Raw genomic sequence first — 144,179 nt, 5'->3', positions numbered from 1 at the left:
AATACGCAGTCTTATACTGTGGAGAACAGAGATCACAGTGTCAGGAAACTCGATTGTCACTTGTTATAATGCACTAGCCTCAAAAATTAATATAACACAACCTTTACAAAGACAAAGCATCCAGCATGTGAAACCTTTGGACTGTTTTAGGAGAATTATACAACTAACGGATAATAATTTCAAGTCAGCAACTCTTTTTTCTGATCTGCTTCGAGGCGCAGCCAAAATTAATATATAATTCTTAGTAGAAATCTATGCTGAAATGATTGCTTGAAACTCTAGACAGCCCTTCTTTCCAGGCCTTATTGAGCTTAATAAGATGCAACAGGTGATACAGTAACTCTACTTGTTCTTTTCCCCTTGAGGTAAACATGTGCCATAAAGAGACTCAGAAGCTCTTGCATGCATTTTTCCATGCATATTAAAAAGGTTTTAGTGTATACATATAGGTTAAAAATAATAACAGTAATTTACTTCCATTTACCCCAGCTGCCTTCCATCTACTTCATGTTAAACCATAATTGTCTCTATGATCTCTGTTTAGGGTAACCTTGACTCACCATACCTATAGCATTAAAATAACAAATAGATTGGGGTAAGTTATAATACAACTATTCTAAAGACTAGCAAGTGGTTAACATGTCTAAAGAGCAGCAGGATATTGAATTTTACATTATTTATTACATAGAGAAGCTAAAAGTGCAAGTCAAGGTAACCTGATACCCAGTAATAACAGACACTGTGATTTTACAGACCTTAGAAATGTGGGGAAAAAAACCAATTACTGAAATGAATAAACATATCAATCCTTGCTCATGCTTTTGTCAGTTTTAAACAATCTGAATAGGAGTGGAGTACTCATGTGATCACACTTAACACCACCTTGAAGTACTTCAGCTTCACAGATGTTTCTGCCCGGAAGACTTCCAAAATAACAAAACGTAGTGCATAGATATTTGAGTAAATCAGATTGCTGTGCTGATCTATAAACTCACTGGAGTCTACAGGTCTTTGTAACAAATTATGCTAGAACTTATTTCAAAAAGTTATAGCAGATGAAGCTATAGAGCTTAAGTTAGGAAAGCAAATGCAACCTACAACTGACTCCTATTAGGGCAGATATGATACTCTAGTAATACATTGGCTTCTACAGTTTCTAACTTCATATCAATTTAGGAAAAATAAATATTTCATGTTGTTTGATGATTGCAAAGGTGATAAAGAATTGTATACCTTGTGACAATCTGTATATTCTATCTGAACATATTTTTATGCTGCAATGCCTACAAAAATAAGCTCTAAGGTGTTGAAAGTTGATTGTTCTATAGAACAAGATGCTATGATTATTCAGATATAAGAATCAAATTTTCATGTAGCTTTTGAACACTCCATCATCACAGCTGCATTTCATTATTTGTGAGGACTATGCAAAGAAGGAGTTTCATATTCAAAGAAACAATTCATATTGTTTCTTTACAAAGCTCTGTATGGTGTAATGAAGAAAATCTATATTCTTTTTTAAACTGCCAACCAGGGAGAAGATGTTTTATGCCTCTAAAGAGTATAATGTAATTATTAGAAATCTAATTACAGTCTGTCTGCACTACTATAACATTTGGTATGCTGTATACTTCAAGCCTAGTATGATTTTGAATATATTGATTTCATTTTTTAGTCTCAGCTTTAAAGGAAAACTTTGCTGCTGAACGTACTAGGCATTGAAATGTGTTTGTGTACATGTCGAAAAAAGAAAAAACATTGTCCCTTCATTTGCCAGCATAGTTGCAGTACCTTCCCAAAATATCTGTACCTTATCTCTGATACCAATGTAAATGCATGATATTGGTGACAGAGAACAACTACCATCTATGCACATTCTTGGTATTGAAGGTATCAGAGATGCTGCTGCAAGCTTCTGGAAGTTTATCCTCATGCTCTTCAGAGAAAAGGTAGTATGTAGACCCTCAGCTGGTATGGATTGTCAAATGTATTTAAGTGAATGACATTACAGTCATTCTCACCAGCCTTTACTCCTGTTCCTCTAGAACCATTATCACTAGCTTTTTGTTTAGTAAATTATGATTGCTCTTTAAAATTTAAGTATGTTCAATGAAGTATTGTTATTAGAAAACCAAATTTATTATACCTGCAACTCTCAAATATAGTCTCTAAATCACAAAGCACAGAGCAAAACTAGCATAAAAAATAAATGGCACATAATCTTTCCAGAATACAGTTCCTTTGTGTTCATTTGCAGCATATAGATTATCTGGAGTTATTTGTTCTTAGCTCTTCTAGAGTATTGTTATTAGATGGAACTAGGAAATTTTAAAGTATTTGTACATTTACTTTAAAATCCAAGAGCTTGAGCAGCCGTGAATCACAGTTCTCCAAACTATAGCCAGCTATGGGCTAATCATTTATATGTTAACCTCAGCTGGACTTGCTATACTGACAGATATGTGGAAATAAATGATTTACAAGGTAAAGAAAGTTTAATCCATTAGAAGACAAAGAAAGAATAAGTCAAGCACACTACACTGTGGGCTAAAACATAAAAGGCTCATTCCCACTAGCTTTTACTGCCTTTGTCTGGATTGAACCTTTCTGACTACCAGCTGTCCACCCACACAGATCATGCAGACTTGTGTCAACCCGAATCTTATTGCAAGTTTAGAGAGAAAATGGTATGTCTTATGCTGGCTTCTGCATAGGGGCAAATTTCACACAGAATGTAAATCAGATTTTTTTTTATGACTCACCAGTTTGTTTCAAGCTATTACCTAATAATTTCTACAGCTGTCAGAAAGATTATGGAGCAAACAGATTTTACTGGGGGGATAACCTAAATGATTTTTTGAGGCCCCTTCCAATCCGATTTTTCTAAACTTCCACAATCTTGAAAAGATACTAAAATTTTCATACTGTAGCTGGAATCTGAATCAGAGTATTGCTTCACTACTCTGAATTGCAAAGTGAAGTCGGAATGCCAGAGCATCAAAGCTGACCATTAAACTCCATGACATACAGCAGAGGAAATGTTCCATCCAACTCCCCTGAGTCCAAGCTGGAATTCTTGAAAATCCTGGCAGTTTCCTTTTCAGACAACAAGCCTGTTAATATTAGGAAACCACAAAAGCCTGAAGAACCACAATGCAATGTGATTTGTAGTATATTTCGCACACTGCATGGTGAGTAAAGAAAACAGGACATAATAAAAAGGATGTTCTAGTATGTAAGTCTTGGGACACAGATGGAAGAGAGATGAACTGAATTCTCAGCTTGGAGTCCTGGAATAACCTTGTGCAAATCATTCAAGTTAGGTCTAAAATATTAATTTTAGCACTTTAGAGTGATTTTGTGCTTCTGTGTCAATATGCTTTCCAGCTCCATGTCAAGGCAAGGTTCATACCACCCATTTATGTCTTGACTTTTCATGGAACCACAGCCACTGGAAGTATCACTGCTCATTCATTCAGAACAACACTGTCCAGAGACACTCAAATTCCAAACCCAAAGGCCGAGCAGCCATCTTAAACTGAAAAAATTCAAATTAGTCCTATTGTCATGCTATACCAGTACAACTGTACCATTTCTAGTACCGGATTTCATACCTGAATATTTCTGCCTATTTCCATGAAAAGAATTTAGTAGTGCTATCTGGAGATCTCAGGACTGTTCTTCATTCTGTAATGTAAACATATGCTGCATAGTCTAGTTCTCCATCAAAAGTGGCAAAAATGCAACCAGGATAAACATTCACTAATAATATTGCAATACTTGGATGCTAACTTATTTTGAGTGAAGCTAGATATACTAGAATGAGAAAACTGGGATAGAGTCATTCAAAAAATGCACTGTTGTTTTGAATGTGACATGGTAGCCCTACTGACATGTTGCTACAAAACAAAACTAGAACCCCCCTAACCACAGAGACTCCTTAGTACTAGACATGGAAGAGAGACATGAGAGATGAGTATTCTACAAAAGCACTAAGAACAGAAATCTAAGAGCAAAAGAGAGAAAATGCTAATGAAAAAAGGCAGTAGGACTTCAAATAATCCATATGCCTCTGGGATGTAATAGCCATCTCTGTTTTCCTAAACTTCATAATGCCATGATGGCAAGCTTCATAATTTATTAAGCATTTCTCTACTACATGTAATTTCTGTAGTTCCCCTTCTACTTGCTATATTTCACAGTAGTCCACATTTCCTTGAGAGTGTTAAAATACTCAGGTGACAGTAAAGAAAAACATCTTTTTGTTTCTAGATTTCTTCAACCCCTTTATGGATCACAGAGAAATTAAAGAAAATAAGACTACCACGCAAATGTATAACGTATTCTTTTTGGAACATCTTGTCCTAGTAAATGCTAGTGACATGAAGCCTATTTCTGATCATCTGTAAGTCTTCTAATTCTTTGTTCATAAGGAGTTCACCTGTCACATCTGCCTTTCTTAGGTATGTTCAAGTTACATGACTACTAGTGCAATGTTTTGAAAGCATATAAAGGGGTTCTCCTGAATGCAGTCAACCTCCACAATTCATAATGCTATTCAACTGCTCTGACTTGGAAAAATGGAATCTATAAAGGCAGTAAATAGTATAGCATTCAGATGCCTCTAGCTTTTATTCTTCTAATGCTCTGAGTACCATTAATCATCTCACATCAAAATAGGCTATGTATGTGTACCATTTTATGCAAGTATTTATACATCAATGAAAGATAAAAATCTGATAAATGTTCAGTTTTCAGGTCTTCTGCATCACAGCTGGCCTCTAAAATTACACAAGGATGAAAATGCACTTTTACTTCCCTAAGTCAGACTCTTTTCATATTGTAGATCTATTATACCTCACCATGCACAGACTTAGCGTATGTAAAACATGCAGGTATATTTGTACCACTGTACTGACCAGCTTTCAGCCCACAGTCTCTACAAGCATGGAAATTATTAACGAAATAGTTTCCCTAGAAAACAAACAGGAAAGATATACCAAGAGAACTCAAGTGATACTTACAGTCTGTAGGCCTAACATTTTCCTTAAGATAATACAGAGCTGAGAAATTCTTTCCCAGGTAAAGTGAGCCCTAATCTGATGGAAGAAGCTAAATGGGAGCTTCAGAATATTTACTTCTCAGTATTACTTCCAATTACAATTCCCATAAAAAAGGTAAGAATGTTTTTTCAGGATCCTTTTCTTTTTTTGGTACTTGTTATTTAAATGTTGACAGAGTAAGTGCCACAATAAGTTTCTAACAAACAGAGATTCAAACAAAACTGTCATTTGCAGCAGTTCCAGCGCTGATCTACACTTCGGTTTGTGAGCAACTCTTGCACTAGTTTGACTGCAGTTCCTTATGAAACACCTTCTGAATGAGAAATCTTTGTCCATGTTGTATGACTATTACTACAATAACTTAAGAAGAAATAACTGAGACTTTCAAGATGGATAATATTTCATACACTCCTCACTATTTAGCCTTGAAGATACAGTCTCTGAGACTGGCATGCAAAACACAATAAAACATTTACTCTTACAAAAATCGAGAGTAAAATTTTTTATGCTGCTTATTTTTGGGTGCCCAATTTTTATAAAATTAGTGGGTGTTATGTTTTAATCTCTAAAGCAGCTCAAAAATCTTAGCCTGGAAATAAAAAATAATAAAGGAAAACAGTAATACAAGTTTTTTGGGGGGTTAGGGTTTGTAAAATACAGCCAGATTTAAATTCTTCATAAGCTATCCTGGAGAAGGCAGACACAGTTTAACCACGGAATAAGAAAAAGATAACACTTTATTTTTAGAATGTGAGATCAAGTCTGCAGCTCTATTCTTGCCTATGTTTTTGGCTTCTTTTATTCCTCTCCAACTTCTTACTGTCTTCTTATTAAGAATTATTAATTCTTTAATCTTCTGATTTCTAAGCTCCATATTAATAACAAGTGTTCAGGTATTTCTAGAATTTTCAAAGTTTTTTATCATAGCCGTACTCTCTCCCAGTAGGGTTTAAGTCTAGAGTTCAAGATATTAGCATCTATTTCTAAAATGTCTCCTCATCACGTATATGTATGCTCCCTTCAAGTAACCCATTTCAATCATTTTAAAAAACACCTACTGAATGAGAATTCTACAATATAAATTCTTGCAATCTATCAGCAGTGTATGGTGCATAATTCTCCATTACTCTGAAGACCAACAAAACAACTGGGAAAAGTTTTGCAAAAGAATACAAAAGGACAAAAAATGGTGTAAGGTACAATCTATTCTATTCCAAAGAATGTTCCTTTGAAAAGTCTTCTCTTATTTAATCTTAGTACCAGGTAGGATATACAAAAGCATTATTCCTCTCTATGAATTATGACCCCTCCAGCATCACATATCCTTTTACATCTACAGTGTTAAGAAACAGGGGACTTTTTTCTCTGTATTTTCTCTGCATTATATTCCAAAGGAGTCATTACAACAAGGGGAATTAGCTGTTTTCCTAACTTTCTTTCTCTGTTGTTCATTTTAAAAGTTCTGGGCCATGTTGCCTCCCTCCTCTTTTCACCTCTCTACAATCTATGCGCTATTTTAGCCTTCCCAGGCAGCAGACTTCTTAGGTGCTCAACCTATTCAGATTCTGGGCATTTGCTTACTGTTATGCATCTTCCTTGAATGCATGTTCTTTGAGAGCAAACAGCAGGGACCTAGGGCAGGGGAGCATGCTTATGGTTTACTGACAGACCATCATAAAGAGTAAGGCAAGGCATGGAACAGAAGGATAATCTCTCCTGAGACCTAAAAGCATGTAAGAGACAGAAGTGCTGGTCTTAATGCAGGGGGGGAGGTTTTCCTGGTGGGGAATTGGTTCCTTTCCATCTTTCACAGCCTAAACAGCTCCCCCCTTTCCTTCGTAACCCTTATCAAATTTTTGTCTCTCAAGCTGTGGCAGTTGCTCTCACAGTGCTAATCAAGGTTCCCTCCCCTACCCTGTCTTCCAGGAGCTCCCTGCCAAGCAGCAATCAAACTAATCTCTTTAACCCCTCTTTCCTCCTGTCATTGTCTTGCCAAACACGAAGCAAAGCTCCTCTTAATCTCCCCCACCCCCGACCTTTTCCTGAGCTGCCTTGGATTTCTCAGCAGCAGCTTTCTCTCAAACCACTCTAGTTAAAATCTGTGTGAACGACAGCTCCCTTGAGGAGAAAGGTAATTGCCTGACGGCAAAAAAGGTAGCAGAGGTAGCAGTCAAAAATACCAGCCAATATGCAAAGGCCAAAAAGATCATAGAGGGCATAAATATTTAGAATAACTGTGCTTTCCCAAACATGGATGAAAAGTCAGCGGGAGGTAAACTGATGAAATGGGAGAGACACTGACATTTAAGCACATTCATTCTTGTCTTACTCTGCTCCAAGAGGTATAGCATGTCCATGTAACTCCTCACAGATCAGGCAGCATGCAACTTCCTGGACATGAGTGGCATCCTAAGGGCTCCAACCCCTTTCAGAGGGCTGTATATAATGCCACCATAAAACCAGTCCTTACTTTCCCAGTAGATTCTTCATGCAGGGTCTAAGATCTTGCAGCAAGATGACCAAACGCACATTCTACCTCAATTGCATATGTAGAAAGGGCACAGAGAAATCACACACAGGCACTGTCATTATCAGAAAATAGTCTTATGACTGACCAATGGAAGGGGTATGCTGGCCCTCATACAAAGCAGTCAAACATCTAAAAATTGCAAGCAACCTGTGTGCTTCTTAGAAAAAGGGTTCCTGTGTTTCCTTTGAGTCCATTGGAGTTATAGAAAAAACAGGTATCGTGAGCCCACCTGGTGAAGTCTGACAAGACGTTCATAACACCACTTTGGTTGTCCACCAAAGCTGCATGACAACGAAGTGGTAGCCACAGGGCCATGTCCTGGATGAGGAATGTGGATAATATCAGTGCTCTCCTCCTCAAAATCCATGAAGCTGCAGAGAGCAAAGGCACCCCACAACACTATTCAAAGGAAAAAGATGTGAAGGATCTCAGAGACTTGGTCATCACTTTGCCCATAGTGGACTTCCCATCCCACTGACTAGGCTCTTCAGTGTGATAGCCACTCTCTTGGGCACAGAATCATGGAAAAGTCTCAGATGGGAGGGTCATCTGGAGATCATCTGGTCAAACTTTCCGTTGAAAGTGAGGCTTTATATAAGGTTATCTAGGGTCCTGTGAAGCTGAGTCTTTAACATTTCCTTTGAGAGACAGTTCACCACTTCTCTGTGCAACTTATTCCAATGTCTAGTTGTTCTCATGGTGAAGAATTTTTTCCAGACAGAATTCCCCCTGAATCAACTTGTGCCCATGGCCTGTTACCACCTTGTGAAGGGAGCGGCTCCATCTTTTCTACAAACCTACCTTCCGGTATTACAAGACTGTCATTAGATCCTCCCTGAGCTTTCTCTTCTGTAGGCTGAACAAACACAATTCCTTCAACCTGTCATCATATATCAAGTTCTCTAGTCCCCTAATCACTTTGGTAGTCCTGCTGGATCCTCACCAGTTTTTCAATATCTCTCTTCAGGTGGAAGAACAAGAATTGGACACAGTATACCAGGTGTGGCCCAAGAAGTGCTTGAGTAGAATGGAATAATCATACCCCTTGATATGCTGACTATACTCTTGCTGATGCAGCCCAGGCTATGACTGTGTACTCCTGAGGCTTTATGTGAAGGCAAGGCACAAAATCGTGGCATGGGACCTAGGCAATGCTGGTCATCCCAAACATCATCAAAAATCATGTAGTTCTGCCACAGAACTTCTCTGGGCCCAGACCATCTGGCTCACCACAGACAAGACAGCTGCAGCAGGAAGGACTCCCAAACAGGCAACCTGACTCTGTTTTTCCTCAGTAAAAGGAAGATCGTGCACATTCATTCAAGGTGTCCTCCCAGCATAGTTACACAATCTTAGGATCTAAAGATCCTAAGCCTAATTTTTGCATCCTGACTAAAATAATAGGAAGGAAAGCATTTGTCAAGTTGTAAACCATCCCATGGGTAAACACAGGCCAGCAACATAACTTCTTATAATATTCATTCTTTTTTAGGTTACTTTAAAAGAATATCAGTTTGACAGTTAAAATTACATATGTTTGGATATATAAAATTGCTAGAAAATGTACCTTGACATTCCCAGTCTCGCTTATTCTTTATTTGGTTTATGGAACACATTTTTCTTTTTGGTCTCCATGGCAATTCAGGTTGTTTTTAATTACAAGTTTGTTAACTTTTTTCCAGCCTAAAGTACATAATAAAAAAGGAAATCAACTTTGAAAATAGAAAATGCTTTTGCTGAGAAGATTAAACAAATCACTTCTTATTTACAAAAAATAAAGTTCTCTCTGTCCCTGTTCATAGTTGCTTTGGTTCTACTAATAAATCAGTCTATGTGAATTTTAAGTTTCAGTTTTGTAACCAAACAACAAAGAAAAAAAAGATTAAATCAACAAATCTCTCTACTGTACTATACTGAAAAACTTATCTGGGGTTGAATAAAACATATCCAAAATGTCAAAAGGAGAAGTTTTCATCCTTTAAGAACTACTTCGTTTTGAATCATTTGTAACAAAAAGCAATAAAGCAAGGGTAACTTCTCAAATTACACAGAGATCCCCTTTTCAATAAGAAGGGAGTAGGCCACAATGTCACATTTCCAGGTATTAGCGTTACCACAGTAGCGCTAACTCACTGTATTTCATACTCTGTGATTAGACAGTGATGTTACACAAAATGGAAAAGCAGTAGCAGTGAAAGTAGGGGAGATTTAGACCAGAATTCAGTATAGCTTGATAGTTAGAATATTAAATCAGGAGGCAAGCACAACCTGGAATTTCAAGTAATCTCTTAGACAATTAGATTTATAGAAACCTGTTATCATCCTAGTAACATGGAGAAGAGAAATTACTTCACACAGCCTGTTAAAAGTATGCCCAATTCTGTCCTTGGAATATGTAATCCTTTCAATTTCAGTACGTCCTGCAGCAGATGGAAGGTCTCCTGATGAGCTTTTTCCTTCCTCTGCGTAGGAGTCCCTCAAATCAAAACAGAGTTGCTTCTTTCCTGTCACTCATTGTTCCATTCCTGCAGGGTTAGGAGATTATTTTGCCTACCAGGGCATCTCTTTAATTAAATATATCCTTTCAGGAGCTAGCTTTACAGCATCTTCACAAGGGCTAGACAGGGTGGGGTTTGATCAGATATGGCTGACTTTTAAGAAGCATTTCCCCTTCAGAACAGCATTACAGAATGCAAAAGGAATGTACTTTTAAGCAATTGCAGTATGTGTGTGATTATTAAAACCCTAGGAACTTGGGAAAGTGGCAGACAGTTTTATTTTGCTGACATATAAAAAAATTTACTGCAAGCCATTAAGTTTGAGAGGAGGAACCCACGGCTTGCACTTGAAGATTTAGATTTAAATAAACATAAAATCTGGAACTTTAATCCTGTTAAAAAGAGTATAGATAACTGAAATTTGTTTTTAAGTATTTGTTTAATCCTTACCCTTAATATTTCTGCCTAAACTTGCATTCCATACTTCCCAAACTAATTTTTTTCTTATAAATGATAAACATATTTCCTTTTAAATTATTTAACATTAAATGGAAAGTAGATACTATTGGTTCACTGGTTTAATTTTTTCCAAATTTAAGTGACTGGTTTAAAAAAACCATCCGTCTCGGCTGCAGGAACTGGTCAAACAGGACTTCAGTATCTACTGCAAGATAATAATTTTTTAATGACCGCCCTAGAGCCTCTTTGAATAGTTGGTCAAATTCACAGTACCAACATGTTCCTATATTTAAAAGTTTCTTTTTGTTGGAATTTAATGCAGAATCATACATCACGCATAAACCACCTCAGAAGACTTCTGACTTTCAAAGAAGACTTCTGACTTTCAAAGAAACCTGCTTTTGAATTTTGAGCTTTTAAATAAATCCCAAATCAAAGCAAAAGTCAGACAACTTTGGTTGTAGTTGCAAATACTTTGCAAAACTGCATTATCTAATTAGGGAATTTACTGAAAAAGAGATTTTATGCCTTAATATCTATCTGTGCAATAAATAGTACATCCCATTTTATCTCATGTACAGATTTACCTCTGTAACGTTGTATTTTAACCTAAATGCAGCTTGAAAGTGTCAAAGCTTTACTGAACAACCTAATTGTGTACCTTTAATAGACTATGCTAGCTTTATAACTATATGCCCTCAGAATAAGAACTGCCTCGACACAAAAACATTTTCCTCCTTTATTGAAAATGCCTATCTGCCATGTAACGAATCTGTGCAGGACTTAACGCCTAAATCACAGGCATTGGTATTTGGCACAGATCTCATTATTCATCATGAGAATGGCAGTCATATGTCTGCCAGCCACATGAAAAAAAGCAAGATGCTGTTATAGAAACGCCAGATATTATCAAGTAAAAATGTGGGGAAAAAAAGTGAAAAATATTCCGATTCCATTAACTGCTAGGAATCATCTTCAGTGCCTCAAAAAAAAAAAGAGAGGCAGCAGACAAATTACTGGCAAAGAAGCAAGAAGCAGATGCTTGCCATTTAGGCCAAAGATAATTCTTCATTCATTGGCTTTCACAAGCAGTATAAATCTATAAAGCTAAATAATGCTACAGAGTTCAGTATGAATGACATTTAAAATTGGCTGTGGTGAGTTAAATATATAATCTTGGTATCCTTGGTGACAGCTTTGCATATCTAGCTTTGATTTTAAAATACAAGTGTGCCTCAGAAAGGAGGTAGGGGAGTACTACATGGGATTATTGGTACCACAAAAAAATTATTTTGATGACCAACACAAATACACAGAAAAAAGTATGGCCATAGAGCAAGCAGAGAGCAGTACTTCAGCAAGACTGTAACCTTTTCTATCTGCAGTCCCTTTACATACAGGTTCAGGTATTTTCTTTGAACCAGCTGTGAGCCAGTTGTCAGTGTACTGCTGTCTCTGCCCTCAATCATTTTGTAAGAGGTCAAAATATTTCCCTTTCTTTCAGAAGAGTGCAAAGAAAAGGCCTCTATACTTGTCTGGGTCTCAGTAGTAAATCATACACTTGCTGTCAGCCGTTTGTACTGTCTTGGTGGAAATGAAACTAAAATGGCAACATTCTCACAGAAACAGCATTCGGATACATGGCTAAGGAGCAATATAAGATGAGACCAATGAAGAGCCCCATTCTGAACCAGTCAGCCAGCAGGACCAAATTCTTGGAAGTATAAAACATGGTGTGTACCCAGAAGCTGCCAAGGGCATTTGAAGACTCAAGCACTTCAAAGAGCGGCATTCAACAGCTTGCAGAACTGCATTCCAACTGCACTAGTCCTTTTAGAATCCTCAGTAACGTTGGACCCAGAAAATCCCCTTCTTGTCATTCTAACTTACATTGCAAATTGCATTTTCCTGAACAACAGTTCCAGAATATGGAGGATTAATGGTACCATTTTAAATCTCTAATTTAGGGGAAAAAAACCCAAAACTCTTCAGGAAACAGAATCCAAATGCAAGCATTATGAGCAGTTACAATAATTCTGCTACATGTTATTGTGCATTTGGTACAAATATCATAAGGTTGCTTAATAAATTGCAGGCCAAAACCACTACAAAGATTTCCAGTATTAACATTAGACCCAATCTCTTAACTTGAAAATGTAACAGATTTTTTTAAACACTCCAGATGCGTATATGTCTGCCGGGAAGAAAAGAGGGGCAAACAGAATCAATGCCCTTTTTTTGATCCTGAAAAAATCACAATAAAATTGAACATTAAGAAAACAGTGCATGTTTCTAGATTATTTCAAAATGTAATTAATCAAGCTTGAATCTCATGGGGATATATTTTCAAACTCCTTTGAAAAAAATCAGCCAAAGGCTTTAACAGATACTGTTAAAAAAACCCAACTGCTAATGAAAACAACATTTTTGTTCTGCTCATAAAGCCTACTAATCTCATAAATTAGAATAGAGAAATAAATTATTCCTTATGTAGTGGTTTAGAGACACTACAGTCGCTATTTACTGCAAACTTTACATGATAAATATTATTTTAAATTTAACATAAATTGTTATTAGTTTCCTGGAAGTGCAAAGTTTATAATTTCTACCTAGTTTAAGAGAAGATACTAAGGAGGCAGGAGAGAAAATAGGTACAATATTAAATTCATTAACTGTTACAGACATACATTCATTTACAGTATTACAGAGATGCATTTTTATGGCCTACATTAGAGAATTAACGGGACGCTCTAGGGTACTTTTTGATATTAATATGTGCACTTTACATTGGTAGGGAAAATTAAAATACATTAGCCAGCACATTTATAAAATTATTACTCATAACTGACAAAATTATTTATAGACGTGGTTCATTAATCAAATTACTTGAAATACTAGCAGCTATACTGTCAAGAAGGAAAGCAAACCACCAGAAGTAAGCCTTACGAGTGTAGCTCACATTGAGCCTGAAATTCATCAAACTCACATTCTACTGAATCACAAGTACATGTTTCAAAGGCAAGATGATCTCAATTGGTGCTGATAACTACAACATTAGAAACACAAGATGCACAGTTTCTGCACTTTTGTAAGGCAAAGTAATTTATCTCCAGAAACCAGCATCTTCTCAGACCATTCACTGGTTCTCACCGCATCCAACTGGAGTTAGAAGCACAGTGTGAGTACTCAGGAGTGTTTATGCTCCAAGGGGCTCTCAGAGTCCCACATAAGGCATGAACAATCTCCTGAAGACTCTGGACGGTCTTCAAGGTTGACCTAAAGTACAGCCCTGAGCCAGTAATAGCAAACATGGAGAACAGCTGTGAAGTAACACAAGCAATAAACGATCACATGTTCTTGTCTAGCAGAGACGAGCAATCACATGCAGTGTCACCAGTGTCCGAGCAGTCAGGATCAAAGCTGGAATCGATAAATATTAACAAATTTAAAGAGAGTGCAGAGAGACATCTACCAGTAATAGACACTGCATTGCTGCCTATTTTTATAAATATATTTTCTATAAATATTTTTCTAACATTACAAAATTTGCTTTGCAATTTTCCCTCATGCTGAATAAATGGCATTCTTTCATCCCAATGTCCCTCAGTTAATCAGATATGGGAGTGGTGAAGTCATGTCTGGAATAATGCTCATTCTGGAGTTTTCTAATCCTGCATGCACATTCTGAAAACCTTGTATAAATTGTTAGAATCAAGGAATTACTAGGGGAAAAAAACATACAATCTAATGATTTGAATGCTACTGCAATCCTAGACCAATTAGGAATTCTTTATTTGGGAAAAGTTAGACTTGTAGCTTATTTTCCCCACATAGAATTTATACGCCTTACAGAGATATAATCATACAGGTAGAGTAATGCTGATAATTTTTTCCAGGAAAACGAGCCCTTGTAGAGGAATATCAACCCTGTTGCTCCAGAAACTAAATATTATTAATTCTAATTTTTTTCTTTCTTCTTCTTTTAAAGTTTTTCATGCTTTCAGAAATTAAGAACTGACTATATATTATTGGGAGACTCAAAGACATTTCTTAGATTACTTTTTGTTGAACTCTCTGGATTCTTGATAGCAGTTGCTAGGATTTCAGATGGTTTTGATTAAAGAACAGTTACTATGAATCATGCAACCAGCTATGGGTCATCATTCTCATGGCAGGTCCCTCACAATCAGAGATTACAAGTGCTATAGGGGGAGCAGTGAGCCAGTCTAGTGTGTGTACAGATAACTTGTACAAGCCCATATAAAATAAGTATATAAGACTATAATAAGCACCTTTTACCTCAAAATTCGTAATGCAACTCAACACAAGCTAGTCTGCTGACACTAATGCATCCTCTACCTTATAGACTTTACTCATTCAAAGCATGCTGCTTCTATCAAAGAGGCTTTGATAAAGTTGTATTCAATAATTTTGAATTACCAGACAAGAGAAAGCACTTATTACTTTCAAAGAGAAAGTGTTTCAGACAGTGCTAGTTTTTCTGAAAAATCTTGTATTAATCACCCAGCTATCTTTGATATTTCGACTGCTTCCACTTTCTGAGGGTCAGTGGGAGAAAAACATTTCTAGAAAGAACACAAGACTAGCAAGTGTGGTAGCAACATCTCTTTTCTGCCAGAACAGATGTGCTGAGGGACACAAGCAGTAGGGATACTACATTTTCTTGTATCCGTGAGGATAACATAGCTCCACATTAATTCTGTGTGAGATCTAAAGGCCATTATTATACTACAGTCCTAATTTATTAAAATATAATATTTACCCCATAAAGAAATCTGATATCCTGTGCTCACCTTGTAGAGTTCAGCTAGCTTTGGAGAAAATTGATACATACCAGTGGAAAAAAATTCCATCAGACAAATAAATTAATTATTTGAACCAGTGTCTGGCTGATTCTGAGGCAGCTCCTAAGCTGTTGTACTAGTTTCTGAGCAAGAATAGTAAGTGGATATTTGCAGTCTATTTTTTTTTCTTATTATGAGATATTGATGTATTCTTATGACATTTTCATTACAATTCAAATGAGATACTATGAAGAAAAAGCTTAATGAAAAGATCTCGTTAGAACTTAATCTCTTGCAGTTGTGTCTAAAGGTTCATTTAAAAAAAGATACATGTGTAGAATTAATGAGAAAATGTCAGTCTGGAGGTTACTTCATGTTTGTATGCTTACAATCAATAGCCTGTTCTTAAGATAGCTTTAAAAGAATAAACAGTCAATGTTTACATGAATCTCTTAAAAATGATAATGCAGTAATTTGATGTGAAAGACACCCACAACAGTGTGATCCAATTGGCTTCCACCCAGATCTCTTGACTTTTCTCCAGAGTAAATAAGGAACAGCTGTTTGAGCAACAGAAGCCTTTCCTACAGTCAAAAGCCTCCTCTTGTGTCTGCTGTAGCACAACACAAACAGTTGCTGTCAGCTGTAGGTGAAGGGGAAGATGACAGTTGCTGAAAGAGGCAGGTGCTGGTGTGGGAGTGTGATATCAACTCCTGCTCTAGAGAAACATGCTGAGGGAAGGAAAATGCGGCCCAGAGAGAGAGGAGCAACATCTAGATGTGGCTTTCACTGTGTGTAAGATTCTACCACCTTAATCTAAATGCTTACTCAGTTTGGTCATGTGAATTTTTAGGCTAAAAAGAACTTTTAAAGCATGTCTCAGAGTTATCACTTGCATGGATGTATTTCACATTTCAGTTTTGTGACTTTTATTGTGCCAGTCATCATCAGTCTTTGTGTAGATAAATATATGATTCTAGTAAGAGGACAAAAAACCTATCAAAGTTATTCTGTAGTACTGTTTATTCTGTACTTCCAGGAGAGGGACTAAACTGAATCTAATAATAATTTATTCCTAAGGTGCTCAATTATTGTATAAATTTACTGAAACTTTACAGCATGTTTTCTAGGAAAATTGTTATGATCTTTGCTTAAGTTTGCATTGTAGCCAAAACAGAGGCCTTTGACACCTATAAATTGTAATTGTACTAATCAGGATATAATTAATATTAGCTTGCCTTGGACTCAAATATTGGTATACTAAAATATTGTCACTAACAACGGTATCTAAGTATTTTTTTAATACTGTGATGGCATAACCAGGCACAAAGTACCAGCATTTTATGTCAGCAACGTCACCACCGAAGGAGCAAAGACAGACAGACAGGTATAGTTACATGTAGGAGACATTCGAGTAACAAAAGGTGTCAGACAAGATTTGCACAAGGGACTGCAAATAGGCAGAATGACATCCCAAGTACACAAAAAGGATGACCAGCAAAGCCAAAAAACAAGATAAGCAGTATCAAGGACTCCTCCCTCCCCCCTCCCCTTTTGGGAGGAGGAAGGCAATAGCGTAAAACCATCAAGCATAATCAAGAAAAATCAGAAAAGAAATAAGACTACTTTGATTCCAGCTTCGCTGACAAAGAGATCTCAAGAGTGATCATCTTGACCTCTGAGAATAAGAACCACCAGGGATTTAGCCAACACTCGTAACCATATGGCATCAGCTCTGTAGTATTGTATGCTCGCAGGTATTAAAGGCTAACAGTTTTCTATACCTATGATGACTATGACTATTAATGTTTAAAAATTAATTGTTATCATGAAGTGTGTTTTTAATGAATGAATTTAGTAAAGTTAGGTTTTAAAGTTTAAAACTGGCCTGATTTGTCAATCTTCTGAACACTTATATTGCAGTAATCTAATTCCCTGTTTTTAATTTATTTATTTATATATATATACACACAGAAACATATATGCATATGCACACATACACACACACATATATTCAGCTGCAACAGCATTATAATAGAGACTCATTTGGTGAGATTGTAGAATACATTGGTTAGTCTTCAGTAAATCACTTAAGTGTACATCAAGTTGTAAATAACTTGCTAGTTCCACTAAATGCAACAGAATGATTTATTTTTTTACAGTTGCATTAGATTGTTTTGCTTATTGTGGTGAGATTTGATATCAGATCTTACCTTTTACAGAGTTTTAAATGTTTTGAATAATTGTAAAAAAAAAAAAAAAAATGTCTCTGGGACAACATAATCATATCAATGAAATAGCAAAGTTCTGTCAGTGACCCTCCTCCCCATCGGTAGAAGTAAATTAAATCTACATAAACAAAGTGGCTGTGGGACCTATTAATTTTATTATTCTGGATTATCTTATGCTACCATGATATATGATATTATACTTTAAGGACTCTGAAGATTTGTATCTGTAGAAACTTTGTTCAAAACACCAAGATAAGAATTAAGGAACCTGACCCCAAAATTAATACAAAAGCTGTATATTTGCCTTCTGCCCAGTCCCTCAAGAATACTTTCCCAGCTTAGGTTATCACTCATGACAATCTTTTAGGAACAATCTTTGTCTTGTCATAAGCAGGGCCAGCGTCATGAACTGATCTGAAGACAAACTAGGACATAAACAGGCAAGAGCAAAAATTATGCTAGCAACAGAGACATCCACCAGGCACTATTCACTCTGTGTAGGTCATAGTGAAAAAGCCATGCACACAGTGATCCTCTTTAGAATTGGAAAGCAGAGCAAGGAGAGGGGAGACTAGAGAAGAATGCATGCATCTCCCTTTTCGGCTGTCAGCACTATGTTCTCTAGGCAAGGCTGGGTGTAGGCACTCTGTGTTAAGAAGTTAGGGGACAGGGGCAGCAGAGGCAGGCACAACCGGAGTCCTCAACTGTGGCCCAAATTATTTCTCAGTCTACAGTAGTCAGGGAAAAAAAATCAAAATGACAATGGTGTAATTTTGGAAGAAAGCTGAGCGGGTACTTCTGTTCTAAGAATTTAGGGTAGAGGAAATTAAAGATGTTATTCCAATTTCTATTTCTAGCTTCTTTGCTTTTTTTGGAAGCTCTCCCAGGACATTTCGGGATGGTCTCTTTACACTTCCTCAATTGGTCTATGTGGACTTCTAAAATCCAAAGTATAAATGAAGACATGGGTACTTCATGTTCACATCTAACACTTCACACCATTATAAAAGGAAAATTTGATGTGCTTATATTAGTCAGAATCACATAATATACAGAGGCAGGAATAGCAATTCGGGTAGGCTGAAAAACAATTTATTCTCCCTAGAAAGTAAATAAACTAAAACACTGAACACTTTTCGTTACCTTTTCACATCATTAGCCAGAGGTCTGACTTCAAGATTTGAAGGTTATGCAGCAAACCCTATAAAAACTCCACTAATTCCTCCATATTAACCCCATGCTGTATTAATGTAGAGAAAATTAAACTGATAAATCACAGGAAGTGATATTGCTTATTTATGATGGGTCATGAGAAACTGTTTAACTGATTGGATTTAAAAAGAAGTATGTGTTTCTTTGAAATGCTAAAACCCAACAATCTTTCGTTTTCTACTTGGCAAAGTGGGATGAAAAGCACTCTAGAGCTCGTGAGCAAGTTTCTTTACATGTACTCCTAGAGCATCTTTTTCATCTGTCATCCTGGTCCTTCCATTCATTCCTCATCTATCCATATCCATCTGTTGTCTCTTCTCTTACATGTACATTACAAGCTTTCTAAGGCAGGGCGCCAGTTGTTTTTGTTCTGTATGCTTCCTGGTGTGACACAATGGATGCAAAACCCAAGAACAGCATTCCTAAACATGACAATAAATACCATGAAATACCATTACCAGTCATCAGTTAAACTGTGCCTTATTGATGAATACACTATATTGATTTAGCTTATTATAATGAATGAGAGACCACAGTCAAACTGAAGACTACAACCCATCCTCAGTGTAGTGCTTTGGGCTTTGATTTAAAACCTTGGTTGGGTTGCAGTGTTTTAATGAACCAGAACAAGAAGATATAGATTCTAGCAGCTTTGCTCTTACTGAAAATCCATTTATAGACTGAAAAGCCATACTGTATTCAATCTGACTCCTTGTCAAAAAAAGCATCTCTTTCATCCTTAGCCAGCATTACAGACTAGCATCAAGTATTTTGGAGGAACAGGCAGAAAGAAGAAAGTCTTTAGAGCCAGCCTAGTCTTTTCAATGTGTATTTGGATAATACCTAACACAATGAGACCCCCAGCCTGCAAGTAAAGTGTCTATGCTCTATCATAAGAGGAATGAGACATTTATTCTTCAAATAGCTGGGGATAATCTTTCTGTTCCCTAAAGGAGGAGGAGGGCTTGAAAGGAAGTCACTCAGGCTGTAAACAAGCGTTTATCATATTCCACTTCCTTCTGAATTGCATAATGACTTTTCTTTTTCTGGCTACCTGATTTATTGTGCCATACAAAGCCCAGCTGCTAACTTCAAATGAATCTCAGAAGCATTAAGGCTCCTCTCCCAAGTTTTATCTCCATTCTCACTGTTGCCCACGGTTTCCATATGGCAAATGTTTGAAGAAAGCAAATTGGTCTACAGATCAAATAAAGATAATCACAGCACTCAAGTCTCCATTTGGAAGAAAGATATTTGCTTCCCACATTTTGAGGGTGTGCCCTTGCAGTGAAACAGGAACAAACCACAGAAACAGCACCTCTAATCCCTTTCTCACTCAAATTCTATGGTAGGAAGGAAGATACAGCTTATGCCAGTGTATCTAACATCTGAACTTTAAACTCACACTGACGTTAAGGCAGCTCGAGCCTGATCATCTGTATTTTTGTCAGATAATAAGAACAGATGGTGATATTTGATACAAAATAATCAGCTAACTTAGCAAAGAGTTGGGTATACATTTTCATAACAAGCAATCTGATGAGGCTGATAAATAAAGCTTCCCATGGGAACAGAATACTGGTAGTAACACCTTTGTAATAGAAAAATATAACCAGTCCCCAAAAAAGAGCAAGTAAAGGTACACTCAATTACAGAAACCATGGTGTTTACATCCCATATGCTATTGGAATTGTACTTGCAAAAAGGTGACTTTCCCACAACTGATATATGAGAATGGACAAAATGCTCTTGAATGTCCTATTCTTTATCAAATGAATCTTTTCACAGTAATACAGGTATTATCAAAGTTAACAATTAGAAGTAAATCCAGTCAGGAAATTTTTACAAAGTGTTTTTCTTTAGAAAATATTAATTTGCATTAATAATTAATTTGTATGACCTATGAATACTAAAGTTCTGGCAGAAAAGGCTTGACTGATATCTTCCCTGCCCCCGCCCCACCAAAATCTTCCTGAAATGTCCAGTCCTATGACATTTTTCACCAAAAAAATGAACACATTTTGTATTTAATTTTAGGTGCCAGAAAGATAATAATAAAAAAAGCTTTGGGGTAATAATAGTAAGCTTTTTCTTTTTTTCCATTTTAAAACTAAAATATTTTGCAAAATTTTTTTCCCCATGATCTTATTTTTACTTCGAAATAAAATTGTATCATAGCCATTATAATGGCATCTTAGCTGTGCTGGAAGTGAGGGAAAGAAGTTAACGTAACAGAACAAGATAAATAAAACTTACTTTGTTATGTCTCATGTCTTGTGCATGAGAAAATACCCATTACTTACAATGAGTCAACCATGAGTTCAGCTATAAACCAACTTAGTTGTGCACATCTCAGAAAAACAAAATTTTCTCTGCACAGGCTTTAAATGGGCTTTTTCAAATGCACAGTATAGGATTTTTTTTTTCCAGTTTTAATTTTCAATTAAATAATTTGCTGTGAAACTTATGACTTCAAATAACCATCAGCAGTGGTTAATTTTTCTAACACTGGCTTTCTTGCAAATATCTCCTGTTAGAAGGGGATATCTTACAACCAAATGGCTTTAAAAAAAACATTTCAGCACACAGCAAAATAATATTTTAATACTTGAGGAGAGTTTCAAACCGGTAGTCCCTCAGCTCAGACCAGTCTCTCAGAAATTTAGAATACCGTGTTCTGAATCCAACTTATTCAACTATATACAAACTATTTATTAATATAAGGAATTTGAAGACTTCTGCATTCATTGACATGCCGAACCATGCTTTATTGAATGCTATCATTTGAGAAACCTGTATACTACACCAGATTTGGTTAATCACACAACATTTTCATCAAGCAAATCACCTCCATGAGTACCTCTGTCTACAGGTACTCATCATAAACTGGCAAAATTGAATCATGCCTGCCCTAAGCAAGGACAGGCAGGGTCTTTAAATCTTTATGACTATCTTTTTAAGATATTTTGGAACTAAACATTTCCTTAAGCTGAGAGAATATCCTCAGAACAAGAGCAGAAGGGAGGAAATATTGAACATGAAAAATTATTAGCTAGGCAAAGTTATCAAAGGTAAATTATAAAGGTCTTACAGAGACAAGATTAATGGAAATACTAGAAAGCTACTGGAGAAGTAATTGTGCATGTTTTAGTTGCAAGGAGTACTAAGTTAAGGGATATTATATAGAGAGCAAGTCACGGTTGGGAAAAACAAGCTAGACTGAAAAAGATGTCATGGAAAATCAATTTATGTCCTATCCTGAGTAATACTCCAGTGCATTGATGAAGCTGAAGGATGGTTCTGAAATACATAAGCTTAAGTGGCTAGGAGCAAAAAGAGCCCTAAAGACAAATATAGCCTCCCTTGGACCTTCCAAGGGAAAGGAAATCTGTCTTGAAAAGGAAAGAAAAGCTTTTGCTTTCTAATTTCTTCAAGTGAAAAACATAAGTGTATTCAGAAAGTGTGTTTGCAAGTATAAAATGCCTCCTAAAGACTATGACTAAAAATTATATTAGTCTGGCAAAGGGAGTGTTAAAGTTCTGGTGCAAATCTGACCAGCTATTACTTGATGCTATGACAGGCTTGCTGATTCTACCTCGTACAAAGGCACTCTAAAAAGCAGGATGGAAGATTAGGTCTAAACACTTAAAAGAAAGAGATCCTGATCTGAATAAGAAAAGCTCCTGAGAATCCACAACAAATATCCACTGAGTGACTCCCAGCTAATTTCCAACATACATTCTAAATAAATCACCAAACAATTGAGCTGTTTCAGTTAATAAACTGAGATAAAATGCTTCAATTACTGTGATGGCTAAAATGTAGGGAGCGTTACTTATTTAACACTGTGATGTTCTTCAAAAACAACAAAAAACCTCAGACCTGTTGAGATTGCAATGTATCCACTTATTCCTCAAATTTTTAAAATAAGGACCCTATTTTCATTGCATACCTTTCATCTGTGCAGAATACTTGTGTCATTCACATTATATTCCAAAACAGTTTCATTTGTTCTAACCACAGGATAATTAAAATGATGGAATAACATGGCTTTGGTGTCAATGCAGAATTGTAGGATTTTGTTATTCCAGAGCTAAACACTCCATTGTACTACTACCAAATCTGTATGGTTCCCTGCTCAGACTGTAATGCACACAAGTTTCACCTACCGAGATCAATGGGATTCCATGATGCAAGAGAAACTGCCTGTATGCAGACCACTGATAGGCAACATCAAAAAAAAAAAAAAAAAAAAAGAACACACCCAACCCAGATACATAATAGGAAGAACAGTTGATGGGTCCATCTGGTCTTGTATCAGGCTCGACTGTCTAGAATAAATGGGACAAGGCATATCATAGAATAACAGCATCAAGCATAAAATCATAAATTCTTTCAGGTTGGAAGGGACTTTAGAAGGTCATCTAGACAAACATCCTGCTCAAAGTGGGGTCAGAGAAATAATTATACTTGTGAAAAATACATTTGTCTCAAAAGATATACAAATATAAGTTTCCCTGTTAACTCTCATCCTCTAAAGTTCTTTAAAACATAACATGCTTAACATTAAAGACAATAAGTAAAACTAACAATTTCAGTAGGAAGGTCTTCCAAACAAAATTCTATTCTGCTCAGCCTTGGTAATGTAGTATGACACCTGTGTCTTTGGACTCATGAACTAATTTCTCAGCAGGAAAATAAGAAACAAAAGTATGTTATTTGAACAGCTGAAGAACAGTGCAAAGAGTTTATGATGGGAAGACTGTGACCTACAGGAACTTTGTGTGTTGCCAGCTGTTTTTAAAACCTGTATAAATTTGAAGAGTAATTTGAAGCCCTTTATGACATATAACAAGAATTAGGAATTTTCTACTTAATAAAGCAAAAAAGACAAAGTCTCTTCCTGATGTTTCAAATAGAAATTTAAAACAGAAATATTTTCTTTCATCTCTAGATATCTATTCTTAAAGATAGTAAATGCTGCCAAAATAATAAAGTTTCATTATTCTTCTTCCCGTCTTTCATCTGGGAACCAACATCAGAACAAATAACATGCCAAAAAGAGGTAAATGGATTTGCAGTCTACAGTTCATGGGGGATAGGCTGTGCCTATCCTCCTATTTTGAACTGTAACTCACAAGATGACAGTGGTGAAAAAAATGTGCAAGTTTGGGCTGTATTCTAAAGAAATGCCATTGCTGGGGGAGGGGGGAGAAGAGAAGAATTTGAAAGATTCTTCGTTATGGAATCAATTACAAATGTAAGGAAGAGTATTTCTGACTTGAAAACAAGAGGAAGAAAGAGAGTAAGAGTTCTCAGTTCACTGACAGAAACAGGACAGAATTAATGACATCTCATAGAACTCCACAGGTAGGTCTGCATCATGTTTGGTTTCAAAAATACATGCCATATTTTAAATATAAAACACTATGGTCATCATGTTATAATAAACAAGCGATCATATTATAATAAGCAAGTGATATATAGATTTTTTCGAGTGTGGGAAAAAGAAGAGTGTGGGAAAAATCAAAGCAGAAGGGGTAATAAAACTTGTGCTGACCTTTGTTCAAAGTTCCCAAGAGTAAATGTAAACTGAATTAGAGTTCACATTATGGCAACTTTTTTATGATTCCCTGCAATTGATTTGTGAACTCTGCTGTAATCAGTAATAACAATGTAAAAGAGTGAGGATATAATCCCTCTTTAATACTTCTGTAATTCTAAAACAAAACTCAGTTAAGTGTAAGCTATTTTTTCTACCAGTGCAATGTCCAAAGGATTTTTTGTTGTTTTTTTTCCCCTCTCCTTTTCCTTTTTTTGGTTGGGATTTTCAACAGAATATCAAAATAAACTAAACAGAGCTGAGACGAAAAAGCTGTGTTCCTTTTTGGGAATAAAAAACAGGCCTCCATAATGCTGCTCTTCACAAGTGATGCATGTAGTCTTCTAAAGCTTTCATATGATATATTACAAAAGTGTTAATATTACTTTTCCTGGCTTTGTATTCAACAAAGTAGCATTTCTCAAGTATATGTGCTGTTGCCTCAAAAAACATTTCTTTCCTAAAAATATTACATTTTTTAAATATGTATTTTATTATTCTATTTCTAGGAAAACTTGTATGATAAATATTCTTAGAGACTGGAAATGTCAAGGTATACAACAAAAATCTAGAGATCACCCTGCAAAGCCACTCAGTGGTGAACTAAGATCTTCCAGGAGCTCTTGTGATGTTTTAAAAATCTTGAATTGCTGCCACGTATGTGCTAGATTTGAAATCAATTTACTGCTGCATTGTGACATTTACTAGAGATCTCACAATACTCATAGACAGTCAATATAGACCATAAAATACAACAGAAACACAGAATGTGGCTAGTGTAGATCTCAGTGAAAGTTTTTGTAAGAATTAAGGGCTTATAAACAAACACTTCAAAGAGAAATGTTTATGTACTTCCCAGAAAGAGAAAGAATGAGCAGGTTTAGATTTTCCCCACAAACAGAAACACGATTTCTGTATTATCCCTCTTGTATTATGATAATACACTATTGATTGAAGCAAGGTCTTTGTAATCATTTTTCAGTTGAGACTTCTCTTTTCTCCTCCAAAGCTACCTGTGAAAGACATCATCTCCTCAATCACATCATCCTATTCCACTATGAAAAGTGGAGGCTTAGTCATTATCTAATTAGTACCTATGCTTTTTCTGAAGCTTTTCCAAGAATGGACTCTGACTCCTGGACCTGCATGGTTAGAAGTGAATGAATAAGCCAGTCAGAGTCTTTGGAGATAATCCAAAAGAGATGGGCCTTGACCTGTATTGTCGCTTTTTCCAAAACCTGTTCACGGTGAGGATTCTGAAATAGGGCACTAATATTTGTCAAACTATTACAAAACAGGGGGAGAGCAGACATTTATGAAGGATGCTGACATACTACAAATACCAGCAAAAACAGAGCTAGCTAGCACAGTTTCATCAACTTTAGCCTGGTTTGATGATTCAGATGTACCCTGTGAAAGTTCTCTGAAGAAATAAAGTTTTTCAGAGATCTCCTCCCAGCTCTTATGAATTTCACTGCTTAGCAATATGACCACGCCCAAAAATCTATCTATCAACATGCTTTTTATGTCACGATTTTCATAATCATATATTTGCCAAAGTACAAAATAAAAATAGCATGAAAGTCTTTTCTTACTAACTGCCCATTGTTTAGACTTGGGCATTTCAACAATTTCATAAGCCCATAATGAGGTGGATTTCTTTTACCCTCACAAAAAACCTCTTCTGGTTAAAATGGAACATGAGCTTTTATAAATTGCAAAGAACTCTGACCCCCTCTTGTGACAAAGGATCAGAAAACAGAGAGTTTCAAAGGAAGCTGCTTTAAACTGTGCAGCATCACGTGCAAATAAGATTCCTTTAGAAAGATGAGACTAGACTGAAATAACTTAGATTGAATTATTTATTGCTCATTTCTTCCCAGCATTACAACAAATGTCACACTAAGAGAAGTGTCGTACTTCAGTCACAGTATTCCGTTTCTGCTAGGTCTCTGGGTGATTACCTTCAAGAGTTACTTTACTTCCTTTAGTCATGATTCTCTCTAGCTTCATTTACCTAGGAAGGCATCCATCAGATAAAACTGTACCAGATAAGAAAAAGAGACATGTGTAACACTCAGTCCAAATTCCTTCAGTCTCCATCACGTATGTAATATTTGTATGCCTGCTACACTTCAGGCATAAGTTATAAAAGAAGCTCTGCTAGCTTTATGCCATCTAGTAATTTTTCCATGCCATGGAAATCCTCAGGTACAATCCACATGACTCAAGGATATGTAAAGCAACTTTAATATCACTTGTTGCTGTTTCAGTGGTGTGTAACGCCACAGATAGTTTTCAGGACCACCATAATAGTAGCAACTTCTGTTTAATCAGAGTACCTTTAGCATAATTTCTTCCAGGACAAGTGACTAAAAATGAGGAACATATATGCAAAATGCCTGCAATCTGATGTGGCCTGACATATGTGTATTACTGCATCTATCTAGCTAGAAAGTCTGTGAGTAGCTTCATATATGTATTTTGGAAATTATATTTCAACAGCGAACAAAATGAAAGTTTATACTACAGTGATTTCCTAATTCTACAGATAAAATCAGTGCCTATATAATACTGAGTTTCCATACCTGTGTAACAGAAAATCACTAGCCCCAATTTTCACTCATGTTAATGGGAATTCTTCAGAGACTTGCATAGGGTGTGAGAAAGCTGATGACTGTCAGAAATAAGACAGGATCCCAAGTAGAGGGTAAATTATTACAGAAGAAATTCCAACATTTATCCTTGCCAAAATGAAACAGATTGTTTCTTCTTTCCTGTAACAACATAATTCCTAATCCAGGATTTTATCCACAGGCAGGTAAAATATATTGTATAGGGATTGCATAACCAAATCAATGTACAATGTAGATTCATCCTGTGTATCGTTCCTTCTTCCCCTCTCGATATGTGGTTTTGAAATCCAGCACAGTATGACACAACTGCCAGCCCAAATAACTCACAGCCTGCTTCCCACCCTTGATTTGTAGCTCCAAGTTAAGGGAAGGTGTCATCTGGTAGCATCTCTTCTCAGCTCATTAGCATTCTGCGTTTCTCTCTTGGCATGGTATCCCTTCTTCAGCTGATAGTCCTAGCAGCAAACTCCCCCTTTTCTCAGAAAGTGTCAAAATTTTAGAAGAAATCCTGAAAGCAGTTTATTTCTGCTATGCAGACTGGAGAAGCATTTGCGGTCCAGGACATAATCAGATCTCAGAGCTCTGACTGCCTGGCAAATCTGTACAGACAGACTGGTCCAAGCTAGCAAGATTCCTACTGAGCACATCTGGGAGAAAGCTTCTGACATGGACAGCAAAAATTAAGAAGTGCCTTCCCAAACCAGCTTCTAAAGTTTTTGAGGCTGTAAATGCTCTAAACTGCCCACCCACATACTGATGGCACTCCAAAGTCATCTGCATAGCTTTTCATATAGATAAGGTCATCTAGATAGAAAGGCAAATGTTGGTGGTCATCATCACAAGTTTTATCCTGCAATCCCCCATGATTCAGCATAGTAAAGAAGATGGACACAAACACAAATAAAACCCATAAGGCATTCCCATTCCCAGAAGAGTAACCCTATGGTATAGACGTTCTTGTATGGAATAAGCAGAGATGAATTTATAACATCCGTCACCATCATTTTTACCAATATAAAATATTTATGCATGTATTTTTATAAGAGATCATCAAGTACTTCCATATAAGTGATATGTTGATAAATTATAATTAAGGATTGAGAAAGGAAGTGTCTAGTTCCGTAGACTAAAAGGCATCTGATGGGAAAAAGTTTTACTCATTTTGATCTCTTAGATATAATTCACTGTTTTTTCTCTGGGAGTCATCATTTAGAAAAATGCAATCGTACCTTTGGGGGGGGGGGAGTTCCCATTAGTACATATTCTATCATGATTCTATCACACTATATAAACAGCCAAGCCACCTGAAAAGATTATCTCAGAGGAGCTCACCTCTGCTACAGGCCACTTCTATACATATAGAAGATGATAGCATCTTACCAGCAAAGTGTAAGACTTTCAATATTAGAGCTCCTTAGGTATCTTTAAATCAATAAATCTACATCAAGACTTGCAAGGTGGACTTAATTACACTGTAGGCCCACAATTTAGGCTCTAGCAAAGAAGAGAGATTTGATGAAAGTCTAGATTATTCTTAAGAGACTCTAGTAGCAACAACATAAAAAGAGCTACTTGGACCTGCCAAGGGTATGCTCTTGAAGTACGATAAATACAAGTAAAGATTATGAGTCAGGGAAGAATTTCTTCAAATCAGCGGGTCTTCATGAAATACAGCATCTTTTGAAATGCAGCAGAAGTAATTATCAATATAATATTTTTTAACAACTGATGGAATTTCCAGGCATGTTATTACCATGCTGACTCAGAAGTGATGAAAGACAGTCCGACCACAGATGTGTGAATTACTGGACTGGCTCTTCTCAACACCCACCCATCTGCATAGTACAGAGAGTTAATCTAATCATGATAACACACACACACAGAATACACAGAATAGAAGTTAAAAAATTACTACTTTGAGGCTTCAGCACAGTAGTCAAAGGAGCGACATGAGCCTCCTGTGAGTTGTCTATAAGCAGATTGTGAATATCCTTGTGTTGACTAACAGGATTAAGCATGCTCTTTGGAACTAATCTATCTTTTAACTTACTGAAACACTTGCTGTACAATTACAAAGAAAGTTACTATACAAGAATGACTTCCATTACACAGTTATTTCAATAAAAAGATTTTAATCACTTTGGTCTAATCCTAATTTCTAGTTTGATTCCCTTCAAGATACATAAAATGCAACTCTTGTACATTTCTAAGTGAAGTCATAAATAATCAAAAAGATTCAGTGTAAGGATGCCAACAACATGTTCAAGAGAAAAAAGAACAGTAGCCCTGGAACAGAAATAATGATCTCAAATTTAAAAAACATATACTTCACATCGTAATATTGTGCATAAACTATGGCAAGAAAAAAATACATTAGTAGGAAATAAGAAGAAAAGATATTCCAAATACTACCACACAGCATTTCTCAAATTACTACTGAAAATCCCAGGGGCTGATACTGGAGTCAGTACTGAACATCATTAGTGACCTGGATGATGGGACTGAGTGCATCCCCAGCAAGTCTGCAGACTGTACAAGACGAGTGGCTGATACACCAGAGGGCTGTGCTGCCATTCAGAGCAACCTCAACAGGCTGGACAAACGGGCAGAGAGGAACCTCGTGAAGTTCAACAAAGGGAAATGCAAAGTCCTGTACCCAGGGAGGAATAACCCCATGCATCAGAACAGGCTGGATGAAAACCAGCTGGAAAGCAGCTTTACAGAAAAGTCCCTGGGGGTCCTGGTGGACAAGTTGACCATGAGCCAGCAATGTGCCCTTCTGGCAAAGACGGCCAACAGCATCGTGGGCTGCATTAGGCAGAGCGTAGTCAGCAGGTCAGGGGAGGTGATCCTTCCCCTCTATTCAGCACTGATGAGACACACCTGGAGTGCTGTATCCAGTTCTGGGCTCTCCAGTACAGGAGAGATATGGACATATATGAACAAGTCTAGCAAAGGGCCCCAAAGATGATTAAGGGATTGGAGCATCTCATACAAGGAGAGGCTAAGAGAGCTGGGACTTTTATTCTGGAGAAGAGAAGGCTCAGCAAGGATCTTACCAATGCATATAAATATCTGATGAGAGACAATAAAAAAGAATGAACCAGACTGTTCTCAAGGGTGCCCAAGTGAAAGGACAAAACGCAATAGACACAAATTGAAATACAAGAAATTCCATTTAAACATAAGAAAACAAACAAACATTCTTTTACTATGAGGGGAGTTGAACACTAGAACAGGTTACCCAGAGAGCTTGTGGAGCCACCATCCTTAGAGAGATTCAAAACTGACTGGACAAGGCCCTGGACAACCTGCTATAGTTGACACTGCTTTAAACAAGAGGGTTGGAATAGACAAGCATCAGAGGTCCCTTCCAACCTCAATCATTTCATGAAAAAAATCAAAAATACCCTGCCTTATGTACTGCATAATTTACCAAATGTTTTGAAGATACTTATGCCACAGTGGTTGAGTATACCTGTTTTAATGATGGCTTTATCCCTTTTACACTATTAAGAAGAAAAAAAAAACCCTTAAAGTTTCATTGGAAATTGGCAGCCAGCAATGCTTTATATTTTCTCCTATTCATTTCTCAAAGCGACTAGTTAGGAAAGCACAGAGCCCCCAGATGTGTTTGGAAACCTCTTCCCTCAGAGGATCTCCAGTATCTCCAGTTTGGAAATATATACAGCTCAGACTTTCACTGGAGGTAATGGTCATTTGTATGAAGCAATATAAAGCCTTGAGAAATATTGTTAAGAAACAATCTTCTAGAATACCAGAACCAGAATTGTTTTGTGTCATTTCTATGAACTACTGATAGACAAAGAGCAAAAGGTTCAGAGAACCTGAGATAAGACAGTGAATTGTACATTCAGCCAGCCCAACTATTCAGACCTTTTCTAAACCAAACTACTGGATCTCAGCAGTTTCATCTCAATTAGTCCACTGACTGTCTTTTCTCAAAGGATTGAGCACTCAAAAAAATTTCAAGGTTGCGGAACACACACAAAAAATACCAGCTCTATTTCCTGTATAACCACAAGAACACTCCCTCCAGGTATCTCTCGAGTGGGCCATCTGCTCTGAATGAGCAGTTTAAATGCCAAAGAATAAAAAGTCTCTCTCAGCCTCATCTCTTCTTCCTCTAATTTTACCATATCTTTAATTCTGAGTATTTCCTCACTGACTCTTTTCTTTTACCTTTTACTCTGCCAGTAAATGTAGCCTTTTCAGCATTTGGATTTTAGCTAACAGGAAGGGATGACAGGTATTAACTATGCATTGTATCAGTGATGTGTATCTCAGTTTGAAATCAAGGAAAGTTGTATTGCTTTTAGCCAAGCTTAAAGCAGATCTATGATATGGTCATGCTAGCGGCTACAACCATAACTCTCCTTTCATTGTTCATTTAATTTCCTATCTTCTGTGCTATTCCCTATCTTACACCTTCGGCCTTGCTCGTCACTATTACAGGTACATACCCACTCATTTTGTCTGCACAGACATGAGCTCTGTCACGTCATATAGTCATACATCTCTTACCAGCAACTAGACAGTATTTTAGTGTTAACAATCCACTTCCTCCCCGACACAGTTTTCTGAGATCTTGTAAAAACAGATATTTATACCTGCAAAAATATTTTAAAATTAACAAGCGCTTGGGAAGGAAAAAAAGGAATAAAGTCTGGTACTGTTACAGACCAGAATATAAATTCCTGTGAGATAGTTCTGTTGGGAAGCACTTTCACTCACTTCTGGAGTAAAACAGAAGAGAGACTGCTAAGATTGCAGCAGGTGGTGAGTGGAGCTGGCTATTTATATACTTAAAACAGCAGCAGCTATTTATCATGATAGACTATTTCTCATAAATGGCGATTGAAAGATCAAGCAAATATCACTTCCTACCCTTACTATCCACCCCAGGGCAGTGACCTAAAGTGGTCTTAAGTCCTTAGCCTGCCTCCTCCCCTAACTGGTGCTGTCCCTTGGGTTAGTTCAGATGGTCTTTGAACTTCAGTTGCTGTGAAACCAGCATTTCCTGCTCTTATGTACAAATCAGTCATGACATGGTCCTATTCGCTGGACCATTGCACCTGTTCACAAGACTTTTATATCTCATTACTCTTTGCATCCACATAGCACTCCATTGTACCAGAACACTGGCAGTGGATGCTGGATCTGTAGTTCGCAACGGCCAAAGCTCCAGTGTTTGTTTCATATTTAAAGTAATCTAGAGATCTCTACAGAGGAAGGAAATCCTTCTAAGATTAGATTCAGCTTTATGCATAGGCACTGAACATGTGAAAATAAAGATATAACAAGTAATGAGACAGGATCCACAGACAAATTACAGCTTCTTGGTGCCCTTTGCAGCAAGACAATTCACTGATGCAGTGCTGCATTCACTGGAATTCAAACTCACTTGTTTCCTATAGTTCTGTTCACAGTAGCAGGCTTAGCTCTGCTTCAGTAGTCCTCTGTTCACATAGATCCCTGTATGTGTTATTTATTCTGTAGCCTAGAACTTCCTGGTAGCAGCTCTGTATTGCAGCAGAGACTCAACTGGATGTTAGAGACAGGAGTTGGAACTCAGTGTGCCTGCTCCAATTTGTTCTATGTCGAGTGAAAGCCAGAGGATAGGAACTAGTATAATGTATTAGGAAGACTTTCCTGAGGCAGTAAACAATGTACCGGAAGCAGAAGACAAGCTGTAAACGGATCCAAATTTAGCACTAACGACCATAGTTCCAGAAAACTGGCTATCAGTGCTGAAAACATAAAGCGCCTGTTAAACTGATTTCCTGTTCAAAAATGGAGAAACAGAAAACCCACTTGCACCAACACTAAGATGTCATGGCTGACAGTATTTCACAACACAAGTTTGCTAATACATTGTATATTGCAATGTGAAATCTGTATCTGTTCAAATGAACTTCACATTAAATTCATTAGCACTTAATTCCATTGCAGCTGTGCTCTTTAGTGAATAACTAATCATTTTTTACCACTTATGCTGCCTCACCTTAGGGAGGAGAACACTGCAGATGGGTTTAAATGGATACCTATATTTAGGCTGCAGTAATATTAAACTAATTAACAATAGGTAACAACCTTTCCCTGATACTGAAATATACACAGTGTATTGTATAGTATTATTGGGTTATAGTATTAGTAGCTAAATATTACCCTAGTAGAGCTCCATCAGCTTTCAACTAACCTGACACTCTTCCTGTATTTGTACTTTGCTGAACACATGCAGGCTCACAGCTTCCTGTGTGATGGTGATAACATATGTCTGACTTTGTTGTTGGCAGCTGGAGTGGAGGGGAAGACAATGCCCTTTGACCTGTGAAAAGCAGTATAAAGCTTATCAGATCCTCTCCAGATATCACTAAAGGAAATGGGCTAGAAGAGTTGGCCCCACATAGGAAATACATATAAAAAAACCTGTCAGTGCTAATCTTTTTGTAATGCCATTAAAAACTACTTTTGCAAATCTGAGCCCTTCTGGACAACGTCATCAGTACAAACTGAACTGAAGTAAAAAAGGAGAGGAAGCATTATATACCACACGTTAAACATAGGTTCATATCACTTTAAATGACTCAGTCAGTAATATCAAGAATGCTTCATTTTATGATGCCAGAATAAATTTTTCTTAGTCATTATTTCTCTGGTCCATTTCTGAAGTGGACCTTAAAAGGTCATGTATTGTATAAAACATTATACGTAACTTTTCCCACTAAACAATTCTTTCTTTTCTTTTTTCTCCTTTTTTTTTTCCTTTTTTTAAACCTACAAGACTTTCTAGACAAACAGGTTAAGTACAATTGTGGGCTGACACCCTCAGCCAAAAACCTAATGAAAAATGTATTTGCAGGTAGTGTTAGGGTAACACCCTTATTGCCCTGACAGAAATTCTAGGCAGCATTACTATGCTAAGCTTTAAATAAAGAGAAACAGCCTATTTTAAATTAGTAAAACATCTGTCTGATCTACCTTACACTATATTGTTACAAAACCAGTTAACAGCATCAGTACAAAAGATTTTTTTTTTTTTTTTTTTTTTTTAATCATTTGAAAGTCAGGAAATTAGACTGGAGGTCATACTAATGGTTTCAAATATAAGAATGTTAACAAAAGTAAATATTATTCCCTTCCCCAGACACTTATTACACAAGGTTATTTAGAAGTAATGTCCTCGTGAGCTTCCTAGCAAGAATGAACGTGCAACATTCCACCATGCAGTGTTTGTTATCTCTGCTGTGTTCTGTTCCAGGTATCTGTCAAACCTCAGCTTCATACTTTTGATGAAGAAGAGAGGAAGAATTTGGGGTCTTTGCTGTTTTTTTCTGTACTTATTTTTAATTTGCATTCCTTATTTTTAAATTCTAAAACTACATGAAAAGAATGCAGCTAGTTGATGTCTACCAGACTGCTACCAGTTTGGGTTTATTCAGAATTTACTGTTCAGTTCTAGGAGCTCACAGAAATCAGTGCTCTTTTGAAGAAACTCAAATCCAAAATTTATGGTGATTGCCTAATGATTATTATTATATAATAATAGTAGCAGTAAAGCAGCACTCAGCTGATCAGGACTCCATTGTGTCACCGCCAATATATACTGAGAGGAGTTGCCTCTCCTTCAGATGTTACAGTCTAAACAGGCAAGGCAGGGAAGAGGAGAAAAGAAACACTACTGGTAGAAAATTGAGGCACAGAGTAATCTGGCTCCAGGCCACTGAGGAAGTCTGTAAAATTGCGAGGATGATTAGATTCTCTCCATTCCCAATCTAACATTAAGCCAGAAAGCTATCCTACCTTTCAAGCGTTAAAATACTTACAGTTCTTTTTCATCACTAATTTAGTACTTTTGACAGGAGGTAGCTTCCATCTTCAGGACGACTATTCCAGAGAACTAATCATTCTCTTCATTCCAAACATTTTTGATCCTATTATTCAGTCAAGGTTTAAAAAGTCCCTCATTTAAATAAAATGTCTTACTGTCCTGCTTCACAGTACTTAGAGGTTCCTGGGATAAAGAGGCTGTGAAACACACAGGAAATAAATATAATTCATTTTCAACCACAGCAGGGAACATCTGTCAGTCTGGACTCCAAATGAAAAGAAACATCTGTTTTTCGAATCTTGCGGGCTTAAGCACAAGATAGGCAGGTATGTATAGGAGAGGACCAAGGCATACCAGAGAGAATACAGAACGCCAAGAAGCACAGGCACCCTCCTCCTCAGAGCGTGCGGAGGTCAGTGTTTCACAGAGATATTTGGGGAGTGGGGAAGGAGCAAAGGTGGAGGCATTCTCCATCCCTTGTGTCCAAGCACTGCCAGCACATGGAAGAGAAGACAAAATCTGTTTGGAGAAGAATATGAGTAAAGCATACAGTTTAGAATTAGGATGCTCACCTGGAAGAGGGAATGTGTCAGATTACATAATTGTCTTCCACCTGCTCATATAATATTCAATGAGTGTTTAATACAGAGACTATCCAAAAAACAGGAACTGGAAGTTGCATAGGATAGTATATGAACTAGCATCACTTTATTGCTTTCTTGCTTAATAATATTGACGCATAATAGCACAGTTTCAACAAGAGAGGCGCAAGTACCCTTTCCCATGTAGTTTCAAGTAGTTTAAATTCTTGAAGTCAGAGACTTCCCAAGTAGGTGGAAGAATTTCTAAAGGTCATTAACAGAGTTGGATTCAGCCATACAGTGTGAGGGTTCTCAGTCTAGGGTCATTTAAGCTGCTAGGCCTGTTGGCAAAGATACATACTTGCTGTTCTGCTTTGAAGGTGAAGAAAACAGTGTCACTTTGCCCTTTGTAACATTTCAAGAGGATGAGGATTCAAAACACTTGTACTCGGAGTCTAATAAGCCCAACAGACCAAAAGGGGAAGAAATAACCAGACTGATTCTGGAAGAACAATGGTTCAAAGGGCAGTCATCACTTTGTACAAGGAAAATGACATACCTTGCATTATGTCACAGAAGAATTCATGCCTGCAAACAGAAAGGATCAGTCATGTCATGTATGTATATACACACATGCAACTAAATTAGAACAGTATTTCCCATTTGCTCTGTAGAAGGACTTCCTATACTATGACTTGTGGATATTTTAAGCATATGGTTTTTACAATGTAGCTGTAAATCTACTACACTTACAATACGGTAAAGCCTGTGGCACATATCACTGAATGTTGGTCATCCTAAACAAGCAAAACTAAAGAATAACTTCATACAAGCATCGACATCTGTCCCTCCTGCCAGAAATGCTCTTGCAGTGTCATGGAGCCTACTCTCTATCATAGATGTCATATTTGTCATCCCCTTCGCACTGGGAATTTATATCCATTTGACGGAAGGGATTATATTTATTTATAGTAATGTGTGTGTTTACGTTTATAATCCTATCTTCCAAATGTACAAGCAACGCAAAGTACATACATTGCTAGATCCAGTCCTCAAACTTGAATCTTTCCAGTACTTTTGCACATTCTTGCTAGTCCATCTAACTTCATTTCTTAAATATGCTACGGATGTGGCTATTCATAATTCAAGTAATGAAAGCACCTCACTCAAAGCAAATAACAATCATTATCTATTTCCCTATTTAGAATTTCCAAGACTTAAACATCTATACTACTTCCTTAATTTACATATATAATTTTCTTGAAAATCCTCTAACCACTTGATTAAAGCACCACTTACACTGCTTAAACTAAGGTTCAGGCCTTGAACCTTTTTCAGGGTGCACTCTGAAAAAGACTTCAAATGAGTTTTCCGCTACCCAGAGTTTGTGGCCCTCAGATCCACAGTATGAAAGTAGTAGCAAATGAACTCAAAGCTTTTTTCCTAGGCCGACTAATAAAGTAAGAAAACAAGGCACCAGTATAGCACACTTCATTTTCAGAAAGACTGTAAGTTACAGGGGTAAAAGTACTGAAAACACCAGTATACCACCTCCAGTCAAAAGGCTAGTAAGAACTTTAACAGGAACTAAAAACTGAAAATTGTAAAATCCAGAAGACAACACATTGTGCTTAGCTACCGTTAAAATCAAAGGAGAAAAGACTTGCTGTTGGTATGTTGCTGTATGGTTCTGAACAGTAACAGATCTTAGGTCTAGTGGGGAACAGAAAAAGGTGGGGGTTTTTTTGGTTTTTGTTTTTTTGTTTTTTGTTTTTTTTTGTGAAGAGTAATTTTCTGTTTCCTAAAACATTATTCAGGAGAGATGATGGGGACAAAGTCATGAGGATGAAGAAAAGGACATGAATGAGCTGATCCAAAATACTTTACAAAAGGTCTGTCATATCCAGCTGAAGTATTACGCTCTGTTGGTGCAAACATTTTTAAGCAAATCCTGAGATTTGCTCCATTGCTATTTTACCAGCTCCCTACCCTTTAACCCTTCCCTGCTGGAAGGGGCTTTATGAACTCGTTGAAAGAATAAACTCATAGGATTATTTGACACACCACTCAGTTAAAAAGAAAAGCAAAGACCTCATGCAGCATGTTCTCTCTCAGTCTTTACTACACTTATTTTCAGACCTTATTTCATATTTGTCACTTCAGCCCTTCCAATTTGACTTGCCCACTTGAGTTGGCTCAAGTCAAACTTGTGACCAATTCACTCGACTCAAGTCCCTGTACCAAGTACTCATATAGTGCTTTCTACACCATCGTTTTCTGCCCCAGTTGCCAGGGTCTCCACCTCTTTCTTCCACAGCCTGGTATTCGACAGATTCCTGTCTAACCTTGTGCCCACCTCCATATCGATCTAGATCAGGGGATGGCAGCTAGATCAGGTTTTCTTCATCTACACTCTTCCCCCACCATCCAAGACACAGATCCATGCTGACGTGGCACAAAGCCAGACCCCAGCCTCTGGCTGCCTTCCTGTAACTTCACTTGTCTCCTCCACACCCCTCAGGGCCCTACCCTCGACTCTTCCTGCCCCTCTGGGAGCTCTGCTCCATCACTGTCACTTCCCAGCAGGGCTTAGCTGTTTCTAAACTAAAGAGACACTTCAGAGAAGACTAGCAGAAAATGAAAAGGCTTTCCTGTGCCTTTAAAAACATAATAAATAAAGGGGTGCTGGATCCCTATTACTGCAGTATTTCTGTTTATATTCCAGGAAAATCTACGGAAGTGATTTCAACACGGAGACTACTAATTGTTTGAAGAACTGACACAAATATTTAACAGAAAATGAAAATTAACAGATACTTGTTGAAAAACCTATAGGAGGTGCAACAGCTCCCCCTAGTGACTGCAAAACAAACAAAACCCCCCACCTATCCTTCTGGTCAAGATTTTCAGAGTGGTTCAGCCACACAAAAAAAGTACATAATAAACTACGTGTACCTCAACTGTGTTAGAAGAGAATCAAGGTCTGTCAAGCGACAGAGAACAAAGTTAGAGGAGAAGGCTATCCTTAATCTTCTGGAAAAGCTCCACCAATAACGAAAAGCAAATACAACACTAACGATTTACCACAAACGCTCACAGCTTTACAACGTCAACACTGCGACGCTGCAGACAATCCGCAGGAGCCGGGCGCCACCCCGGGGAGGCCTCGGGACCAGCAGCACAGGCTGCCGCGGCGGCCCCCAGCGTTAACCCCCGTGTCCGTTAACCGTCGCCGCGCGCGGACGGTTAGGCGCGTGCGGGCTGGTGGGCGGGGCGGGGCGGGGCGGGGCGAGGTGGCAGCCCTGCCGTTTCCATGGGAACACACGCACACGCGGGCGCAGCGGCGGTTGCGGCCGTTGGCCCCGCGCTCGCCGGCGCCCCCCAGCCATGCCCCGGCGGCGGCGGGGCGGGAGCGCCGCGCTGCGGCGGCAGCAGGAGCGGGCGCTGAGCAGCACCATGCGCGTCGTGCGGGAGCTGGGCCCCACCGCGTTCCTGCTGCAGGAGGACGGCCAGGAGGGCGCGCCGCTGCGGGTGCGCCCCGCCGGCCGGCCGGCCGCCCTCCCCTCCCCTCCCCTCCCCTCCCCTGGGGGAGCGGGCGTAGCCAGGCTCCTCTTCCAGACCCTGCCGCTTCAGTGGGGGCGGCTCCGCTGCCTTCCGGCGGCCGTAAGTAAGGCCTGCTGCTTCGTGTTGTCCCTGACAGGTGTTCCTGGGGGAGCCTCACTCCTGCACCTGCGCCGCCTTCCTGAAGGAGAAGGCCCTCTGCAAGCACATCTGCTGGTGAGTCGGTGCCCCACGGGGCAGAGCAGCACGGCGTAAGGACAGCAGGGCTAAGGAAGGGCTGGCGGCAACATGGGAACTCTTGGAGGTCAAAACACCTTACCTGGCAAGCTCCGGTGTTAAATTTTAATGTCAAATCTGAGAGTGGTGTGGGTGTGGTGATTCTCTGTCCAGGCCTCAGAGCCTATCTGTATGCTCAGATTTATTTCTGCCAAAGAAAACTGAGGCAGTCATTGGAGCAAAATATATGTACATCAGTGGCACCAACACAGCATGCTGGAATTACGAACAACATGTGCCTGTTGTTTGTTTTTAATGCCAGAAAAGAAAGCAAATACATATCAGAGCAGGTGTGCATATGAATGTAATATCAAAAATAGTCACATGAGATCCAGATTGTCACTTCTTTGCTATATGATATATATATTTCAGACTTATAAAGAAACTCGTGCAGTTTCAAGCACAACTGCATAAATCTGAGGGGAGAATTTAGAATGAACCCAGGAATTCTTCAGGGTCAGATAAACTGCCTGATATAATCAGAATTCAATTCTCAACCACATCCATTAACACGAAGTGTAAAGAATAAGCTAGCACAACCGTGATTAAGGATTAAATTTCAGTACTAGAAAATAGTTTACAAGCTGAAATCTACAAATCTTACCAGTACCTATTTACCTTTGTAATTTTTTATTCCTTAAGGTTTTTAACTGACAAGCAGAAATGGTTTGCTGCTGCCAGCGGTAGTTGTCCCCTTCTCTTTTCCCTATTATGGATGTATTATTTATCTCGGGATTTGATGGACTGAATCAAAACCCACTAAATCAACAGAAAATTACTTACTCTCTTGTCTAAGTTTTTTGCAATCTAGTGAGAGTAACCAGGTCACTGAAAGAATCAAGCTCAGGAAGTGACAGGAATATGAGCTCGGAGTGGGAGTATCCCTCTGATGGCGGTTTTCATTTAAATTTGTTAAACTGAACAAATTGCTACATGAAGATAACGTAAGTCTGTGTAAGACTCTTAGCTGTTCCACTTATATTGTAAAACTGAAATAACAGGTAACTTTAGATTGATATTTTCACATACTAGATATTTTGATTATACATTGTAGGATATTGCTGAAAAAGTACCGATTACCAAGAGATCATGAATGTAAGTATTAGACTCTTATGGCTTGCATGTAGAGCTTACCAACTTCAGAGGATATTGCTTTGGGCATTTAAAGTTTGGATAAAATTTGTGTATAGATCACTGTCTGTCTTCTCTTCCTCTCCCTCCTCCACCTCAAAAAAAAAAAAAAAAAAGTTTAGTGCCCTTTAGGCATTTTCCAATTCATTTCATTTTTATGATAACACTGTGTTATGTCACTGATTACAACTGTAGTTTCAGGAAAAATGTAAACATGGAAAAAGCCAAACAGTGAAACAATTTCAGATATATATATAATAAAGGCTATTAATTTATAAAAGCAGCTTGTACTGAAGTTAATCCAGAATGCTCTCAAGATGCTTACTTTAGCAATTACCAAGTGTAGTCACAGACAAATTTGGTGCTTCACTTTATAAGAAATTGTCTATAGAAGTATAGTTCATCTTTGATTACCTTTTTGTAGTGAGACCTTCAGCATAAATTAAAATAACTGCCATGGCTTTTCTAGTTTAGGGCAGCATTTCTATTTGGACTGCAGTATTTCATGAATACTGCCAATGTCATGGAAATTCCCCCTCAGATTTCCAGGGATGGGTGGAAGGAAAGCTGTACAAAGTATAATCCTTCACTGATTTTGATATTTGTGACCTTCTGTCACCAAAACAATAGCTTTCTAATACAGAGGGTGTATTCTGTATACCCTGGTTAGCTTTCTGACCTGAATCAGGATCATTTCCTTAAAAGTTCTCACTGCTTAGGCTATTATGAGCCAGATTCTCAGCTGGTTTGTTATAGTGCCTTTCATAGAACTTGTGTGGAAAGAGCAATCGAATAACTTAAATATCTCACAAAATAATTAGTCTAAATATCTTTTCCTGGGTAGTAGCCATAACAGGAGCAGGTTAACACAAACCAACCTTAAAGAATTGCTAGCATCCAAAAAGTTGCTGCAAAAGACATGTACATATGCAAAACCAAACATCTTGTAAGTAGTCAGAACCTAGGTTGTATTTTTCTAACAGAACTAGATTTTAGAACACTTTGCTTTCTGAACTATTGTACAGGCAAAATAACTTCAGTGAGAACTGAGCAGGATTTCATCTTAACTCACGAACAGAAGCATTCTGAACTATTTTCTTGCTATGGTATATAATGGTGTGTGGTGTCAGAAATGACAGTGCAAGGCTTAATTCTTTGGTGTTTGGAAAGCATTTTAGCTTTTTGAACAGAGGCCACTAGAGAAATAAAAACATTATGCTCTTTTTTTTTCCAATAAATAATATTTCTAGAAATACTTCCACAGGTGTTCATTTCCAATGCTCAGAATTAAGAACTTTTTTACTCAGGCTTAAACAATTCTGTAAAGGCCTTTCAGACTGAAACACTGTTTTGACTAATACACATATTTAGTGAAACAAATTTAAGTTATTCCTGAAAATTTCATTCTTTAGAAACTTCTTGGATTCATTTTTGTCTTGGACACCATTTTATATGAGAGCACACATAAGCAATATTTTTATAATTTCTGTGCAAGCTATATAAAATGATTTAGGACATTTTGGGGGCTGAAACATACCAAATATATTTGGCAGAAAGGGTCCCTACAGCACTTTATAGATGGAGAGCTATTACAGGTAAGTGCAGAGTTCTGCCAAAAAGCTTTAATTTTTGTATTTACTTTTGGTAGATGCTTTTAAGCTGGGTCTTCTGGAAAGAGAAATTGAGGATGTGCTTCAGCGATTACAACAGGAACAGACACTAAATCCTGAGAAAACCCTCTTCTCACAGGCATTACATGAGGAGAATGATAGATGCATTCATCAGAAAGAAATTGGTATAGAGGATGTCTGTCCCATTTGTCAGGAGGAGTTGCTAAAGATGATGCTTCCCATCACTTACTGCAGGTTAAGTATACAATCATTCTTTGTTTTGCTATATTTCTAATTACAGAATGTTACAAGAATCTTAGTGTAGGTAGCTTCAATTCAGAAGAATATATGACAGTTGTCATAGCCCTTTCCAATCTAGAAAATTCAGCAGTCCCAGCAGTTAAACTGTAGAGGGCAGGGGGAGGAGGAAGAGGGAATACTGCTTAGTGTTGCTGTGATTTTCCTAGTTGCTTATAGAAAGATTATGGAAATTGTCATTTGTTTTCTGCAGATACAGCTGTGGTAACAATGTACACATAAAATGTATGAAAATTTGGGCTGACCACCAAGATGAACTGGGGACTGACTCTGTAGTAAAGTGTCCACTCTGCCGGGAAGAATTTGCACCTCTAAAGCTCATTCTAGAAGAATTTAGAAACTCTAGTCAACTTGTGACTGCAACAGAGAGAGCAAGACTGGACAGGCACCTTGGAATTCCTTGTAATAATTGCAGAGTATTTCCAATTGTGGGAAGGTGCTACAAGTAGGTATTTTTAAATCAAGGTTATGACAGTTATGTTTTTGAGTATATCTTACAGTTTTTTGACTATTCCTCTGTCTTTATTACAAGCAAGTGAACAATTTCATCCACAGAGTAGACAATATTATTTCTTCTGATTCAACTGCAGTTAATTTCTGGTAAATTCATGTTATAAAATAATCTAAATAATAGACATAATTGCTAATGGTGTGTGAAAGGAATCATCATTCTAGAATTCTCTACTGGTTTACCAGTGTTCAGTTTGAGGAAGACCTAAAGCGCTTCTTATATCACCACTACTTATCAGAAGGCTTGGACTCCTCTGACTGGACTTATTGAGGACCATGAGCAATTTAATTAGCTTCCTGCCTAAACAGTACCTTGGTCAAGATAAGCAGTGTCACTTCTATAACTGTCTGTCAAGGTTATCATGTGGACTAATGGATTTTTTTTCATGTTTGCTTTGAATCAAGTTCACATCAAATGTCAAGAATATGTTTGATCATTTCAGGTTAAGATGATTTTTCCCTGTAAAATTATAATAGCTCTCAAATAAATTAGAATAATAAAAATCCTCATTTGTAAATTACAGAACCTTATAGCATAACCTTAGATTTTATTCTACTTTAACTTTAAATTACTTTCCTGAAGAGCCTGTCCACAAAACTTCTTTATGAAAGAAATGATAGTTTAGCAAAATGAAGACTTTTCCCCCTCATGCATACACAACATGTGCCTTATATGTAAACAAACATCATTGGTAAAGAAAACATTAAAATTGTAAAAAGCATTAAAGCATAACATTTTTTAAACTCCTTTTTTGTGCGGTACATATCCAGAACAATTCTGTAGTATGTATTTGGGATTGTCCTATTCCAACTAGTAAACTTAGCTACCACTGTATCATGAAATGCTAACTATTTGTTATCCTAACTCCTTACTCTGTGTTTTTGTTTTTCCTTTTAGGTGCACTGAGTGTATTGAGTATCACCTATGTCATGAATGTTTCATTGGCTTTCACCATTCTCCACATGTTTTTGTCTTCAGAAAGGTACCAAACAGGTTTTCTTTTTTGTATCCTACCCTGACCTATATAGTACTAATTCATCTCATTTTCCTTAGATAAATCATGCAGAACCTGCATTGAATCAGACTTGGCTAAAAGCAATATATAGAAGGATATTGAGATGTGAAAATTTAACACCTTAACTAAAAGTGCTTAGTTATCCTCTGCCCGTGTAAGTTATAATTGTGGCACCCTTATGTGGACAGTAGATGCAAATACATCTTAGCTTACTTAACCTACCTTTCCAGTTTCCTTGTGTAGATAAGGCCTTTTAGTTGGCAAGGTGATGCAAAAAAAGGGTTATAGTAACCAGCAGTAAATGACACGGCCTAGAACTAGAACGTGGAAGCCACAAAATTAAGGAGCTCAAGTGTTTCACTATGAGTTTGTACTGTTCTACAGATTGCTGGTTCTTTTATGCCATTAGGTCACTATGTAGAGTCAGAGCTGTGAAAATCAGTGAATTCAGGTTACCATAACAACCAAAAATGGATACATTTAAACTTGTCTTTGAACTAATTTTTGCTACTACCTTGTTTCTAGATTTCTAGAAATATTAGCTCTTCAAGTTTGCTTTACGAGTTGTCTTAAAAACAATGAGAACTTCTTCAAGTCTTAGTTCAAGACTTTGGATGTTTTTTGTTCCAGGCTTTGCAAAAGTTTGAATAAGAGATTTCACTAAAGATGTTTGTTAGTTGTATTTGCCTCAACAAAAATAGGAAACAAATTTGTTGAATTGTTCTCAGCACCTCTTTCCATCATTTAAAAGAGAGCTTATATCTTGAGCTCAGCTTATCTCAATTACTTTTGCACATTACAGAAGAGAAATAAGAGTTGGAGATCTCTTGAACAGCTTTCAGAATTATCAGCCCAAGGAGGAAAATTTAAAAGCTTTAACCCAGGAAATAATTCTAAAGAAGCAGTATTACATCTTCAGAAGTAAGAGCCAGTCTTTTTCCATACTACTTTTAATGAGAAATGGGAAGTGTTCTCTAAACAGTTTCTTTACTTCAGCAGTATCTGAAAAAAATAATAATTACTATACATAGAGCAATAAATATATTTTTAAAACAGCATATAGTAATTAATACTTCCAATAAAGCAAAAAATCGTCTTAAAAGTTAAAAATCAATTGTACTTTGCAAACTAAGTAATTCTTTTCACATGATTTAGATGCTTATACTACAAATACTGAAAAAATATTTAAAGTTTTCAGAGTCAAAATATCCCTTGGTTAATAGTATTTTTTAAAAAAGCCATCAATTTTTCACTCTTAAAAGTTTGTTGTAACAAATCATGATGAGAACTGATAGCTTCATTGTACAGAAATGAAACACATCATACAGAGAGAAACAAAAATGTTTGCTCTTCTCTGTATCTGCCACATCAACGTACAAGGCTTCTCACCAGGAAGACAGTACTACCTGATGTAGTTGCTGCAGGCATAAAAGATCAACATTTAGAAAACCTCAGAAAGTCACATTCCAGAATCATCTCAGAAACGAACTGGTACTATTCAAATCAAAGACTGCAGATATTTCTGCACCCTTGTGTTATGAACATCTGTAGTCATTCTTTTATACAATATAAAAACCTTCACCACTATTTGAAAGTTGACCAGATTTTATCTCTGCCTTACTCCTTTGTCAAAACTATTTAAAAAACTACCAAGAAGAATGATTTACTGAGATGTTTATGCAAACATTGTGCACTGATAATTAAAAACTAGAAGAATGCCACTTACTGCCAAAGCAGACTACAGGATTAGGTTAAAGGGCTGTAATTAGGAATCTGGATCCAAATGAAAGCAAGATATGATCCCACCTAATTTCAAAACAAAGGTAGCTTTGCAAGAAATTAAAATATTTGGGTTAATTTCTTGTCCCTGTTACAAATTCTGAGCTTGGGTCATAGAAACTTTTGTACTTCTTGTTCAGAGAAATTGATGTAGAAACTATTGGGTAAGATTTAATGGCATATATTATGCAGCTGTTCAGGCTAAATGAACATATTTGTTTTCTGGGAGGTGAGTCTGCTCATGCCTGTCATAGTAGTATCAACATCACTGGAATGGCTTTCACAGCAGCTGTGGTTTAGAGGATTGTTTATCCCATTCAACAATTAAAGGTACTATTAAAGAGAAATTTCTATCAAAAGCCAACTTATCATTCTTAAGTGTTCAGTTTTATTTATTGTTTCTAATTTACTAAACTGTTTTTTGTTTGTTCTGTTTTAGGACTAGTTGTACCCCAAAAAGTATTGTAAAATCTTTACCCAGCATTCGAGTTAGAAAACATAGTCATTTACTTGCTCCAGGTATTCAGTGTAGATGCTGCTTGAAGCCCTTTCACCTTGGTCAACATGTAAGACTCCTACCATGTAATCATAAGGTAAGAGAAAGTAAATTCCTCTAAATGTTAAAGAGCCAAGTCTTAACTTGTTAGCTTATAGCACATCAGTTTTTCCACAACTCACACTGATACCCTCCAACACATAATTTAACTGAACCCTCAAGGGACCACTGATAAGGGTGTTCATGTGGCTAGTCTGCAAGTTTGTGTGCTGGTTTAACTGTATGCCCAAGTCTTAATATCTGCTTTAAGACACAGGAAGCATACTGGTCAGAAGTGGCAGCAAAAATCAGTTTGTACAAACTGGTGGCAGGGAGCAGCAAAATGAAATGGTCTGATATATGATTCTCTGTTAGTGATGAACCAGACTGTGAACTAGTTCAGTCTGGTTTCTTATCCTTGGAGCTTGGACAACATGAAAAATATTTGAAACAAATATTGTATCAAGGACATGTATATTGTATGAGTATTAGTGACAATTCAAATACTCTTCACAGTTCCCTGTTGTTATTGATGTTTGCTTTTCTACAGAACAAATTGTGAATAATGTGGGAAGTGGCTGCACATATTCTACTTCATTGCACATTTGCTTAGGAGTTGAGTTTGGTTCACTATTTGTTTTCCTCCAATTCCCAATGCATTCAGCAAGAGCTCAGTAGTCTCTTGAGCAAACTTAAACATTAGTCTAGTCTAAATTTTTAAATATCTAGTCTAATTTAGACTTATTTTGCAAAGATTTAGTCTCTGGGGTATTGAAATGTTGGAATATTGTCTGTCCAGGTTTGCTAGTTAATGGGCTGAAGCCAAATTAAGCAGCTTCTTTCTGTCATCCTTAGCTAGTATCATACTGAGTTAGCACCCTGCCAGCCTTTGAGAAGCACATTTACATCTGCTGAGTGGTTTCTAATTTCAGACATTTAGCTGTGCAACCTTGATTTTTCTCAGTACTTTTGCAAAAAGGAGATGAGTTTGTCTGAAATATGGGGAGCCTTCTGCAAGTCAGCAGTAAATTTCTTAATTTAGAATTACATATTACCCAGCCTACCTGGTAGGTTCATCTTCGTTAGTTTGTTCCAGCATACCTAAACAAGTCCCCAGAAGATACCCCTTTTCAAATTTATTTAACTAAAGCTATCTTACCTGACTAGAAGTATTTCTTCGTTGAAGACATGATAGCAGCAATATAAATCCAACCCCTTGATTTGTTCACTTGCAGGGTCTTTGTTACAATCTCAGTGGTTAATGCCCTTTAGATCCACAACTGATATGGAACAGAGTAAAAAACAGAACTGGCCTGAAAGGGAAGGTTAGCGGAGTCAGCACTGATTCTTTGTATTAGTGAACATGTATGTAATTATATCTCTGTAAGAGTTAGTTGAAGTCACTTGATGATTGAAGCACCTTAAGAAATGTGATTTAAACGTCAGTTTACAGCAGTCAGTAAAACTTAGCTAACTTTTTTCAGTCTGTCTGTATCCAAAGTTTAGAATCTATTCATCATATACATCAGCAACATAGCCTCCCTGGTGATCAGTGAGGTTAGTCTGGGTTTGCACACATCAACTTAGAGAAGAGGCTTTTTTGAATCACTGTTACATGCAAGAACAATTAATTGATTAGCCCATATTTAGCTGAAAAGTATTATCATGCAACAGCTGATTTTTTTTTTTTTTTTTTTTTAAGTTTCATAGGGAATGTATTGACAGTTGGCTACTGCACCAAAGAAACACATGTCCTATTGATGAGTATGTTGTATACAATCCTCTGATTTGGAAGGATACGCCAGCCAAACATGAAATCTGCCCAACAGGTTCTCATAGAAATGTTAGTAAACATGCAAAGCAAGTGGAACCAGAAATTTTTGTATCTGGAAATGGATCATTTCTCAAGCAAACATTATCTGGACATACATCAGAAAGTTCTCAAAGTAGCTTCAAAAAACTTTGTAACAAAGATGTGCCAGACTCTCTAAGCTCTTTTGAGACATCATTTTCCAGGAAGTCTGATACCATTAGACCTAGAAAGGATTATGTTCATAATGCTGAGAGAAGCCCATACCAGTTTGACCGTAGCAACAAGAACAAAATAGATCCTTTTAAAAAAGATATGGACTGTGATAATTCCATGATTCTAAGATATCCTAGGGAACTGAATTTTGAAATCAATCTGGGTGCAGCAAGCCATTCCTCAAAAAGAGACAATAAGGATATGAGAAATGCCAACCATCAAAGCAGGCTTTTAACAAGACTACCTAAACATAATCATCTGAACAGTAAAACAGCAAAAATAAATTTATTATTGGAGGGAATTCCACTGCATACTAGCTCATGATTATCTTGTTTTAGATGACACAGCTATATGTTTACTTTCCTACTATAGAGAAGAGGAAACAAGTTAATAAATGAATAATCAGATGTCATGAACCGTAGCTACTAGAAAAATTAAGTCGGTGCTATGGGAAACGTTCAGACTAAATCTGCTCAAATAAACACAGGAACTGATATGGCTGGTGTAGATGTGTCTCAAAAAAAAAAGTCATACACCTGTAAAATTGACACTATTTCTTATTTTTAATTTTTAACCTTCAATCAAAGAACTTATTCTATAAAGAAATATAAAATGCAAAAAGCTTTTATATTCTTGAAAGACCAATTAGATAAAGTATCTTATTACAACTCTGAATAAATGAAGCTAAACTGATATTAACATTGCCAAAATAGTGGTATCAAATCTGCTGTTTTCAATGAGTAATAACAAAAAGCAAACTAACACAGAAAAGAAGTTACTTATACTCTCAGATAAACTGTACAAGACGTACTAGGGTTTAATGATAGCTAATGCTCAAAAGAGGAGCTAAGCTTCCAAATGTTAAACAGGAAACTCAAACTTAGGCATTTTCAGTTGCATATACATATGTCCAAGCCAAAGAATTACCAAGCCTAAAAATTATTTCTCAAATGGCAATATAATAAATTTAGCTTTATAGTTTTATCATATTATACTTATTCCTGATAAGTATAATAAAGATTAAAACTTATTATTACTTACGAAAGTAATAATCCCAGACCCATGTTTGGCTGCCCTAATCAAGAAAGAGGAATCCGATTTAATGTGAATATAGATGTCTTTCTTCAGTAGAAATGGAACAGACACTGTGACCAAATTAAGAACTGATAAATTTTTGAGGATGAGGACAGTAACATTCTTTCATCATTGGAATGATGGCAATCGGAGCAATATATATTTTTAGTGGTATTTAGCAAATAAAGTATGTAGTGAGATAGGTACGTTCCTGGACAATGTATTACTTCAAGGACATTTAAATAAAAATTAAAACATTGGTAACTTTTTAAAACTATTTATTATATTGCATAAGCTGTAACATTTTACAAATCTTAGTTACATTTTCAGCAACAGATACATTGATACTGTAGTAAATACATTGAGAAATGAAGACACCTCTGACAAAATATAAAAAGATAGAAATACTTTAAAAAAATGGTGGATATTAAGCATCTTCCAAATGAGCAATATCTGTATTGGAGTGTTTCGGGAAATGATTGCCAAAGAAATGAAGTGCTTGTTTGAATGTATGGCTCCAACATGCAAGGTGGTGAGCACAGCCAGCGCTATCAGCTCATCTATGCTTCAGCACCTCAGAGTTGGGTTTTAATGAGCTTCATGCTCTAAGGAGCACTAAAAAGTGCCTTTCTACACCATACCAGGATGTTGTGAAAATATTTGCTTACTGTTGTAATACAGACTGAAGTGCAACATGTGCTTCAAATGAATTAAATCCGTTAAAATGAGGAATAACGTACCAGTGTATTTGGGGAGGGAGAGTATACAAATGTTCAAAGAATCTTAACAATTAACTGAGAAAAATTTCATTTGGTAAAATAATTTTAAGCCGAGAGTGTTAATGTTAAGAATTATGACAACTTTGCTCTGCCAGGCTTACAAATAAATGGCTTCAAACATTTTTTTAACAGAAAACATTGAATATTGCTTTTAAAAGAAAATGAAGCTCAGATTAAAGTCACTTGAAAAAACCTCATACTTTTCATTTTTATTCTTTAGCAAAAATATGCATGCCTGTTGTTAGAAGCATAGTACAAACCAGTATGAGCTACTATAAAAGAATAGTCATTTTTAACTCTGTAGGCCTAGCATTGTGTTTTGCCTATGTATAATTTCAGTGAATCAACAACAACAAAAAAATCTGTAGATGCTTGGCTTATGTAAACAATGCAGGTTAGGCCCCAAAATGAAATACAAATTGGTTCTAGGACTGTAACAAGAATTGAGTACCTAATTCCATATGCTCTCTGCTTCTACTGGCCAGGAAGGTTAGGACCTGAAAAAGGATTTTTATCAAACAAATAACTTGCATATAAAAAAGTATATTAATTTTGTTTTTGAAGTTAAAATCTCAGTCAGTTTCATACCTGTAAATCGAGTGATTTCAAGATGCTTACTCTTAAATTGAATCAAATCCTGCACATGCATTTTTAAAAGATACAACTCTTTAGATTACTAAAGATATACTTTTCCCCCCCTTTTCAAACATAAAATATAAAAAAGATAGGGATTACAACTGTTATCATCATCAACATGCAAGAGTCAGTATTCCAACATAAAAACACTAGCTCTGGTTTTTACAATATTATAAAAGCTACATAATTTTAAGTATGAATTGGGGCTTTTTGGCTAACAGAAAAAAATATATACGTGTGCTTTTCAGATAGTCAGGTGTCCCACTGATAAAATAAGTCTGATGAAAGAGAAAGGCACTTCAGCAGGCTTACTGTCATATTTTCTATATATGCAACATTTCATTTGCAGTAGCAGACAGTGGACATTATGTACTTCATTTTAGTTTGCACACTGCTACATTAGTAATACTATTAACCTACTTCACTTTTTAACTCATGAGAACAGTTTAGACTGGTGTCCATTCATTTCATCCGCTTTGGTACAAATTACTGGACAAAAGCAAAGCAAACAACTAAATGTTTTCATTCCTACACCCTGGATTATTTTCTGTGTCAGCTTTTCTAGGTCTGCATTGGTAAATTGTATCTCTAACCATCAAATCCAGTTGTGCTTTCAGGTTTGTATGATACCAAACATAGGGTTCTCCATTACTTTCTGATAGTACTATATAGATTTTTCTTTTCAGTCAAATAGATTTTTTGAAGTTATTGTCTTTTTTGAATTCTGTAATACCTGGCATTTGATAACAATCTTTAAACTACTTCCAATGAGCTTATTCTAGGGAACCTAACAAGCTTAATGTGCGTGAAGCTGCATGTTATTTAATTTGATCACTTCCCTTGATTTATGATACACTAAAGAACTGACCTGAGCTACATAGCTATTTTGCATAAACAGGACTTGGCTAAATCCATCTGCCACCTTATCAAAACCAGGAAAGACCTGGAATCAGTAATGCACTTGGGCAAGAAGAGAAGAATCTCAACATTGTGTATTGTAACAACAGGGGGGAAAGCATCCTCAAGTTTATTAACCACCTTTCATCTTAAATGTGAGACAAAATTTGGTCTTGAGTGTTCTGTAAATACTTTATACATGTACGCACAGTTCCAAGTAAAAGGTGACTTTTTTCAGGAGATTATGGTGCAAAAAGCATCTTATGAAGAATCAAGACAAAATGCTCACAAATGTTTGTATTCTTTAAAAAGAATCAATTCCATTGAAGCACAAGTACCAGTTTGAAAACAAGTATCAGAAAGAAGCTGTACCCTTTCCATTCCTCCCCACCTCCATCCCTCTCTCCTTAGAAAGGGTTTCGTTCAGTTGCCGCAGTCATGGCCCACTTCTGCTCTTATTCTCAAGGCAATCAACCTCCAGATTCAAAGACATGGAAACCTCTGAGTGTTTCCATGGTCTTTCCAGGAGCAGTTTGTCATGAATCTGTACTACTACTTCTTGTATAGACATAATTTTAGTGCTGACATTTTAGCCCTGTGTTAGTGTTGAAACACTGAGACAGCAGAAAAAAAATCTGTTCTTTGATTTCCTATAGATTCTTATATAGAAATCATACAGATTCTATATATAGAAATACAGACAAGCACTAGTGTGACCACAAACAGAAATTTTGTGATGATGTTTTATCTTTTCTACCTATGTACATCATGTATGGTATCTCTGGAATTAAAGTTTTTAGAACACAGTGTTGTCTTAAACTCCTTTTCTAATGGATGTAAATACAAAAAGAATTCCAGTCACTAAGAGGTAATATAGGTTTCCAGTGCATAAATTCTAACATACAGCTGGAACATGAAGACTCAGACAACATACTTTAAAATTATACTTCATATTTATATTCAGTATTTATAATTATTGTATAGTTATGTAGAGATTTTTAAAATCAAAGATTTAATGCTCAGGATAGGGTCAAGGAAGAATTTCCTGTCATTGTGTGCTTGGGGGTTTCAACCATTTTCACACATCATTTGTCTTCCCAGATACAACTGTAGCCAATAATTTCGCTCTACAGACTAGTTTCCCATATGCTGACACAGAAAACACGTTATGTATTTGCTTTCAATATAGAACTAGACTTTAGCAAAGCCTTTGAAGCATTACCAGCAGCATAAGACAGTATGTGCTAAATGCTAGCAAGTTACACACAGAAAAGTTAGCTTATGGGATCTACGAAGAAAGCAAATGTAGCTGTTGCTTGACTGGCCTGGATAGAAGCAATGGTAAGCAATAAAGGCAGCCTTGAAAATGGTATTACCAGAACTGCAGCATACACTCCCCAGAAAATAATTAAGTACTGGAGAATTTAATGCCTGGACAATTTAACTACTTCACTTAAAAAAAAAAAAAAGCCCACACCCACCTTAGACAAGGGAGGAGCAAAGTTCTAGCAGAGATACCAATCCACAATGAAGCTCCTGAAGTGAGGTGTACTGCCAAAGACATGCTACAGCTATTTCAGAACCTGTAAGGGAACATGCTTTATATACAGATAGGTCACTTCTATGTATGTAATGAGATGCCTATTTTTCAGAAAGCTTTTATTCTATTTTTCTTCCTACTCCTGAGAAGCCTAGCAGTAAGCAGCTCTTGTAAGGTCTGTTCCCTTCCGCCTTTCAGTGTTGGCTAAAAGCTGAAACGTCCCTTATTTGCCTACGACCTTTAAAGGGCACATTTTGTACTACCATCTATACTGGGTCAAATTGTGACTGAATGCAGACAGCCAAAAGCTCATTTAGAATGATGGTACAAAATTGAACTCCACTCTGCTCTGAGTCAGCTAGCATAGCAGACAAGAATCTGCACTAAATCAGGACATCTTCAGGCATGGCTCTTCTGAAATCCCAAACTTACCGCTGAGCTTTTCAACATTTCTAATCCTTCTTTGGTGAACAAATACCTCCTCTGATGCAAAATAAGTACACTGGAGTGCAAAACTTCATTCCTTTGAACTTGCATGTATAAAGCCTTTTACTGTTGTCTTCAGTTTTTAATGATGCAGTAAGTTTGAGGAATTACCTCTTTTTGGTATATATAATGAAACAACACATTAAAAACACAGAGAATCTGCAATATATTTAAATTGCTGTAGGTGAACAAAAATATATGTAGAGACATATCAATTTAATATTGATTGATATCTCAAAACCATTTAGCTTGACAGGGATCTTCTGTTAGTTTCCGCAGAATATATAGCATTCTTTTTTTGAAAAGTGACTCATCAGAAGTGATGCAACTCTAAGAGCAGGGCATTTTTAAACCTCAAAAGTCAAATTATCTTTCAGACTAAATGTATGCCTATATTCAAAATTTAATGGACTCCTAATATATGTAACAAAGCAAAGGATAAAAACACCACCGTATGGGGCTCTAAAGTAAGTCATAAACAAAATCCAGTGGAACTGAATAAGTATCTATTGTAAAAACACATTTTGTAGAGGAATAATGAATTAGTTACGTAAAAAACAGTACCAACGGCATGCTAATATGTGGCAAGCCATCCTCACCTCTGAAGAAGATGAATTGTTTAATTAAACCAGATTCTTTTGGCAAAACAAAATTATAGATTTAGTTGCACACCTCTCTCTCAAACTTATTTTGCACTTTCACATTTGTGAATTCAACAGGAATATCATATTTTGTTCATGAAGCAACTGCATACCAGAGAGAGTCTGAGATATGGATGTATTGCTATTACCATTCAGATTACTCTGCATATTCTAGAAACAGTACCAGGCAATCCCAAAAGAACAGACCTATTTAACAGTAGTGTTTCCTAAGCAAAAGATCCCAGAAGCCCAGCTGCATGGGGTATTTCCCCAGTCTTGGGTGCCACCCTTTGCCACATCCTGACTGCAAGTTCGGGTTGGATCTAAATACGCACACCCTGTTTTTCTGTGGAAAGAAATCCTGAAGTATGGGCACAGAGAGTGCCAGTGTCCAGTAATAGTGAATAATGGGGCAGAGGCATCAGTATTGCAGGGCAGACCATGGAGTACACCTGACTCCTCAATTTAGTAACACGCATAGTATGTTTGGGTCTCAGTATAGAACCTTAAACACTGCAGACTATACGGGAAATATTTACAAAGCTTTTAAAGAATGATTTATAATCAAACTCCCAAAGCCAAAATGCTGGGACTTATTTCATCAGGGAAGTAACCTAAAAGCCACAGAAAGATGGTCTACTATACGAAGCACGTTAAGGAGTGTGTCTACTTTTCTGTTAGCCAAAGTTGAATCTATCACTTTGACAAGATGAACATTAAAAATAAAGAATATTCTGATGGCCTTTTCCTTCCTCTATACATATCTTAGTTACATATCATGCATTCATGACTTTTGGTAACAATTTAACTCCAAGATGAGTTATAAGCAGTATTTATATTGTGTTACAGACCAAGTTTTGAGATCCGCTTCCTCAGGCTCATTTAAAAAACTTCGTAAAAGTCTGTTTAACCCCTCTGTGATGCACAGCCTAGGACAAAAGTAGCTCAGGCTGGCAAAATGTAGGCACATAAACCTCTGATGATCTTCCAATTTTTTAAACATAAAATAAAAAGCAATGATATCGAGCTTTCCCATTAAAGAAATCTATTTGAAAAGCATAATTCGTCTGAACTTGCATACTTTTTCATTATGGGCCACACTCTACCTTAACTTACAAATCTGCAGCAGCCGAAGACTATGATTCAGAGCAACTGGCTCAACAGCATGCAGAAGAGAAGATTATAACTGAGAATGAAGCTGAAACAAGCCCACTGGAATCAGTAGTTGCAGTAGCTTCAAATGTTACCAGCACCAGTCATCTTCTGCTGGGGGCAGACACTTCATAGCAGATGCTGATATTCAACATCCACAGTTCACAACAAAGCAGATTAAACTGAAACGGGTAACATTTTAAGTTAAGACAGCAGGGACTGTGAACAACAGTGGCAACAGAACTTGTACACTTCATTTCTTCTGCCACCGCTGTAGGGAATGGCAACCTTTTGCTTGTGGGTGGGCACACAGAGAGGGCAGTGCTGCTATAGAGCCTTGCTGATAAATCCAACAGAGCTCACCTGCTGGTGTCTTGAGACTGATTTATGAAACTTCATACAAAGAAGTAGTGACATATCCCTACAAAAGGTCACATATAAAATACTGTACAGATGGTCACATTTACTAGGAACAAGGCTGGGGAATGGCATTAACCACTCTACCAAAACATTAGAAACAAGTATAAAAAAAATAAAAGATGTGCCTACATTTCTCACTGTGCATTCCAAGAGATGCATCCAAGAACGACAGGCTAATTAAAACGTGGCCCTTCTCTATACCGTCAGCAAAATTAGGAACTGGCAAATTTTAACTGTAGTGTTTCCCTGTTAAGAAATCACATTGAATATCAATTGCTCCGTTGGTCATAGTAACTCAGTCTGTGTATTAAAAAAATGTAACTTTTCTTGACACTAGAAAACAATGTTTCTATTGTGAACCCAACACTGCAAAATTACACATGAAATCCAAAGGGCGTTAACCAGCAGGGAGAGCAACAACACAAAGCACATTGTGTTTTAATTCATAGGAATAAGCGGTCTCTCCTCTCTCTTCTTCCAGATATTGGTTTTGCTGTCTCTTTTTGTGAGAGATGGTCTATCCCTTTTTTTAGCTGGAGGGATACTAGACTCACGATTTCCTGTTACAGCTTTTCTTCTTAGACCTTCTTCATCATGCTGTTCTGTGTCAGGCCCATTTCCTCCATCCAGAATGTGTCTCACAGCCTGGTCCTCTGGAGTGCAAACAGTGGTCCCACTTTCACTGCTACTCAAATCCAGATCTTCCAAGTAAAGGATCTTAGAATGAGGCATATTTTTAATGAAAGTTTTCTCTCTCTCCAGTTTCCTACCAGGATGATGCTCATTCATGTCCACACCAGAGTCCAGACTAGTATCATTACTCTCCGTTTTTCTACCCTTTTTCAGATCTATAAAGGAATGCCTCACCTGAGCTATTGGTTTTCCATCTAGGGACACAAACCATGCTCGAGGGTGCGGAGATGGTTTTCCTTTAGAGAGTTCCAGTAATGTTTGTTCTGAAATACCTTGAAGTTCAGATGAAAATGGAGTCATTACAACTGCTTCATTCAGTGTCCCAGGAACAGAGACAGATTCCAGTAAACTATTAGTGTACCGGCTCCAGTTTGATGTTTGAGAGGGTAAGCCCTGTTGGCCATCTAATGTACTTTTTTCATCTCTGCAAACAGAAGGCTGTGGATGAGAATGCCCTGGCATTTTGGGTAATGTTTGCATGTAGTTGTCTCGATTCATGGGTTCCATCATGGGGCTATATACTAACTGCCCTTTTCTTGGCAAAGTTGCTGATTTAGCAGCATGCAATTGTTCTGGTGAGTGGAAAAGGTCAGAGGTTTGAAGAACAGCAATTGGTTGATTGTAAATATGCATTAGATGTTCTGGGATATGGGAAAGGCCATACATTTCCTCTTTCAGTGGAAGGTATCTGTTTTGGTCTCGAATGTCCCTTGGAGTCTGGGAAATATTGTTAATATGCTTTGGCTGCTGTAAGTGTCTAACTCCAGTATTAGGCTCCAAGGAATGGGTTGAATTTCTTGACTGACCAGTCTGGCGGGATGACTGATAAGAAGCATCCTCTGTGTAGATTTTAAAATTGTCCCGTGATTTTCCATCTTCTGCTTCTGCAGATGTCTGTCTTTGAGGGCTGTATGAAGAAATCTTCGGTGCATATAACTGTGACTTATCCTCTAGCTTTAAAGAGCCCTTGACAACACTGGCGTGATTTATGTGAGTTGTTGATGTTGTCTGGTCTTTTTTTATGATCTCCAGCCTGGCTGTATTTTTTTCCTTCTTTTGTGTGCGACCACATTTGTCCCTATGCAAAAGAAATGCAAGATAACTGTAGAGCAGCTAGGAAATATTGGACTGTTGACTACAGTACCTGAACATTAGAATTGGCTTAAGAAGTTACTAGTGAAATATGATGTCACAAACTTAAAATGAAGTTCTGTAATCACTGAGATTATTAAAGAAAATACAGGCTATGCTATATTAGAGTTTAGTGTATTAAGTAAACAAGATGTTTGGAAGAGCAAACACCTTTTTGAATACTGCTAGGGAAACAAGTCTCAAGTTCAAGAGACTATTTATTATCCTTAAATTCCATTCATGCTGAGCTTTATACAGTTTCTTTTTTACTTACCTGCAGTAACAAAGAAGAACAGCAAAAAATCCAATGATAATGACAACAGTACCTCCCAAAATGGCTGTAAGGAACACTGTGTGATAGGCTGTTATGTCCTTGGAAACCGCACTAATAATGGACTCTAGATTTTCAAACACAAAACCAGATATGAATTAGCTTTCAAAAACCAAAGAACTTTGCTTGATGTGTAGAGCCATCTCTGATAAATTACACTGTACTTTTCCAGTGATTTTGTGCTCCTGTAGCACTATTTCATTCCCTCCCTTTTCACCTTGCTGTTTCAGCAAACTTGAAAATACACAAACTGTGATTACATATAATGGATCTTCAAGGGTTCATCTCAAACGCTGAAGCACTGCCATGACACCTACTCTGTCTAAATAACACAGCATCTACTGGGACCACTCTACCCAAACCTAATCTCCTTATTGCATTTCTTCCTGTCATACATGATTCTCAGGGATAAGGGACACACAGCCCAGCTGATTTTTAGATCTATATGGTCACTATTCCCTTATAGGTTTCTTCCAAAAGATGGCAATACTGTAAACATATATAACTTTAAATAAGGTCTAGACTTTTTCCTCAACAACATTAAAATTAAGTTCTAGGAAATAGTTAGATGCACAAGGATACACTATCAGAATTCAAAGTTACCCACATGTTGAAATTGTATCTCATTTTTCCCTTTCTATTGTTAAAGGAAACAATTAACTGACAGCCTGATGATACATAATTATTTTCGGTTATTCAGCAGTTTCTTTTCTAGTTGTTTGCAATACCTCTTGTTCCAGGCAGTGGAGCTGCTATCCAGTAGCCTAAGTGTGGAGCAACATAAGTCCATACTAACTGATCATTTACTTCCTTTACCATTCCCAGCCCACGGTTTATCCAAGCACCTGAAAAAAGACAATATTACACATGCTGTGTAGCATTCTTCTACAGCTAAAACCATCAGCAACTTAATTTAAATAACCAGAAATACATGAGGTCACAAGAAGCAAACAAACTTCTCCAGTGTGCTATATACTGCAAAATTTTAGTAAAACATGCAACTTTGTCTCTTGACAATTTCATTGCAAATATCCGTGTCAATATTTACTTTGAAATGAAACTAAGTACCATCACTAATTACTCTAACTAATTCCATATAATTCATTCTCTATTAAGAAATGTCTTTCACAAATATGCATGCAAATCATTTGGGAAAAAAAAAATCCTATTATATGAGCATAAGCATGTATGAAGGCCAAACCTAAATCGAGGAACAGGTAATTTAAGCATATAAATAGAAGTTTACCATTAGCTAGCAGCACTTAGTGGGCAAGTAATATAATCTAATAAACTACTGTAGCATAAATAATGCTTGCCCTGAATGCCTCTCCCACCCCAAGACAGTGACAGTTCAATCAGAGCAGGGAAGGGCTATTGTTAGCCCACGGATTCCACACCATCTGCTTGGCAATGCAAAGGACAGGCTTTACGGCACGCCAGCTTCTGCAATTAATAAAGCATGCAGTAGAAGAGAGAAAACTATACTTAACACACTAGAACACATTTATTGGGTACTATCTGTGAAATTACATGAGGTTGGTTTGCCATTCCTAGAAAAAACCTCTTATTTTCAAATTGGAAATACTGAGGAGGAAAGCAGAATCAGCTTTTTCTAAAACAACAACAAAAAAAAAAAAACCAAAAACAAAAAAAAGCATTCAAAAAGTAAAATTTATGTAAGGCTCAATCTAATTTGCCTTCAGGACCCTTCTTTCAGCAAAGGGCAACCATCAGACAGGAGGCTGAGATGAGAGCAAGGCACAAGCCACATACACACACACAAAAAAATTAAAAATAAAATAAATAGCTGCTCCTCCTTGTCATTCTGCACTAAAACTCCCAATCTTCTCTTGCTACCTCTGATGGCTGACAGAGAGGACCAGCAGCAGCAGCCTAGAGCCCTGAAAGAGCTGGTTTCTCAGTTACCTGGAAGACCTCTTGTCCAGGCTCAGGCGTAACAACAACTACAAGTGTATTCCATACCTCTCTCTCATATGGGAGCAACAACAGCTGATGCGCAAATTCTGCGTCTCATCAACTCTAAGACCAGACGTCAACATAACACAAAACTATGATTTTACAAGTACAGAGGCAAACTTCTTAAAGGTAGATTTAAAAAAAAACCACCACAAAACACCATATTTAAAAATCTAGGTCTCCAGAAGCTCTGTCTTGAGTGAAAAAATGTATAAGAAGTTGTATAATCTTTGTTGTCTTCTTTAGTAAACTGTATCTCCCCCCATATACTCGATAGAAAATAGCACATGTTAAGAAAAACATTAAAATATGATTTAGAAGTAAGCATATATTCTGTATGCTTTACTGCCTTTTAAACAGAGGGGTATTATTCTAAATTTAATGTTGCAATGCAAACTTTTTTTTTAAAATCTATTAAAAGCCAAAGTATTTCTGGTACCGATACAGCAAATTGCTTAGTAAGAATCAGTTTGACACATCATTCAGCATTTAAGAACAAATTCTGCATTTACAGTAGCTGGAGTACAATCACAGACACTCACTTCCCAGAAACAGTCTCACTACCAGGTACACTTTCAGTAAGAGTATGAGCAGTGTGGAGCACTGCACATCTAGATGTGTGAAAGCAGTTTTCGTCTTTTTTCTAGCGCATGTTGAGCAGTCTGCATGACGACATCAAACAGACCAGTTTCCTTATCAGTACTGACGTGGAAGCTCTGATTACCATTATGACTTATTACTCAAAGACTTCAAAGTTCAAAAGTGCCTGTCAAAACCTTGCTCTGTGCCAGAGCCCCGTCACGCAGTGGAGTGGCTGCTTTCCCCTCAGCTCAGATGGGGGCCAGCTGCCACTCTTGGTAGTCTGGAGCATGTGCTGGGGAGCTCACGTACTCAGCTGTCCTCGGTCACCAGAACCGTGATGGAGGAATACCTTGCTACTGCTCAGTTACCTTAGAAAAAAGTCAGTTTATCCATTTCAGCTCAAAGGTAAAATAAAAGAGCATTTAAGAATAAGCATCCAAAACAGTGAACACAGTTGCAAATGTTGCCTAGAGAGAAAAGGTGAGGAAGTGGAAAAAAATGTGGAAGTTAGTTCCAGTTACGTCAGAAATGTGTCTCTGCTTATCCATAGGACTCCTTGTTCCTGCCTCACGAAGTGGCAGTGAAGGGTCCAGGCTCTGTGCACTTGCTACACCTCAACGCACGCCTGCCAGAAACAAGTCACCTTTACAGAGCCTCCATCAGAGAATGACCCCCAGCTGAGAGAAAAAACACATTGGTTTTGTTGATGGTGGATTAGCACGCCAGGCTCTTGCTCTCACCCAGTCCCAGTGCCCACATGCCTACTTCCCTGCAACACCCACATACACACCCCTACCCTGCCTTATATTCTAATCTGCCTCTGTGCTGTCTCTCTCTCTCTCTTCCCCCCGCTCCCTCCTTCCCTTAAACAGCATTATTGAGATAGTTTTCTGTTAGTTTAGTGAGTTAAAACAGCTCAGCACAGGTACAGAGGAACATGAGAGCTGGCAAAGGAGGCTAGAAAAAGACAACCAATGGCATCAAGAAATTAAATCACCTTTTGCTGCTTTACCATCACAGATTAAGAGTCTTATTTTGATGAAGAACGTTAACTTTTGTCACCAGTTTCCCTTTAGAAGTCTTCTAGGTGTATAGACTGATTTAATCTTTTATGCCAAAACTTATTCTATTCATTCATTTTTGCAAGCGACAACGTCGCCAACTTTTTACTAGAATGTTCTTAATTCAAGTTAGTGTTCTCTGAGTGTTCTTAACTAAGGCGAGCAGTTTCCTTGACTGCAAGTAACATTCTGTGAGAGTTGGTGTCCCCTCCTGTACTTGTATTGTTGGTTAACAGCTTTTTGTGTTAATCAGAAATAAGACTCTTCCTTACCTCTTCACTCACTTGCATGTTTAAAGATAAAGTGTGATGGAAAATACAAGGTACAATGTAAGACAATTAGTACACTAACACACACATCTAATACAGGACATCTAAATGGGATAAGTGTGTGTGCTCATTACTCACTCTTGATTGAAATCAGACATGAAGGAATGACAAAAGGTTTCAAATGACTAATCCTCAACCTCCTCCTCCTATGCGTATTGTAACAACAATGTTTCAGGAATATAAGTTTCCCTTCGATAACTTTTATATCCCCTTCATTTCACTTTCTGAATTGTTTTGTTGACTAAAAGAAATATTAAAGTTATATCTATGCCAGTTTTAATGTCAAAGGATCTTTAGCATACACTCTAGAAAACAAAGCATCCTAATCTTTAATTCCAATTTACTTTCCTTTAATAAGGCATCCACAAGAATACTAAGCTTAAAATTTATCATCTAAAATGTATGTTCTCTGAATACTTGGCATTCCATGAAAATAAAAATCATAATTATGCTAAAGTTTTGTTTAATCTGAATGCTAATGAATTTTAACAAAGCTCTTTGCTGAACTAATGAAAACAGGGAAATCTCTTTGAACAAGTCAAACTATTCAATCAAAAAGCTACACAGAAACCCTGATAAAATTTGTGACTATTTACCACCCCTCTCCAAATATTTGTGCCATTTCTGTTCTGTAACATACAGTGTTATGCTCCAAACTACATACATGTGGTGCGATGTGGAACAACAAATAACTTGCCCACTTACCAGTTTTCATATCAAATGTCCATGCAGGAATAGCATCTCCTGATTTTACAGTACTTGTAGGAAGAGGAAGTGTAATATGAATAGGACCGTTCACTTTCAGTTCTTTCCCAGCCAAAAGAACATTTACACATATTGCAGCAAGAGGAGTCAGTTCAATGCTTTTGAAACCTAAACGTAAGAAATATCTTGTCTGTAGTACTCCATTCATAGTGTTGCTCTTTAAAAAAAATTTAAATTAAGAATCAATCCTCATTATAACTAAAGGCAAGCCCTCATTAGGACCCAGCTACACAGTTAAACATACTTTAACTCGATCAAACAATTTTTCTTCAACTTTTGAATCAATTTTTCTTCTCTTTGGACTTTTTAAATTTTGGGATAAAAATATATTTAGTCATTTCCAAATCTGTAAAAGAGAAACAGACTTTTTCAGACTTTTTCAACACTGCTGAATCAAAGAGTAAGCAAAATATGATAGGCGGAGGGGGAAGAAATGATTTTCCCCTCAGACGATTTAAGACACACATCCAAAATACCTATGTGGAATATAAATGATGTAAGAATTTTTGCATAATAGCAGTTTCCGGTATACATAACACTTTATCAAACTGAGGGTATGCTGCAAATATAACCGCTACATTTCTCTTCTTAGTCAAATAGTTCTCTTAATAAACTCTCCTATAAGGATTAACTTTCTAATTTGGCAGTTAAAACTAACTGAATAGTTAATCACGAGGCTTGTCAAAGCACTCAAAGGAAACTCTGCATATACAAGGATTTACAGTGCAGCATGAAAGTTTGTTTCCTTTGTTTTCCTTACACTAATTTGCAAACACTTCAGAAGCCACAGTGTGACAGGATGGTGAAGAGAAGCTGAAACAGAATTATTAAGTACCAGAATAATGTTAAATCTATGCAAGCTGTTGGAAGCTGGTTGTGAGAAAACTGTTGGTGCATCAGATACCAATTAGCTTCTACCTGCCCTAGAAGGAAGCCTATTCCTTTAGGAGTATATGAATAATTTAAAACACATGCCAGACAGATGTGAAAGGAAAACTGGAAGGTGAAAAACACTGCTTATTCTCTCATGCTTTAAAGAGGTGAAATACGGATGCTGAAGGTACTAAAAATATGTAAGTAAGTGGAGATATCAATATATGTGATGATTTTAACTCAATGAAAATTAAAGAATAGAGCATGCAAAGTTCAAATGAACTAACCAGTAGCCTCGTCACATGTTGAAATACATTTTTTTTTAAGAGCCTCATGGCTTTGGGTCCTTTGAGATGAGAAAGAAAATAATAAAAGAGAAATGGAACCATACAGAATACGATCTTCCAGAGATTATTATATTTATTTAAATCAAAAATACCTGTGAGTAAATATTTGTGATTCTATCATTAGAAGTATATTAAAAGGTCCAACTGCATAAGGGCAGAGTTATGACAACTCATGAAACCACTCATAGCTTCTTTGGTGAAATAAATATGTAGAAAACATACTACCATGCTTACACAAGCTTACATAGATGAACTGTCTGTGAGCCAGACTATAGCCTTTGCACAATATTTATGCTAGGTGTAAAGCTCCTAAAGCCAACTGAAAGAATTCTAATGAAAACACAGAAAAACCCCATATCTGAAGCCAACTGCTGCAGTTCCACTACCTTAAGTTCCCCCAATTTACACACTAGCCATAATCATATTTTGAAGGTGTTCAGTAAACCATTTCCAGTCTGATGAAATCCTGAATGTCTTCAAACCCTCTACAAATGGAAGTGATTTAAACAGTCACTGTGAGTTAGGACTTCATAATTGTACTTCAGCACTAGGTAGAACTACTTCATATATAAAGCAGAATTATACTACATGGAACATGATAAAGAGTGACATCAACTACTCATTTGACATGTTTATATCTTCCTCTTATTGCTATGGAACAAAGCTTTGTGATTCAATGCTATGGGAGCAGGCTCAGGCTCTTTTAACTTAGGCATAGGTTTTTCTGAACGCTATACCCTTAGCCGCATTATATTAAAAAAAAAAAAAAAAAACCTTAAATAACACATTTACTATACCTGATTTATTTAGAAGAATGCCTGTTGTGTAGAGAAAGCTGTCCACTTTTAAAAATTGCTCTGGCACTGTCAGATAGGCTGTAACATTTGTAATATGGTGATCTGTTGGAAGTTTCATTAAAAATTTTGCAAACTGAACACTTGGTTGAGATTTGGCATCTGTAAAAGAGTAATATTTTAACTTAGTGATAGTAAAAAGACAACTAGTGTTTTTATTACTGCTCAGAAATACATTCAGTACAAGAATCTGCCTTAACACACTTTCTCCAGGCTCTGTAAATTTCTAGTCTGGTACCTGTCACTACCACACATACAGCTACACAATTAACTGAAAATGTGGCCTTGAGCAGACAGGTAATATCTATTTTTTCTTGTGGAAAACAGTGCTCCAGAAGCCACTGGATAAGTAACCTCTACTTTCCACACAAGATTACAAAGGTTGACAAAGTAACCCTTGATAGAGAATATCTATGTGTTTCAATAATTTATTTTTAAGAAAACATCTGAACACATACAAATTGTTTAGACTACAGTCTGCATACACTGAACTTACCAGACAGTTTTCCAGTAATTAAAACAGTATCTTCAAACAGCCATATATTAGCTTGACTTTGTGGGAATAATGAAAGTGTCACAGACGAGTATACTGTGGAAAAGGATAATATGATCTGTTACACTGTGCAAGCATCTCAAAATCTTCTAGTCGGATGCATGATTCTGAAGGAACGGTGAAGAAAGCAGACAAAAAGCTGAAAGCGTATAAAGACTGGATAAATAAATGACTCCTGTAGTCCACAGCATGAATTATATAGGTTAGACAGGGAGATCTATATGACACTATTCTGTGTTTTCTGTTGATAAACAAGTGGCTAGAATTCTTCAGATAGCCCACCTCACTTCTCTTTTTTTCAGAATAGCAAAGCTATTTTTAAAACGAAAATGGAATAGCTTGTATACAGGAAAATTTGTGAGGAAACACTACTGAAATAAAACTGTAACAACAGGCAAAAGTACTCAAAGCAATGGCAGAGCTAAGACACACCAGGAATCATTAGAGAAAACATGACTTTTGACAAAATCAAAACACATAACCAGCACTTTGTTAAGTCTGGATAAACTCAGAATACTCTCATAGTATTGCACTATAACCTATTTAGACTTGGAAAGGAATATTTTCAGCTTTTACAATAAAAACAGATTTTGACAAATTTAACAGATTTGTCACCCTTTTATCTGCACTGGCAGGCAAAACCTCCTTTAACTGACTTCATTCAATCGTTTTCAGTTGACATTAACTAGACAGACTGCTGAAGAAAGAAATTTCAATTACCTACAGATAAAGTTTAATAATAGGACTGTAAGAGGCTTACGCACATGGCATTTTCCCAGTCTTCCAAGGCAAAGGTGTTAACATGTAGCCATCCTTGTACGATGCAATAGTTAAACTTAATCCTAATTTATAGGGAACTTTTATTAATACTGCTCCGTTGTTTCCAGTAAGAGTAGAATTTGTCTTTGTGTAATTAACAAACACTTCTACAATTGCTTGTCGCAGGTACTGATGACTGATGATGTCATTTACTTGAACTTTTAGTGTAAACACAGATCCTATAAAGAGGAAAAAAAAAGGAGGGGGTCACAATACATCATGACTAAGGAACATTACCTACCTTCATTTAAAATAAGGTTGTTTTCTAGGCAAAAATAATGTTATGGTTATTGTTTATTCATTTTCATAAATACTTTCTTTTTCACATCCCCATATTTTAACATTCAAAATGCATTCACGCAATTGCAATTATCCCTCAAAATAGTCAGCAAGGTAATTACTGCAAAGCAAAATTATGCTGATCAGCTGTCTATTGAACGCTTTCCCAAAAGCATTCTTTTCATTTTAAAGCAAAGCTTTTTATTTCTGTAACTTTTTTTTCCTGTCATCTTACAAAGCTAGCTATATAGAAGAGATGGTAACATTTCCTCAGAGCTGTACTTCTAGAGTAAGAGGGGGGAAAAGGACTTCGATTCACAAACCACTTTGTGTTTCAGAAAGCTTCAGTAAATTATTCAGTCCCAGCTCCTAAATATCATGATGATTGCACAGCCTGGAACTAGCCCATTTTCCATCTTAGGAGACTTATATTGTGCCTTACGGCACACGTTTGTACTTTGCCAGCATAACTACACTGATAAAACTGCAAAACCACCTGGAAGACATAGAACTTACAAGGAGAAATTGAGTTCACTCTAAAGATTTTGCTGATCTACTCACACAAGTTCAGAAAGCGCCAGTTTTCCCTAACGCAATGAGCTGGCAAAACGTGCAGATGTGGACCCAGATACATCTTCAAATTATTTTTTCTACATGACAGCAACTTTGGAATTGTGCTGTTTTCTGGTCACTAAAACTTGCCTTTGCTAGGTTGGCTATACCTCAACATTAAATACATTTGACAGAACTTCTACAATTAGAAAAAAAGAACTCAATCTTAGCTAATTAGATTTGTGCTGCCTCAGTGGAAGAGAGATTTGTCTTTTGGCAAGTCCACAGGAAAGAAATGCCAGCTTATAAGACATTGAAACATTTGCAGATACATGTTCATACAAATGTAGTGGTTATTTAGACTGGGAAACAAGAAGCTTTAACAGGTTTAGCATATTTCTGAAACCTCACCGCCAATAAAATGACACTTCGCCTCTGCAGGTAACCACACTCAGTGCCTCTCGAGCCATCGGCCGCGGAGGCAGCAGCGCGGTGGCTGTGGTGCAGGGCTCGGCCCACGCGCCGCGGCCCAGGTGGCTCCCGGGGCGCCAGCACTCCCCTTCCCGGGGCACCGTGCCGCCCGCGGCAGCACCGCCACCACCAGCCACGGACTGACGGACGAGAACCACAGCCGAGGAGGACTGCAAAACAGCCCTTTCGCCACCGCGGGAGAGCGCGCTGTCCGGGAAGTCTTCCTACAGACTTGGAGACCCACTTAAATGTCCCCTTTCCCGTTTACCACTAGCCTACTACAGCAAAAGACGTTTCAAAGCTCAAGCAAGGAAGTTACTCATCTGGAGCACACAGACAGCTATCCAATTAAGCAATTACCTTACGGGAACAGGAACCAGAATTAAAGTATTCATCAGTTCATTTCTTAGGAAGAGACTTTTCTCATCCTTGCCTACAGAATGATTATATCAATGTCAGAAAAGTTGTCCTAAAATGGCATATGCTTACATGTGTTTTATGGAAACTGCCTGTAGTATATTACCATGCTATCAATTAACCAGATGAAAAAAAGTGCTGTGCAATTTGCTTGGTCTTAGCTGACTGAACAATCAGATTTTTCCATCTTTTGTCTTTGCAGAACACCATATTTTTTGGCTTAATCTAATTAGGGATATGAAAAGTGCACTGACCCATAAAGAAGAAATCACATGTTCTAAGAATATCAGATGGTACCATTGCAACAATGCATGTGCAGCAACACTCAAAACCATTAACAGAATAGTTAATCTACACAGTCAACACACATCGGGGATAGTATAGGAAAAAAAAAAAAAGTTTTTCTAAAAAACAACCCCACAAAATAATAATTACTTAACATTTCCTTAAATATACAATAATGATAGTGACAAACTACAAAAGCATATCTATAAGTAGTAAAAACCTATTTACCTTTAAAAGCTCATTAAAAAATCCATGAAGGTGAGTTATGACTGCAACTAGCTGACATGGGAGTGATTTATGCTGAAGTAAGCCTTCCTCACCACAGCGCACCAGTCTGCCATTATCCTTTGTTCTTCATTGAGGTACAATGCGTTGATACACTACAAATTTTACTGCCTTGAGCGGTGCATTAAAGTGATACAGTAAGTGACCCCTAAACACTAATGAAACTATTTTATGGTTATACTTTGACAGTTCTTATCAGATACTAGGATAAGCTCTCTTTGACCAGTTTTCAATTATCATGCTTCTCATAGCTATCAAATAACCTGCAAATCTGATTACTCCCCTCCCCCATAACCTAAAGTAGCTTTCTTTTGCTAGCTTTTATGCTGTCTTACTCCACACAGTCACGTATAGACTCTATATAGATGTGTATGGACATGTATAGAGTCATTTCTAACTGTACACAAATAATTGTGTATATTCCCAATTGATAACAGAATATCTCATTCAATAGCTAATTATGTGATTCTTTATGGAAAATGTCTATGTACTGTTTATATGCTGCTCCTTAAAATAACAGTATAATATAAACAAAGAAAAATATTTTTTCTCCTTAAAATATGATACAGGAATGCTACTAAAATACAAAAACCACTGCAAGTGCAACTAGGCAATTTTAACTTTGCCTTCATTGAATATTTAAAAGTATCATCTACGAATTTTATTTTTCAGTGCCTTATAACTGAACTCACTCCGTTCAAAAAGGTTGGTGGAAATTCCGCAAACTCATGTCTTCGTAGCAAGCAATGAAAATCAGTTTCTCTAGAACAGAAAACCTTGGATTTAGATACTAACAACTTACATCATATGACAACAAATATAATCATTCTACCTGACTGAAAAGAAAAATACTTAAAAGCTGAAAACATGCTTACACAGTTTTATGCATCTAGTACAAGGCTAAAAGTTGTACCGCCTCTCTGCAGAATCACTCTGGAAATTAAAACTTTCATCTAGTTAGCAAATAGCCATGTAAAAAATGTTAACCTTGAGGTGACTGGGTAAAGAACCTGTGTGTAGAAGGACAGTCCTGGGTTATAGTGATAGCTAAAGCTCGTCGATGGTTAATTTGATCTTTAAGCAAAACGATGGTAAGCATGATTACTTTGATAATTTTAAAGCAAGTACGGACTGCTGTTTGAAATATACTTTGGAAAAAGGAGCTCCTGATGTTTCACTTCTGTATGTCAGTGGTGCTGTTCAATAGTGTTCAACTAAAAATTAAGATATGAGACTATGAGAAATGTCCTTCTAGGTAGTGCAAAGATCTTGTAAAAATAAAATATCAAATAAACTGGAGCATAGATCCCAGAGCTAATCAACATCTGCTCCATTTGAACATGAATGACCCATTCTGTAGAGATAACACCATATAATCTTTTCAGTACAGTTCGATAGCCTAGCGATTGCCTAAGGAAATATTTTAATGCAAGAATGAACATTAAGATGTATATTTAAAAGAGCATCTTCGGCAAAAATTTATGCAGCGATGCAGAACACATTACTGACTTCCAGGGATAAAGCAACAAAACTGGGAAAGTAGGACAATGTAGTATTCACATTGCCCTATTTCTAGTCAACCAATATCCGCAGAAGCCATTGACAGATTCACAGTCTTGAAGGACCTAGGGCTGGGTCCTAAGGGGGACAGCAGTGCCTTTTATACAGAGAAAAGCTTTATGTTCTGTACAACAGACACAGTTTAACCTAATTAATCAAATCTAGATGTCTACTGCAAGCATGTGCTTCATATTCAAGAAACAAACTGTGACAGATTACAAATTAGAAAAAATACGTAACCAAAAAAAACCTAGAAAAAGAACATACATCAACTTAAGTGAGTGACTAGTTACCTGCCAGACTGCTCAGGTGAGCTTTTCCTAAGAGAAAACAAAAAAACAAAAAAAAAGAAAAAGAAAAAAGTAATTCCAACTCATTTTCAATTTTTTTTTTTTTTTTTTTAAACATTTACTTTAAATAAAGCCATTTCGGTCATAGAGAAACACTTCCTTACTTCTACAGCACCTGCTGCGATAGGGACATGCAGACCACAGTGCCAGAGTCTGTATATATACACAAGAAGAAATACGAATTACTGGGAGCTCATTCGTGTGGATACACACACTATTTCAGCACATACTGCAGGCTTTAAGTGGCCCTTCTTCCTGACTTACTGGGACAGAACAAAAATAGTATTTAGAAAACATTTCACTCACTGACCTGCTTTCTAAGCTTCAGATCAAGACCAGGTTGTTCAGCTCTTAAAAGCAAACACCCAGTTGTTTCAAGAGATACACACAGCAGCGTAAGAAAGATGAAAATTTAATAATTTACTGTAATCTCAAGTAGAGACATCTCTTCCTTGTCCACACCTTTTTCTGCTCATTTATTATTCTTTGAAAACTGATTGTTCCCAGTTTCTGTTTCTCTATATCTTTTATACTATCCTCTTTCCCTTGAGAAGCTCTGCTTTGTCTCCTTCCTCCTAGCATTCATTCCAGCCAGGGGTAATCTCTGTGACGACGACATGGTATTTTAGCCTGTGAAAGCACTGATTGTGAAGAAAGATCATTACTTTCCTAAAGATAAGTTTTGTAAGTTTCATAAATTAAAAAAGTGACAAATGCATTAAATAAAATAAGATGCATTGAATCAAACCTATCATAATGTGTGTTTTAAATGGAGACTACAAATCTTGCAAATTGAAATACTACACCGGATCACTTATGACACCTTAGCACACGATCCTGAATGAAATTCAGTGTTCACAATAAATCGGCTGGTCAAAGACTAGTATTTATGCATCTGTTTCAAAATTGAACCAAAATCCAGTTTCATGTTATAATAGCTCTACATCAGGCAGTACGGAAAAGCCAACTACCTAGTGAAATACTGGAAAAAATATCACGTCTTGCAGATAAGGACAGGATCTATTTTGACTTAAAGGAGATTTATTTACTTTTCTTTTTGCTACTAAAAACAATCACATGACTTCAGGGATAGGCTGTCTTCTTTCTCGCAATCATACATTATAATTTTTTTCCAGAAATATTTATAGACTTCACAGCATAGTTTCACATAGAATTAAAACTGAATTTTTGTATAAGCAAGGCTGACGCTTTTACAAAAAAGTTGTGCAGTTAAGTATATTTACCAACAATAATTTTGTTTCAATTAGAAACAGAATAATGACTTATTTTCCTTTCATACCAACATATTTCTACAACTTATACACACACACACACACTCAAAATGTATCTTAGGCAAACAATGAGATAAAAGGGAGTATCACAGCATATACATCCCAACTCTAAGCATTACTAAAGGTTAAACTACTTTACAGTCATGATCTGGCCAGCTTTTGAGTTAGATATCTGTATTACTGCATAGGTAAATTAATATTTCATCTTCAAGTTTAAGTTTCATTATATAAAAGAATGGATCATTTTTTAAAGAAACCTTTCCTGTAACCAACAGCTGAGTAACACCACTGTAAGTGGTTACACTTCCAATGAAGACCTCAGACCAGATGCATAACAAAACCGAAATAGCGAGATATTCATTCCACAAACGCTGATAACAGCCAAATATTGATGAAATTAATGCCCTGTAAGAATAAAGAAAACAGATCTTTACAGGCTGTATCCTTCATGATTACTGCTGTATAATCAATAAATGCCTTCCTGGAATGATCATGCTTGTGAAAACTATGCAAGATTGTCATCAGACCAATCGACAGTGCTGCAAACTCTCACTCACCTACTCAATGGGAATATATTCCCCCAAACTTTCAAGTGTATCTAGCAAGATACATAAAATAAACAGAAAACAAACATTCCCCTTTAAATATTTTTAGGTGCTTCTTGAACAAGAGCTATGAATTTAGATGTGGAAAATGTTTATTTCTGTGTTCCCTTAACACTGCTTTATACACGGAGCTCATTAACAGAATTCTATTGGAATACTTTTACATGTATACCACATACTGTTGTAAGGTACTCGCTTGGTAAATGGTTGAATGCTATTTTCTCCCCACTAGCTGCCTTCTTCATTCAACTTGCATATTAAAACCAGAATGTTTCACCACCCAATGTGGAGTATGTGAATTCACAGGATGTGATAAATCAGAATTTTCATTACAGAATTCTATCCATCTCACATATTTTGCTGTACTGGTATATTGGTATAAAGAATAAGAAATTCAATGAAATTCAAAATTGACACATGATAGTGAAGCTATAGATGGCAGTTACAATTACCATAGCAATCTTGTATTTTTATTTGCTGCTATTTTATTGCTACAGTTAGACACCCAGCAGATTGTTCAAACTTTGGTCACTATGGAAGCTGAGGAATTCGCCTTCCTGTGGCAAAGGATATATGTAATAGAGGAGACAAAGTGCTGTGGTCTACAGAGCTTCACTTATTTAGGATTCATTTCTTTATTGCAAATACTTTCTTCTGTAATCTCAGATTATTGAGACAAATGATTAATTGAGTTCAGCAGAGGACCATCAAGATAGTAAGGAGGCTGGAGCACCTGCCCTGGGAGGAGAGGCTGAGGGAACTAGACTTGTTTAACTGGGCACAGGAAAGGCTTCGGCAGGGGGGACACACAGGACGGGGGGACACCTAAATCACAGCTTTCCAATGCCTACAAGAAGGTTACTGAGAAGACACAGCCAGGCTCTCTGCTGAGATGCATGACAGAACAACAATGGACAACAGTCATAAATTGAAGCAGGGTAGGCTCTGAGGAGATATAAGGAAATTTAAAATCTTTAATTAATCTAAAATCAGAGAAAACACTGGAGGGGGACGACAACAACTCAAGACCCAAAGTACAAACATTATCTTCACTTGATTGGGAGTTTTTTTGGCTGCTAATCTAAGTATACTTGGCAAATCTGCCCCAGTGGTTTAGCAGCAGCATCATATGATAATTTGGGGCTCAGAGCTTCATGCAGCTTCTGTACTTTATTAAGGAAATCGGATAAAAAGATGAAGTGTATCTTGCATGCTTTTACTGCAACTCTTGCAATCAGTGGAAGCAGAGACATCAATGATTCTGCAGGGAAAAGCTTTCAGTTTGAGTAATGAAAATGTCGGTATGAGCTGCTCCTTTACAAGAAAACTGCAAATAAAACAACCTATCGTACAAAACCCCAAAATTACATGGACACCCAAGCAGGAAAGCTCAGTAATTCAATACAGGTAAAAAACAGATGGGAAATAACAGGAATAAAGGCAATATGTCACCCAGAAGAAAACATTTCAGAAGAGGCAGGTGAACTATTAATGACTGGCTAGAAACTCAGAGAGCTACATTCAATTGTTTTCTCCAATATAGGCAGTATGATAACAGGTCAGTCCTCCAATTTATCTGGCTATGAGCACACTGGTTTTGGTAGGAAGGCTCAAGCAAACGCTCAGATGTATAACTAAAGCATACACTAATCTAACCAGGCTCTGCAGGCCTGAGCGCCCTCTTGGGGTGCAATGCTTATGCCAATACCACACTTCAATGAGAGTACACAGGGATATGTTAAAATATTTCTAAGAATCTCTGCTTTCTGGCAATTCATGACCTCCCAGGGCTTCTGGCTCTCAATATCTGCCCCCTACTCACACTCTATAACCCCTGTTAAATACAAAAAGCCACTCCCCACTACAGCTCTTCAGCCACTATTTGCAGGTTATCCAGCTACAGCTGCCAGCAGTTCAGATGAGACCCACTTCAAAAACATCCAAGTCTTTCAAAACAGGACAGGGAAAATCAGAAGGCAGAAGGCCAAGAAATCCATTTGTCTCTGTCCTATCTAGAGCCACAGTTTCTTTCCATGTAATCTCAGTGACAAGCCACTTCTTAGTTCTTCCACTGATAGGACTGCACTGTCTTCGGTACCTGAGGCTGTCAACAGTAGATGCAGAATGTTTAAATGAGGAGGGCCATATGGGAAGCCCAGCAGGAGGATCTGACCCTGTAACCTATCATCTTCAAGTGTCTCGTCCTCATGTCAAAGTGGGTAACCATTGCCCCCCAAAAGCTGAACACTACCAGCTTTTAGTCAGTGGAGACTATTTTCAAGCATGCATGGTAAAGCTTAATCACAGCCTGGGGTAAGAGAAAGAAAGAGAAGAAACTGAGGGGGAAGGAATAAGGACAGCAAAGGAATCAGACAGTATTCATGTCTTCACTTGGTGAGCCTTTAGGGGCTTAAGCACGCACAGACTGGAAAGAACATCACTCCCTAGCCCTGCCAAGCCCAGCAGGCCGGCACAGGATAGTTCCCAGGAGCTACATCAGACAAAAATACACTTACATCTCCAGGGTCATGCCATGCAAATACAATAAACTGCAGACCTATCAGTATTTTGCTTACAAGAATGCATAACATGCTTGCATTCAGAGGGCAAGGAACATCATTTGGAAACTACTAGTTACAGCAGCTGGCCCAACTCAGATGGGAAAACAGATTTTGCTCACATTATCCACAGATACCTGAAAATTGCTCATGCAGTTTGCAGTGTATGATACAGTTTGTTGCTTGACAGAACTGCTAATTGCCACACTCACATCTTGTGCTCTAACTGGGAGGCAGCATTTGAGATAACAGGTGCTTCGGGAATGTCCTCCACACACAATGGCACTATGCTCTGCTGATGTTTATCGCCTAGTTAATGTGAGAGCCTGCTCACACTTAAGTTACAGTATGCCCCCTCATATGGAAGGTCTAAGCACCACCCCCTCCTGATCCATCTCTCCCCAGACGACAGGGCAATACATGCATTAGAGTGATGATGCCCTGACTCTCTTCTGCCTGTGTGGAATGAAGAAAGTGTGGTGAGGGCTGTGCCAGCATAAGCTTTATTTGTGCCACAGCCTCAGACAACACTTAGAACGATGGGCCCTTTCCTAAACACCTCATGCTTTTCGGGTAACTACAGACACCTAGGATCTGGAGTGTCTATTTCAGCTGAAAAGATGAGTTATAGCCTGAGTGATGCCTTCCTTACCAAATACCTGGCTTACAGACAGCAAGTTTAAGCTGCTCCTGAAGATTAATTTCTCCTGAGCTTTCTAAACTTAAGTTTCCCAGCAGATGCCATTTCAGCAACTTGTAAAGCTGCACACATTCACATCCTCCCTTCAAACATGTGCTAGCAGGAAAACTGCCTTCAAATCTCATGTTTTTCCTACAACTACAGTGCCAAAAAAGCAAAGCAATAAATGCAATAGCTGCTTTGCAGCTTGCTAGATACAGCTTCTTGTAGACATGTGTGGAAGATGACTATTCAGGTGCTAGGGCCTTGCAAGAGCACATGTGATATGCTGGAATAGCTCTGGGGAACTAGGAGTAGGTAGGAGGAGACAGATCTGGTAGTTTCAGGAAGCAATTAATGGAATTCAGAAATTAAACAAAGAATTAGGAGTACTACAATGTGACAGAACAGATGCATCCTTTGTGCCTCAATCCTTGTTCATAACAGCAGAATATAGTGAAGATGAAAATACGCAGCATTCAAGATGCTACAACAACCTGCACTATTTTTCTAAGTTTGACAGATCACACCAAAAATTAAGTTTATTTTCAATAAGCCTTCCCCTCAGATCTTTGCCTCAGACTGCAAAAACTTCCTTTACTATCACCCAATTTATCCGTAATGTGTGTTACAGATCCCCAGTGACACAGATCAGCAGTTGTATTCCAAATCCTGAAACTGCCTTTTTTCAGCCTGACAGCAGTTCTGTGAGTGTTTTCACATATCAGTTGCTCTTTGATGATTTATCATCTGCCAACAGACTAGAGAGAAGGAGTGAAACTTTAACAAAACAAAAACTACCACCTTGCAACACGTAGCTTCCTGCCATCACTCATTACTCTTGCATTCTGCCACTTCTCATCAGGGTGTAATTGTAGGTCCTATTTCTGTGACGACTAATGCACATTTCTGCCCTTGTTTCTCTCAGCTCTTTATTAGGAAAATAACTATCAATGCAAGTTTCTTGAAGTGAAGTTTCTTGAATTATAGAACATGATGCTGTATAATATATAACAGCTTTCATGAAAAAAACAAGCTTTCAGTGCAGGAGAGCTGCTTACCTCTTTAGAACCCTCAGTACCCTTTTGCTTATATCTCATCAAATCTCTTCCTGAAATTTAGAAAAGCGTATTTTTTTTTTTTAATTTGTGCTCTGGGAAGGAAAAATCCCTCAAATCCTCTATTTCTTTTATCAGCAACTGACTGAACTGTCATGGATCATATGGACACAAGTTAAATTATCTATGCATACTTCCTTTTCATTATGCATTTCTGACTCAAATTGCAGATGTTTTATAACCCTTCAGTTTCCTAACGCCCTGTCTCATTTTTTTGTTGCTCTACCGTTTTCACTAAGCTTTACTTTGTAATTATTTGTTTCTAGATATCCTGCAGTGGCACAGAAAGCTAAGTCACTTAAGACTGTCTCCAATAACTCAAGTCTAAATCTTACATACTTTTTCACCTAGCTGAGAAACCAGCACTACAAGTCTCAGCTGCAAATAAAGCTGAACAAATTGAGCAGCAAAAATCAAAGAACGAGTTTTCTGAATGTATTTTCAGAGGTGCTGGATTTTGTTGCTTGCATTGTCCTTGTTGCTTGCATGATACCATTTTGCTGGAGCAGGTAAGCAATGCTTTTGAGTTCTATTTGATAACAAAAGAATAATTTTTCACCTGACTAAAAATTAGCTTCCACAAATTTCATTACTTTTTTTGTATAAGAAATACATATTAATTCTGACTGAATGTCTACATCTGATACATCTAAAAACAATCAGAACAGTCTTTTATTTTAAAGACTGCAAACCATCTTTTCCACCTCCCAATAGAAAACAACCTGTAAGCTTTGACAACTTAAAAATAAATCTTTTCCATGACACTGATTATATTCTAACACCTCTTGGCTGAGAACACCGTGTTGCTGGTTGCAGAAAAATTCAGCCCCAGAGCAGATCACAAGTATCTAATTAGACAATTCTAGCTCCATAAGAACGAACTGCATCCTATGTAATTTACACAGTCATGAAAATTGCTGAATAATTTCCTTCTTTATAGGAATGCTGCGGAATCTCCTATACATCTCTTAACTCCTCACTCGTTTTCTCAGGATCTATATCTGACTGCAACAAAAGCTTCAAAAGAAAACTGGATTTATTACTGCCTAAATTCAAGCCCACATTAGCAGAACAAGCTATCAAACCAAAAGCTACTCTAAATACTTAAGCAGTACCTACACACCAATATAAATCACTAGGAAAAATATTTCAGAACTAGAAACTAACACTGAAAACAAAGATTAAAAAAGTACAAGTCACATGTGTGTCAGAGAAATACTTCTATTCCAGTATCTCAGATAAAAGGAAGTGCAAAAAAAAGTTATCTCCTTGAATGACCAGAAAGAATAAGGCAGTATACCAAAGACTTCTGAAAAACCTCAACTAGAAATCTCTTGTCTAGAACATTAGATAGCAACATCACCAGATGCAAATAAACAGTACTGAGGAACGGGCACAGACTCAGACTCCAAAGGCAGCATCCACTCTGGGTATTTACCTCCAACAGGTAGTCAAGGAATCTCATTTTCTTCAGGTTTTGCAGGCAAGCATGTATTTGTCTTATTAGTCTCAATGAATGGAACAAACTGCATAAATATTCACAGCCATTCCAGTTCTCCCCTCTCCTTTGTTCAGAAGTACTATTAGCAGTTACCATTTTTTAATTTCACCCCACCCCCATTTTTAATTTCATCCCATCCAAAAATCAAGCTGATCTTCCTGCCATATTCAAAGCCACCTGCTGAAACAAACAAAGAAACAACCCCCCAAAATCTTTTCCATAAATTCTGGAATAGGAAGTGGATTGGGAATGGTCTACAATGAATGTGATGGCAAGTCTTTTCTTGTGTATACTGGCATTTCAAAAGATATGGAAGATATACTCAGAGCACTGAACTTCATGCAGTTTTATGACAAAAACTTAAAGAAATAATAGCTATTTTAAAACATGCTTCAAATCTAATTTAACATTGCAAAATGAAAATAATTCCAGCACTAAGATGGTATATGTCATTCTATGTGTCGTCTATACATAATGTGATAGCATCTATTTACATAGTGGCTGTTTTTTCCAGAATAATCCCATTCATTCAATACACATGGTAGATTTGCCACAGAACTGATGCAGTTATGTATCACTTATGCAATTAGTGGTCTCTGCTTTGCTTATTGCACAATACCTGCATTATAAAAGGAATAACAATGCACCACACCCAAAATATCCTGTGGCTCTCAAATATTAATGAATGTATCTCCATATCACCTGTAAAGAAGACATTTTAATAAGGATAAACATAATAAGGAAAACAAAAACTGTTTTGCTTTGAATCAAAGACAGAATTATAATTTACTAGCTTCTGAGTATTCAAAGCTCCCATGACTTCTCTTAATCACTTCTGCATATCAGAGTCCAGATTTCTAAAACTGCTGTACAGAAAGCAAAAAAACTGACTGCATATGTACATAACCTGGAACTGAGACAGGGACACTTGGGCAATCACCATGGTAGCCACAGAGGCCTGGCTCCCTCTTCCTGGATATTTTTTCTAAAGTTTGAAAGAATAGCTATATTCATGACATAACACAAGTCAGAGTAACTCCATGAACTGAGTCCTTGTGCATGCCTTCTTTGCCTAGTCTTTAAAATTCAGTTATTTCTTTTGGCAGTGGTAGCTTTGCTGTTGTTTTTAAGGGAGGAGAAAGAGGAGATGAAAAAAGAAACCACTCAGTCATGTGCAACTGTACCTTCTCACTACTACATCTGTGTGTCAGTAGTAGAGTCTGCACCGCAAACCTTTGTACGCTGCTGCACAGACTTCAGCATCTTTTCTGAGACAGCATAATAATTACACTGGCAGAAGCCTGTTAATCCAGGAGAGAACTGATCTGTAAAGCTGTGTAATTAGCTTGGACATAACAGGGGTATCAAAAGAGGAACGTCAAACAAGAGAAAAGGCGGCAAATCAAAACCTTAGCTCTCCACGTTCCCTGTCTTAGGATGTTAAGGTTCCTTTCCATCTGCAACACTGGAGTTGCAAACAAATAGAGTAAATCCAAATTCAAGCAGATTCCTTCTGCTTACTTCCAGGAGCCAGGCCACTGCCTGCCTTGGGAGCTCCCAGCACAGGGCCTGCAGCTGCCACCGGAACGCGCTTTGGGCTCTTCAAAACAGTCCTGTTAAGGGATTACTCCGCTGCCAGTCTTCCGCTGGAAATGCAACAGTCATTTATCTTGCCTGCTTTTTGGCAGTATACCATCAAAAGAGACTATTATGAAAAAAGAAATTAATATCTGATAAAGATCTGAACTCTGGACCTACTTAAAATTTCAAAAACATCACAATATCAAAAATTACATAAGTACTCCACTGAAAGTACTTAACATCACAAAATACTAAGGTATTTAGCAGCTCCTCCAGAATAATAAAAGTTTTATGACATGAGTTAGTCTTTTCTTAACGATTTATCAATACAGGCCTTTTCAATTTTATACAGAAGAAAAAATTACCAAGATCATTTAAAAAGCTGAAGGATGGAATGTCCAACAAGATACAGTAGCCAACAAGAGAAATAAAGCTGTAACTGCATTTAAATGTAACTGAGGATCAGCACAAATGATCATTTTTAACATCCATGTACTAGGATTGATCATGAAAGCTGTGTACTATAGAACACTTCCAGGACTCTTACACATCAAAACCGATAAAGCATAATAAACAAATAAAGGAAAGCAACAGCAGCTAAGTGCACAGTTATGTAACTGCAGATATGAATGGCACTGGTGTCAAATTTAGTGCCAAAGATTTTTGCCAGCCCTGAAGGCAATAAGGTAATAAAGCTTCTTGAAATAAAATCCATACCTGACACCAGAAAGGATCCGTGAGTTACAAAAACTGCCTATTTTTTTTTGCAAGATCATTCAATTCTTAATAAGTAAAATGTGCAACTGCACATGTTAGAAATGCTGACAATGTATTTTAATAGGGGTTTTATGGTGATTAATGGTATACTCCTCTGAAAAACAGAGTAAGGTACTAAACAATGAAAAATCATCAGTTTGGAAGAAAAAACAAAAGCCAAACATTCCACTCAATACCATTTTTAAAAATTCCTATTGTTTAAGGTTTTGAACAACAAAAATTAAGAAAACCAAAGCCAAATCAAGGTATTTTAAGGCTGTATCAGGAAAATTTAAGTTTTCTGATACACGCACATATAAAATGACCATTAGTTGTGTTCATGTCCTACAGAACCTGCTGTTTTGTTCTACATCTTTAAGAAATTGCAAGCAGAGACCATAATTTAGGATCTTTGCTTATATTTCCTAATTAACATACATACTTCAGTGGCTTGTAAAGGAGATTCACTCCAGCAAAATACTAAGCATATGCCTAAAACTAAGCCCATTTTATATCTGCTTGAAACCAACTGGAAACAGAAACATGCATATATGCTTGCTAAAAATCACAGCTAAACATATGCTTAAGTGATTTGCCCATATGGAGCCTTGGTGCTGGAAGGTCTTAAATAATTAATGTTTGAAACCATTTTGAAATTCTTCTGTGAAAGGCAACGTGATGGGAAAAAGAATGATTTTTTTCGTAGTTTGAGCCTTTAAGACCTCAGAATTTTTTTTTTAATTTATTTATTTTTTTTTTAAATCTAGATGAAGAAAGAGAACCGCACCGCCTGCCCCCGCTCTGCAGCTGGGTAACCTCGCACGTGTGCCTGTGGTACCCAAGCCGGATGCCGAAACGCGCACATCATCCTCATATTCGGAGCTGCTGGATAAAACGGTTTCTTCCCTCATTCTGCAGAGGCGATGTGGAAACACGCAAGCGCAGCAGCACCGTCGCCGGTCCCACCGACCCCAGACGCGGTGCTCGCACGCGTGTCGCCCCTCGCGTTACGGGGGGGACAGCGGCCTGCGCGCAGGGCAGGAGCCCACGGCACGGCGCGGCGCGGCACCCACGACCCTCGCGGGGCGCGCGGGGACCGTCTCCGGGGAGGCCGGAGAGGCGCGAGGCCCGGTGCCCTGTCAGGGCAGCAGCGCCGCCGCCGCAGCCGCGCGCAGGCCCCGCGGTGCCGAAGATGGATCCTGCCCCCGCCGCGGCGCCCCCCGGCGCCGCCACAGACCGCGGCGCCGGCCTCGCGCCCCGGCGAACGGCCGCTTCTCCGCACAACGCGCCGCACAACACCGCCTTTCCGCAGGCCGAGGCTGCCCCGCCGCCCGCGGGGGTGCTGCGCCCCGCCGCCGCCGCCGCCCGCCCCTCCAGCGACGCAGCCAGCGGGGGCAACGGCCCCGCGCAGAGGCCGCCCGCCCGCCCCGGCCCTGCCGCACCTGCCCCCGCCCCCCGGTCGGTACCTGCGGCGGCGCCGGCGTCCCCCGGCGGCGCCGCCCGCTGCTGCTGGGGGCGGTTGGGGGCGGCGGCGGCGGCGGCGGGGAGCAGCCGCCCCCTCAGCAGCAGCAGCAGCAGCAGCGCGGCCGCCAGCGCCAGGAGCAGCGAGGAGAGGCGCCCGCGGGTCCCCGGCATGGCGAGCAGCCGGCGGGCAGCGGAGGCATATTGCGGGCGGCGAGGCGGGCGGGAGGCGGCGGCCGGCGGCTCCCACGGCGGTCGCTCCGGCTGCGGCTCCGGCGGCAGCACTGCGGCGGGCGGCGGCCGCCCCCACGCGCGGCGGCGGCCAGCGGCGGCCCGCGCCCCCTCCCCGCCCCGCGCACGTGACGGGGCGGCGCCTCCGCTCGCGGCGAAGGCGGCGGCGGCCAGCGGTTTGTTCCCCAAACGGACTGTCACAGCGGGGTGCCGCCAGCGTTTCAACGCCTTTGAACAGCGAGCAAAAATGTCTTCGAAATTGCTCCAAAGAGCAACTGGCTGGTTAAAGTGAGTATTTTTCACAGATCTCTTATCAACTACAGTCTTATTTTTCACTGTATTTCTCGACAGTAAAGCATAATGATTCACTGCTATTAACGATTACTTCATACAGATCGAGGATTTATGGTGAAATGCAAGTTACTTTCTCCCACGGCTGCTGGGGGCGCGCGGGCGTGCTGCAGGATCACTGCCGGACGGGCTGCTCGGCCTCCCCCCTGGCGCCTCGCAGCTGCCCGCGCGGCGCCGCGGCGGGGGAGACGCACCGCTTTGGCGGGAACCCCGCGGCGCTGGGGTGCGCTTCAGGGCGGTTCAGCGAGGTTGGTTTCCCGACTCCTCAGCATCACCAAAACACTCCGCAAAACCCACCTTGGGAACTGTGTGGAAACTTATGGAATGACCTTTAAGCAAGCAAAAGAGCACGAAAAGCAGGGAAATAAAAACAGTCATGAGCCTGATCTGGAACTCGCCTACGCCAGCTCAGGAGCAGGGCGAGACTGCGCTTTTGGTCTCGAGGAGACCTAGTTAACATCTCGACCAGGTTCCCATTTTAACCTTCTATCAGGGCATTGCAAAGAAAAGGGGGCTGCATCTCCACCCCCACAGCTGCACTATGGTTGGAGTCATTTTGGCATCCCTGCAGCCATGTGTGCTCAGGTGGAGGAGAGGGGTCCAACAGAAAGCCAGCCAAGTACTCCCAGCCATTTGCTTCCTCTGTTAGTTCTGTGAATTCATACAATGAATGAGTAATGTGATGTGGAAGCGTGCATCATGTACACGGTCTTTTCCAGGTGCTCAGAGACTTGCGCTTTTAGAAATAAAGTAATTTTATTTGGGGAGGAGCAGTTGAACCTACTTGCAGTTGCAACTTGCTAAATTAATGTTGATGTGAATATCGCAATTATTCATTTATAAAGTTATGAACTAAATCTCTTAAATGCATGATGAAAGATATTATGGAATATGGTTTCCAAATGGGAATAATACATGGAAATTAAGTTTCTGCTGTATTTAGATAAATTACTGAGAAGGGACTACATCTAGAGAGTATACAGCAAAGCCCCCTTTGGGGGGGAGGGGGAAGCATAGATCAAGCTTATGTTTTCTTAACCAAATTTTCTTTGAAAAAAAGAAAGCCAATACAAACTAATTTATTTACCTGAGGTAATATGTCCAGCAGTAACTCCTGCAGTCTTTAAACGTGGTTCAGAACTTTTTTTTAAACTACTACTTTAAGAAGTTTTCCAACTCTAATAAGGAAATATAATAGGCAAAAATGGTGTTTAACTATATAATGTTCAATTTCATAGGATAAGCATTAAGACATGTATTACTCTAGTCTATTTTTTCCTCATAGCAGGGCACAGGAAATCTTACACAATAAGATTTCCTAAGTATTAGGAAAAAGTAATTCTCAATCTCTTTTTATGTCCTTAAAGCTTTATGATGTCTTTGACAGGTCTACTTTATGCTTTAACTAGGTCATACAACATTGTGTTTGACTGAATACTGCAAACAATATTTGAAATTTGTTTGGTAGCTAACAGACCTAAAACCAAAAAGTCGCACACACTTTTCAAACTTCAAACAATTCTACAAAATACACACACATCATCCTGCACTGAAAGGCTATCATATAACATCTATTTTGTCAGGGAGTGAAGTGCCCCTACACAAATGAAGCTGAAATGTAAATATAGAGGATTCTGCAAAGCTTTCCCTGAAAATTGGTAACAAGTAAACATGATCTGCAAGTGAAGCTGTAAGGACTAGTAATGTGGTGTTTTACTGTCATTTTGTGCTTCTCAAAATTTAAAATGTCTATGTTGTACATCTGCGTACTGCAAGTTTAGTTATAGTATGGTCTCTATGTCTGCCAAGAGAGGTAACGGTTCAGTACCAAAGTACCAAAATTTTAGAAGATTTATCAGCAAGATATGGTAAAACTGTTTGTGGTAAATGTTTCTGAAATATCTTGTGTGAAGATCAGCTTTAGACAGCATTGTAGATAAAATCCTAATTCTTTTAATGTATATGAGAGTATATATTGATGAGATGTTCATACAAGTACTTCAATAAAATTTGAAGTCTAAGTTTTCCTTTGTATTTTGAAACTGTAGTATTCGATACTTACTAAAAATTAACAAGCCTATGTTGAGCTATTTAATACTTCAACTAGTTAAAGTATTGCTACATAAATAAATATTAAATCAATAGAAAATGAAAGTGTACCCCTTTATTTTGACCAGCAAAATATTTACTGTCACCCCACTCACAAAGATAAATACAGTTGTTAACTAGAAAGAATTCAAAACTAAGAAATTAATCTAATAATACAACAAGGAAAGAAATACTATCTCTTTCAGAATTTTCCTAACAAAAGAGCAAGAAATGACCATCTTCAACAGTGAGGTAACAACTATGAAATCTGAACAAATTACTTTTGGTACACAAATTCTTGTAGGAAATTGTCTTCTGAAGAGGAGAGAAAATAATTTCTGAACAGACCTCTTGCTTGTGGTTACAAATCCTTCTCACTTGAGGTTAATACGTGCTGTCTTAGCTGAGAAGGTAAAAGTTATGTGATGCAACCTTTTCGTATTCAGTAGATTACTGTGTGTTACAGACATATATTATGAAATATTTTCAGCTGAATTAAATGGCTTAAAAAAAAATTTCCTGGAAAAAATTCAGAGAAGACATGTTAATTCAGAGGTATTTTATTCCAAAATTCTTATCACCAGAATCAACATAATACTTACAATAACATTTCTCAGACTGTTTATCCAATCATAGTATTTTAAAATTGAATACATATATATAAAAATATAACCTAATAAAATCATTTTAAATTTGAATTAGGATGAAAAGAATGAGTTGAGAAGAAAAACATAGCTTAATAGCTATATTTGACATCAATACAAAATTACTGTGCTACAATACCCACATATTTCTTTGCAAGATTTATATTTTAATAACAATAAGGTGACTTCAAATGTATATTGCTCTCTTTAAAAGTACCAAAGGCCTTTGAAACAAGTTCATAGTTGCTGAAAATATTCCCATTTGGTTTATTAATATTTATTACATAACTAAGAAACCCAAAAATGCAGCAGTCTTGTTAGTAAGTTAATTTTCTGCTTATGCAAACAATGCTATACTAATTTAATGCATGAGCAAAAATCCATGCAAAAAATTCCACTATGAAGAAATAAACTGTTACATTTTCAAAATATTTGCATCGTAACAAACATGTTTCCTTTGTGGACTAGAAAGGGCCACTTAAACCTGAAAGTGTTTTTTGCAGACTCAAATGCTACATTAAATCTTCATCTACTTTGCAAAAGCCAAGAGTCAAGTTAGTCAATATTAATGCAAAAGATTTGGAGGTCAATGCATATAAGCCTAGATTTCCTTTGTTATGATTTTTAATGGAAAAAATATGCTGAAATTCTAGATACCATAATCATATAAAACAGTAGTAGCACTACAGACTGAAAGCCATTATTATAGAGTCTCTAGTCAAATTTTCCACCGTGGACTTAAAGAAGAACATTGTACCAATTCTCAATAACTCAAGAGTTAGTAATAGATAAGCTTTAGAATATATATCATGTCTCACCCAATGTGGGTGATCAAAAACTTTCTACAGCATTCATTTATCACCTTATTTAATACACTGGTTTTGTTAATGTCCTTAAAAATATTGACCACTGCCAGTCAACAGATGCTACATCCGTTATTAGACAAACAAAAATTAACAAACAACTTGGCAATGAACTAGATTTGATCATGTTATATTGCACTTGGGAATTAGAAGCTAGAGATTCAGTACCAAAGAGTTCAGGTCCCAGTGAAGTCAATGAGAATTATTAGAGCTCAGCACGTGATCATGCTCCCAAGTGTGGCATTTCTTTGTGATAGGAGGCCACCAACAACCAAACTAATGAGTTCTTCCTACCTCAGAAATAGAAAAATGGAAAAAAATCCTTCTCTGCAGAAGGCTCAACAAATCTGCAGGCTGCCAACTTCCTTTTCATTTGGGATTTCCACTGTCCTTTTAAAAAGTCCATTTTTTTTCTCATTAACAGTCAGCAGCATTGAACATAAAGGGCCTAATTCAAAGCCAGTTGAAATTAATGTCAGGTTTTCCATGATTTTATTAAACTATAGAATAGCCTCAGCCTGTACTGAAGACAGAAGCCGACTAGATTTTCACTGCTACCCTGTGATTATTTGTAAGAGTGTGAAAAAAATACTGCAGCACCTGTGCCAGGATAACCATCAGCAGACCAGAATGTTGCAAAAAATCTAATCTCTCATTCCCTCAAAAGACAGCCATGCTGGAAGTCTTCTCTCACTCTTCAGGAACATTTGCATAGGTCTGCGCATTAGTCTGTTGCTATACTGCTTTGAAAGTGCAATATGAATCCTTCAAAGCACCAAGAACATGCTGAATACAGCTGAAATATTTTCAAAATATACCTGTGGAAGTTTACCATGAAGACTTTAAGCATGGACACAATTTTAGAAAGTACTAAGTATTAAAAATGTTTGCTTGGAATTTATAAGGAAAGGACAAATATTACAGACTTTCTTAAAGTTCCATAAGCATTATGTGAATCGAAGATCAACATGTAAATCAAAATTTTAAACAGAAAAGTGGGGCATATATAACCCATAAACTTGATACTAACATCTGTGAATATTTCTCGAAGATTTCCACTTATGTTGATAAATGTATCCCACGTCTGACTTTGCAGTCATGCTTAAGAATGAATCCAGATTTTGGTAGTGCTTCTTGAAAGGAATGTAAACATATAAATTTGGTTCCTCTCTTTACATTTTCTAAATATTGTCAAATATAGTACCAATAATACACATTTTGCAATATAAATCACCTTTTAATATGCATCATGAGATGCTGCAGTAATTGCAAACTGGACTAGTTGTAGAATTTTGTAATTCATTTATAAAACATCTAGCTCTTTAAAATGTTTCCATAGAGTAAAATTACATAATTGCTAATTTTATATATATAAAGCTATGTTTATGTAAGATAACTCTCTCAAAAGAGGACTAAGTCAATTATCTATTACCATACTTGCATTTTACTATACTTGCAATATGCATCTTATGCACATCAGTTTTGACTTAGGGGCATTAATTTCTCACTCCAAAATACATTTTTAAAGGTTGCTTTAAAAATTTCAACATAACTAAAATATTTGCTATAAGAGTGTATCAATGCCTGTAAGCCCCTGGGAAATCTATAGTAACACAAGTGCGTATATATTCTGTAATCTTATTGCCAAATCTGGAATGTAAAACCAAAGATTTCCCTTCATCCCCATCCCGATTCAGAAAAACATTCTATTCAGAATCTCTCCTAAACTCATATGTAATTTTAAACTGAATTTGGGGTGTTGTATCTGTGTTCATTAAGTAGCCTGTATACTGCAGTTGGCTATACTACTGTTTTTTGGTTTTTAAACTAATTAAACTGGAAATTACTGGACATAGAGAAACAATTATTTTCTAGTAGAAGGTAAGAAAATAAAAATCACTTAAATAAGTCTTACTTTACATAATTTCAATACACAGAAGGAACTTTCCATAGCTACAGCAGTTGTACCAATAAAATGTACCTTTTTATCCTGAAACACAGCAAAGAGTTTCCAGTTGCCACAGTAAAATTAAGATGTAGTTAGCACTGACATTAACAAGGCTGTGGTATCCCTTCCACGTGAGCCAAAGGGATCTTGACCATGCTTTTTTTTTTTTCTTCCTCCATCTCCCTATAATGCCTAGACATGCAAGTAGTCTAATGAATTTCAAGTCAACACAGTGTGTACATGTAACAAAAGTGTGCACACACAAGAATTAGAGCTCTTACCTGTCTACTGACAGTGTCTTAAACCTCTTAACTTACTAAGATAAAGACAGAATAAAAACAGTCCTCTTGCATATAGATAATCAATTGGCAACCTATGTGAACTAAAAGCCTAGAAGCCTGTGAAATGAACTTATGTTTTATAAAAGTCACATTTTGAGGCAAGGATCAAAGCCTGACTCCTGAGTCTCTACTATATTGGTAGTAACAATACTAGAAGTAAAGGCAAGAATGAAACCTTGACCACACTGAAGACCTTGAAAATTGAGTGGAACCAGAATTTGGCCCCATGCCCTCTCATATAAACTAAACTTAAAGAAATCATCTGAAACAAAAACATGTAAATGGATAAATATGCAAGCCTATATCTGAAATACAAACTGGCCCCCACATTAACTTTGTGCTGTCTCCCTTAATGACTCAAATGCTATCACAGTTCAGTAAAAGAGTGGACTTAACAGTGAAAGTCATTTGTAGATTTTAAATCTCAGAAAGTAGACAGAAATGAAAGTTGAACTGAACTGTTCATTTCAGATAATGTTGGGTTTACTGAGCACTGCAGTGTTTATGGGAGAAGTGCAGCTTTGAGAAAAAACCCAAAATATGAAACCAAACCAAACCAGAGTTCTTGTCCCTCTAAGAGTTTGTTAACACAGAAACCACACTGGTATAATTATAGTAGAAGCCTTCCTTTCTGTATGTGGCTGCATTTAAGGAGTTTATAATGTAGTTTCTCCTCTTTTCTGAATGGAGAATAAACAAATCTCAAGTAAGGTATGTCTACTCTAAAATTTCTGCAGCACAGTTACATGTGGTTACAAGCCAACTAACCTCCTAACTAGCAGTTATGTGGTTACCAAAATGCATATAGGCCACCTTCTTGTGTTCTTTCATAAGTATAAAGAGGCTTCATTTTACTGGACCAATACTGAAGGAAGTAAGCTAAGAAGGATTTAAACCCTTGATTTTAACTCACTTAAGTTTAACATTTAAAAGCCATCAATAAAACAGAAAATACTTAGTGTCTTTTCTGGTAATGAAATGGAGTCTTTTGTGCAAGATTAATACTAAACAAGCCAAATCAACCTCTGCTAATCAACTCCTTTCATGTTGCTGGCTACACTCTGCTTCACTGACAAGCTGACTTCTTTCAGGGCAGGTGGCAGGGCAGGGACGAGCACTGGTAAGTACTAATGTAATCTAGATACATTGGCTGGCAGATAGTGTAGTTTAAACAGTCTCTGTATACTCAGTCCTGCACTTGGACAAGGTAATGCAGAATGTGCGAATTATTAGCAGCTTCCCCAGGGTGCATCAGGTAACCTATCACAAATATTCCCCCTATACTGTTTTGCCAGAGAGGGAAGTTCAACCCAAGAAAACTCAGCTTTAAGCCCTGTGGAGGTTTGATCTGTGGGCATAAAGGCTATGGGTTTTCATATCAGACATACCTTTTGGAAGCTGGAGTCCACCATCTTGTCCCTGGCAGTACCTGAATGGATCCATGCTGCCAAGAATTCTGTGGGACACATCTATCCTGCTCCATGGAAATACTCAGCACAGTCTTTGGATCCTGCCCTGCATTTTTCACTAGGTCCCCTAGAGAGTACAACATCCCCAGCTTTCTCCCTCTCACTTCTATTTCTATAGCCTCAATCTCTAAGGTAAGGGACCTAGGATCGGGAAAGAAGTATCTGTGAGGTCCAGAGGGGAAACAGGAGACCATGCAGAACAGTAAGATTCCAGGGCAGAGATGACTAGGCAGGAAGGGGAACTGAGATGCAGAAGAGATCAGATGTTAATGATTCCACTGAATAATCTCTTTTGTATTTTTTGAGCAGGAGAAAAGTCATCAGCAGAATTAATGGGTCAAAGAATACTCTTCGGCTTTGTAAAACAAGCTATGCTCGTTTTTGTGCACCTAGCTTTCATGAGATAGGAAATTTAGTGTAGTGTACTACAACAAAAATCCATCAAAATATGTAATCCAGCAAGTATCTGTGGAAGCTGCTGGCTTAAAGAGTAGAAATGGAATCTATGTAGCGATTCATGTAAAGCCAGTCTGAATCGATAAAAAGATGTTGTCTCCTACATCCCAATAAGCAAAATCATAGCACTACGTATTACTTAAATTTCTTACACACAAATCAGTGCATATGCATTAGTCACACGTGTCAACATGATTAATACAAAAGGGAGAATTTATATATATTGCTCTTATTTTGCAGGTGCTGATACCTTTTGACATCAGCAGCAGTGCAGTCAGGAGTGTTTTCTCCTTAAGAGGGAAACCAATATTTGTAAGTATGATGTAGGCTTTTTAAAGTTTCAGAGTGTCTTACAGATAAAACTCTGCTTAAGCTTCTGATGTTCCTTCCCCATTCTCATGGGGTTGCAGTTGTTCTCTTTCTTGTTCTTCTTGAGGTGGTCTCACACGTTTGAAGAAGCCCATCTGTAATTTGGAGAACAACAAAGAAATTGTGTGATGGTACTTTTGAAAATATAGACCCATCCTTTTATCTTTCTCATTGCTTCTTCACCAGATCCTGTTGTTTGAATATTTTTCCATATTTTAGTCTTCCAAAACCAATAAATATCAACCCGAAAAATTAAACTGAGTACTTCAGCACAATCACAGACATCATCTTTTATTCAACTTCTTCCGGACAAAGCTGAAAATTTTTTAAAATTTATCCAAAAAGTCAACAGATTCAGAGGATTACAGAACCAAGGTATTTCTGCCAGCTGCTTGTACTATTTGAAGTAATACATCACTAGTAGGGGAAAAGAACACAAAACCAAACATTACAGTACTTACCCTGTACATAACAAGCACTAGAATGGCCAAGAGCAATAATCCTGCTAGGACAGCCAAAATTATAACCCACACTGGCACAGGCATAGGCTGTGGTTGAATGCCCCATGTAATATTTGTAGTAACCTAATAGAAAAACACAATAAATCACATTTTGCACAGCCATGACAGAGTGAGGTCATTCATGCAGCTTAAGTAGTACATATTTTAAAAGTACATGCTATAATGTTTAAAATAATCCTAATCCAGCACCAATTAATTTTTTTCTCTATGCGAGTATACAGCTATAGACTAACAGAAAATGCATGATGGCATAAAGGCTTTATTGACCCAAATTTAATAGGAATTTCAAATTGATTTAAACTATGGGTTTTTTCGAAGTCAGTGATAGCATGGCAGCACGTATTCTGTAATGTTTGATGATTTTCAGTACATACATAGGATTTTGGAAGTGTTTGAGAAATAAACAAAAATAATTTAGAACTTTTCCTTCTTTCTTAAGAGACGGTATTCCTCAAAACAAAAATCAACTCCACAAGGCTTAGGAGGTTTAAAAAAAATGCATTAGAAGCCATATTCAAAAATAAGCAATCACTATCCTTTTTCAACCCCCTTCTTAAGATCTTTTATAATATAGTGTCTACTAAAAACTTCTAATTTGACAGCCCCACGGAATGCACCCTGTCTCCTTTCTCTTGGAAATTCTTAGGGCATAGATTGTCTTTTTGTTCTGTGTTCATACAGTGCTTTATATAATATGAACATGGTCCATCATGAAAGCTCTATCTGCTATTACAATAGAAGAAAATTTTCAAGTCAAATATTTCTCTAACAAGGGCATTAATAAGAAAATTAGTACTGTTTTTCAACATTACTTTTTCTGTTAGATCAATTAAGTCTTTAAAGCTCCAAAGAGTCCATGGCTGAACTCTAGTTTTAACACAAAATATTTTATTTTACCCTCAATTATATGTGTATAACTGAAACTAATATATGAATTGAATAGTTCATAAAACTGGCATTAAACCTAGCCACAAGCAGCTATTCAGCAACAAATCTATCCCATTGAATAAGAAAATAAATCTAAATTTATCTTTTACTATTCTTTATTGCTGTATTAATTTCAAAGTAATGGTGTATGCTAACTCAAGCTTAGATATAAATAACTTACTATTGTAGAATTGTGGATATCTTCAAAGGAAAGGTTCTTATAAGGGAACTCTATAACATTGAACGAAGCAGATGATTTGAGAGAATAAGAGTGATTCTGATTTTCTTTCTGTGTGAGAAAAACAAAATTAGTATTGCATATGGATGTAAAATTACTTCTCGTGTTTCTGAAGCAGGGACAGACTACACACAGGCACTCACATTCATGAAAGTCTGGGTCCAAAGGCGGGATTTTAAATACAATATTGCACTCTTTCCCCTTTCCAGGTGGCCAACTTGACAGACTATCTTTAAGCAATCAGCAGTTCCACAGCCCTGTGTATAAAAATAGGAAGAACATTCCAATGATGAGTATCTTCAAAGACTCATCAATAGCATTGCTTTTTCATAAACATATTTCATTATGCTTTTTTTTGTGTAGGCAAGATAGAGCACCATAAACTATTAAAGTATATTAACTAAAATCCAGTATTACTTGTAGTAGTCCATAAGTGTGCATTCAGAAAAGTATTACATGAGCCAATTTTAGACTTTTGGATCCCAAAGCTGAAACATCTGGCAGCAGTTTTACCGTATGTACTTTATTTTACATATTTAGGAAAACATTTCTGCAGCATAGGGGTGGGGTGAGTTCTGATGAATTCACATTGCCATCCCTCTGTATAAAAAAACACAGGTGTTTTTTATATAAAAACTAATGGCAGTTGACTGTACTACATGCCAACAACCACATGCTCTGTTGCATGCAGCAAAGGACTTCAAACAAGATGACTGACCTAATCTGTAAGCAATACTTAAGACTCAGGAAGTCTGAGTGGCATTTCTCAATCACATTTCCATTAAAGTACTTCTGATAACGTGGATGCTAGACTGTCAATGTTTCAGGAAGAAAGCCAAGCAAAACAAGGCTTTGTTTTCCAACTGTGGTTTTAATTATACTATAAATAAAAGCACTGTACAGTATAAGTGCAACTGCCAATATAATGCAACTCAGTGGAATGCATCACTACCAATGCTGTATATAACCCCTAGGGTGAGGTCCTGCGATGGTCCTGGGTTGAGTCGTTGGGATGACCAGGCAAAAACCAAGCTCACTCTTGTATTAAAAGCAAACAAACAAACTACCCTTCAGAGAAACATTTGTAGGAACTGAATGCTTGTAGCTTCTACAAGAAGATTAACTCTTCTCACCACAGAGTTGGACTTCCATCTCTAGTTTTGTTTTCTTTCCTCAGCACTTTTTTTATCCTCTCCAAATCTTAAATATTTCTGGGATGATCAGCATTTGAGCCTTAGTCCCAATGCTCCATCTTAACTCCTAAAGCGTTTCTCTCATCTGCCGGCCCATCCTGCCCTGCTCAAAGCAGGGGAGCTCGTTTCTGCAAGTGCAGTTACAAAAGATAGTGATACAGTAATGTATTTACTTCATATTACAGATTATCTCCAGTCTTGTGTGGAAAGAGGAGGGACAGGTCCTCCATGTACCTGAGGGCAGAATACCCACTCATCAGCAAGGAAGTGCATTCCTGAAATCAACTGTAATTTGTACCTAAGACGTTTGCAACACTGACCTACTTTGTCCCAGTTACTATCACTTTTCCAATTCAGAGAATAGCACAACATAGAAGACTGACACTGAATGAAGTGCTCAGTTTGGCCTTTTTTTCCAAAGGACATAAAACTAATAACAGCACAAAACTGTAGGCATATGCACTAGTAGGTAACATAGTGCCTCATTAGCTGACTACCCTGAAGAAAAGTGATGCACGCTAGAAGAAAGAAAAAAAAAAAATCACAGCTCCAAAGCATATGACTTTTTGTCTATTATTCTTTCAAATACCGAAAAAATTCTAAAACGTATTTTCTGAAATGATGCTGCCTCTCATGGAGCTCTCATCTCTTCATTAAAAAAAGCAACTTGTAATCAATGTATCAATGTTCAAAGCTTACCAAAGTATGCACGTCTCCCTCAATGGCAGTTATATCCCTTCGACTGATGCGATGATCGCGATTATCTTCCCTATTAAGTGTTTCGTTCTTATCCTCATCTTTAGAAGCGGAAATCTAGGATACACCAAGCAAACCCAAATAACTGATAATTCTTGCATTTAGATACCTGTAAACTTTAAAGTTAAACTACTAGGTCAAGAAAATATATACCTGATCAGGTTTTCCCTGTTTCTACCTTAGCTAATGTTTGCAATTCTTCACAACCTGGCTTCATCTACAGCTGTAATTAAAATGTTATTTGCTGTCTTTTCTAGATCATCGATGCAAATTTCTAATTAATCTAATGCAGAGTCTTAAGTATCCTAATTCTCCTTCAAATCGAAACTTTTTCATTTGTTTATAACCCATATGCCAGTTCAATTAGTAAAGTGTTTCTCATTTTCATGTGTAGAGAGAACATAAAAATACTCTTAAACCATGGTAAAAACTTGAAATTTTGCAATCTTCTATTAAACATTTTTCCTCAACATTTCAAAGTTTTTAACTCTGAAAAAAATAGCACTAGGAGGATACCAATGTACCGTGTACTGATATACATGTGTGCACATGTACAGACACAAACATATAAATTCTTTTAGGAGGGCCTTGAAACAGAACACAGTAAGTTTCATAAATTATATCAGTAATCCTTAAAGATTTGCAATGTCAAATTGCAAATTTACATATGAGACTAGGCAGAGCCAAGCTAATTTTCCTCTACATAAGAAATTTATAAGAGAAAACTTGTAAGAGAGTTGTAAAAATATATTATTACAAATCACATAGCAAAAGCATAGGAAATTTGTTTTTGTATCTACACCAAAGATGTTTTCTGATTATCAAAGATGTATAATACAAAATAATAATTTTCTTCTAGGAAATAAATCCAAGAAAATTTACATAAACAACCTAGAAGTGTTTGGAATGTTTTTGTTCAAGACCAGGTAATTCCATCGCTTCCAATTTAACTCCTACAGCGTAGTTTTCAAGAACAAAACAGAAGGAAACGACACATAAATCTATCTTTGTGTGCACAATCTGTGTTTTACCTTTTATTTCACCTGCCATACACATTGACAAGTACTGTCAAACAGTGCAGTCGCTCTCCTTAGCAACAGATGAAAACCTAACCTGGACAGCATTAAATATTCTCTCAGGGATTTGGGTATTTTTAGTGTGTTTCCAAATAAACAAACACATCATTCCACTCAAACAAAAAGAAAATTCCTGGTTACCTTAATTTTCAATGGGTTGATCTCCATGTCAGAAGTGCAGTTCATGGGACCATCAATTTCATACTGAATGATATACAACAGCGTGTAGTTTTTATATTTGTAAGGCCACTGTAGCGTCATCATCACCTTACTGAAAGCACTTGGGCCATTGTTTCTCAGCTGATGATGAAAATAAAATTAATGGAGATGAAAACCAATGCCACCTTCTTTGTTAATACATTTATAGAGGTTAGTTTATATTTGAGCCATAAATGGCACTGAAGGTAAGACCGCTTATCACAATAGCATCAACACTTCTACTTAAAATGGAAACTAAACTTTAAGTCCCCCAGCAGGAAAAACTTAAAATTACTTCTCTAATTTGGTAAAAATTACTTTCAAGAAAAGGTATGGGAACAACTTTTTGCTTTGATGTAATTTTTGTTTTGTAGCATACTGCATGAAATCACAGCCACTGTATGTCTCAGTCAAGATACTCTGAGCACAGCTGCATAGGTCCATAATTTTCTTTAGATAAATTGTATCTTACAAGTTATAGAACAGCTTTAACTCTTATTATTCGTACAGCTCTCTCAATAAGTTTTGCTTAATTGAACAATGAAGACTAAAGCTGTGATCATTCTTTAAAAAAAATTTTAAACATGTAAAAATTTTAGGCAAAAGACTTTTGTGATAATGAGTCAGAGCAGCTGGAATGCAGATGAGGATCCTGAATATTTTACAGCCATGAGTCATTTTCTGAGTTCAAGTTATTTCAAATATTTTATCTAGATTTCAAACGTCTAGAAAAATCTTACAGACAATAAAACATGCATAATGATGTAAAATATCACAGTGTCTTGTATTTGACCGCTCTTGCTACACTAATTGCGGGGCATTCTCACCCTTCTTGGTGATTACAAGGACTGATCCAGTATAAAAAGTCTTTGTTTCTATGCTAGAACAAAATAGAGAAAAAAATGACAATTGACTCCATAGAAAAGCTATGCCAAAAGATTTTTTTTCCTTTACTTTTATTTGTTACAGAACAGACATTGACGTTAGTAGCGATTGCATACCTCATAGATATGCTGAACTAGAGGCCCTATATCATCTTCTGTTTCTGGATTTTCCTTGGGCTGCCAATTTGCAATAGGAAGGAATATGTGATCAGGAGACGACACACTAAACGGTGGAGTGAACAAGTAGTTACTACCAAGTATGAAACATTAGATGCAATTCTTTAGAACATCTCAAAAAACTAAACATGCCTAAAATAGGATCTCCAATTTTTCATCCACTGTATTTAAAAACAGTAAGAACAGAGGTGAATGGCTTGTATATTAAGTGTTTAATTTTCTTTGCTCTGTGAAAAGATGAACCTTGTATTTGTTTAATATCATTTTTTTTTCCTTTCTTAGACTTGGAATTCATCTTACAATATCTAGTAAAACATCAATGGAATTTTAAGATACTTATGTGTCACCAAGAAAATTTACAGCATATTTCAATAATGAGAAATATTGATGTGACGATTTGATCAGTACAATCACAAGAATAATTAAACATGTGCTGAAAACAGCAAAGCAAGCCATAATACTTTTCAGTAGCTCCCCTCTCACAACCTTCAAAAATATTAACCAAATTATATCACAAGAAACAAATAACGAATGCAGTGGAAATTTAAGAAAATGACAACTCATGAATCTGAGTTAACTGGCTAAGCAAGAGGACTGTATAATTTTCAGGTATGAAGTACAGATTTCTAATACGTAGAAGTAATGAAGGTAATGGAGTCATTATGCTATTAATACTGTGCTTAAGACTGAAGAAGGTAAAGCCACTGCAAACTTATCTTTAGCAGGATTTTCAGCTTTGGTTTTAGAAAATGTTTGGAGACTTTTGGATGAAAACCCAGACAGTTTGTGGAGGAGGAAAGCAACCTGGAGAAACATGTGTGACATTGCAAAACTGAGGGGTCATTTCTTTTTCTTCTAGAAAAAGCTTTAATAAAAAAACCCAAACACTCATTTTTGAAAACCATTTCTTAATTAAGATTTGAAAGTCCACAAGCTAACTAGCAATAACCACATTTTCTCTATGATTAAAACTTCCCTAACGCTTCCTGAAAACTTACACAGACCAATCTGAAAGTTTATTGAATTATAAAGAAAAAAACAAGCAAACAAACATGCAAAGCTCACTTGAGAAAAAGACATTTAAAAATCAGTATCAGTGCTTACCCTCTAATTTCAACAGCTGCTAAAATGGCAAGGTCCACCTGATAGGATATTACTGGACTTATATTGTCATACAGATTGGAGCTGCAGAGAGAATAGATTAATTTTTTTCATGTAGCAAACAACTGAGTATTTATGTATATAAAAATAATTGTATAAATATGTATGAATTGTATGTAACATCACAGCATGACTCCTGAGCCACTGCAGGAAAGCAAATTACTAAAAACTAAGGAGTATTTATTTTGTTCCAACACTTTCTCACTGAAATGCATGACAATCCTACACTCAGTGCAATTCGGAGTTCCCTCAGCAGAGAGGAATGGATATGTGACAAAGCGGCTGCTGACTCTGCTCCTTAGCTGTGGCGTATAAGGAAATTCAAATGCCAGCGCTGTGGGATAACACCAGCTCTATAGCTAGCACGGCCTTACAGTCCACTTCAGAGCACCTGTTTTGCCCAGGGGCTCATGTGGCCTCCAAGTAGTCCCAAGGGAGAGAAGTATGCTAGGGCTATTTTTGCCTATCCCCTTTGCAACTTCTTGAAACAGTAAATGAATATAGTTAAGGTCCGATCCCCACACTTTAGATCTACCAGAAGATGTGACAGATACTAAAGCAGGTAGAAACAGTTGCACATAAATTATTTTGGACTTATTTTATAAGCAGAGAATCAGCAATATAAAGAACACTCCTGCTCCCCTCGCCGAGAAGCTGGGACCTCCTCAGCCACATCTCATTCTGTCAACCAAACCATAACATTTCCTTTAGAAAAGTCCTCTCAAACCCTCTATTTTCTTCACTGCCGCTGTAATCAAAGAAAATACATGCAACAGTGTTTCTTCCTGACCTGTAAATACCTCATCCTTTCAGAGACTAAAGTTGCTCTGCTAGGAATTGTGACAGCTTTGGAAATCTAGCTTTGTGAGTTTAAGACAACTAGCATGATCTTTAAAACCTCTTTAAGATAATACCTTGATAATACCTGTCACTATAAACTATGATTACCATGTTCGACTGCATCACTGTTCCTGTGTTCGGAGACTGTTACTTAAGCGCCTGATCTTGAAAGAGAGCAGACAGACAGATGGGCTGCAAAGATTATTTCCTCCCTACTAACTCTTACCCGCTATAAAGTATCCTCCCAAGGCCAAGGGAAGAGGATGGTATTTACAGAATAGAAAATCTTCAGCAGAGAGACTGAAAGAGGCATTGTGCTGAAAAGCACACTGCATAGTGGAACCTATCATCAGATAAAAAGACAGAGTAAAGTATGCCCTTGATTCCCCCCTGCAAAGGGCACTAACCAAGGGGAGCCTGATGGGAAATCCAATCCTTGGAGAAATGCAAGAGAAACCAGCTTAAGAAATAGCACCCGAACTGTGTTAAGAGCCAGCCAGCTTCAAAGCACACGACTCTGAAGCGTAGGTCCAAAACAGTAGTCCTGTGACTTCCTATGAGGGGAATTTAGCCAGTGCTGTGACTTGCAAATATCTTCAGGTGAGGTGAAAGCATAGAATATTCAAGTAGAATATACCTGATATACTTGATTTGTACAACTGTCACAAATTACTAATACTGCAGGCTTGTTCTCCAATTCTGTGGAGCAATTTTTAGTTTATTTTGTTCTCACAGCTTTACACATCAGCAAGATATATTCATCTCTCTCTTCCATTACACTTTATTATGTATATTATTCTACATTTTATCATATTAAGATTGCTGATTTTCTCACAGATTTCTTTGTTAAAAGTTTAGAGTTGGAATGGGAGTAAGACAGATCTCACGGCTAGGTACGGAGGCATGATGATAGGTGGCAGTCAGAAGTCATGTAGAGAAATTCCTTCAAATGAGAGGCAGAAAAGCAACCTTGCTCAGAGATCCTTCAATGACTGTTTAGTCTCCCACAGAAAGGTACAATTAGTGATTGCTCTTAGCCTAAAGAAGAAGCCAGATGCCCCAGAAAAGATCACTTTCTGCAAAGAACTGGCGTCACATGCTGCTGGCATAGCTTGCTAGCTGATGGAGAGGAGGGAAAAAAAATTGAATAGACAGCAATTCAAGATCAGAGAGATATTTATTGCTGCCAAGGCCTTTGATCACCAGGGCAAACCACTGTATCATTAAAACAGAATAACAGAGTTAAAGTTATTTAATTCTTGTAGATGAAAAATGCATATGTGGATGAGAGTAATTTATTCACTACATAAGAAAGATTAAGCCCTTAAATGTGAAAAAAGCTTCTGATCCACCGGGGGGGTGGTGGTGGGGGGGTGGGGCACGTGGCTGCTATATCTACACTGTCAGTTAAGTGGCATAAAAACTTTATTGGGTAAAGAAATTCTTATTGTTCACAACTCCAAATCGTAAATATTTTCTCCAGTAAATTCATATTTAGGTATCACATTTATAAGAAAGTGATATGCTGTTTTATATTTATTGGGAGAACTACTGCTTTGTTTCATTTAACTTTTAGGCTCTCTTACGCTAGCTACTGTATGATGCATCTAAAACTGTTCATTGCACATTGCTGCTGCTCATTGCATATGCAATGCCCCTTTTGAAAGACTTAACCTCCCGTCCTCAAAATACACAAAATTTGAAATTTTACATCCTCAGAAGAAATTCAGTGTCAAAACATCAGTTTTAAAACAGAGAGATGAGAAACCCAAAGACACAAGTTATTCTGTGGCACTACGCAAGTGTCACGAGATCAGAACAATACACAGGTACAAAAATAGAAAGTTTTCTTCGAAACACTTTAAATTATTTTGTTCCTTATTACTAACACTGCCGTATTTCATTTGTGTCTTAGCGAGTCTAAAAGCTATAAGCAAAAGAAACTGCATTCAAACAGAAAATTGGATTTTCCTATATTTTTTTTCTATATTTTAGAAAACAAAAGTCTCAAAAACAAGTTTATTTTTTAAAACATTTCCAGGCAAAAAACAGAGAATTAGTCTAGAGTGAAACTGTAACTGGAGTTCATAGGCTACTGATTTAGCATGCTATCTACCAGGAGAGGTGCATAGTCAGATTTCCCTACCTTCGGATTTGCAAGTCAAACTTCACGGAGGTATCCATTTCAGACTGCTGGTGCACGCTGAAACGCAGGCCAGCCAATAGCTTTAGAAAAAATACCATGGTTCAGTGGAAGTGCAATAAAATACCTTGTAAAAGCTTCTCAAGTACTATTAGACTACAGTGAAATTGCTCAAGGCATGTGGTCATGAAAAGAAGACATACTGAATTGGCAAATAAAACTCATTCAATTCACCAAGGCTAGAAATGTACCTTTCTCACTATAGGGCTTAGCTAATATATTGCTGTCATAAAATAGAAACATACAGTTTACATCATCCTCATTCCCTTTGCTTTAACCATTTTTGCATATAACTGAGCCTTCCCCCATGTGTTGGCACAAAGTACAGCAGTGTGAAGAACAGCACAATTCAACAGTTTGAAAATTTACAGTTCACAAGGTTTGTTCTAACTCAGTGCACACTAGTGCTTTAATATCTGTGCAGTGCAGCTTGATATACTTCAAAAAAGGTTGGAAATTGCATTTATTCACCTTTACAAAATGTTCCTGGAAGAAAGGCACTGTCAAAGCATTTTTAATTCCACCGATTTTTGCTTTATTTCCTCAGAAAGTTAGACCTATTAGGTCATACTACACATCAGTGACTCACTTTTAAGAGAGTTTGACTCCTCTAAATTCAGCTACATTTGATGGAAGTGCGAAGGTCTTAACTAGACAAAATTGCCTTTCAAACTTCACAAAAATAGGCAGAAGAAAGCGTCCACAGTGAGAAAGATGCATTATGTGCTTGCTCGTACTGTATACTAAAAAGATCCACATTAGATAGATCTAAAGACACAAATTTATGAGGGACAAAAGCTCAGGAACTCCACTATTCACTGAACTACTCATTTTTCAAGTGGCACCATAAAACTCAGGAATTTACCTTTCAGACTTCAATTCAGCTGAAAAGCTGAAACCAGTTATCAGTGTTTTTACTGAACTAACCAAACCTGGGTGGCTAAATGTCAGCTAGACCTTATCTTATACTTGTATGAGTAAACATCCTGCCCAAACACTACTGTGCTTAAGAAAAGCATGAGCTGCGCTCCTGTTTGAACTACCAGACACCTGTTGGACCAAACTTCACCTTAGTTCCTGCTTTCATAGGATTTCCCAGGTCACAAACTACCATGCGAGTTTGATTCTCAGTTTTAAATGCACATGACAGTCTTGCTAAAGCCTGCAATAAAGCAGAAAGAAATATTAAGAAATGTCATTCTTTACCTCTTCGCACCTGTATGAAAGTCTGAGAAAAAGTTCCAGGCATGTTACATTAATTTCAATATAATTTCTCAGTCCTGATATAATCAAGCACCAAACAGATTCAACAAAATACAACGATGAAAGTCTCCATGGAGACATAATTTTGATACGAGATTGATGTTCTTTCCAAGGTTATACAGAGATATTCAGTACTCCTACTTTGGGTAGCACTGATGATTTTTGTGGCCTAAAGCATTTCTCTATTTGATTCTTTAAAACCTATGTGAAGAAATTCTGGCAACTAGGCAAGGGTTAAAACTCTTCATAGGAAAATAAAAATTGAAAGGCAAAACAACATGAGTAAGTCACTAGCTTACTAAAAAACAGGTCTCAGGGAAGCTATCAGATTTTGGATAAATCCACAGGGCAAGAAGCATCTAAGGACTGAAAAGCCACATCATCTTAGAGCTCCATGAGATCTAGAGCAGCAAAGGCAAACTTCAGTCAATCAATCAAGCTGAGGCATGGTCCAACATACGTGAAGGACATGGTATCAGAGGTGATTAAAAAGGCTTTCAAATACATTTTTTTCCTTCCTTTTCTCTTTTTAAAACACCAGCTGGTGCTTTAATAATGGAAGATAAGTTATATCATCTCAAGTAAGAGTTGTTTGAGTGTCTTAACCAAACCTAAGTTTTTCACTATTCAGAGCTGCTGTGCAGCTGAGATTTGGGGAAGGAGGCTTGGGGAGATCAGCAACTCACAGGCTACAAAGCACAAGCTAGCAGGCAGAGCAATGTTGCCAATCCAGATCTCAAAAGACATGTAGTAGTTTTCCCCTTAATATTCTGCAACTTTTCAGATGTACTGAATGATCATACATTACACTGGAGGAAAACAAGGACAAAGAAAAACTGAAAGCATCTTAATTACTTATAAACAGTCTAAAATTGGACTTTACATGTGTATCTTCAAAGAAATAAAAATTATACGGACACCTTAAAGTACAACAAGGGAAAGTCAGGAAATCCTTACTTAATTCTCTGCAGTCAGGATAACTGAGACCCAAGGCCTTCTATATACTTCGGTGGAAGGGAACAGTCATACCCAACATCACTTGTTGCCTCAAGTGTGCTCAGCTCTCTACCTAGCACATGACATTGTTTAAATTTAAACAAAGACACCATTCAAATAAAGACTTGCAATAGAAACTATCTTTTTGTCAAACTCCATCACACAGATTCTGCTTTGTTGCTACCAGCAGCCTCTTAAACTGGAACCATTCAAGCAGGTGTCATATATCCAAGGGGCTTGGAAGAACCTTGCCTTTTTTTGGCGCTTTGCCTTAAGATTAAAGCTTAAACACCACCACTAATGGACCCCATCCTAGAGACTTCCACAGCAGCAACTGAAATACGATGCTTCAAAGAGGAAGGATAGTTGCACTCCTACCTCACTGTTACGAACAACACCAATGAAGTCTGCTTGGGGTGGAACAATGACAAAGAGTTCTGCTTCATAGGCTCCTTCCCCTTGATTCTGAGCACTGACAATTAGCGTCAAAGGATTGTCATCACCAATATAGATCTGCTTCTGATCACTATGTTAAAAAAAAAAAAAAAAAAAAAAAAAAAAAAAAAAAAGTAAAAATGAGTTCTGCATTCTGGTTTCTAAATAAATTTCATTCAACAGGTGGAACTTACAGAAACAAGAGGCATTCTGAAACTGCACAAAGATATTAGAAAAATCTCAAGGCACTACCTATGTTTCAAAAATACTGTGCAGATCAAGAGACCACAGCACTATATTTAAAGCAAAAATATGACCAGAATCACTGACAAAAATGGAGCCAATATTAAATGCTGTTTTATAAGAAATTTTTGAAAAAAATTTACAATAAACTACAAAACCACAAACATTTCTGACCAAAGAGTAAATGCTTATGAGCAGTTAAATGCCTGTGAATGTTAGGAATTACATGTCTACTTATAGAGATATAAGCAGTCAAGACCTCTCTAATAGATTTGTTCCAGATATAGAGCATCTTCTTGAACAATATGCTTTCCTTTTATCAAGTACAAGGAAACTTAACTGTACACACTGACAACAAAAGTTTTCAAAGCATTTGCATGAATGCATGTGCTTGTGAACTCTGCTACACAGATATATGTGCATAAGCTATAGCTAAGAGCATAAAAAGCAGCTGATGTTTGTGAGTAAAGGTACTACATGAAGAGAGGCTTTGGGCACACAAAGCAGAAAATATCCAGCCTCAGGAAGGGATTATGAGTGAAAAACTTGTCTTCTTTTCCAGATTTACTATTAGGTTTAATAAAAGATATTATCACTACCAACATGCTTTGTCATACATATAACAACAGAACACTTATCTGCCCCTACCTGGGTGACACCTGTTCACCTCTTCATGCCTCTACCTAGTACTAAAAATGAAACAGTGGTGCAATTGTAACTAACACTGTTTTATGCTTGATATGTGTGCCCATCTTAGCAAATGTATAAACAAAATAATGCATGCATCCGGGTACTCATAGTATTTAGGAGATAGAGGGGCTTGTGCTGCCTGTATGACATGCTGATGACAGTTGATTACAAAACAGAACATGGATTTTCCTTAAAAGAAGAAAAATATTATTTATTTACCTGTCTACTGAAACCTCCAGTTTTGGTTTGCAGATATTATCATCACCACAGTCCAGCAGAATATGTGCCTATGCAAAAAATCAAATGCATATGGTTTTAATAATTCCTGCATCAGTTCCAACATACATTTCCAACAATACTATTTCACTACTATTTCAAAATCAGAGGTTTTCTGAATAGCTGATTATGAGATATCTTCATCTCATCAGACCTAAACCAGAAGAGAACAAGTGAGTTTTTATATATGGGGAGCACCCTTCCTAATCCTGCAGTAGCATCGGTGTCTCCATGTCTTAAACCTATTTCCATACTTTCAATAATCCGTTCACCTTGAGTTGCATCTGCATTATGCTCCTTACAAACAAGTGTACAAAACTCTGTATAAAAGGGCAGAAATAAAAAAAAACTATGTTTATTATCTTAAGAGAAATACAGGGATAAATAGGTAAAATGCACAGAGCAGCATAGCGTGAGGAATGGATGAAACACTCTCACCCTTCAACATTAACACCTTCAATACTAATTTAATTTGTTTTCTCCAGAAAACTGTTAAGTAGTACGGGTGAAAAAGTCGTCAAGCACTAAGGAATAATACGCATCAAAGACGACATTTAACAGAGAGAGAAGGGGCGGGAAGAAAAGAAAAAAAGATGGAAGACAAACATAGATGCCAGTCAATATTTCCGTAATTCAAGGACTAAAGCCTAGGCATACATTTTGGTACCTTAATTTCTTAATTTTTCAAAAATGCTAATATGAACATGAGTATTGAAAGCTGAAAATGTGTCCTGGGTTCTTCACCACAGATCCTCTAACAAATATACCTGTCTGCTCATATTAGCAGGAGTGAACTGGTTGAGGATAGGAGCCAACCCTGTTGCATCAGCAGCTGTTCTGTAATCCAGACGATATTCCATAAAAATAGTAATGGGAGTTAGTTTGTCTCTAAATTCAGATTCATCCTGAGGAAACCAAAAATTTCAATTGCAATAAAAATGTATAGGAAAACAAAAACAAAACAACCTTAGAAAGTCTCTATATTCAACTAACAGCCATACCTACATCAATACTGGGCGGTATTTTAGTTTATTGTTCATTGTAGTAGTAATGATGAAATTAAAACAACATTAGAACAAACTCTTTTCAAACTAGGAAATTTCTTCTCAGAAAACCTTCAGTGTAAACTTTGAAGATAGCCAACTTTAGAATTGACATGCCTGTTTCACAAATGGGAAACTGGAGCATACGGAAAGATTAAGTCATGGAACTGTAACAGACAGGAGTCTAAGAGCCTCTACAACTCTCCTCTTTCTCATCAGACAAAAATGCATATACATATTCTTATAACATCCCTCATAGATGTTTATCTTTTGACTTGAGATTTCTCCTTCCTAAAAATATTACTTTGCACTTGAATTCACTGACTTTCATGCTGGTAACTTCAGACTATTCAATTTATGAAATTTTGATCCTGTCCTTCAAAGCACTTGCAAACCATCTCTTACCTTTGTTAGCCACAGATTTTATCAGCGTAAATTCTGCTTCATCCTTCTCATTTCTTAATACTGAATATTACTAAACCTAGAACAGATCCTTGCAAGACTGTACTTCGGAAACTATCTTCTATGGACAGAAAGATAACTCTTTCATGACAACTTTCAACTATTTTTGCATCCAATTTAAGGTCATTCATTTAGATCATATTTCATTACTTATAAGAAAGTCAGGCTGAAAAGTGTTAAAGCTTCACTACCACTAAGATCTGGAATGTCTATTCCTATATAGCCCCTATTTGCTAGGAGAGTCAAAGAAGGGCATTACCTATCTTCCATAAATCCTTTATAAAAAAAAAAAAAAAAATCCTAGCCATGATCATTAAGTAACATTTATGTTTGATTTTTAAGTACTCAAAAGTAAATCTGAGCTGTATCTGACTCACATAGCTACTCTTTAACCTGTCTTTCCTCATGTCAGCCAGTGTTTCTTCTGCTGGGTCATACATTTAAATTCTGTTAGCATCTGTTCACAATGGTAGAGACTGAAGCAAAAAGACTGCAAAAAAGCAAATTGACTGTTTCAGCTTTCTCTTTGTCCTCTGTTATTTGCTGACCTTTACTTTTTAGTAGCATATCTGTATTTTTCTTCATCTTTCTCTTACCTCCAAAGTATTAATAGAACCTCTGCTTATTGACTTTTATGTTCCCTGCAAATTATAATTAATTTTGTGCCTGGATGACTTGCCCAAGAAGTCCCTAACAAAGCTCAGAATTGGATTTCCAGTCCACTTATTGACCAGGATCTTAATCACAACACCGTCCATCTTTCACCCTCTGACAGCACTGAAAATCCAGCATAGACATACGGTTTTAAAAATTAACCATTGGGCATGAAGTTTCTCTAGCATTTATTGTTCTGTGTTTTTTAGTCACTTTAAACAAGAAATTTGTAACAGACACTACACCAAAAATGATTTCCCTAAAACACAAGTGGCCACTTACCCTCAAAAAGGCATCTAGTTCTTCACAATTCATTTTACCTCCCTTCGTAATAGTCATGTTCTTAGAGTGACTAGGCTGTTTGCTGTGGAGAAACAGAGCTCTCCTTATAGCTCCTTTCTGTTTAAGTTTATCCAACAGCAGCTCCACTTGGAAATCTGTCAAATCCAAAGCATTTGGGTTAGGGATATTTCATCCACTTGAACACAAAGCAGATTCCTATGAGAAATGCAATTTAAAGCTGATTTCAGCTATAATGAAAACCTAACACTTGTAATTTTTAAGACCTCCAGTTCTTCCAATATAAAGTCTGTTACTACATTACTTCTTGGTGCAGTAACTAAAAAGCCATTGTCCTAAAATTGGATTCCACTCTTTCCTTAAAAATTAGACGCATATTATTGCTTGAGCCTAAAGTAATAGGTTTATAATTACGTTGGAACTGCAAAAACATAAGTTAAGACTTTTTCTCAGAAAATGTTAATGCAGTCTCACAAATACAATTTACGTTATTGAACTCCATTGCTAATCTAACTACTTCAAATATTTGATATAGATAATGAAATTTAAAATACGTAATAGATGTTTATATGAATGTTGCCAGATCAAACCTCCTTTATACATGCCATACAGAAAATACGGAAAGGGTTTTATAATCAATAGACAAAAGCTGACTGTAGCAGGCTGCCTGCTACACTACAAAACCGCTTAGAGCTAACTTAAAAGCCTGTTTGAAACAATCTTTTTCTGATTCTGACCCAGACATTCTGATCAAAAAATCAGTGAGATCAATCAGAAGCTGTCAATTTCAACAGAAATTTGAGAAGTCTTGATTCTTCATGGTTGGTCTATGCTTTTAAGGTCCAACAATGTATGTATTTGAATATTCTTATCTAAAATTCCCCTGTCACCAAGGGCAGATCTCAATTCTCTAAGACATAAAAGACTTTACAAGACAAGTTCCACAAAGTTGTTAAACATATACTTCAAGTGCCAAGTATGCTCAAATGCCACTGACTTCAACCAACACAACTTCAGCAAAAACCTGCTGAAGACAGTCCTACAGATCAAAATGGTTACTGAACTGGCAGGATTGTGCTGTAAACGATAACCAATTGTTTCAATAATTGAAAAGAACACCAACCCATACTCATATGTGCAAGCAATATGAAAAGACTTCAAAGTTTTTAAACTAGTGGAACTTACTGAGTGAGTTAGGGAGTTTTCCTTTGCCATCCGCTTTTAAGCAGAACTTTACTTTAAAGCTGTTTTAGAGGAAAAGAAAGAATTAAAAATCCACTTTGCAAACTTTTTTCCTCTCCTTTTCTTCTAAAATTCTTTGCTGGTTTTCTCTGGTCAAAGTTATTTTCTTCTGAGACTCTAGCTCACTCCCAAAAACTATTTTCCATGGATGGGAGAAAAATTAGAACCTGGTAATAAGTAGACAGTAATGCAAGCTGTGCAAAGCTTTGGAGTCTGGATTCAGATAGAAATAGTGACCTGTGAAGCAGTGTTTATTCCTGAAAACAAATGTGTGTCATTTATTGTTAAAGCTAAAAGGCAACTGGCATACTGAGCTTAAAAGGAAGTTAGCACTAGAAAAGTGGGATTTGTTTATAGTCCAGGAACAAAATGTTACAACAAAACCAAAACCAGTCTGCAGAGTAGATCATTCCCAAATATCTTCTATAAGCCTGCTCCATTTTTCACCTAAAAAATAAGCCAATAAATAAATTTAAAAAAATTACAAAAGCCCCGTGACCCATTACTGTCTTGGGAAGATCTTACTCTACTCAACAGAAACAACTGATAATCCACGTGGGTAAGCTGTAACATAAAATCATCTTTGAAGACAATGTCCTTCCATTGCTGTCAAGGAGTGTTCATTCTTTCAGAAAAATCTATGTTTGGTTGTCTTTTTTTTTTTTTAAATTGGTTGATTAGACTTTATGTATGCTTTCAAAATTGAAAGCTTATGAAAATAAAAAACAAAAAGGTTCCTCCCCTCAAAGGAAAACAAAAGATATCCTGCTTACCAAGAAACTTTCACATCTGACAGTGAACAGGCTTTGTTTTCTGGGTTTAGAATAGTTGGATTAACTTCCAGGGCAGCATTTACTCTGATGACTGGTCTAGCCCTATAAAGAAAACATCCTCTTGAACAACATTCAACATTACAGTAAACACTACCCCCTCATCAACCTGAAACATATGCATAAACACTTAGACAACATTTAGCAGAACTGTAAGAACAACAAATAGTCATGGAGCTGATTACAGAAGAGCAGGAAGCAGTCTGTGCCCATTTATTACCATCAGAGTCATAATGCAGACAACCATGTTAAGTCCTGTCTATTTCCAGTACAGACATGTGAGGTCCTTTCCCAAAATGAGTAAGTGCTGAGGAGGATATTGGGATTGCACTGCATAGTAGCTGGCAGCACTCTATATATGTTGAGATCTAGACAACTGTCACTCAGAAAGCCTTGAGGACAGCCTATTTAGATTTTCTTTGAGGAGAATAATTAAATAGATCACAGACTATAAATTTACCCAGAAAACAGCAGTGTAACCTTTTTAATCTCCAACAGTTTGCTTTTGTTTTGTAACGGATGAATGCCACTGATCTTTCCTGCTGACTGCACTTACGTGAAAACAGAGAGGGATACTTACCTATACAGAACAGCTGTGTCAACACCGAAGGCTCCAACAATCAGATCTAGAATGAAAGGAGAAAGACTACACATTACAATTTATTTTTTAAAATATGTTGTTAGTCAGAGTTAGGGATACTACTAAGTTATTCTAAAGTGACATTTAGAGCAAAAGACCTGGATATCCATTTTTGTCCACATCTGTGGCTCCTTTCAGCGAGTACCCAAAGCTGGGTGGCATAGTGCGAGCTGCCCACTGCCCTTCAAGAATTTGAGACGGGACTGCATTCAAACCAGTTGCTCTTCCATTGTAGATATAAACAAGCCCTCTCTTGTCCTCTCCACCATACGGTGCAGCAACTGCAATATCTGTAAACCAAAACAGCATTCTTCAACATCTCCAAACATCGACATGGGGAACATATTTGTGCTGACATTGGTCAATAATCTCTAATATCACAGTTTCAGTGTGTGCCAGCAGGGAGGAAATGTGACCAGACAGTAAAAAGTTCATCAACATCTTTATTTATTTATTTTAAAACATAGCCTGTGGGATACTGGGATTTCCTAGAAACTATGAACGTTTAACAAGAACATGTATGATAGACTTGCATTTGCAAAAAAAGTAATAGTCCTGGAAACACTTTTGCACTTCAATAACTGAGTCACAGCCAAATCATATGGTTTTTGGATGTTTTACAGGAGAGCATTAAACACCCAGAATTAGTCACTGCCGGAGAAAAATCACAAAACTAAGTGGGACTATTTCATTAATACACTCATGTACATCCAAAGGGTGTGACATTTTAAGAGTTCTGGAACACTTAAATCAGCCTAAAGAAATGTTAAATATCAAATTCCAGCCTATCTGGATCATTGCGTGGCAATATGTTTCATGGAGAACTTCCAATTAGCACAATTATGCTGCATCTCTTAAAGCTTAATAAGTTTGAGAGCACTCATTATCAGTGAACAAAAAACAGTGATAAATAAAATGCTAATTGGACTCACTACAGGAAACACCATCTGTAAAGAAAGCTTTAGAAGCATATATAAGATCTAAATTCAGCATTTCCCAAGTAGATTCAAAGACTCCATCAACCAAGAAAATATTTAAATAAAATGATATATAAGACGATTGGAGTTATTATAGTATTCCCCCTTTTCCCTTAAATTTGCGAAAAGTTTCATAAAAAGAACAAGTACTCAAAAAATTACCATTTTGTATTATAACTCATCTTTACAAATTTGATGAAAGCATTTCAATCTTGCACCATGCTGTGATGGAAGGCATTTTAATTAACACACCCAAATGAAAGAGATCAAGAAAAAAAGACTACATAATGGCAAAGGAATTAATCTTAAAAAGAGAAATATTTCACTAAGATTTTCTCACATAAGATATATTTCAGGCTGAAATATGACAGAATCGAAGCATCATTTGGATAACATGATCAACTGACCAGATTTTCAGCTATTGGCTCTAACTTTTTCAATGTCTTCCCTGAATAACTGTAGTAATGTTGCTTCTTCACACTAATTCCATACTATTAACAACTAAAAAACCCTAAACTTTATCAAAACCAATGGCATAAAATATTTTGAGCTACAAAATATACATCCTGTTTAAACTGGTACATTACAAATGAGATTACAAAGTTAACACACTTGGCCTAAAATCAAATTTTACCTTTTAATGGGTAAGTCACATATCCACTTAATCCTCCTGGTATCACTTAATGGATAAGTTGATGAGAGAAATTATACTGCTTTATGGATCTCATCTCCATTTCTTACAGGGTTTTAAAATATGACTACTTTAAAACATTTTAAAATATGACTAATATTACTATATGACAGTCTATCTCGAGATAGAACGATGAGATATTTCCAAGACAGTGAAAGAAAGCTGAAGATTAAATAAAATGCCAATGATTCCATTAAAAATATAAATTAGAGCTACTTGGGATTTAAAAATAGTAGCCTATTATAATTTTTGATCTTTCAGAAAATACTTAACTTGCAATCAGAATGAAAAAACAAAAATGTGAGCATTTTTTGTGGAACTAAGATCCCTATCACTCCAAGAAACACTGAACCATGACTTCCAAAACACAGTATTCCCACTAGGGTTACTGGAACTGTCTGTCGCAAATTACATGATTCTCATCTGTTTCACTGCTATCCACTGCTATGGGAAATCAGCAAGAGTCAATGGCCAAGGGTTTGAGAGTCCATAGCTTTGACTGTATCAGACTCAAACTTCTCATCCAAATACTTGCTCAGGATAACCAGCTCTTGGTATATTCAGCTGTACTTCTTACAAGATACTTTCTCCAGATTTGTTTTGAAATTAAAAAAAAAAATCTAGACTTTTCTCAAGAAATCTCTTCTATCAGAATATTTTAACCAGCTCTCTGAAACAAATGCTTTTTTCTGGCCATCTTTGCATTTCTAGAGAGGAAGATTGGCTTTAAACAATGGAAACAGGAAAATTATAGTGAAGGTGTCCTAACAAGCCACAATGGGAAGTCAGTTATTTAATCAAAATTTCTACTGTACTTATCACTTAGAAAGATATGAACTGATAAATATAACGGCTAAAATAATCCATGCTGTAGTTTAAATGGTATAGTCTCTGCTCGATGCATACACGTAACTCCTGTTAGCATTCTTGGGAGTAGCATATAAGCATCGAAAGGAGTCTAGACCTTAGTGTCCAACATTCACTCATGGTTACAATGCCTAATGTTTGTGTGCAGAATCCACATTCACTGTGTTGTCTAGATTTAGTCTATAAACTGAATATCAACCATAACGATAGTTATATAACAATAGTATATAACAATATAATACAATATTATTATATAATATAATAATATACAACAGTAGTTCAATCAATCATGTCCTACCATTGAAGCCATCCTGATCTAGATCACCCAGAGGTGCAATAGAACTGCTGAATCTTGCAAATATCTCAAAACCATTCAGCTTTGTGATCTGAAACCCTCCAGAAGCTCGCTGAAGGCAAATGGAAACTTGGCCGACCTCTTGAAGTTTCCCATCAGAACCTCGATCCATAAAGAGAGGGGCTCCAATAAACAAATCTGTATAACTGGACCAAAGAAGGATAAGGTTCTTCAATAACTGCAGGAAAATCCAGTTTCATTTTCTCAAATAACCATTAACAGGACTAAAGCAACTCTGAGCTAAACATTAAGAGGAAAATTTCCTATCCTTAAATTCCAACTGACAGCAAACATTTACGGACAAAGGAAGCACCAATATACTGGAATTTAAAACATGTGAATACATATTGGCCAACCCAGAATACATATCAAAACAAATCCATACTCCTTAAAACAAATGTTGAGTGCCAGTAAAGAAGTGCGCTATTTCTTCTAATAAAAGCTTTTTCTCTTTTTCCTTCCGGAAAAAAGTTGGGGTGGGGGGATAGGGGAACCCACTTACTTATCCCCATTGATATCTGTGGCAGCCACTGAATATCCAAAATAGGCAGCCATCTGGAAAGCAAGATTATAACAAATGTGTGAGTTGTGCTGATATCAACACACAAACAAGTTTATACACAGCTGTATAGAAGAGATTTTAGGGAGATAATGACATATACTGCAAAAATTTTTGCATCCCGTCTCTGATTTTTCTTCCTTACTCTGTTAGATAGCAAACTGATCAGTTACCTTCCCCCCACTGTCCCTTTCACGATTCAGCCCCGTTTCCTAATTCTCAAAGCAAGCAGCATTTGCTCCATTCAAATAATTGTTCTAAGCAGAATCATAAAATAGGAACTCACAGAACATATATTCTTAGGATTCCTATATACTTTATACAATTTATCTCTGGCAGCTAAGTTAATAACAGATAGAATATCAATATGTTCTAGGACCCTAGATACCCTCTCAACACATAGTCCTCCTACAGGAATAGCCTCCCTCTCGCCTGTCACATTCAAGAAAGCTACATACCTGCTCTCCAGTGAAGTTGTACATGGAAGACATGTTTTTCCCATTGTAAATAGACACCTGCACATTAGAAAATACACATTGTGGCATACCAACAATATTTATCTTTCTATTTATTATAAAGTTTGATATTTCCTACCATGCCCAGAGTTCTTGCTGCTCTTGGGACTCCTGATACAAAGTCTGAAATATAAAGCAAGACACTCAGATAAAATTTAGGTTCCAAAGAACAGTGACTTCGCTTGAAAAAAGTAGATCATTCCTAGTGCTTTATATACTTTTCTGTGCACTGTACCATTTTTCCTATCCCTTTTATTTGAAAGGCCTGCTCAGTACATTAGCATGATTTTTCACTGAAACAAATGTCTTACCTTCTATGCCATCACCACTGAAGTCTCCAACAGCCACCGAATAACCTGATCAACAGACAAAAATCAGTAAATCACTTTGAGATGCTCATTAAATCTTTCATCTCTCTTTACATTCTTCATGGGACTCTGCGCACTGCCATCTTCTTTCATCTTAAGACATATGCAATAAGTCCTGCTTCTGAGCAGGCTTAGACAATGAACAGCAACATTAATAGACTGCAAACCATCAGCATCTATGCAACATACAGTGAAAACTGACAAGTTCACTGAGTGGATTTGTTTTAACTTGGTACACCAGAAGAATGCTTCAGACCAAAACGGAACAAAATATTCAGAACAAAAATATTTGAGTTTGAACTTGTCCAAAAAATTTAGATCGTTTTAGTTAAAGTCTCCTTCAAACCTGAAATCCCTAAAGAATTTATAACAAGGCTACCTAGTAGACAGTGAAGCCAAGCAACTATTTAATAGTAATCTTGTCAAGAGTTCATTTGCAAAATGCAGGAATTATCACCTTTGGACTCTGCAGATGATTCTTCTTCCTGTGCATAAGTTTGGAATAGTATAAAGGACAGAAATCCTGCCTGGGATATCAAGATAATTAAGTCCACCTGTCATGCTAACAGATTATTATATTTTGAGATATGTAGCTCTTTAGTTATCAGATGTTTGGTAGCAATGTGATTTTTACTTAAGTATGAATGGTACAAGGGGTAGTTTTTCAAGTACAAACAAGTTTTCTTCCTTTTCAAACTACGCACCCAAGTAGCTGTCATCAAAAGCAGCACTGGCTGGTCGGGTTGCTAACTGGTCATCATACTTTGTACTGTAGATTTTCGAGTCATATTTAGCTACAATCTCTGTCACTCGATCAGAAATAAGTTGGCCTAAAGGGAAAGAAAACAGCTTAAACACACAGAAAAATGTGCATGCAATCATTCAATAAGCAACAGGACTGATTTATGGAACGTTTGCTTCTAAAGCAACAAGTCTTCAACAAGATTGGCCAGAGAACAGCCAGCAGCAGCAGCACTGAAAGGATTTAAGTGAAAATTTGGAATGTGCTTCAGCAAAGATTAACTAAAAGCACATGAAGAGTTCTAACTGAAAATAGAAGCCACTCTTGCACGTAAAGGACTTACATGGGACTGTTCAGTTAGGTAACAATACATATATGCTTACGGTATTGCAGAATTGGGCCATCACTCCTGTGCTAAGTATCGTAACACTACAGCTTAATAGGGCAGACGACAAACTAATAAAATGAGAATAGTATAATACTGTCTTTTCTCTGTTTTTACTTCACTAACCACTAGATGGTGACTTGATTACACTCTTTAGTTTAAACCTTTTATCACAAAATTTTTCAGAAGAGAACTTACTTCACATACATGTTCTCTAGGCATGTACAAAGTTTAGGGAGAACTACTCTTCCAGCACTTCAGAATGTAAAATAAAAACTTGGGGTGAAATTGCAGTGTCTATTATTATCTTTTATTCAGAGTTGAGATTTTTTTTGGTAGTAGAAGAGAATAAGGTTCTTTCAGCAGATGAGCTGTCACTTTTGTCAGAAAGCAACAAACTGAATACGCACAAGCATAATCTATATTATACTGCCGCTGCAGTTTATTTTTGTTCATTTCATTTTGTGTAGAGCCTGAAACAGGACTAGAAACAAACCTCCTGTCTTACTGAGTCCACCCTTTAGGCAGACATGATATAGAAAATCTTGCATAAATATTGGTATTTACAGTCAAAGGAGCTTGGCAGCTATGTCCTGATTATAGCAGTACCATCTTCTGAACTGAGCTGACCATAGTGGGTAACACTGAATGATCCTGCAAACAAATACTTACTGAAGCCCTAATTAGCAAAATATATAGGAAAGGTTTCATGGAAACAACAGTTAGAGATAAGACATGCACCGCAGCACAAACAGATCAACATACAAAATGCAGTACAACTTTGCCTTTAAAGACAGACAATAGTTCTCTTTGCAGGTTTGCATTTCTTATTGACAGTGTGTGTTTAATATGTGTCAGAAAATACAAAAGCCATAGGTTTTGAAAGAACAAGCAAAATATCCTAAAGGAAACTTATCCAGCCAATGAAAATAAATACAAGCTTCACATTTTGAAGAAATGCCTTTAAAATGTTCATAGTTATTTAAAAGACAAAAGGCATCGCTGTACAATTCAGCTTTAATCTAGAGTTGCCTTGATTATTCAAGAAATATTTTGAAGGATTAAGAAAAATTACTTCTGGTAGTTTTCTTACAGCAAAGACTTTCGCAGTGGTTGGAGGAGTGTGGATACAAAGGAGTGAGAGGATGAAGAGGAAATCAAAGAGGTCAGTCTCTTGTGTGACTTAGATGATATCTCTCACCTTGCCAGTAAAAACTTCCAGGTCCTCCAAGTAGCACTCTGTCTCCCTAGGAAAAAAAGTGGGTATCCTGGTGTTAAGTGCATCTAAATAACAAGAGAACGTATCCTATATACGTGGCAACCTAGGAATCCCAAGTCACTGTAGCTTCACTGACCCTAAAACATTTTATTTTTTGAAGCAACGATTCATAAAACACATCATGTCAAAAGCTGAGATAAACGATATCCTTTGATGACTTTCTTTCCTATTCCATCCACTTCAAAGTTATTTTTGGTTATTTAGCAGGGTTTTTTTTCCAAGAATTATGGTTTATATTTATTTCATAAAAGATGCGCTTGTATTTGGTCTCTATCAGGTTTGTTATTAACTTGCAACCGTCTGCTGACTCATAAGAATTAAGCAAGAATCACCTACCTTTGTAAAATCAATACTAAATCCACCTTGACAAAATCCCTGTCCATCCGCATCAATAATGTCTACAAAAAAAGAACACGTAGAAACAGAAGAAAGAGAAAAAAATAATTATTGGTAGTGAGACAGTTCTATGAAAATGAAATTTTCTAAGTAACCTTGCACTGCTGAACTTGAACCTTGGCAATTTTCTCTCCTTCCACATTTCTAAAGGTGTTTCTCTGCCTTCTAAATCAGTAACTTCTCTTTATCAACAACTCGCAACCAAACGCTGTAGCAACCTTAGGGCTGGTCTAACAAATGTTCTAGCCTAACACTGTGAAAGTAAACAACAACTCCACATTCCTTTTTGTTTATCTTCAAAAGTTTTGGGGAAAAGTAATTGTAATTTTCAGTCAAGAAATAAAATATTTGGGAGATAAAGGAATGAATTTTTCTCTTTGTATAGAATAAAAATCCAAATAGTACATAAGCATAAATTATTTCAAGTATTGCCTTAAAACAGAAGGGAAAAAAAAAGCATTCTTGGCTGAAAAAATACACATACCAAGATTCATCCCAGCAAGAATTTTTATTTCTTTCATACATAATCTTATGATTATACAGCTCCAGTGTAGAAACGTTGACAGATCCTTATCTAGAAGTGCGAGTAGTTGATGTCCATTTAGTTTAATAGTACTTATTTAACCTTTTTTTGTGTTGGACAACACTGGATTTCATTCCTGCTATTCATCAATAATTTTCAGCAATTAAAAAAAAAAGACTTAGCTTGAATGTTCAACTTTTAGACTGATTTATTTTTTTAAAAGGTTATAAGCATCTGAATATTCTACCAGCTTAACTACACTGTATGGATGCAAAGCATTTGGAAAATAAGACTCAATGTTCAACACTGAATATAGTTAAAACAGTGGATCAACACATATGCACACACGTATGCACACAATGCATACCCGGAAATTAGAACCTACTTGTGCAAAATCTTGTTCTCTAAAAGGATGACTCTTTTAAAGTTACTTGAATAATTAAGTTTCAGAAAATTCTAGAGTTGCTCTTTAAAAGAGCACTTTCTGAATAGTTTTTCTCCTCAGGTCTCAGATACGTTGTTCTAATGTTGCACAATTCAGATAGCTGTGAAAAACATCAACTAAAATATTGTAATAATTTCTGTTCACTGCATATGCTACAGAAAAAACACATCTCAATAGGAAAAAAAAAAAGGGGGGGAAGCTCAGTTTGAATGATAGAGCGATTAGTATTGAAATGGTCAATGTAAAATTTGGAGTCCTCAAGTTCCAAGGGTATTTGGAGCTAAGATGTTACTCTTGCCTGCAGTGGAGAAAGCAAAGTCTAGATGCTGAGCACCAACCGGAGAATTCAGATGTTTGGATCTAGCATAGGGCTTTCTCTAATTGCCATGGGGCTACATATGAAAGGGGGAAACACCTGTAAAAAAACCTCTCTTCAAATGTACATAAAATACATTGTAATACGATAGAAATTCCAAACGGAAAGCCAACAAGCGCTCTACACTTACTTGACCTGCAAGGTGCATACTCCACAGCTTTAGATCCAGCAAGCAGGTAACAGGTTCCCACAGGCTCTCTCTCTTGTTTTGTTTCAGTCCTCCAATGATACAAAGGGGCACAGGCCTAAGGAGGACATGACAGATAGAAAACAAATCCCTCTTCAAAATGCTGGGGGGGATGGAATAATACAATGGAATTCCAACTATCTATGGAATAACACCTCCCCGAGCCCCAATTTTGGCAGATGTGCCATGTTATCTATAGAGAGAACATTTATGTTATCACTGCTGATGGGGGAACTATCAGCAATTTGTATTTTTAGCAGATTTAATTTTCTAAGAGCTGATTTTTTGCAAGAGTCTTCAAAATAATATTTTTAAAGCAACATTTTTAGAGTTTGTCAATAATTTATAACAAATACATTAATTTCAGTAAATTAATTCTACTAGGCTTTCCTCAAAAACAGATAAAATGCTACAATCTTTGTTTATAAAGTTAAAAAAGGCCTAACTAATAAATTCCAAAAAAGCAAAATCAAGCAAAATTGTGAGGTTTTGTTTCAATAATGAGTTATCAGGATCTTTTCACAGTCTTTCTACTATGATATTCTAGCACTGAAGCATCTGAAAGGCATCAAAGGCTTACCAGAATTTTATCATTTCTTGATCTCACAGAGGCTCCAAACCACTGATGAGACTTAAATTCCAAAGGATCATTTGGAGCAAAATCTCTGTTGCCTGAAAAGAAAATGAAAAAGAAGCATAATTTCACCAGAAACTGTACATTATGAATAAAAAAAAGCAAATCCATTGGTTTTGATGCCCACAGAGACAGGCAGAAAACAGTAACATTGGGGAATGTCGCTCTTTTATAGAAATAATCTTAAAAAGAGGATTTTTTATTCAGTTTTAGGGGCCAAACATAGCTATTTGTTAAATACATACGAGGCATTAGTACAACACTGATTTGTTTTAAGAGCAAAGAATTTATATCATCTTTGTCAAGGACATGATGAGTATCTCATACTTAAGATATTTGATTTTCATATTAGATTACAGCACTGTTCCCTTCAAGAATCAGTGCCAAACCTAGTTAGTACTAATGCTTTTAGAAAAAACATTGCCTTGATTAAATTATGTGAGTTTTGCCATTGACTGGTAGGGAGACAGAAATTGTTCTGCTGTTCTGCCAAGTATTAACGTTTCTATTCTGAATGTCACCACAGCCTACAAAGCACATCAGTGAGCATGCTTGCAAGCCAAGAGTAAAGTTAAAGTGTAGTCCATAATAAAAACGTTATAGAGAGCTTGCCCATGCAGAAGAATGTGTCGAATAAGATAAAAAAGTGCAAATTTTCCCTTAAATATTTCGTGATGGCAGATGTTTGGTAGAAACAAGTTAATTTGAGTGACATTTTGTACAACTGTGAGTGTTAAAAGTCTTTAAATCATTTAATGTTCCTGATGTACTATCACTGAAATGATGGAAACTTTGCTAGCCTAATGAGAAAATGGATGTAGCACTCTGAAAAGATAGCTTAAAAAAAGCCACGTAAAATTGCTGGTTTGCTGTGCCTAAAGCTAAAGGAGTCAGTGAGGTCACCAGCCATACCTCCCTTCCAGACTGCTGGGGGGAATCCCACAACCCAACCCTGCTATGAATCAGCACCTCCATTGCTCAAGACCTGCGACCACTTGAATCAAAACTTCCTTGCATGCTTTATACCTTGTAAAGAACGCTCTGTCTCGAGGCACTTTATTACATCCATTAGGAAAGTCCTGTGGAAAGGACAATAAAACTGATTCTAATCAGCACATTCAGCTAAAACGAGCAAGCATCCGGACCACCTTCATTTTGCTTTTAGATTAGAGCTATGTAGAAATCCAGGCAAGAACGCATAACGTCACAGAGAACTACTGTTTTTGTCCCCTCTAATTTCAACAAAGGCAATAATGGTCAATAAAAATATCCACTTCCTTCTGCCACCACCCTCCTCTACTCTCTTATTCAGTGCTCAAGGAATGGAGGGCCTGATGACTAAGCCCATCTGCACAGATTTAGGTACACCCAAACATCTGTACTGCCACCCCTCGCAGAAACAGAGACATAGTTTAGAGTCCTGCGTGTCACCTTCTCATGGAAAAGAAATTCAGAGACAGAGCTAGATATATTCAAACAAGGCATGTCTAACTTCTAAAGTCCCTGTTTTGTCATGATCTTTCCTCTTCCTTGCCTTTACTCATGGGAAAAAAAATGACCCAAGGATGCTCAAGGGATGCAAGTTGCAGGACTGGGTTCATCTCAACGAAGCTGCCAGCAGACGGGGTAGCACTGCCTACGTACCCGCCACCATATGTTCCCGGTGCCCTCTGGCCACACTGTGGGAACACAGACAAGCTGAAAATGAGCGCTGCTTAAAAATAATACTCAGCTGGATCAGGGACCAATGCAGCTGACGGCACGGGGAGGGGAGGCAGCGCTAGCCTGCTGGGGAGAAGGCAGGAATATAGAGCTGAGGCTGGGAACTATATACTTTTTGGCAGCCTCATGGACTTAAAACGGGTTTATTCTGATTGTGACACCACACCCAAGGTTACAAAGCCTTGAAAGGCAGATTTGGCTTCTACCCTCCGTTTGTCCAGCTACTCTCAAATACAAAGAAACCTCTCAACTTTACCTGCCAAACAAAGCAGTATGCTTTAAACAATTTAATACTGTTGAAAACAGTTGCTGCATGGCATTTTACCTCTCACTGTTACTCAGTATTGTATATCACTGCATATATCTATTACTAATACTGCTGCACTACCTTTCATTTTAGAGTGGAAAGCAGTCTTATTGTATTAAGTACTATAAAAGTGTATTGTTCACAGACCAGAGACTTCTGATTTAAGTTTAAGACAACAGACAACAAGCAGAAGTAATGGTCTGGCTGGAATGGCAGGTAAGCAGCCATTCAGCATTATCAGCAGTCTGATTTTATCACAGATGTTGAGGAAATTATTTCCCTAAAGTTTCAGCTGAATGCATCAGCTAAGGCCGCATGAGGCAATAAAAACAAAACAAACAAAAACCGCACACATCCAAAAAAAAACCCAACAAAAAAAACAGATTAGTGCTGATTGGTGCCTTCCGCAGTCTGTGTTGATTGTGCTGGAGAAGAGAGGAACCAGTTGTCTAAGCAGCACATGCTGCCAAAGCAACCGCTCGCTGCCTTCTCCCTGCGCGCTCTTCAGCTACAGAAGCTCCAGGCACTGCCCCAGCCCAAGGGAAAGACAACGTCCAAGAAAGGCAACAACAAAGACTTATTTCTCCTCAACCTTTAGAGGACAGAATCATTTTTCCTATAGTACTGAAAAGCCCTGATCAGCTCTAAACTGAGGTCCTCATTTTATTTTAGTAGGTAAATGTCTAGGCTTTCAGATACGGTCAGAAGCTGGCATATACAAAACTAAAAGCCTCCGAACCACAAAGCAAAGTAACACGACCCCAAGCTAATTATGTTCACAGTGCAACGACTTTAGAAGCCAGCATCATTAATATCCGAAGGCCTAAACAACAAACTGGGGATTCTTATGCTTAAAAACAGAACACAGTAAAACATGGTCTACTGTTCTATATGTTCCATCTTGGCCACCTACATTTAATTTATTTAGAATACACTACTATTTCAGAAACATTTTACAAGTTGCTTTTTAGTTAGCCAAATTGTCTGTGTGCCCACACATAACACAAAACAACATTTGTTGCAAGGTGCAAATGTCTTACATTGGGTTTATCCTGTACCCAGAGCTTCACTGGGTTCTCTAAAGCTGACAGGGTCTTGGTGGGAAGGGGGCTGCTATTCTGCTTAAGACTGACTATAACACAGGAAAATGTGTTAAAACACATGAAAAACTACACTAAGTAAAAAATTATACACTTCGGAAACATGGACTTTTCAAATAAAAAGAAAAAGCTGACCAAATCTGATATTAGCTCTCCTTTAAAGAGGAAAAAGTAACCTTTATTTACCCCTTCCCCTTAAAAATCCCCCCTCTCCTCAAAAAACATTGTGTAAATATATTATAAGGCTTTCCCTCAGCTCCAGAAAACAATTCTCTGAGGAAATCTGGAAAACACCCTGTCATCAAAAACCCCTCTGCATTAGATGAGAAAACATTAGGGTTTCTGTTCCTGATGGGGGAAAAGAAACATTAAAAACATCTACTTGTGAGCCCTCACCAAAGCAAATCAGAGTTAAGATATGGTGTTTCAGCTTTACTGTGAAATAAATTTGTCCAGGGAGGTTACAGGACTGACTTCAGCAGTTCTATGTTATAGTAAAAATAAAGAGTCTGCCTTCGTTATTATTTTATCACGGTTTAACTTTTCAGTAATAGTAAACCCTCCTCACCCCCCAATACGTTTTAAAAACAGTATCTACCTTAAATGAAGGAAACTAATACAGGCAGGATTAAAACATACACGGCTCTATAAAACAAACCCAATGTTTTGATACAACATAGTCAATCTCATTGCTACAACAGTTCTTATAGCCACTGCTATTTTTCATGCATTTCTGAATTCTTCTGCCGTATCTCAAGAAAACCTAATAAATGTCTTTAAACCAATGCTGTACACTTTAAACAGGCAAATATATCTAGATAATACAAATTAGGTTCTGACTAGCTTTATTAAAGAAAATATTCCAAGTTCTTCTACAAAGCTGTTTGTCAGATTAAAATGCAGCCACTACAGGGACTTCTAGTTGATGGGTCATTAATTCCAGGATTATGTCATTTGACCATAGGGTATTATTTATATCTGCAAAGAAAGCTTATGCTGTGGTTTTTCCTTTGCTCTTTCTCATTGTATTAGACATCACATGACTATTTCCCATGACTCTTCCATTAGGGAAAGAGGGCTGACACGCCAGCTCAGCAGTGCTCAGTCTCACAACGTACTCTCCAGGTAGGGTGATGGGGTTGTGAAGTAAAGAGCACAACTGCTTCAAAAAAAATCTATTATATAGGTGCACTGTTACTGCTGGACCAATGGAACACGGTCATTTTATACTATTAAATAGGATTTCAATTTATATATTGAATATGAAGTATCAGCATGATAAGCAGAAACTGCAGAAAAGGCAAAAAAAGTCTAAGTCATCTTCCAAATAATAATAAAAAGATCAAAAACATTTTCAGGGAGGGAAGGTATATTTCTGGATTTCTTTTGGCTCTCACCTTTGGGGCCTTCTCTGCCCTATGTAAACATTATCAGCTATATAAACAACAGTATTACTATTCAGTGACTGCAGCTGGTAAGTGAACCAGGTGGGCATCTGTAACCTGCAGCCTGCTTGGATGCAAAATCCTTGCTGTTTGTATGGTAATGAGGAAACAGGACTATAAACATCTGCCCTCATCTGGACTGAACTGAGCTAATCATAAGTGAACTTATGCAGCCTAGTCCAGTGTCATCGTACCAGGAATACTTGAGAAGCTGTAAAATTTAAATACTCACCTAATTCACAAAATCCCCTGTAAAATAAACTTCTTCGTAACTATGCCAATTTGACGGAAAATGATGGTTCCAGTTCTAAGTAGATGGAAACTCAATGCAGCCAGCCAAAAGAAAGACAACCTTCTAAAATCACAGAGACTGCAACCTCAGTTAATGAGCCAAGAATGTGTACAAATTTATTTTTACTTGAAAGTCCCCGTGCTGGGAGGCAGCTGATGCCTCACATTGGCTTAGCAACAGCATTTAGGTAATGACTCAGTGATGAACAGGACCATGGAGCTTCCCACTTGCTCCCCTTCCTCCTCCTGGGATGAGACTCCTGCACATTCCTCCCGGCTGTGCCGGAGCAACGGTATCTTCTCCCTTTGCCTAATGTAAGCAAGGGGCTTTTTGTTCCAACTAGTCATACAGTTGAGATCCAGCCTCACACACAGCTAACTGTTCATGCAGGAGCCTACCTAATCACAAAAGCATGAGGATTTTTCCACCGTCAGCTATAAACAACATGTGAGGGAAGTTTTACACTTTCTGCCTCCCTCTTTTGTATTCAGAGCAGTAGCCAGAGTCCTACGCGGATTTCATTTATACCGGCACAACACGATAAGGATAACAACCAAACTTCAATGGGACTGAGATAATACTAGATTCAGTGAGATAAAAATTGCTTCCACTTACTACAGATGAATGAATAGTCTTCACAAGAGTTTTTGGTCTGCTGCTGATGGAATCAATAGTCTTTGAGACTGAAATCTCCTAACCATTTGCAATACCAATAAAACAATCAGGTAAAAATAAAGCCGTACTTTGCAACAGCAAGTTATTTTCACAAACTACCAACCTATCCCAGGCTTCTTTGTCTCCTTATTCCACAGGTGGAAAAGACGGAGCTGTGAACAACTGACTTGTTTGTACAAATGATCAAAATCTCCAGCAGGCAAATTTAAGTTCTTGACACCCACTGCTGCCACGACTTCCCAACATAAGCAGATCTCAAATTGTGCCACGCTACAGAATAAAGGTCCACAAAGCAGTTAAAATACCTACTTCAAACTAAATAGGTCACAGATAGATAGAGCCACGCCAGACTGGCGGTTCAGGCTTCCAAACAAAGCCTCCTATTGTCTGGCCACCCACTCGGGAACAGAAGGAAATCTTGGACATAAGGAGGAATTCACAGGAGGAAAACAGGGGAATTTTTAGTAGTATTTTCCCTATCATTAGCTTCCCGCCCTTAGCACAGATCAGAATAATCAGCCTCAAAGGACTTCCAGCCAAAATTAATTAGGAACAATTTGTTTAAAATGACTCTGTTGTGGCAAAACACATGCGAAGGTGTAGACAGAGGGGACAGTAAAACTGTTAAAGTGATAAAACTTTATCCAGTCAGAGGCTACATTAAATTCTTTTTCTGAGGCAATAAAAACACACACAGCTGAAAAGGACTTTAACATTTGAAATGCTCTTGGTTTTTAGTATTCAATACTTTCTGTAAGGAGGATGCAAATCTACAGTTTTGAGATCTGAGACAGAGAACAAAAGCAGTAGGGAAAGTCTCACCAGAGGAAGGAACGAAAACTTAGCAGTGCGTCAGTCTGTGACACTATGTATAACAGATGAGCTAAACAACACATGGTCTGAGCAACCAGAGCTTTCTGCACTAAAAACAAAATCTTCTCAAGAAATCTGCAATTCATTAGCATAAAAGTTCAAAGCTGTTTTATGAGCATATTTTCCGTTGTAACAGCGCACAGAATAATCTGTCAGAATGCAGGCAGTTCTAAACGCGGAAGCTCTTGAAACAGCCTCAGTACTGCCCTTTCGGGCACCGCCACAGAGCGCTGTACTCTCAAGCATTCCGTAGCGCAGCAGGCGCGTTTCCCAATTCAAGCTTTAATTCAAAAACTAGCAGCTTTTTACAAGAAAAACTGCAATGTGCAAGAGAAATATTATCATCACAAACCATTTTATGTTTTTATGAAAAGCTATGAGAGCATGAAGCATGCTGTTTCTCCCTACCCACCTCCCAGTATTCTTGACCGATGAAGAGTTAGGACACCAGAGAAGAAAAGCAAAATAGTATTATGAAGATGATTGCTTCCTCTTGGAAAACAAGCACATAGGAAAGTCATTTGGTTTACATTAATTTACTACATATTGCTCACACGTGTACAGCCTTATTAACTCCGACTGGTTACATAGGTCCCTGAAGAATTTTTGTATGCTTGTCAGAATGAAAATTCAGAGTACTCCCACTCGCTAAAACTCCATGGCCAAACAACAGAGGTATTTATCTAGATGTGACAATTAGCTAAGGTTATCCACCCTGCTTTTCTATGTATGCCAAAACTGTAAAATAAATAAATAAAAAAGCAAAGGTGACTTGCTGATTTTGCTATAGAGCACACACACACCAGCTTTCTGCTCACATGGGTTTTTTTGGTCTAGTTCAATAAGCTTTCAATCCTCTTCTTGCAAAGAGGAGCCATGTTCAATTTTATATACAAGAAGGGACAACTGCAGAAAATAAATACATCTCATAGAAAACCCTTTAACTTTTCAAGAATCTATCTCCCGGGCAAGACTGTGGAAATGCCTTCTCAGTAATGAGTAGATGCAGCTATGCAAGCTTTGCTGTGCTTATTCCTTGAAGACCATGGAAGGAGAACAGGGGAGGGAGAAGAGATATATCTTTAAAACAAGTGTTATTGGACCTCTCTCTCAAAAGTGATCAGAAACAGAAAATAGGCTTTTATATTAAGTTCATTCCTTTTACAGCTTACTCGCAAGAAATACGCTTTTCCCTGAAAGAAGCTGCTAAGCAAAAAAAAGCAACTGAAGCCAACCTCTCACTGTAAGCTTTCTAAGGGAGGAGCCATCACTCCAGTCAGTTTTGTAGAAAGGCCAGATTAGTACTAGAGCTCACAGGAGATCCTGCAAAATGTATTCAAATAATGGCACTTTTTAGCACCTTAGCAGAGCGTAATAGGGATAGAAGAAAATTTAAAACACAACACTTTTTAAGGCAAACTGTAAGAATAATTTTCCCACCTACTCTCCCAGATTCTTTCTCATGTATAAAGTTCAGATGTTCCCTTATTGCTATAGGTTAAAACAAACAAACAAACCTCTACAGTTTCAGTCACAAAATTATCTTGCATGGAGAAGGAATAAGAGCAAAGACAAAGATTTACCCAGCTTGACCTGTAAGCTTTGCTTTTTTTGAATGGGAAATTTACAACACCTTGCAAAGGAACAGACGTACCAATTATGTTTATGACGTAAAATAATATAATCATAATGCTATTTATGGCATTGTCATATGTTTATGAAAATTCTGAAGAATATGCTATCTTGAATGCAAATTTCCCCCGGTGCTCGTCCTGAAGAAATACACCCACCTACACATTCTTAAACTCTCAAAGTTAACAGAGACATAGGAAAAAATTCCCCAATATTTTAAACAGCAGTTCAGTTGAAGTTGTGCCAATGGTGTGGCAAATGTAGTAAGAAACCAGGGTATACAAAAAATATGAATACCGGAAACTTTAATTTCATGATGGTGATTCATGATTTAGCTACTGAATTAACAAGATAAACAGAAATAAGGGGAAAAATATTTAGCACTTACATAGCACTTTTTAAAAACAAATCTATTTCTACCACTAGCTTTGCAGCATAACCAGTTAGAGTTACAGAAATGAGCACAGCATCGTCTTTCAATTTTGCAACCTTAATACAGGATTAACGAAACCGTGCATGGGAGAAAGTGCTGCTTGGGTGGTTGGTTTCTTTGCAGCTTTAACCTTTATGTGCTCCTATGAGGAAAAATCAGTCTGAAACGCTCGGCTGGTTACAAGCCTTTCCAAAAAATTCTCCGAAATGTTGTTGCCATGCATGCATAGGCAAAAGCAGCACAGCTATACGCACCCCTGAACTTTAGGGCATTTTCTACCACACGTTTGTTATGCGATTTTCACATAGTCATAACTGTGTTAAATCAAAGCCAACTGATGTCAATGCTAAAATGCTCAGAAGCCCCACAGTGAAGCATCTTTACATTTGGGAAGTGTTAATGTGCGATATAAACATTTTGCCTTCCAAAGCCACCATGTATACCAGAACGTCAAGAGCAATTAGCGTAACGCAGAGAAACACATGCGCACAGAGAATGCTTTCTAACATCCAGTATTTTCACATGAGCATAACCATTGTGCCGGGGGACCTAGGAGACCTAGGAAAAGGGGAGGTCCTCGCTCCCATCCACAAATATAGTAGTGTTTCTAATGAGAAAGTGTCCTGTGTAGGAACAGTGAACAAGTATTTTTTTCTGGCTAGCAGTTTAAAAACTGTAACATACACTTTAATGAGGTTATGGGGCTTTTTTTCTTTTTCAGGCTAAGGGGAAAAAAAAATTAAATATATACATTGTTATAGTAGTGTATTAAAGGAATTCTCTACGCAGCAGACAAAGCCAAAAAGCAGGTTTGCCAACATGGTGCCTTCACTAAGAAGCTAGATACCAACAACTGTATCAACGAAGTATCCGTAGAGTGGCTTGCAGTGCTGGGAACTGGCAAGAAAACACTAACTCGCTTTACAAAACCAACCACCCTGAGAGGTGCAAGAGGTCCATGAACGGACTCTTACTTGTGAGGTGCCCAGCTCCTTTGCCTGCCTGAACTGAACTGCTATGGGCGGAAAGGAGGAAACAAAGCAGTAATTTTTGTATGAGCGGGGATTATGAGCTTAGTAATTTACTGCTTTCTTCAGCAGGAGCTGGGGAAATGGTAAAGGCAAGTAAGGAGAAACATTAGTGGGAGTGAGTACTTGAAGAACTCCTCTTTCAAAAATTACCATAAAGCAGCACATACCTTCTCTCTTTGGCTATGTAATAGCTGTTGCGTTTCTCTCACATAAGCAGCTAAGCTCTTGTGCAAGTAAGGTACTCCAGCCAGCAGCGAGCATCAGAAAATAAAACCCAATTCTACAGAGCCACTGCTGAGCAGCTGAGCTCAGTGTGGCCTTTCTAATGGACGTGGAAGCGAGAAGGACCCATGAGGTTAGACGAAAACTTATCTAAAACCAGGAATACTTTTAAGAAGAAAACAAAAGAAAAACAGAAGGAAAATAATGAAAAAGAAAAAAGTGAACTAGGAAAGTAGAAGGCTTAAAAGAAATAGTTACAGAAGATCAAAGAAAATCCCAATCATCCAACTAAAAATTCATCTTGACACATAAATGATTTTCTTCTTTTTTCCCCCTCTGCAGAACTACAGTATTCATGGTCCAGAGCATATAAAGAAGGGGGGGGGGGAAAAAAAAAAAAGAAAAAAGTGTTTTACATGTGTGGTGGGAACAATGATTGAATCCGTTTTTCAAAAAGACAGTAACTGCTTCTGAGAAATTGCTTCTGGGTTTTCAAAGCCATCAGCAATTAAAAAATAAATATATTGAAAATATTTCTTTATATTCACTGCCATACTTAAAAGACTGCCTCTACAATGGGAAAGTGCAACCATGCACTGGTCTGCATCCTGGTAGCATCAGGAAGTCATTAGTGTATATAACTATGTGTACTGTTCAGTAAAGCATCCACTCTTCTTCTCTTCAGATAAAGTATTTCTTTCAGTTTAATCTTTATCTCCCAGCACTGCATAGCCAGTGAAACCAGCTCTAAGGGCTGTCTGAGACTCACGGGACAGCACGCCAGGCCTGTCTTCCCTTGCAGAGGGGTTTGTGTGTTGCTTTGCCAACCAGGCATGAATAGCAGGAAGGAGCTCCTGAACACCTGAGCACCAAACTGAACAAGCTACATCTGCGATCAAGAGTCTTTACTAAGCCCAGGCCTAGGAAGGGGTGGGGAGACAACCCCCTGGTTTGACCTCTCCAATACCCTAGTCCCATATTTATTTGTGATATAACCACAAAGGAAGAGGACGCAGAAAACCTTACACAGCCACAACAAGATTCACCGTTTCCTCCGCTTCCTTGCTACGCTCGCCACGCAGCGCCACGGCCTCCCCCTGCTCTCGCTCTGGTGCGAGACGCGGCGGCTCGGCCGGGTCCGGGATCTCCCACCCGTTCCACCCGGCGCAGGGAGGCGGCGAGCAGGGACGGGACACCAGCACGCCTTCGAGCAGGCAGCGCTAGTTTTCTAACTCCACGTACGGAGCTCGGCATCAATAGGCAGGCTAACCGAGAGCTCCCGAGACAGCCGCGAGTCTGAACGCCCTCGCTGCTGTCCCAGGGCAGGCTTCTCACCAGCTGCAAGCGATCAGAAAGGAACTCTGAAGAAACTCACCTAAGAAAATACACAGAAGGTGTACCACTTTTCCCATTAACAATGCAGGAAAACAATCTTGAAAATAGTCTCCTTTGTATTGTCGTGGATAAGCAATAACTCTGCAGTTACGAATCGTGTATCACACAGATGCTGAAGCACTGCTGGACGAACCCGAGTTCTTGCAGAGGTTCCATTTAGTTAGCTACAAAAACCAGCTTCCCATTAGCACCACAAATCAGTGTCGAACCATCCGATTGTTATTCCCTACAAAGGGAATCACAAGTATTTCCTAATTCCCTGCTACATTAAGGTGCAAGGCGAGGTTAAACTGCATTGGCAGTAAAACACCATCATCATAATGTAGGGAATCAGCCATTGTATTATACAAACAGAAAAAGAGACTTTACTTTGTCTCAGTGCATTGATTATTTTATTATGCTGGAATACAATGCCCCTTTTCACCTGGAGAACAATAGACAGATACATTATTTCCCAATTCATTGCAACAGCGCTGCAATGAGTTAAAGTATGCCTGAAACAAATCTTGAGCCATTATGACCTGCTATTTTTACTACTACTAAATTTCAAGCAATTCACATGTCCATTACTTAAAGGCAATATTACAAGCGAAACACTGCCTGTAGCATATGCCTTAAGCACAGCAGCATGGCCTTTGTTTCTATTTACCCTGCCTGGTATATGGAAAAGCATATTGCAAACTCTCAGCACAAACTCAGAAATGCTTTGCAATTCCCATTTGAAGTTGCATACCTCCTTTCATCTGGTACCCAGGAGGCTCTTCTTCCCCAGCAGAATTTTTTTGGTTGTTACATTGGTGGCTAACATTCATTAGAGAACACGTTGTTTGTTCCTTTTTCACACATTGGTATTCCAATAAACATTAAGCCCAAAGTAGGGGAAAAAAAATGCTGTCTAACACTGATGCAGACAAAACGTCACACTTTTACAGCCTAATAGAGATCTTAATAATCTGTCAGAAAAGTTCCTATGGACTGAAATAAAGAGACAAGTTTTATATGTTTTTATATGTATCACTATGTACCTCACTTTTTATTGCAAGAGAGCTGGTAACAGGCCAATTTTCAGAAAAACGTGCAGACTTGAAAAATCTGAGTATCAACAACATTGTGTGGTATACCTTGACAACAGAACTGGAAGAGGAGCTTCTCCACTGTATTATACTATGATTTGCAAAGGCTGAATAAACATGACAGCCTTTAGCCTGCCAAGTCAGAATACCAGCAAAGGCAGGAATGGATTGTAACCAACTAGACCTCAAAAGCACAGGTGTTTCCTCTGCCATATCATATGGGTCTTGCTAATCCACTTCCATGACATGCAAAGGTTTTTCCACCAGCCCAAAACAAGCTGTGGAAAACAGGATTCAACACCAAATGGCTCAAGTAGAAAAGCACATGCGGTGCACTCTCTTATGACCTGCTACAGCTTGTGAAAATCACTGTGTGTACCAGAGCATGAAGATCGAGTGAAATGATTAACATCAGCATCGTTTCTGCTCAGCTTTAGCATACTTTAGAAACTGGTAAGTCTCTGACTTGAGGTATCCGAAGTGCTCCTGTCATAAATTTCATAAATATTATAAAACTACATGTGGAAAAAAAAGAAATCCCAGTTTGAAGTTTATACTCCCAGAGGTTCAGATTAAATTTCTGAGCATTTTTGCATATGCCACCTTCACTGATAATAAAAAAATGCAACTTTCCTCATATGCCATATTCTTAATAGGCACCTAATTTCCACTGGGCTCATTGAGAATTAGGTTGCTAGACGTTTTAGGATTACTGGAACGTACAAAGGAGAAATATAAACAAATCACAGAGTTAAAACACAAGGAGAAGAATGCGTGCTCGCCCGGGCTGTCAGCGCCTACCAAGGACAACAGAAATCGGGGGGGTGGGAGGGGGAGCCAAGCCTTGACCAGCCGCCAGAGCAGAAGAGGCTGCCGCCTCACACCCCACGTGGACCTCCGTCCCTTCGGCCCCGTCACACCACCTACGGAGCGGAGAAGCCCTCCTCCTCCCGCCTGGGGAACCACGTATTTATTACCTGTGGAGTCAAATATAATCGGCTGGCAGTTTCTGTTCGAATTCCAGTTACATTTGAGCACTTGGCCTCCTTCTACAATGTCATGCTGGGTAGTGTTTGCTTTCGGAGCTCCCACAAGAAGAAATATTCTGCAGTAAAAAGAGAAAACAAAAGTGTCAAACCTAACACATAGACATCACTATTTTATGACATCTGTACAGCAAAGAAAGCAAAGGCCCTACCCATGAAACACAAATCTGATTAAAACTATCCTGAGTCTCAGAGAAATTCATATTAGATTTTACATCTTGGGCCACTCTCCTCTTCAAGCAAAAGTAGGCAAAATAAAACACTGACCAAAAATAAGAGAAGGAGAAGAAGAAGATAGCAGAAATTTAAGTACTCTGACCTTCTTAAAAAGATATTTAAAATGAAATAAAACACCCTTTATTTTCTTTCTTCCTCTGGAAGGTATGTATGTATGCAGCAGAGCAGGAAATCATGTACCCCTACAATTACAGGGACTCATTGTCTGGCATCATTTCTAGTTAATTTTGTACATGAGAACAATTGACGATTACAAAATAGCAGTGCTTTTGAGCTCGGAAGATACTAAAAAGTGGCAAGTCAGCCTAGTACTAGTAAATATAGGGAACCCAAGAACCCATGTTACTATCAACCAGAGGTCTGTACATTAATGAATCTCTTCTGAAATTCCTTACATAGTAATCATTTCCCTATTAAAACCTGCTGCACTTCTATAAATCTCTGTTTATGCAAGTATGTTCCTAAGTGCCTCCGAGCAAGAACAGCTCTGAGATTACGCTTTTGCAGGTGGCAAAATTCGGAAGTTACAAAAGAAGAAAGAGACTGAATAAAAAACGGAACAAGATTAACAACAACTTCCAGGAACTCTGATGCCTCTAGCAGACGCACTTGGCCACTCAGCACTTTCCTCAAGTCGTCAATTAGCAATACAGCACAGACGTAAAACTAAACGCTTACTTGTATCAGAATCTGCTCTATCATTTCCATTTAGACCAAGAGAAGAGAACGTGGCTTGTGAAAGCAGGTCTTATCATCCTATATCAGATATTATGGTCACTTAATTTTGAGACTGGCTTAGCTGAAGGAGCTGCAAGACTGCTTGGAGAGAACAGTTACGGTTAGACAGATCCAGACTCATCAAACTTGTTCTGGGTTTTAATAGCTGCCTTCCAGAGTTGATTTTAGTACAGAGCTACGGTTTTACTTCCTAGTATGTAAATATCTGATACAAACAAGTAGGACCTTGTGAAAGCACAACTGATACGAAAACTCACATAGTTTAACAGTTTTCAACTCTTTTGAACGTGCAGAATCTTAACAATTTTCTGGAGCCTGGTAGAAAGTTTTGGCTGCTTGGCAATAATTTGCTCCTCTGAGTTGCCATTCATAAACTACCTGGATTCTAAACACAAGAATCTGAAATGTCGTTATCAACTTAAAGTGTTCTCTCCAGTTATAACAGAAGTATTTAAATATATATATAAAATGCCAAGGAAAGAAATGCATTAATTGCTGTATTTAAAACCTACCAAACAGGTGGTGACTTGTCTCCCGGTTTACCTTATATTACTGAATATTTATATCATGAGTATTTGTTAAAAAAAAAAAAAAAAAGTCATTCCCATTCTAATCACATACTTTAGATCTTTCTGAAGATAATCTTTGTGAAGATTAAGACAATAAAAGGAATCATCATGGGACTCCACAAAGATTTAGTCACCTCTTTTCCCAAGGTAGGGGAGGGGAGAGGGAAAAAAAAAAAAAAAAAAAAAAAAAAAAGAGACTACATATGTGGATTTTGCCGTTGGGCTTGTATAGTGCCAGCAACATTAGACAGAATACCCATCATGTACAAAGAAGTGTCTGGTCTGGGTACTTTGGGAAAGGGGAACAGAGGGGAAGTTGTGGGAAGATGCAAAGGATGTTTTGATACCGTTCCTTCCCTACGCAACGCTGCGCACAGGACTGGGAGTGCAGTCACGTCCTCAGCAGTTTTAGTTACATGGGCGTGCTTATAGGGATAACCATTCACCAGTCCTCCGCCATGTGCCAACGAAGAAAATCAGGTATTTGCATATCCTTGTATACTAAAAAGATTACCAAATGCAATCCTTTTAAACCACAGCACATATGAAAGATGTTTTTTAGTCTTTATGTTGTGTTCAACTACGTAGTTTCATGGCTGTGTCTTCTGCCAGGCGCTATACAGTACCCTGACACAATACTGCCATTTTGACTCCCAGAAAAGTTCTTTCATATTGGACTTCTAAATACGCTTTACTTTGGTATCCAGCAGGTTGGAACAGACTATAAAACCGAAGCTCAAGCTTTCAGGAACTACTAACACCCATTTGTTGTAAGGCTAACCAATGCAAATAGCTTTAGCTGGACTAAACTTAATCTCTCCTATTCTCTGTGTCATATAAAGAACAGGTGATAAACCAAAACTCTTCAAAGCAACAGCAAAGGTGTGGGAATTACGTAACCCACATCATAAGTCTGACAGAAACCATACAACAAGACTGACTTTATTAAGTGTCTTTTACTAATCACGCTGCAAAACAGTTCACTCCAGTTCTCTACAAAACATTTAAGTGTAGACATCACTTTGCCTGCTGTTAGCACTGCTCCTCTCCCCTCCAAGGGAGCTCGGGAAGAGTTTCCGGTGTTCCAGCATTTTGTACGCGGTCTCTCTCTCATAACTCGGGAAGAATCACGGGGCTGCCTGGTGAACGGCTCATACCAGTATTTCTATTCACTTCAGCAGGGAAAAGATCAGTCTCCATAAATACAAACTTAGTATTTACCACCATTAGAGCCTGCTCCTGTAAAAGCTGCAGAGCTGCTTTGTCTTAATTACGTGGATAAATTTAAGATAAATGACAATACTAGGATTTAGGTGAGCAGACACGGACTAATTTTTATTCAGACCTAAAATTAAAAAGACAAACACCCTTGAAAACATCAGTGTGTGTCTCAGGCAGTCTGAAAAATGCTAGCGTTCAAAGCTGCAAAAAGTCCTGTTTTCTTTTACCAACATGCACTTTGAGGTCAACAGCTATTATTAAAATAGTGCAACGATTCCAGGCCGTGATTTCAGCGGCAGCTGGGTCACACACTTCCCCACCAGAAATCAAGGGAGACAGCTAACTACACGCGTAGCTACAGCCTCCTGGTAACTCTGCAACCACAAGCACTGAGCTAAAAGTACAGCAAGAAACAAAAATAATTTTTTTAAACAACAAGATTTACAGGATTAAGATAGCACAGAGAGATGTTGCAACACGCACAAGTTAAGGCAGGACGATCTCCAGTATCGCAGGCAACAAAAAACCCACAAACAGGGCTGGATGATGCACTGCAAAAAGTCTTGCTTCATTGCTATAGCATTTGTTTAAAAAGTTTGCAAGCTTGAAAAAAAGAAAAACCCTCGGCATGACAAAATCCAACAGGCTTCTCCAGCTTTAAAGCGCTTTCTTAAGATGGGGCAGGAGGAAAACGGCGGCCAGAGCTAGTCCCCAACGCAGCCCACATCCAAGAAACGCAGACTAACTCCTTACGGCGACGTTGAGACCTCGGAGTTAAACGACGCGGCCGTGAAAGAGCCCGAAGCGCCCCGCCGCTGCACCTCGCCGCTGCTCTCACCGCAGGGCGCCAGTTAACCCGACACGGCAACACGCTCGGGAAGCGCATGGGGGGGGGGGGGGGGGGCGTTTACGGGGAGCTTTCCCTCCCGCGGAGCCGAGGAGCAGCCGACGCGGGCCGCAACCCCGAGCCCCGCCGACCTCCGCTCTCCGCCCCACCGCGCACCGGGGCCGGCAGCGGGCAGTGCGCCCAGGCCCCCGGCTCCCGCTGCCCCCCCCGCGGGCGGCACTTACGAGGAGGGGTCCGGGGCGAAGAAGTCCACGGCGAAGCCGAAGTAGCTGCCCTCGGAGCCCGAGTACACGGCGGGCTGGTCCGCGTCCAGGTTGAAGGCGCCGCCCGGGACCAGCCAGCGGCCCAGCAGCACGAGCAGGCACAGCCGCGCCATGGCCCGGCCCTGCCCCGCGTCCAGCCGAGCGCAGCGGAGCCCAGCGCAGCGCAGCGCGGGGCGGGCAGCAGCGGGGCGCGTCTCCGTCTGCCGCGGCCGGGCGGGGGCGGCGCGGCCACTTCCTCCGCGCCGCTGCGCCCAGTTCCCCCTTCTGCTGCCGCCGGGGCCGCCCCGCCCCGCCGCGGGGGCGGGGAGCAGCGGCGGCGCCATGAGGCGCCGGGCCGGGGCCGGGGCCGAGCCCGCCGCAGCCTCCGCCCCGGCAGGGCGCGGGCGGCCCCCGGCGGCCCGGAGGAAGGCGCAGGGCCTGCGCGGCGGGGCAGCAGGTGAAGCGCCTTGGTTTCAGAAAAGAGAGGGGGGGAAAAGAAAGCACTTGTCCTGTAGCGACTGTTTCGATAGGTCACGTAAGTTAAGAGCTTAGTCGCTGCTGCAGCTTTAGCCTTAAAGAGGTCAAGTGCTGCTGAGGCGCCTCTGAAGCGCCTCGCTGGAGGAGAAGATGGAGGCGAGCGCCGCAGGTGCCCCAGGCCGGCGGCCTCCCCACGCCAGGCCAGGCCGGGCCGGGCCCCGCGCGGCCTTGGGCTGCTCCCAACACCCGGGCGCCGGAGGTGTCGCCGCGCCGCGCGTCTGCGGCGGAGATGCCGCCTCAGGTGCCCCCGGGTCTCCGCGTGTGCGGTGCGCCGGCTGCCCGCGGAGGGGAGCGCGGCTCTGTCGCTGTGTGGAAAGGGTTAGTGCAGAGAACAGCACGGCTCGCGTGTAATGAGTTTCACACTATTCCACCAAAAGTCCCAAATTTCAGTTCTGCTTTTTTCACGTGAACATGATTAAAGGAATAGCTGACAAATGGAGACAGTGGAAACCCTAACTACAAGCTAGAAGAATGCCATACACATGTACTGAGGGTCCGGTTCAGAGTTAGGGGAACACTGAAAGTCATGGATAAAATAAGCACGTGAAAAACTAGGCAAGAAAAAGCGTTAAACACACACCTCTTTTCTGCAGCTCTTTGGAAGGCTAGTAGTAGTAAACAGCAATTTCCCTTGTTAGGAAGCCAACCGTCCTACAAACCGTTGCCCTTCATGTGAAAAAATACTGAATCTGCAGTTAATGATTTTGAAACACCTCCAATTTCAGATGCGATCGTGGTAGAATCCCGGCTTGATACAGCCGAGGTCTGATGGTTTAGGTGTGCCAAATTTGTCTCAGAGTTTAGGCTGAGACCTTTTTAACACAGACAATAAGTTCTAGAACAACAATATCTGGAACAAGAAGCTAGAAAATCCTACCCTTAAAGGCACCGTCTGGTTCATTAGAGAGTGGAATTAATTGAAGGCAGTTTTTATATTCGGTTTCCTGTAGTCTTCAGTTCAAGGTCAAGTGTCTTTCTAAAATAGCAGTGCATCTCCCCCAAAAGTTTTGAATTTCATATAGGTACCACTGGAGATTTCTGGTTTATGAAAGGATCAAACTATTACAGGACTTTGACATCTGTTAAACTAACTGTAAGTAGACTTGTGCATGCTCAGCAATCCTAAAACATCAAGTGTATCAGGTAAAGCTAACAAGATGTGGAGCAACCAAAATTGGAAGCCACTTTTAAAAATGTTAGTTTTCAATGAAGAACAATCAAGAATGGCAGAAATTAAAAAAAAAAAAGTCAGGAATACTGCTAGGCAACTTGCTCAAAACACTGTGTGTATTTAACTTCATTTATAAACAAACAGCTAATAAATCTACTGAACAAGAGATGTGATTTCATATTCACTAAGTATTCCTGACTTTTTTAATATAATTGGTTTCATTCGGTGTAATTAAACTAATACACAAAAACATTGAAAAAAAGTCCATTTAACATTGCCTTTCTTCATTTTAAGAAGTTATTCCTCAGAAGAGACCCAAAGACTTTTCACAAAAAAGGGAAGTGTGCTTTCTTCATCCACAGCCACTTAATGAATCACATTTCAGAATTTGTTTCCTATTTTCCTTATTTAGTAGTGTCTAATCAGCTTACATTCACTACTACCATGATATGTAGGCACACAAGTAAAAAACCAAAAAAAGGGTAATGCTTAAAGGACCTGCAGGGGAAGAACTGAACATTGATATTGGGTAATCATTTAAATTTATCACTAAATTAATAAAGTTTCTTTAAATTAAAAACTTCAGTAGTGTTATATCTTGACACTATCAGATTTTATATTAATATAAAAGCTAAATTAAATAATGTTGAAGCCAACAGAAAATAAGATAGACTAAGAGAAGGTGGCTGAGTAAAGGCAACTTTTAACTGGATGTAAAACTTGTAAGAATTCTTGCTACATGAGATTGCAATATTGTACAGCATGGATTCTCGGCAAGTCTGCTGCTTGCCTAGTGTTAAAATAATAATAAAAAATTAAGTTTATTTGGAAAAATTACCAATATGCAATATGGGGGGAACAGAGAGAAGGTGGGAAAGGATTTCAAAATACATCATTTTCATTTAAAATGGATTGTGATTTTTTTTTAAATTTACAGTTTAAATTTAATTTTAACTAATTTAAATAATTTAAAACTGCTCTGTCTGGACTGTTTCCTCCCGACTAGACTATACACGTGTACCTTTGATAAGCTACGTTGTGGTGTTCACTTACTTGTGTAACCCTGCTGTACTGTACTTTACTCCACTGTAAAACAGTAAATACCTATTTTTCCAATCAAAATACTTTTTAAATATAGGTTTTTCCATCAATTTCATGTCCTACAAGGAAGAAAAAAAAGTTTCTATTTATTCATCTCACAACTCTACCTTCTGCAGTAAAGCATTACCTTAATGCCACAGCTTGATAAACAGCAGTTCCTGTGTTCCAGTCACTTGTTCTTATTACCAGGTAATAGTAATTCCATACAGAAGCCAACTCAAAAATGTATTATTCTATTAAAGTTAGGAGAGTTCCTATAACTTCCTTGAAATTTGTTGCTATTTTCCTACCTTTTATGTTGCCTCTTTATGGGTAAAGATCATTAATGAAGATTAACTTTTACTGTTATTTACTGACTACTGCTATTCTCTCAGCTGTTACACTACTTTATCTGACTTGATCAAAGCAAAACTTGAGATGGGTTAACACACATGGGCAAATGCACATGGCAATAAACTGAGAAAGGAGTGTTCTGTGTGTACTTGAATCAGTAAGGCAGTAGCTGAGGGAAAAGGAAGATCTATTTTCTTTTCTTATAATGTGGTAAAGTGATATGATCAAGTAAAGTGAAGGTAGATGTATTTAAGATTTAGAGCTATTTTAGCAAATTATAAATCGTAGAAATGAAGTGAGGATTGGCTGTGCATTGCTACTTCTTATCATCAATGGAAAAGAATTACTAAAAGAAAGGCTAGAGGTATAATTCAGACATTACCTAGAATCAGGAGTTATCATCCCTAGGGATAAAATAACTATCTTCTTCAAACCATTTCCTCTCTTTAAGAAGATAAGATCTTTTTCAAAAGCTGTTTCATGCATATCTCCTTTCTACTTCCATTGCAGTTTAGAAAGGTAATAAAGCCTGCTGATTTCCTGACTCAGCACTGAGCGTTCTGCTCCTCTCCCTCCAAGTTTAGTCACCGATTGTGAACGGAAGTTGTGCAGTCACTGCTGGGCTTAATTCACAGCACAATCAGAGTCAATCGGTCTAGACAGTTTGAGAGTGTAGCCACATCTCCGTATATGGTATTACTACCCCCATCCTCAACAGGGGAAAAACTGAGATGCAGATGCTTGGGATTATACTCACAATCAACACACATCTTACTATAAACTAAGAAAATCATTTTCTGTTGCAGAAAACAATGATTTTATTGCTAGCACTGTGTTATTATGCCCAACACAACCAAAAACAAAGGATTAAAAGCCTAAAACAGACTCAGACTAGTTTCAAGGAAGAAACACCCTATCAGTGTAGATGTGATTTTTCTTTGCTAGCTTCCTTAATTCTCAGCATGACTAACAAAAAATAAACAATAGCTACTAAGATCATGTTACAGACTGTAAGCTAACAAATTATATGTTTCTATATTTACTCTGCCGTTACATCCACTGTTAGATTTATAGCTACTGACTAATGTATTCAGTGGTGAAAATTAAGCCACCAAGAAGTGGGCAGAAGAAATGGGATTTGTTTTTAAACAAGATACTGTTTTTTTTTTAATTTGTATGTATAATTAAATAAAATGATTTTGGAATCCTTCGGACTCCTGAGAACTGCTTTCCATTATTCAACAGATAAAACTCATTTCCTATTAGAAGCTGCTAATCTTGTCAGTTTTTATTCATGCAAGTAGTCATTAACATAGGTGAATAAAACTTTGCAAGATGCAAGACAGGAGCTGCATTTTTGGATGAAATGTACTTTTTTTTTTTAATTTATTTTCTTTTGCTATTCCTGAGTCTGCAGCCTGTAACATGGACAGTATTTTATTTCTGCTTTGTGACTCTCTCTCTCCTACTTCCAACATTACACTCAGCAAGAAACGGACAAAGTCCTATAACTAGGTAGAGGCTATGAATACATAACGCAAATTGGTCCCCCTTAAAGGCTCTGCAAGGTATACTTTTATGTACATCTTTCATGGACATCTGTGATAAGCTTCAGCCTCTTAATAGATCCAGTGCTTTACTGTATGAGTACCATCAAGGTGTGAAACAAAGATAGGATTACTTGTTAATAGATACTACTATCAGTCTCCCAGAAAAACCTTCACTGATGTTAAGAGTTTTAGTATACATTTTGCTCTTGTGCCATCCAGACACTTGGACTTGTAAAGTGGCTTACTGCCTTGAGCAGATCTTTAAGGAAGAACTTGGTATCTAACAAAGCAGTAGAAAGCAAGCCTAACGTGGCCAAAAATATGGACTTTACACATCATTTTGCTTTGGTCAGTTAGTACTTTTTATTTCTATTATGTCTAATATTAATCTTTACTGTTCATTTTCTTGAAAACAACATGAAAACACTGTTGGGGCAAGAAACATGAAGAAACAACTACCACTATGTCCTAGGCTCAAGTATGAGAGCAATTCACTACATCAGCACAACCTCATTCAATCATTATGCAAAAGCTGTCCTCAGCAAAAGGCTGTAAGGCAATGTTTTTCTTTAAGACAACGAAGGTCTAACTAAGCTTTTAAAATCGATTTCTAGTCGGTGACAAACTCTCAGATGTAGAGTTTGAAATTTTCCAGTTAGAAAGGAAATGAGTCATGCCAAGATTTTATTCCAGTTTGATCTGTTCAGTATTGATAGCTCTATTACTTCAGTATTAGTCAACACCTTTCTGCCATCAACCCAGGGCTTTGTTTCCTTTAGCATTTCATACCATCAAATTCAGATACAATACTGCTTGCTTTACGAAAGGATTCATATTTCTTTAGTCTGACAAAATTAGTCATTATGAGCCACGTGTCTTTCTTAGTATTTGCTCTGAGGAGACCTTCTGCAGATTTGACTAACTTATCTTAGTTGCTGCTCATTAACATCCCCAAAAACTTAAGTGTTTTTAAAAGATACTTTTAGAAAGTATTTTTACTCTAGAGAAAAGTGCCAACAGGAAATAAGGTAATAATGTAGAAAGCAATTGGGAAAAAAACAGCATTCTGTAAAATTCCATACACAAGCCAATTCATCTCTCTCTCTCTCTCTTTTTTTAATAATACCCATGCATATATGAGATGTAATAGACAAGCAAAAAGTTAAATGCTATGTCACTCCAGTATGGGATAGGGTGTGAGAATATACCGGTTGAGACAAACTGCTTGGAAGTGTGAAAGATCTCAGTGGAGATTTCTAAAAAGGGATGGGAACAATATACTACTAATCTAGAGACCTTAATGGAGTTGGCTCTCTCTCTGGCTCTCTGCTTCTGGAGTAGGAAAAAAAAAAAGAAAAAAAAAACACAGATGAGAGGAAATATTGAAATCGCAGGCTTTCTTTGCTCTTTTATCTCACATGGAATATGCATATTCTGTGCAGAAAGTGCTTCTATATTCTGCTTCTTCCACCCAACATAAATGGCTGAAGTTGCGTAGCCTCTAAGGATGACTATGAATAGTATGGATATGATGAGCTCTGTTAGTGTAGCTCACTGTATGAAAAACTTTGGGCCCTCTATACTAGCTAACTCTTTAGTGACAACTCCATTATAGGCAGATTCCATCATCAGATTAGAACTGAACTTCTTCCTAATCCACCCTTCTCTTTTTACCCTGCAGAGCTGGTAAAAGTGTAGCAGGCAAAATTAATAAGAGTACTAATATTATACTTGTATAAACAAACATTCACCCCTACTATCTCTCCATCACACCCTCTTCCAGCCTTTCCCCCGCCAGGTTTCCAGGGAAAGTAAGTTATAAATTAAATTGGGATGTAGTGAGTTTTTTCTGCATTCACTAAAGATCTGTTAAAACACACTGATTTTTTACAGTTCCCAAAAGTGGAGAAGAAATCATTATTTGTTTTCTTATTCTTAGTTGAATTTAATTCTTTCCTAACAACCTTTCCCCTCTTTTCTCCATAACTATTTTCATAAAATTTTAAGTACTGTCCTTTCTGATGAGACTATTAACCATAGCAAAAGCGTACAGAATGTTATTAGAACATACACTTAGTTTTTATTTAGAAAGGGGCAGTGACTTTATCTGGCAGAAATACTTTTGAAACAGTGTCAGCTGGAAACTCTGGAAATAGCATTCTGCTATGAGCAAAGAGAAACAATACTTCCATGCAACCATGATGTATATGCATACAAAACAGGGGTCACATTCCAGTATATTTCCATTTATGGAGAACTTCCAGAAGACAAGAGGCATTTTCTAGTTTTCCTGTGTTCTCTCCTGCCTCTGGTTATACAGAGATACCTAGAGATTACTATTTGCTATTATGGAGATATTGCCATTCTTGTCGGTGTAAATAATCTTATATTTAGTAAGAGTGTGACAACTTATGTACAACTTTGTCTTTCTATCCCATAGCTTTAGAGAGTTTCTCGCTGATTTTAATCTGTGATTTTTTTGGTCATGCATTTTTGAAGTAATCTAATAAAGCTCTGTCTCAAAGAGAAGTCCTCTTTGCTTTTACGTTAACTACTCCAGAAACATAATGCCACATCTTGCCTTGAATCATCTGTCCTCTTCTGTTCCTTCAGTAACTCTCCTACATTCATACCAAGGGATTTAGAACAAAATTAAGTTCAAAAAGTTCTGAAGAACTCCCTCGTTAGGCATACGAAAAGAAATTGCTACAAACTTCTGTGCTCAGCGATGAGTGTCTGAACAGTATTGGCAAAATAATAACAATATGTAGAGCAAATAGGATTGAAAGGCAATGGGGGAGAGTTGAGTTCCTTTCAAGTTGATTCAAGTTTTAAAGGGGTATCATGATGTGTTAATGTCTTAAAAATCCTCTAACACATTAAACCTGTTGTTATGAATATTCTTTTATCCTCAAATACGAAAGCACTAGATGATTGCAGTAAGATAAACTTCATACTTCCCTCTCTTGAAAATCATTTCAAGTGTTCAAGCCCAGATGTCCTGGGCCTGGTAAACCAGTGCAGCCATCGCCTTTAGCCTCTTGACTTCAGGTAAGACTTTACCATCTTACGGAATGCTCCCAAGTTCAACCTTCCTCCCAAACACACAAAATACAAATCCCCCTTCCTCAGAAAACAAACCAAGAACCCAAACTCACC

The 144,179-nt window shown here is 37.8% G+C and overlaps 3 protein-coding genes across 5 annotated transcripts; 1 reads left to right on the top strand and 2 right to left on the bottom strand.

The window, feature by feature from the left end:
• Window positions 1-38,765: 38,765 nt before the first annotated feature.
• Window positions 38,766-52,423, top strand: ZSWIM2 (zinc finger SWIM-type containing 2). Its single transcript, XM_026110259.2, has 9 exons — window positions 38,766-39,000; window positions 39,170-39,246; window positions 40,361-40,401; window positions 42,086-42,302; window positions 42,559-42,810; window positions 43,774-43,858; window positions 44,694-44,812; window positions 46,110-46,263; window positions 47,908-52,423. The coding sequence occupies exons 1-9, from the start codon at window positions 38,857-38,859 to the stop codon at window positions 48,553-48,555; spliced, it is 1,737 nt and encodes a 578-aa protein (XP_025966044.1). The 5' UTR covers window positions 38,766-38,856; the 3' UTR covers window positions 48,556-52,423.
• On the bottom strand, window positions 49,567-82,288 carry FAM171B (family with sequence similarity 171 member B). 3 transcript variants are annotated; one of them, XM_064515056.1, is made up of 9 exons: window positions 69,153-69,222; window positions 68,404-68,571; window positions 66,117-66,350; window positions 65,296-65,388; window positions 64,743-64,901; window positions 62,666-62,833; window positions 58,740-58,856; window positions 57,955-58,078; window positions 49,567-57,627 (listed from the first exon to the last, which is right to left on the bottom strand). In XM_064515056.1, exons 3-9 carry the CDS (start codon window positions 66,154-66,156, stop codon window positions 56,295-56,297), a joined length of 2,034 nt encoding a protein of 677 aa, XP_064371126.1. In that variant the 5' UTR covers window positions 66,157-66,350; window positions 68,404-68,571; window positions 69,153-69,222; the 3' UTR covers window positions 49,567-56,294. The 3 variants fall into 3 exon arrangements, with proteins under 3 accessions (XP_064371126.1, XP_064371125.1, XP_025966042.1); XM_064515055.1 differs by lacking the exons at window positions 68,404-68,571; window positions 69,153-69,222 and adding an exon at window positions 81,927-82,288; XM_026110257.2 differs by lacking the exon at window positions 68,404-68,571 and having other exon boundaries at window positions 69,153-69,262.
• A 2,847-nt stretch (window positions 82,289-85,135) lies between these two features.
• ITGAV (integrin subunit alpha V) lies at window positions 85,136-136,655 on the bottom strand. The gene is made up of 30 exons (XM_064515054.1): window positions 136,311-136,655; window positions 132,406-132,533; window positions 119,175-119,266; window positions 118,538-118,652; window positions 117,004-117,065; window positions 116,590-116,635; window positions 114,966-115,091; window positions 114,205-114,249; window positions 113,973-114,016; window positions 113,837-113,893; window positions 113,322-113,374; window positions 112,763-112,965; window positions 110,028-110,219; window positions 109,870-109,915; window positions 109,233-109,334; window positions 108,403-108,461; window positions 107,200-107,354; window positions 105,526-105,663; window positions 104,702-104,769; window positions 103,493-103,640; window positions 101,925-102,017; window positions 100,799-100,878; window positions 97,756-97,836; window positions 96,592-96,697; window positions 95,534-95,692; window positions 94,260-94,373; window positions 92,511-92,624; window positions 92,311-92,418; window positions 91,143-91,265; window positions 85,136-90,776 (listed from the first exon to the last, which is right to left on the bottom strand). Exons 1-30 carry the CDS (start codon window positions 136,460-136,462, stop codon window positions 90,681-90,683), a joined length of 3,105 nt encoding a protein of 1,034 aa, XP_064371124.1. The 5' UTR covers window positions 136,463-136,655; the 3' UTR covers window positions 85,136-90,680.
• Between the last annotated feature and the right edge of the window lie 7,524 nt (window positions 136,656-144,179).

This window comes from Dromaius novaehollandiae, chromosome 7 (genome assembly GCF_036370855.1).
Source record: "Dromaius novaehollandiae isolate bDroNov1 chromosome 7, bDroNov1.hap1, whole genome shotgun sequence".
NCBI classification, from domain to species: Eukaryota; Metazoa; Chordata; class Aves; order Casuariiformes; family Dromaiidae; genus Dromaius; species Dromaius novaehollandiae.
The sequence above is the reverse complement of the archived record's forward strand: the minus strand, read 5'-3'. Positions and strand labels throughout refer to the sequence as shown.

What these genes read in the sequence shown, in the direction of transcription:
- ZSWIM2 (XM_026110259.2), top strand. Translation starts at nt 38,857, where the DNA reads ATGCCCCGGCGGCGGCGGGGCGGGAGCGCCGCGCTGCGGCGGCAGCAG. An exon ending in AGGAGGGCGCGCCGCTGCGG is followed by an intron (nt 39,001 to 39,169) that starts GTGCGCCCCGCC and finishes TGTCCCTGACAG; the next exon opens with GTGTTCCTGGGGGAGCCTCA. An exon ending in CTTCCCATCACTTACTGCAG is followed by an intron (nt 42,303 to 42,558) that starts GTTAAGTATACA and finishes TGTTTTCTGCAG; the next exon opens with ATACAGCTGTGGTAACAATG.
- FAM171B (XM_064515055.1), bottom strand. Translation starts at nt 82,095, where the DNA reads ATGCCGGGGACCCGCGGGCGCCTCTCCTCGCTGCTCCTGGCGCTGGCG. An exon ending in GAAGACTGGGAAAATGCCAT is followed by an intron (nt 65,389 to 66,116) that starts GTGCGTAAGCCT and finishes CCTTTTCCACAG; the next exon opens with TATACTCGTCTGTGACACTT. An exon ending in GTTCTTCTTTGTTACTGCAG is followed by an intron (nt 57,628 to 57,954) that starts GTAAGTAAAAAA and finishes TCTTTTGCATAG; the next exon opens with GGACAAATGTGGTCGCACAC.
- ITGAV (XM_064515054.1), bottom strand. Translation starts at nt 136,462, where the DNA reads ATGGCGCGGCTGTGCCTGCTCGTGCTGCTGGGCCGCTGGCTGGTCCCG. An exon ending in TTCGCCCCGGACCCCTCCTC is followed by an intron (nt 132,534 to 136,310) that starts GTAAGTGCCGCC and finishes TTTTTACTGCAG; the next exon opens with AATATTTCTTCTTGTGGGAG. An exon ending in ATATCCACAATTCTACAATA is followed by an intron (nt 91,266 to 92,310) that starts GTAAGTTATTTA and finishes TTTTTCTATTAG; the next exon opens with GTTACTACAAATATTACATG.